Genomic DNA, 109,010 nt, shown 5'->3' with positions numbered 1-109,010 from the left:
CACCACGGGTTGGAGAGGGATAAAGCCTGGGGTTCTAGACAAAAGGAGGCTGTAGATATGCTGCCAAGGGAAGGTTTGGGCTGACAAAACAGTTCCCTTCTGACAACTTTTTCCTCTGTGCCATGGTTTGGGTTTTCTGGGCTTATGGGCTACCAGTTTTAGGGTTATCATTAGGAGACAAAGCTGACAGGTCCTGTTATGGGATTGCAAAAGGGCTACAAAGGGCAGGTTTGTGTATCACAATAACTCCTGAGAGCTCTTCTGTCTTGGTCATCATTTGGGGTCTTTGGCTCAGGCCATCCCACAGTTAAAATTAGGGTTGGAGTAAGTGATATGGAGGGGTGCTGTTGATAAGGATTTGAAATGGGAACTATTGGGATGAAGGAGAAGCTCTCCTCTGTCAAGGAATTCAGTTCCAAGAGAGTTTAAATAGAGGATGAGTAGCATAATAGATCTCTAGTTTCCTGAGTATCCTACCACTGCTCAGTTATGCAGGACTCTGATTTCCAGATGGAACTTGGCCCTCTTTATACGCTATTTGTATGGAATCAAAACAACTTTCCAGTTTCTGCTCAAGGCAGAAAGTTCCATGTCTTAACTGTTAAAAGGCAGTAATACAACTCCTGATAGACAGAGTCCCGCCTTTGGCCCATTCAAACTCTGTTCTCCAGACACTTTGACCACCCTTCCTCATATTTGCCCTGGGGTCTACAAAATGTATACAGCCTAATACAATCAATGTACCCGATAGCAGGCAATAGTGTATTAATGGTGTATTAAGCACCATCAGTTTTTGTACAGTGAGAAATAAAAAAAAAAAAAAAAGGATTTGAGAATGCATTTACCCAGTTAAAGTTAATTTTACTTTGTTACATTGTGTTGCTATATTTTTCTTTGTCTCCTTTTCCTCCTCTTCTTGGCACAAGGCACACTGGTATTGCTCTGTGTTTGTCTTAATCTAGATACTACATCTAAGTTTATTTTTTGCACAAACTGTTCACTCTTAAGCATTTTCCCGTGTCTTACCTGATGAGCATATCAAAACAGCTACACATTTCAGTGAGGCACCTGAAATGAACTGACACTTTACAAAAGACCAACAGGCTTCCAAGAGAAATCTCTCTGTCTTGATATGCTATGAGCATATTCTATTTTTTCATATGTGCCTTATTTCCTGACCATGACTGTGATCTCAGAAAGTTAGCAGGTTAGATTCCCTTTTGTCAGAAAAGACCTACAGAGCCTTACTTCTGCTCTTAGTCATTCAAGCAAAGAATCAGACCACTGGTCAAGAGATACTCAGCTAACAACTGTACAACAAAGAATTTGAGGACTAGCACTAAGTATTTCACCAGATGACCTGAAAAATAATAGGATTAGGCTGATCTGGTGTTTCTGCCCCCAAAGAGAAATACTGCTTTACAATAAAAAACGGTATACTTATTGTAACAGAACAGCTATAAAACTAATTTACTGGAACAACAACAAAAAAAATGACCAGTGAGACATTTATGATCTATAATAGAGAGGGGGTGGATTCAGCCTCTAAAAACTTTAAACGATATTTCGTTCTGACAGATAGAAAAGAGAGTGGTTTCCCAAATCATTATCAAAGATATTTCTGATAGACGAGATGCAATCTGTCCCCCCGAAAGGAAACAATTATGCAACATTGACATTCCTGTTTGGTGCTGCTTTCATTTTTCTGAAACTTTTAGAGCTGAAGTGCTCCAGCTGTAGTTGCTGTTTGAAAATATATAATGCTGTAAAGTTTGTTCAAACCAGCTCAATGTTCACTAGTTCAAGGAGGAAAAATCAAGGGGAAAAAAGCCCCAAACTATTCCTGTATGGAAACCTTTCTCTAATCTTGAAAAGTCTATAGGCTGATTTCTCCATCTCTTGGCACCAGACAAGGCCCATGGGAACTGAGAGACAATATGTTTGGAATGTGATTTACCACAGCAAACATCCTTATGAAAGAACATTTGATACTGCTGCTTTTTAAAATGTTACCTGATTAAGAGTCATTAAAAATGTGTGCGCATGTACTTATCCTTTCCCTGCTGGGAATTACTGAAACATTTTTTCAGTTTCAAAACCAGATGTAATATATGATCACTTATGACGTTATTAGTGCCCAGGACCAGGTCTGAAATAATGAAACTTGATTCAGTACAGTCCTTCATTTTAAATATGCCATCCAAACATGGTAAGTGTATTAAAATAAGGAATGTAACTCCAATGAAATTAATGGAGCTATAATAGGGATTAATATGGTGTAGGATCCACAGCAAACACTGCAGCATTTTAATCATGATATCCATATGATATGCTTTGCAGTTTGTTTAGAAATAGGCTAGTCTGGGATTGAGGCCAAAACAGATACTTAAGTCTAAATTAAATTTTATGTACCAAGAAGAAGCATCTTTCCTCAGGAAAACAATACAAGATTTCAATAATAATGTAAAGAATTTAAATTATATGAAACAAAAAGGCACAAATGAGTTGCTGAAGGTTGTTGGCAGGAGTGCCCATAAATATCTGCAACATTAAAAGCAGGATTTAAAAGTTTCGCAAGTAAATATTGAATGAAAAATTTATAATTTTCTTAATTAAGTAATTGCAGTATTTCTTCCCCACTGTTCAGCATACTAGTTCTGATGTTCAGTGGTTAGCTAGGTTCAGTGACATCCGTGTATGCCTTTATATGCTTTCTCTTGTGCTTTTTCAGAGAAGATAATATATAAGTACAATATGCTGATTTTTATGTATGTATATACATATTATCTAATATACAGTACAGTGTCAATGAAATGTAATCAGTGTATCGCAATGATATGAAAATGTTGAGTAACTTTGCGTGTGTTTATTGTATCTGTGAGTTCCAATTTAAAATTATAAAATACAGATATTTTGTATCTGTTGTGCTGATTGATAGCAAAATATGTATTTTCAATTATCTTAATTTGGGATGATCTAAAAATACATCTACATATGAATGATCCCTGTGTCTTTTTCAGATGAATTTTTTGTACTGCACCATTTAGATTACTTCTGAAAAGATACTGGTTAATACTGGTTAATGGTTATATTGCTGTTCACTGGTTAGATTAGTGACCATATTTTTGAGTGAGTATATTTTTTAGTAATTTCATTAGTTCAATGCTTTGGTTTTGTAAATTTTGTATCATACTCCTTTAAACACAACTTTTTAAAGGGAAGTTCTAAGTTCTGCATTTTCCTAAATTTTCATATTTTCTTTTGTGTGTGAATGAAGACAAATTTTAAAATAAATAAACAAGATTTTTTATTTGAAACTGCATTTGCCCATTAATTCTGCACGACACTACTACACTGGTCTTTTTGCTTAGTTGTGTTTTTTTAAAAATCCATTTTACTCTTGGGAGCATATTCATGTTCCCTGTATCTTAAACCAATCAGTAAATTTTTTTAAGAATCTTTCTGATGTGTTAGTTCCTGAGTATTAGGTTTTTAAGAGGGAATTTTTTTATTATTACAAAACTCTAATAGATATTTCACTGTGGCACAGTTTTTTACCACTGGCTGAGAAAAATCTATTTAGGGTTAATGGATATAGAGCAAATACCTTCTTAATAACTTAACTTTGTACATTTTTAACATCCCAAAACTGGGGGGTAGATGCGAACTTTCCTCCCTTTTGAATTAAGCATTTTATAGTGACAGTAAAAATTACATCTGTTTTTTATTTTACTTTCTTAAATTAAACATGCACTTAGAAGTTATGAGGTCTCAACAAGCCTATTGAGATTTGCATAAGCTGTGAAGGTTATAATAAGAGTTAATAAATAAATTGTAACTTGCTACCTGCTGTCTTTTTTTCCTAACATTTCCTGTTTGCACTGCCAAAAGTTGAGCAGGCTGCCAGAACCAGCTGTTCCAGGTCAACTTAAATTCTGTTATATTACATTTATTCACTATCTTCATGTTTGTTTTGGTGTGGTTGTTTTTTTGTTTGTTTGTTTTTTTGGGTTTTTTTTTTTTTTTTTTTTTTTTTTTTTGGTCTGGTTTTGATTGGATACATATTTGTGGAAAATAAATCTGAACACCCAGTTTATGTGATTCAGGATTTTTTCCATGTTTGAGAACAAAATTTTGTCAGCTGGGTGTAACCAATGACAGTATTTTCTGGAAAAAATCTTTATGTAGTGGTATGGTTGCTCATAAAGATGTGTGCCTATCGACTAGGAAATTCCTTCATCTGGTTATGATGGTTATTCAAGATACTAAATGTTACAAGTCTCCTTACACAAAAGCTATTGTGAAGTTTGTCAAATTTCAAATGTATTTGGCAAAATGTGGTGCTAGGTCTCTTCTCCCAAGTAGCTACCAGTAAGACAAGAGGACACGGTCTTAAGTTCTGCTAGTGGAGATTTAGGTTAGATACTAGGAAGAAATTCTTTACAGAAAGGGTGATCAGGCATTGGAATTGGCTGCCCAGGGAGGTGGTGGATTCTCCATCCCTGGAGGTTTTTAAGAAGAGACTGATGTGGCACTTAGTGCCATGGTCTGGTAACCACAAGGGTAGTGGATTAAGGGTTGCACTTGATGATCTCAGAGGTCCTTTCCAGCCGGGATCATTCTGTAATTCTGTGAAAATTGTGAACAATTTCATGTCCTGTAAAAATGTCAAAATAAAATGTAGTAGAGTTTAAGCTATTTTACTCAAGAAATCAGAGCTTTTTTTTTTGTTAACAAGTTTAAAGCTTACCTTAAACTTTATGGGATGTGTAAATGTTTTTTTTTTTTTTCCAGAGCCTTTCTGCAAAGCCTTAGCATAGGAGTAACTAAAACCGTAGTTTTTACCTAGCATTTAGGTAAAGCAGCTTATAAATAACTGTACCTCTGTATTTAGGCTCTACAACACCAAAGCCCATCTTGTTCAAGTTTATAGTATTCATGTTACTAATAAGGTATAAAAGTGAATTTGATTTTAAAATGCAGGCAGCCAAGATACACATACATATGTGTATGCTCATACACATTCTTGTTAAAGTCAGTTGCAGAAATCCAGTCAAATGCTAGGTTAAAAATTGTAACAATTCTTTCTGCTGCTGCAGTAATGCACAGTGCTGCTGTTATTCACAACCAGTATTTTTCCAGGTGAATTGAGTATATGTTCTTTAACAAGCTGTAATTCAAGTATAGTAAATTTTCCTATTTTACATTTGCAGATGTGTTTCTTCTTGCCCTCACTTTTAATGTGGCATTTTTCAGGTCAGATGGTTTTTCAGCCAGTGTCACAGGACTCCAAAGGGAAGTTGCCATTACCTTAGCTATGAAGAGGCTACCACATATCCATAATGCATTACACCAGCTTGAGGCAAGTTCAGTCTTTTTTGTGAGCTATGTATTAGTACAGTTTCTCCTGAATAATTTATACTGTTTCTGTGTAAACTGGGTTAGTATTAGGAGCCCTAGAAATGTCAGGTTTCAAAATAATCCTTCTATTGGTAAAATTATTTGGTGTGAAACACTATATTAAAGCAACATTGAAGCTGAACTTCTGCAATTACAAGAGGCAGGAAATGCAGAGTTGAGGTTGCCATGGAAACCTTAACTCTACACCTTTAGGTAGGTAGTATGCTATGGTTTTAATTACTTCCTCTTTGTACAACTCTATATGGGTGTCCTCCTGTTATTATGTGAATTCAGATTATACTGAATGCTATTTATAATACATACTCATTGCATTGGCTACTCAGCAAACACGGGAAAGCAAGCTTTAGCTGCAGCTTTTTCCCTTACTCCCTTACACAGGGAGCTGGCACAACTGTCTAAGCCACTCTCCATCATTTCTTACTGATCCTAGCTAACTGAGAAGGTCCCAGATGACTGGAGGTTGACCAATGTGATGCTCATCCACAAGAAGGGCTGGAGGGAGGATCTGAGGAACTATAGGCCTGTCAGCCTGACCACAGTGCCTGGCAGGGTTGTGGAGCAGATCATCCTGAGTGCCATCAAGCAGCATGTAAAGACAACCAGGGGATCAAGCCCAGCCAACATGGGTTTAGTAAAGGAAGGTCCTGTCTGACCAATCTCATCTCCTTTTATGATTGGATGACCTGCTTAGTGGATGAAGGGAGGGCTGTGGATGTGGTCTACCTCAATGTCAGCAAAGCCTTTGACACAGTCTCCCACAGCACCCTCCTGCAAAAGTTGGCAGCCCATGGCTTGTGCAGGTGCACCCTTTGCTGGGTTAAAAACTGGCAGAATGACCGTGACCAGAGAGGGGTAGTGAATGGTGCTGCATCCAGCTGGTGTCTGGTGACCAGTGGTGTCCCCAGGGATCAGTGGTGGGCCCGGTCCTATTCAACATCTTTATTGATGACCTGGATGAGGAGATTGACTCTACCCTTAGTAAAACTGCAGATAACACCAAACTGAGCAGACAGTGTTGATCTGCCAGAGCACAAGAAGATGCTGCAGAGGGACCTGATCAGTCTGGGTTGATGGGCCCAGGCCAATGGTATGAAGTTCAACAAGATCAAGTGCAGGGTCCTACACTTTGGCCACAATAACCCCATGCAGTGATACAGACTGGGGGAAGACCGTCCGGGTAGCAGCCCGGCAGAGAGGGACCTGGGCGTACTGTTTGATAACCAGCTGAACATGAGCCAGCAGTGTGCCCGGGTGGCCTGGAAGGACAATGGAATCCTGGCTTGTATCAGGAACAGTGTGGCCAGCAGGATAGAATTACTGGGGATGTAATTCTTCTCCCACACTTGGCACTGTTGAGGCCTCTTCTCAACTACTGTGTGCAGTTCTGGGCCCCTCACCTCAAGAAAGATACTGAGGTGCTGGACTAGGTCCAGAGGAGAGCAATGAGGCTGGTGAAGGGAATGGGAGAAAGTCTTCTAAGAAGAGGCTGAGGGAGCTGTGGTTGTTTAGCTGGAGAAGAGGAGACTCAGGGGGGACCTTACTACTGTCTACAACTCCCTGAAGGGAGGCTGTAGTCAGGTGGGGGTTGGGCTCTTCTCCCAGGCAACTAATGACAGGAGAAGAGGCCATGGCCTGAGACTGTGCCAGGGGAAGTTTAGGTTGATTGTCAGGAAGCACTTCGTCATGGAGAGGGTGATCAGACATTGGAATGTACTGCCCAGGAAAGTGGCGGAGTCACCATCCCTGGAGGTGTTTAAGGAAAGGATGAATGTGGCACTTAGTGCCATGGTCTAGCCAATATGGTGGTGTTAGGTCATAGGCTGCACTTGATGATCTCAGAGGTATTTTCCACCCTCAATAATTCTGTGATTCTGTGATCTTGCACTCTTAAGAGTAAGGAAACTGAATCACGTATCTGAAAAAAAATATGACTAAGCTACTGGCCAAGGTATTAGATGTGCTTTGTCTGAGTTAGAATTACACCGTACTGCCATTACATTGCAGAGTATCATCACAAGAAGAACAAAACCTTCAAAAACACAGGCAATTTACAGAAAGTAAATTTAAAATGGTATTTCACAGAAATTTACCATGATGATGGTATGCTTTCAGCGAAGTGTGAAAATACAGCATTAGTGCTTTAGAAATGTATATTGTTTCCTCCAGTACTTCATCTTGTACTTCACAGGACATAGCTCTTGCTCTTTCTCTTCCAGTTTCCTTCCCAACAGCTTGATGAGCAGTATGAATTTGAATTAGGCTACAAGTCTGAAAATTCTCTGTCCCAGTTCAGAATTCCTGTATTCAGAATTCTGTTTTGTCTTCTTTTTATTACTCAGTGGCTCAATTATGCAAGGAATGTCCAGATATTGAACATTGGTGGCCCTAGGCTGAGAGACCTGGCATCAAGCTAACACCTTTATAGTGATATCTTGAAAGGTGGATCAAATTGTGTGGTGCATTGCTCAGAAAAGGTCATCTGGGACTGAGAGTAGTTCTCTGACTGGGAGAATCTATTTCAGGAAATGGCACACCTTATAACTAAGATTTCCAGTACATTCATTACAGTTTGGAACATTGTAATCAAAATAAGTAAAAGGATGCATTGTGAGAAAGATGTTTAAATGAGTGTCATTATTTTTTGTTTCTCATACTGCTGGTAGCACTTTCGGCAGTACTGTTTGGGTAATAGAAAATATATTCCTTGTCAGAGGGTATGGGCTTACGGAGCAAAGAGACGACTCAATATGAGTTAGCAACTAAGCTCGATTTTACTAAGCAAAACCTTACATTTATATGATCTTAGCACCTTCATGGCTCATGTAGATTGGCTGCGTGTTGCTGTCCACACACCTATCGTCATGTTGCGATAGGGTGCTGCTTATCGTCCTTGTCCTGCTTTGTTGACCGCAGGCATCCTGTTTGCAACTTTTTATCTGCCTTAACTTTCTTCTTCTCAGGTGCTGAGAACTGGTTAAATACAGCTGTTTATGTGCTGTCTATGCGATGCTTTCCCAGCCCATTATTCTTCTTTCTGCTGCCAACTCCCTTATCTTTTGCACATAGATGATCTTTTAATAATCTTGTACCTGGGCCTCAAGGCCCTTAGCTCACTCTGGCTAATGCTAATTAGTCAGGATTTTTCACATGTCTGTTTTCTTCCAAAAAACTCCCAACAATTTTTTGAATGTATAAATACTAAAGCAGGTGAGCACGAATCTTTAGGTCTCAAGTATTTATGTCTACAGTCTTCACTGGCAACTACTCCTGGAAAAACAACATCCTTTAAATGTGAAAGACAAAATCTTGCTTCCTGCTGTCAGCTCAGGTGCCCTTCTGAACCCCCTGCCAGTGGGCTCACCCTGATGGCTTAACACCCATGCTGAGGCATGCCACACATTTGGCCACAGAATTGTCACATCTGCTGACACGAGCAACGCAGTGTTTAGCATGCTCCCACCCCTCTTTTAAAACATTAAACTCTCTGGAAATGTCCATCATGATAATTTTTGATACCGAGAAGGGTGGGGCAGGCTGTGGGAGCAGCCTCTATGAGGAGAGGCACTGATTCTGGGGCTACAGCTGGCTGCCAACTGGTCACCAGCAATGTACCTCAGAATGGAGATAAATCCAGTAGGTGACCAGTCACCACTAGCGTTCCCCAGGGCTCTGTTTTGGGGCTGGTCCCATTCAATACCTTTATTTGTGATCTAGATGAGAGCATTGAATGCTTCCTTAGTAAGTCTGCAGATAACACTACCCTGGGTGGGCGTGCTGATCTGCTTGAGGGTAGGAAGGGACCTGGACTGGCTGGATGAGTGGGCCAAGGTCAATGAAACAAGATTTAACAAGGCCAAATGCCAGGTCCAGTACTTTGGTCCCAACAACCCCATGAATATTACAGAGTTGGTAAGGAGTGGCTGGAAAGCTGCCAAACAGAAAAAGACCCTGAGGGTGCTGTCAACAGCCAGCTGAATATGAGGCAGCATATGAGGCAATACGCCTGGGTGGCCAAGAATGCCCCCAGCATCCTGGTTTGTACCAGGAATAGTGTGGTGGAGTCACCATTCCTGGAGGTATTTGAAAACTGTATAGGTGAGACAATTCAGGACATGATTCAGTGGGTGATACAGGTATTGACATATATATATTTTATTGGGAGGGGGTGTTGTCAGTTGGATGTGGTGATCTTAGAGGTCTTTTCCAAGTACAAAAACTCTGTGATTCTGTGAATGCAATGTGAGGGTGGCAGCATTCTGGCTGCTGGTAGGGCAAGACAAGCATGTAGAGAGACATTGTCAACCAGGTGCCTTGTGTTGCCAAAGAGTGGGTGTGAGTCCACCTGTGCCTGGTTAGGGCAGGCCCCCTATTACCAGGGGGCCAATAAAGGTGGGACACACACCCACAGAGGCAGGTCAGCTCACTCTGGTGTGAGGCATGGAGAGGCCAGCAGCTCGTTGAGCCTCTGGAGCAAGAAAGGCTCTTCCTGCTACACTTCTACCCTGGAAGCACTGTGTGGTGGCTGGAGTCCTGGAAGAGACCAGCAGCTTGTCGAGCTTCAGGAGCAAGAATGGCTCCTCCCGCTACACAAGCAGGTACTGATGAAGGGCTAGACAATGAAAAGACCAAGAGAATTATAAAACACACAAGAAAAATGGGAAAAAAGATGAAGGAGAGAGGTAACATCCTACTCTGATTTATTTCGCTGATTTGTCAAAAGGAAAGCCTCAACCCCTTTATATAATTCTTGGACACAGAAAAACTATACCAAACTATAATTAAAATGTATTTTCAATACATTAAATTAAATTAAAATGGAATTAAAATGTAAAGCTAAGTATTTAGGGTTTGAAAATTACAGGAATGGAGTTACTTGTGTAATTTTCATTCATCTGCTTTGCACTTTGCTCACTTAATATATCCTCCTAACCTGCCAGATGAATGGAAATCAGGAGGAAAAAAAATGCAGAATGCTTATGGCCCAGTTACAGTCTTCTGCCTCTCAGCATGAAGATATTAGTGTTTCTCAAAGCTTGGCCAAATTTTTGTTACATGGAAAAAATCTTTGTAGATTCTAGGACTACATTCCCATCAGCAGCTGAAGCTCAGGTGATTGGAAACTGGAAATTCCATATATTCTTCATGGAAAAATTTACAGAAATACAGCATAATGTTCTCCAAATACGAGTCTTTCAAAATCTCAAGAAAACCCATCTTTAAGAAGAAAAACACAAGCAGAAAATTAAGCACTCTCTTCAAGGATTCACGGGTTCTGTTGTTAGAATGTCTAGAACTCTTGAAAAATAAGTGGGAAAGAAGTACTTCTTAAAGCAAGAGCTATTTATTGTAAGACAATCACATATTCATTAGTGAATGAGTACTATCATGTACTACAAGCTTTCAGATCCTGAGAAATAAAAATATTAACTGATTATTTCAAAGATAGGAGGAATAAGTGCAGAAATCATGTTTGGAATTTGTTATCTCTACTTGAAATCAACATGGTCTGTTTTGGAAGGATTGATAAAAAAAAGAAAAATGCTCTACAATTGCTATTACTCTTTCTGAAAACACAGACCGTATTGTCTATAATGTAAATATGACGGAAAAAACTTTTCTATCAGTATGTGGTCTCTCAGATGTGATTCACAGCACACTGGAAAAGAAGACTCATTGTGTGCAAATAAAGTTTTGCCAAGAAAGGAATACTGTTGGAGAAGAATCATGTTTCAGACACATGATGCTATTATTGCTACATTTCAAAACTCTTAAGTAAAAAATACATTTGATTTTTACAATCATTTTTGCAGTATTTTCAGCATCATCAGTTGAAACTGCAAAAAGAAGTGCAAAGATTTGAGGGAGCGATAAATCTAGATAAACTCAGAGGAATTAGACAGAAATGACAGGCTGACATAATTAGTCTACTGAAAGAAACTACGCTTTCTCTAAGGTCAGAAAAAAAACCAAAACACTGAATGAAATAATAGCCACTGATAAACCTGACTAAGAAATGAAAAGATTACTCAGGGCTCAGTATCTTACAAATTCCTGTAGGGATGTAGCGCCACAGAGCTGTGTAGGATATGTGCAATCTATTTCTGGTAGTTAGAAAACAAAATGCTGAAAGTAGGTGCCAGAAAAGTAGCATTCTCTGGCAACAAGACAGTTAGAAATATTGGACCATAAGGCATCTCAGGGAATTATGTCATATAGTTGCTTTCAAAAATAAATCTAGTCTTTGAGAGTACCACATTTACTTGATTATAAAGCAACACTTATGTTTCCTCATCTATTCCAGAAAAAAAAAAAAAAAAAAAAAAAGGGGGAATGTAAATTCCTCCAGAATCCCTCCAGGCCCACCTGTCATGACTGCAAAAATTTTTATAGACTGCTGAAGATGCAGACATAAACCTTGACTCAGGGAAAAATATGACATTTACTCTGCTCCCCATTTTTCTGTTGTTGTATAAATTAAACAGAGATCCTGAAAAATTGATGGAGAAGTGATTGCACACGCTGAAAGAAATGTGATTAAACAGGAGAAAGGAGGGCAAGAAAAAGGCATAAAGGAGAAGGAGGAAGGAAGAGGCACTAAATATCAGCAATGATGAGAACTGAGAGAAGTCTGAGGTGCTGTCTTCCTCATCTTCGAAGAGAATAAACATCCTTGGTGTCCTTAGGGATTTGGGAATTTACAGTATTAAACCAAATGGCAACTGATGTAAGGGAGCAGCAGTACCAACCCTGCCCACAACCCTGGAGGAAATAGGATCTGCAGGCTGTGGGCCACTGGAGGAACGATGTCTCTATCCTTCTAGCTACCCTCAACTCCTCCTGCGTGGAAGGCAGTGATGGCTGTATCTGTGAACACTTTCAGTCATTGTTTCTTTTGCATTCAGTTCTTATTTTGGAAAGCTACCCTTGAAGCTACCAGCTCCTCAAAGATCAACAACCTTTGAGGTGCCAGGGAAAAAAAGTATAGTGTGTTTATACTAATTTATTATTTCACCATTTAATAGCTCTTTTTGCTCCCTTGCTTCTTTTAACTTCACCAGAATTATTTGGAGAGCATAATAGTACGCTGCATTGGATTTTAGTTTGATAAACAAAACAAGCCAATCCTTATTTTCCTTCTCTCAGATAATGACCCTGAGGTTCCTTAAACCTCCGTAGAGTTTTTCTCTGGTCTTGGTGCAACTAAAATTCCTTCTTTTTAAGACTGTGCTGACTAGAATCAGAATGGCTTAGGTTGAAAGGGACCTTAAGGATCATCTACTCCTACCTCCCTGCCATGGGCAGGGACGCCTCTCAACTAGATCAGGTTGCTCAAAGCCTCATCCAGCCTGGCCTTGAACACATCTAGGGAGGCAGCATCCACAACTTCTCTTGACAATCTGTTCCAGAATCTCACTGACTTCATTCTGTAGAACTTAGATCTCATCTAAGCCTATTATTTTCCAGTTTAAAACCATTTGCTCTTGTCTTATCACTGGAGACTCATGACAAGTTCTTCTCCAGCCCTCCTGTATGTTCCCTTCAGGTACTGGAAAGCAGCTATAAGGTCCTCTCAGAGTCCTCTTCAGGCTGAACAATCACAGCTCCCTCAGCCTCTCCTTGTAGCAGAGGTGCTCCAGCCCCTGGATCATCTTTGTGCCTCTCCTCTGGACTCATTCCAACAGATCTGTGTCCTTCTTATGGTAGGGACACCAGAACTGAATGCAGTATTTGAGGTGGGGTCTTACATGTGCAGAGCAGAGGGGGACAATCACCTCTCTTGATCTGCTGGCCACACTCCCCTGATGTATCCTAGGATGCAGACACCTAGGCCTTCTGAGTTGCATGTGCCCACTGCTGTCTCACCTTGTGTTTCCCATCAACCACACCCCCAAGTCCTTTTATTCAAAGCTACTCTCAACCCACTGTATGCCAGCTTGTAATTGTGCCTGGGATTGGCCTGACATGGATGCAAGACCTTGTGCTTGGACTTGCTGAACTGGACTTCAACACTAGCAGTTTGCAGTTTCCATGGCCCATTTCTTAAGCCTGTTAAGTTCCCTCTGGATAGCATCCCTTCCCTCAAGTGAATCCACTACACTACACATTTTGGTGTCATTGGAAAATTTGCTGAGGCTGCACTCAATGCTGTTGTCAATGTGACTGACAAAGATGTTAAACAGCACTGGAACTAGAACAGACCCCTGAAGAACTCCACTTGCCACTGTTCTCCAGCTGGACATTGTGCCATTGATCACAACTCTTTGAGTGCGACCTTCTAGCAAGTTCCCTATCAACCGAGTGGTCCATCCATCAAATCCATGTCTTCAACTTAGATGCCATGTAGGGCAGTGTCAATAGAGAGCTGAACAAGGATCTGTAGTTTTTTTCAGTGCTTTACCATACAAAATTGGATTTCTCTGTCTCTTAAAACTACATTTGTCTTTTCCATGGAAATGACAGCTCTAACGAATGTGTGATCAGTCAGTACAGATCTGGTTTTGCACTGAGAAAGTAGAGGTACAGTGGAAGGCTAGGGCAAAATGCAGACCCTTGCAGGGCTTCTTGCTTCTCCAGGACTTTGGCCAGGCTGATAGTCAGCAGGCTTGCAATTCAGACAGCACAACCATCTGGGGTTTTTTTTTTTCATCTACAGGTATCCCAACGAGAGGTTCAATGCAACACTCCTTTCAGAGGTATCTCTACTGCTGCCAAGTTTACAGGTGTTGTCCCAGCTGGTTGGCTATTCAGGGCAAGGATGTCAGAACAGGATTTGGCAGCTCCATTGTTGGCTAGGAACATATGTACCAGGAATATGCCAGTTCAGAACAGCAAACAGCAGTCTTTCTCTTGCACCACCCTGTGCTTTGCAGTGCCTGAAACCATCCATCTCTTATTTGATTGTGGCGTTGCTCGGTATCTTTGCCAGAGTAACAGCCATTGACCTGCTGATAATTTTCAGCAGGCAGTGTTCTCCACAGCTGCACACTGCCTCCATCAGAGTGCTTGAGACAAAGAACGTTCAAAAATAGCATGGAAAAAAAATTAAAACAGACAACTGAGAGATCCCTCTTGTCATCACTATTAAATTTCTCCATGTTATATTACTTCAGTCTTCATGATGAGTTGACTGTGTGTTGTTTCTGCTGCTAATGTCTATGATTTAATAGCCTAGCTATTTTCTTTTTTAATCTGCATGTACAGCTCATCCTTAGCTGATGGATAACTGCATGTTTTTTTATCATGTATTAGTCTGGGAAAAGCAAGAAAGAGAATTGATTTCAGGAAGCCTGACAAAAGACTTTTTTGAGAAGACAAATAATGTTAACTCAACCAAATCAACCTGCAAAGTGATCAAAATTGTAAAAGAGTGTAACTGAGACAAAGCTTAAGGCTTATAGGATGATCAGACTTGGAAGAACAGTAGCAATAAATACAGAAGGGAAGCAATCAGTTATGTGGAGGTTCTATGCTTAACTGCAATAATAACACTTGCTGAACAATTGAACAATTAAGAGGAAATAAAGATAAACCTTTATTTGGAGTGATACTTTTTTTGGTTTACTTGGAGTGATACTTTCTTTGTCCCTGCAATGAAATAGAAAGGGAGTAAAGATACTCTTGGTATCCCACACAGGTTTGTTCTGGAGACAGCAGTGTTTCTTTGTCCATGGTTCACACCTCTCAAGTGAACATGCAACCCTTTTCTCCAGGGCTTAGTGTGTGTTTGGTTTCTTTTCTATTTTTTTCTTCTATCTTCAGTCTCAGGAATTTCTGGTTTTGCACTCATGTGGTGGGAAAACATACTTCATGCAAGCCAAATATGTGGACAACTTGAAAAGCACAGACAGATGGAGCCTTCTCCATGTTAGCTAAACAAAATACTTTGGATATAATGAAATACTACAGGATTTGCATTTTCTGTGAGCTTGAACTGAAAGAACAGAAATGATGCAACAGTTACTTGTGTGTGGATTTAGAGCATTTGTTTCTTTGCTCCTGACCTGTTGTAACTGCATGCAAAATGTCATGTGGGGCTACTTGAATCTAATGAATCTGAGCTCCCTCAAGAAATAAACAAGCTGCATGTTGTTTACCCTTGCCTAGTCTGAATTATTTTTTATCATAATCTCTTTCACTCTTATCAATCTTATATGGAAAACAGAACTTCTGTGGATCTTCATCTCCACAACTGACAGGAGCCTGTATGTCTAGTTTAATTTTTATTGGAAGATATGTATGGCTTCATATGTTGCAGAATTTGCATGTGAAACCCAACAAAGAAATGACAATGGCAGACCAAGAAAGTGATACAGCCTTATCATAACTGTGCATGTTCTGAGCATTGCCAACAACAAACTGTTGCCACTCATCCTGAAGTTTTTGTAGCTCTGTTCCTTTACTTGGGGTATGCAATAGTTTGTAAGACTTGGACAGCTGATGAAGCTGTTGTTTTCTCCCTTGTGAGTCAGCCTGCCTTTCTGCTACTGCTAGGAATTATTCTTGATAGGTTTCTTACTTTTATTATCTTTTTTTGTTTGGAGAAGGTCTTCCTTGATATTTAATTTGTCGCCTTCACTCTTCCCATAGCTGATTACTTTTGTAGGTCAAAACGTTGAAGCATCTGTAAAACATGTGCATGTGTCAATTATAATAACTATTGAGAATGTCTGTCCTTACTCTGGGGACATTAGATTGTTAGGTAAGTCCTTTTGCTGTCTTTCAATCAGACTCTTCCTGGAATTGCAGAGATCTTCTGAGAAGACAACCTTTTGTTAAAGCAGTAATGAAGCAATGAACCATTGTTGGTTTTGACATGCTTTACAGTGCCGTAACGTTCATTAGTAAGACTTGGATGTTCTTCCAATTTTATGTGAGGACTATCACCTAGTATCATATTGACGTCTCTCTCTCTCAAGCTTATTGCAATCAATTACACCTGTGGTGGCTACAGCATGGCTTGAGCAGGAAAACACGACAATACTGAAAACAGTCCTAGAAGCAGCAAGGAGCTGGGATACGTGTTCCACCACGGGTATCCCATTATCATTGACATTATCTAGGAACAGTTATGCCTAATATTCATAAATTCAGGAAAACTTGCAGAGTTAATGAAGTACTTGCTGAACATAAGGTGAGGTAGCAGTCAGTGCCGGATCTTGGTTTACTGTTTAATTAGAGGCAGACAGACACACTATTTGTTTGCATGGTGCCACCGAAGGACTGAACACAATTTAGTAGGATCTGGTAAGCTCACAGTGCTGGCTGTTTCTTTGCAATGTGACTAGGAGGCATGTGCCGGGATCTGCATTTTGGGGGGCAATTTTAGAATGGCCGCTGCGTTTCCTTCCCGTGTAGTGCGCACCGCTGTCGGGTTCGCAGTGCTGGATGCAGCGATGTGCTGCGGGACGGGGACGGGGACCGGCACCGGCGTGCCCTGCCGCTCCCACTCCCGGCGCAGAGGGCTGGGAGGCTGCGGCAGCCGCATGCCGGGTGGGCTCGGGGCTTCAACAGAGCTCGAACCCCGCCGGTTCCCCCGGCCCAGCCGCAGGACGCGGCACCGGGAATAGCGCGGTGCGCGGCGGCGGGGGCGCGCGGTGTTGCCGCGGAGACGGCGCCGCAGGGGGTGGGGGCGGGAAGGGGCAAGGGGGGCGGGGCCGGTCACCGCCAGCGCCCCGAGGAGGCGAACGGAGGCGGCAGCGTCGCGGTGGGCCCGGGGCCCTCGCTCCCCCCCATCCCCTTTCCCTATTATAGAAGAGCTTCCGGCGGCCTGGACCACTCTGACATCATCCCCCGCACCCCGGTGTCGTCAGCGCCGGGAGCGGTGCGTGACGTCAGTGCGTAGGGGAGCGCGGTGACGTGTGCTATTTAAAGCTCCCCGGGCGGAGGATGGAGGCAGAGCGAGCAGGTGCCGCCGCCAGCACAAGGGAGCTAGCGGCGGGCGTGGAGAACTGTAGGGCAGGGCTCAGCTAGGCTGGGCTGGGCTCGGCTCGGCTTAGCTCCGCTTGGCTGGGTTCCGCTTAGTTTAGCTCGGCTTGACCGCGTTCCGCTTGGGTCGGCTCCGCTTTGCTCTTCCCTTCCCCCGGGAGGAGCGGAACGGAGGCGCGGGCTGCGCTCAGCGGCTGCGCCTGCCCACCGCGAGGGGACGGGCGGGCGCTGGCGGAGGTGTGAGAGGGAGGCGGGGACGCGGGCAGGCAGAGGCAGAGGCAGGGGCTCGGGAGCGCCGGAGCAGCCCGGCACCGCCTGACGCGGCGCCCGCTCCATTCCTCCCTGTGTCTCACCGGCGGGGCTGAGCCCACGGCCCCGCCGCAGAGGAACGCGGGCTGGGCAGTGGCAGCCCCTCCCGCCTCCCGCTGCGAGTGACCGACCCGCCGCGCCCCAGCGCGATGCCCTCCCGCTCTCCGCAGGAGGCGTGACGGCGGGGATCGGACCCGCCACCGCGGGAAGGAGGAGCGGTGTCCCTTATCTCCGCAGACGGGGGTGGGCGGGCGGGCGGGCGGATCGAGTTAGCGCGGCGCTACGGTGCCTGCGGGGGACGTGCGGCTGCAGCCCGCCGCCAGCCGACTAACGCCGGGAGCCCCATGCCAGCACCGGTGCCGCGGCTCTCTCTGCCTCTTAGGGAAAATGCATTGGTGCCCGCCACGCTGCCGGCGGGGGTACTAAGGGGAGCAGCGGCTTGGAGCCTTGCGCGCACCGCCTGCCCCATCCCGCTCCGCCTCTGAGGCGCACAGAGCCCTCGCCAGCCGCTCGCGTTCCGGCGAGAAGCGCCGCAGCCACCGCCAGTCCCGCGCGGAAAAGGCGACCGCCTCCCCGTCCGCCCGCAGGAGGGGACTCGTCTGCTCCCGGAGCCTCCGCCGCCGCGCTCCCGGGGGCCGGAGCCGCTGCCTGAGGGTGCCTGGCGGCCATGGGAGCCCGGCCCGCGGGGGGCGCTCCCTAGGGTGCGGGCGGTCCCGCTCGGCCCGGCAGCTGTCAGCCAGCGGCGCGGCCCCCCGGGCCTGCGCGGCGAACCCAGCGCAGCGGCCCGCCGCCACGGGGCTGCGGAGCTGCCGGCGCGGCGAGGAGCGCCCCGGGGACCCGGCCCGCGCGGCACCGCCGGTGCCCGGCGCCGCCGGCCGCCATGGGGTAAGGATCTTGCGGGGGCCGCCGGGCTGGTGCCGGGGCGGGGGTGGGAGCGGCTGCCCGCCGCAGCTGTGGCTGCTCAAGCGGGCGCTGCTGAATGCGCACGGAGGCGAGTGGTGGTGCTGGCGGGGGGCAGAAGGAGCAGGAACCCTGCCGGGATCGGTGCCGTGCATCGGCCCGGCGAAGGAAAAGCAGCGCGCTCTGCGCGGGGCGCGACGCGATCCGCAGAGGTTTGCCGCCACCGTGGCCACATCGGATCGCTGGGAGAGCCGTCTTGGCTTCTAGATACCCCGCCCTGAGGACATTCCCTGGGTCGTTAAAGGATGCTCAGTCCTGGAAACGACTTCTTTAGGCTCAGTGTGACAAGGTGAAACTTCAGAGCAGCGAAGGCTCTTTTTAGCTTTTCTGGAGTCTTCAGAGGATGTAAAACAAAGTGTGAATTTCTCAGTAGAGAGAAGGCGGCTCTAAGCAAGTCTGCTTTACAGCCGGTCCCCTGCAAAATGGGGCATCCACCTGAGGTTTTAAAAAAATGAGAAGGAATATCTTTGAAATTAATCTGAGCACATATAAATAGGAGATTAAAAAGTGACATAGATACCTGTCAAAACTTTGCACCATTGTATTCTTAGTAATTCATAGAGTGAGATGAAAAAAACCCAGCCTTACTACCAGCCTTCTCTGATAGCCTCTAATGGAGTGAGAATTCATTCATGTTCAAAAGCAACAGAAACCTGGTATGATTTGGCTAACTGCAAGGTGGAGGAGGCAGACTTTTCAGGCATTAACTTGCATGGTGTTCTGAGAGTTCCTGAAGTAGTTCAGAGTATAAAAGTTACCAATCATGTCCTTTGTACTTTGGTCATGCAGGAATTCAGATGTGAAATTGGTATGTTAAAATGGAAGTTAAAGGTGTTTCTTTCCTCAAGATCTTAAGGATACTTTGTATTCTCCAGTTACCTTTCTAGCATGTGGGGCTATAACAGCAGCATCCCTAGCTCTGTCCTAGTCTCTGGGATTCATTGTGGGGGATGTAGGAAGGAACGACTTTTTAGGGTAGCATTTATTTTCTTGTTGTCTTTCCTTCCATTAAAAAATAAAATGAAGAAAATCAAGAAAAAATACCTAACAAAGCAAACTGAAGTTTGTAGCTATCTACCAGTTCAAGAAAGTGATGATTTGTTTCAAAAAGGACAAAAGGCTAAATGATATTGCAGTATTTGGCACATACTCTTAAAGCTGCTAAGCAGACACAGAATTATATAGCTTTAAAAATCCAAATAATGAAAAAGCTCTTATTTAAAAGCAGTATTGCTTTTGAAGACAACTACATTTGTATCATACTACAAATATGGAGAACTGCTGAAGAGGAGTAAACATTCTTCATAATTAAATTGAGCTTTTTGGCAACAAGAATGTGACTTAGAAAAGAAGGAAAAAAGACTTCTCCGTTTGTTCAGCTCCAGTACTGCTGGTGTATTAGTGTGGTAGTTTCTTAATGAACATTACAAATCCATATCAGTAGATGTAGTTGAAGTATTACTGAATACTGAGGTTGATGGTGTGGTGAGTTGGGTAGCACATTGGCACACTGAGGTGAAGAAGACAAAACTTGCTCGCTAACAATTTGAGGGCTTTTTAGACTGAAGTATTGAGGGATTTATGGCAATATAGGATTTATTTGCAGATCCTCTTCTAACAAGGTGGACAAAACCAGAAGTGTAGGTATGTGTTACTGACCTCTCTGTAAGTTACTCTTCCTCTCAAAACATGAGTGAGCAGACCCAAGCCAGGGCCAGCAATAACTGTGTGGGTCTATGGTTAAATATCAGACATTTTTTAGTGTTCATAGCAGAGGTGTCAACTCTCAACAGTAGCCATTTTGCCTAAATATCTAAATGCAGTTGCCCATGGATTTCAGAATATTTCCTAGACAAAGGTGTACTGAACAGTTAGACTGCAGTTGTAAAAACAGTCTTCTGATACTCTAGTAAGTTCTTAAATTAAGTGCTCTGGAAGCAAGTTGCAAAATGGCTGATAAGCCACGTACCTGGCTACATGAGTCTGTTTACTATGTTCAGTATTAAATAAGTACTTCCATCATGTGTAAGCTTGTAATACCTGACAGGTGGAGAGTTTACCTATTCCAGTGGTCAGAAACAGAAAACTTGAGATGAGGGTAGGAATAGGCTTGCCAAACCAGCAGTGGCTTCCTTAGTCTCATTTATTACAATTAAGAATTCACTGTTCTGGCAGTGCAGTTCAGCATGCTCAGAGCACGGAACAACCATCAGGCAAGCAAGCCAGGTAGCTATGCACTGTGTATGTGGTAGATACCAAGCTGTGGATGACTGGTCTCTGGACCAGTACTGTCATTAAGTAATTGTTATGAGAAACTTGAAATTAGGGTGCAGTAGTTCAGGAGACACTCTTCTTAGTGCTATGTCCTCCATGTCTGTGTGTGTCTCAGGAGCAGTTGCATGCGCTTCTGTAGGGCTGATCACACAGAATATAGTGTTCTTTCACAGGGAAACACGGATTTTTTGTGTACATAAGATAACCCCAGCATGTTATGTCTTAGTTCATAACATGTCTCTCTTGTATTCCCAGTATTGAGAAATACAGAATTTGTCAGTATTGCATAAATAGTCTTATTTGAGCAGAGATTTGATTATTTTAAAAAAACTCAAGAAATAGATCTCAAGTCAACATACTCAGTATGTGTATTTGTAGCCTAGATTATTGTATGTATTGACCAGGTAAATACTGTGTTGAAGCTACAAGCCATAACTGTATTTTACTGGTCATTTGTGCCCCTTTCAGCTGGAAGCAGGAAAGTTAGAAGTTTTTATTTATGAACTATGATGCAGTCATTCCTTAGGCTGAAATGAATGCACTTCATGTGAGATATAGTACACAGAGCTGCACAGCCTTGAATTCAGGTAGAAGTGTGAAGCTGATGTCCAGTTAAACTTAATCCCTTGGGTTAATTACTGGTTTATTAACTACTTTCCTTCATGGCCTTCTGTGCTGTAGATAAATATCCAGATTTGTCCTCCTATCTTTTCCATTCACTCTTGCTGAATGACAAGGAATTACAGGGTAAAAGCTTCTGTAAGATGTGCTTGTCTCTGTCATGTTAATCAAGGTGTCTTGTAAAGACTTTAGGTTCTCTTCACTTTTGTTGAATTGTATTTAGTATGCTCATATAGGTGGTTATGGTATGCACCATTTTGAGATTGCAGAATTAGAATACTAGGCTGGGGAGTACTGTGGAAGATTAGGATTTTAGGATGTACTTATTAGCATTGTAGTTGCCTAGAAATAAGTATTATATTTTAATTTTCAGCAGTTGGGAAAATGTATGTTGCTGGTTAATCTATTCCTAAATCTTAGTCTTTCTTGAAGGATGGGCAGTTAGTCACATGCATGTCTTTAAAGTACTCTGGATTCAGTGTCCTGTGTTTTGAACAGAGGATACTACAGTTACAAGGGAATTTACAAATCCTGCCAATTCTAGGATGTAAGATGTTTACAAAACCTTTTTGATGTCCTTTTAATATTTGAAAGTCTATACTTTTGAACATATGGGATAGAAAAATCTCGCTGTGGAAAGCTTGTTTGGTTTTGGTTTGCTGACTTACTTTTTTAGGTGTTTCCAAGCCATAGTCTTGTCCTTGAACTTTCGAGTAACACTCCTCTAGCTGGATAACAAGACACGAGCACTATAAAGCATTTAGGAGCCGGAAGAATTGTTGATGGTTGAATTTGATCTGCCTTGGGTTCTTTAACCTGTTGTTTTCCATCCCACAGGGCTTAATGATAGCTCTTCCAAGTCTTCATCTTAGCAACAGTTCCATCAGCTGTGCTTCTCTGACACAGAAATATTGCAGATAATAGAGCAGCAGGTACAGCTTCTTGGCAGGAGTTCAGTGTTACTGCAGTTTCTGGCCATCTTTTATCCTGGGGATAAAATGAGATGCTTATTTTGTGAAAGCAGTGGAATCAGAGCAGTTTATGCTCTCTATTGGAGCAGCATGGGGAGTGTAACAAAAACACATCAACATCATGTACTGTAGACAACCCCTACAAAACTTATTATCTGAAAAAAAATTAGTAATGTGTAAATACCTAGGCAGATGGGCTGAATGCAGATTAGCTTGAAATGGTTAATGAACTACTTTGTCAGGCAGCAGTGTGTGGAGACCTCTACTATGCTTAATTATCTTCTGTCACTGTAGTTTTATGACCATGAAATAGGCATTCAAAATCTAAGTCAGCTCTTCTGGCCCGGCAATACTCAGATGACCATCGTGAACACCATGAGAGACAATTTCCATAATGATCTAGGGGAGGTATTTGTAATGCCCTAAGGTTGCAATTGATCTATTTCAGTGTATCCATGCATTAGAAAGGGTGTGTGGGTCAGCTTTTTGGGTGAAAACCTATGTCTGCTGAAATTTAAGCATTTCAGTCCTTCACATTGATCAAGTTGAGATTATTTTTACTTTGTGTTTCAAGACAAACACCAGATGAATGCTTTTTGTGTTATTGTGATTTCTCTCTTGAAAACAGAGCAATTCTACAATTCCTGTTATCTTCGCAGGACTCCTAAACCACCCAGCCAATACCTGAGGAAATATCCTGTCTTAAAGCCATAGAGATTGAAGTATCTTGAAATACTGTAACAGGCCATCAACTCTTAACTGGGTGCAGCAATGACACTGAACTGGCATTAGAGTGTTTCTCCCAGCTAGTTAGTAAAAGTAAGAAGTTGAATTCAGGTATCACTTTCATGGGGATTTTATTGAAAAGCATTTTTTCTTTCTGATTGTCTCTTCAGACTGTAATTTGATTTAAGGGTTTTAGCTGATCACTCTTTAAATCATAGCTTTCCAAATCTAGGTCTATGAGTGAGTGGACTAGATAGAGAAGACTATTATCTTCTGATGTCATACTAATTTTCTAATAGTTTCTCATTAGAATAGGTGCCTAGGACATCATTTTAGCAGACCACGTGGTTTTCCAGTGACCAGGTAAGTGACCCATATAAACAGTGCAAACACATTGTACAGATTAGAAATCTAGTTCTTCTACTCTTTTAGATATCTTTAATTTTGAAGCTGCTGCTGCCTGAAATAATTACCAGAAACTGATGTCTCTTCTGTTCCAGAAATTACAGTTTAAGAGACACTTAGCAAGGGAGTGAGTGTGATTTGAAGATAGCATATGGGGCTGGGACCAGATCTAGGATAGAACTCCTATCACTAATACATATGTATGTATATGCACACAGAAATTGTGTGTTTGTGCTTTAAAAATGTGCCCCTTGTTTCTGAGGTGGTCCTGAACTAGACAAAAATCTCAGAGCTTCCAATATGTATGGTTATGGTACTAGGAACTAGAAACTATACCAATGAAAAAAGGAACAAAATATTCTATATTATTAGAAAAAAAACCAAACAGAAATCTGAGTACTCAGACCACTTCCCCCCCCCCCCTTTTTTTTTTTTTCTCTCCCTGGGATACTATTTAGGTTGAAATGTGTGTTAAAAACTCTACTTAGGTAAAAAGAAATTACAAGAATATGCTTTCTACTTCAGGGTTTTGGGCTGTTCTCCCTGTGAAGCTTTTTCAGATGTATTCAGCTTAAAGGTAAGGTGCAATGGGTGTGGAAGCATTACACTAGGAAAAATCCACTTTTAGATCTAAATTTGGTAAGAGTTTGGGATTTTTCCTATTAGCTTGTGAGTATTTTAGATTTTTTCTTTTCAGGGGTGGGGTGTGTGAGATCTACCAATAGCAGTATTGTGTTCAGGACAGGGAAGATAGAGGGGAGAGGAGGCAAGAGGGACCAGTAGTCGTATTCTATCTGGGCATTGCACTGTGCAGTGCTGAGCTCTGTTGTATCTACACAAAGCCTGGTAATGATATTAATGTCATTTGCTCCATTCTGAAAAGTAATGGAACTGTGTTTGAATATTGATTTTCTGGAACTGCATCACAAGTACACTTCTGGCAACACTGCATTCTGACATGCTTTTCTGATGGCAAGTAGTGGTGGATGCCAATCCTCATTAAAAAAAATTAATCTAGGGAGACACTGTTTAAACATGCAGTAGATGATGATGGATTGCCAGATAGAAGCATATATTGACATTTCCAGTATCTAATCCTGATTTATTTTTTTTAGAAGCAGGCATCAGGTTGGCTAACTTAAGCAGCCTGCATCCCTTGTTTTCACTAATGGCTTTTGCCTGAATAAAGAGGGAAGAACTCAAAATGCAGAATTCCTCTCAGATTTTTCTCCTTCCTCCTCCCCTCCTTCTCCTCCCTCCTTCTCCTCCCTCCTTCTCCTCCCTCCTTCTCCTCCCTCCTTCTCCCTCCCTCCTTCTCCTCCCTCCTTCTCCTCCTCCTTCTCCTCCCTCCTTCTCCTCCCTCCTTCTCCTCCCTCCTTCTCCTCCCTCCTTCTCCTCCCTCCTTCTCCTCCCTCCTTCTCCTCCCTCCTTCTCCTCCCTCCTTCTCCTCCTCCTTCTCCTCCCTCCTTCTCCTCCCTCCTTCCTCCTCCTCCTCCTCCTCTCCTCCCTCCCCTCCTTCTCCTCCCTCCTCCTCCTTCTCCTCCCTCCTTCTCCTCCCTCCTTCTCCTCCCTCCTTCTCCTCCCTCCTTCTCCTCCCTCCTTCTCCTCCCTCCTTCTCCTCCCTCCTTCTCCTCCCTCCTTCTCCTCCCTCCTTCTCCTCCCTCCCTCCTTCTCCTCCTCCTTCTCCTCCCTCCTTCTCCTCCGATATGCATAAATGTATTTGTCAACATCAGTTTTCACTGAGCTTTCTGCCAAAAACTGGGAACAGCAGAAGATGGGAACTAGTTTTTCTTGTTGTCTGCTGTAGCACAGACATTGATGCAGGGAACCCCATGTATCCTGTAACTTAGTTTGTCCCTCAGTTTTTAACCTGAAGTCTGGAAAGGGATTTTTGAATCTGTCCATTAAATGGAGTCTCAGCTTGTTAAGAATGTAATTTTTTTACCGTTTTGATAGTGTCTTTCATAGTAAAAAATGTAATAGGTAATATTGCCAGGATGTAGATTTTTTTTTAAATGCTTTTAAATTACTTACTCTGTAAATAGTAGGCTATAGTCTTGAGTACATAGTTAATCTTGAAGCTATTCTTGTAACAGGACATATAATGAGATCTTCCTTGAGTTTTGGAAACTGAAGAATGAGCTTTAAATGGTCAACACTTTACAGTGAAGTGTTGGTGAAATAAATCATCTGTGACATGTATTCTCACAGTCCCTACTTCTTGTGCCTGTTCATTTTCAACAGGCTGCTAGCCTTGGCTTGTCTGTACAAAAATTGGAAAGAATGTGCTCTGCAATACTGCAGTGTTTTCTCCAACAAATGACTTACTGTGGAGCAAGCAGCCATGTCAGGGCTTCTCTAGGGTATAAAGTGTTTTCCATGCCAATAGAGGTATCCATCTGTTGTCAAATCATTGCATCCAGTAATTGAGGCCCTAAGCCGCTATTTGGCCAATCAGGTTTGAAGCTGGAATACCTGTGCCTTTGAACAAGCAACATTTTTCACTGACTTGGGTGTCACTAAAAGAGTTGATCTGCCATTAAACAGGGAGAGTTTATTTTGAATTAATTTACTTTTGGTTCTGGATACTGATTTCCAAGTGCTTTTTCAGTACTGTAATAATTGTCCCTCCCATGCCAATGTTTGCTCTTGTTCTTTTATGAAACATATAAGGCTTTCTTGTGTCTTCTTTAGTAATCCAGTGCTTAGGCATCCAGAGCTCTCTGCCTCTAGATGTACACAGTAAGTGAGTTCCTATCATGGAAGGATTGGGAGTGTCCTCATGTCCAGCTGTCTGCATCCTGGGTAGGCTTGGTTCTGCAGAAGTGCTGTACAGCTCAGATGGCAACATATCTAGCTATGAATGATAGTGAAACTCCCAGGTTTTTTGAATGTTTATGGAAAAAGACACAGGCACTGATGGACATGGTTAAGTAATGATCCATTTTGATGGGATTTCTGTGAGATGTGAGCACTAAACTCTAGATTCCCTAAGATTTCTCACATCTGGGTGCAAATGCTGCTCATGTTTCTTACAACCGATCTCAGTAGGTCACTGAAGGTCTGAGATGATCTTTATATCTAGTTATGTATTTGCTGACCTTAAATGCACGATACATCTTTAAAAAAAATTCTCCATTTTTGTCCACAGGAATTAAAAACTTTTAAAACCATGTTGGAACAAAAGCTAGAATAGTTCTACTCCAGGGATGCATTGAAGGACATTATAGGGGTCTTTTATATAACATCTGCAACTTTTATTGTTAGCAGGTTTTGAAAATTAATGTTATTCTGCAGTGAAGTTCCTAGACAAAGGAGTACACTCTGATACTTTCCCAATTGTTCTTACAAAGAAGGGTTTTACTTAGCACAAAAATATATTTAAGGAGTCCTCCTCTTCTGCTTCTTTGTAACAACTGCAAATCCTAGATTTTAAGAATACTGATGCTCTTGGGTGCTCCAGGATGAAAGCTGGTGACTTGCACTAACTCAGCCTTTACAGATAAGGAACCAAGTCTAAATCTTGTAAAAGTTACCTTCAGTTCCATCTTCTTCTTTGGCCTATTGTATTACTGCTTCTGCCACTGGCTATTATTTTGGTGAAACTCAAGACTTTGATTCAGAAGACTGTGTTGTCACTTCTAGCAACATACGTAGAATGTTGCATGTTTCCAGAATCATTGGAAAAGCAATAGTTGAGCACCCTGGTAGGGTTCTCTCAAGGAAGAATATTAGCTGTCCACATAATGTTCAGATTTAAAGCAGTTTTACAAAATCTTACCATCTAAACAGTCCTGAAAACAGGGAAAGTTGTATTTATGTAATGGGAACCTGGGATAGAGGTTTGATTTGATGTCATATTTTGTCCCTGGCTATGGAGAAACCCTAATGAATCTATTTAGATCCTAAAAATTTCTGGCTTGGTGATCCTGAAACAACTTTTCTGAAGTCCTCAGGAACAATACGGGTAGAATTCACCCAGTTACTAAGATACAGACTTCTGTCTTCACCCTGTACAAGTCCTAGCTTCCTCACTGTAGAGGTTAAATATTAGGAGGGGGTAGAGTGATGTTTTCAGGCTGTGGGTAAGTTAACTGATATTTGGAAAACAAGGTCATTGAATGCTGCCTCATGTGCAGCAAAGTACGTAACTTAATGATAACACAGAATTTGATTAATATTGCTAGTTACAATTTCGAAGTGAAATTTGGTCTTTCACATTTGAAAAACATAGCTAGTATCCTTCTGTGAGAAGCTTGTCCTGAAAAAGCAATATCCCTAGCTAGAATGGCACAGCAGGAATTAATCACATTCTTTGAAAGTTGACAATCACAGTAACCAGATGTTGTCACCCAACACCTTGTTAAAGGCCATTACAAAAAAAGGAAAAAGAGATAAAGACGCTTGTTTCAGGTATCACCATGTTTATAAACTAGTACACTTGTATCCCAGAGGTTTGGTAAATTAATTGTCATAATCAAACTTAAGAGCTTTTAAAGAACTCTTCCTTTTAACTTACTTGTAAGCACTGGCATTTCTTTTTCACGAGTAAGTGTATTATTAATATTTTGTACTTGTGGCATTCTATTTACTAGGTTACACAGTTGTATATTGTAGTATGTATCCTCTTTATAAACACCTAACCTGTTAGAGAGTGGGAAATGACAGTTTCTGCTGCAAGGGCTGGTGTTTAATGATTCAGTTAAGCCTCGTTTGGAAGTAAGCATGTCAGCACCTAAATGCTCCAGTTTGGGAGGACTACATCACGTTCAGCAAATGTGAGTTAAATGGTTTTAAATACAGCTTTCTTTAAAACTGACTTTACAATACGAACATTCTGTAAGTAGCTAGTAAACTATCTTTTTTCTGGCCACTGTTTATTTCATGGATAGAGAAACACTAAGGTTTGGCTTCTTAAATTTAATATCTTATCTGATATTTATGTGAAGGAGAGGCTGACGGAGGCTTTTCTAATTCTTTTCTAGCACATAAGTTTTGAATGTGCTGGACCCTACCTGTTCATTTAGGTAACCTGTAAGGAAAATCATTCCTGTTCTTGAAAAAATATCATACTGAAAAAATTAACTAGCTCTTATGAGGCATTGTTTTCTAGTCTTCGGTTGGATGCTTCCTAACTGCAGTAGCATGTATTTATAGCTTAAATATTTTGATTGAGCTATTAAGTATAGACCTCTAATGTAGGCCATTCCAATTCCATATGTTTTTTATGTCACACAGACATTTGTGGTAACACTGCACAAACTGTATGCTGTGCATTTGTTTGCTCATTTTGTCAAAATGCTGAACAGTTCCCTGAGAACTGCTTACTGCCTTTTTTTTTTTTTTTCCCTCCCTGTGACTATACTTCCAGCAAGTAAAGTAATGTCAATCTGGATAAAGCCCTCATACCTACCTGCTTTCTTGTGCTAGAACTACATTCAGAACTACCTACTACAGCAGGTACCTTTCTGAAGTGTAAGCTGTATTTCAAAGTATGCTTTGCATAGTGGTGGATAATCTAGTTCCAGTATAAATAACACATAATACTTCGTGTTTACCAGTCTCCACCAGCACAATCAAAGCAAGCACATAAGCTGCCAGTCTTCACTGGAAAAAACACTGGAAGTGTTTCTTCACATTATTTGGATAACAATAACAAAGGGTAGTACTGATCCAGCCATTGTGTTTCCAGCATGGTTCCTTTCCCTGTGAGCTGCTCCTAATTGAGACAGCTTGGTCCCAGGCATGGCCATTCCTCTCCAGCTCTGGGGGCCCCATCCCTGTGGCACAGCACTTGCCTGACCTGTACAACGCAGAGCTCTGTGCCTGTTCCTGTCTTGAGCTCTACAGGGGACTTTGCAGGGCACCATCTTCTTTATGCACAGTGTGGTCCTATTTAAAAATTGATAGTGTGAAGTGAGATTGTTGTGAATTTTGCCATTACAGTGTGAAGCTGCCTGACAGTGCAAGGCATGTCACTGAGGGAAACAGGATTTGTTGCTGTCCTGGGAATGCCTTCAGGGAGCTGATGGGCAGACAGCTCAGTAAGCCTGTCTGGAACAGCATTTGGGTGCCTTTCCTTAGGAGTCTTAGGAAATGTTTGGCATACATGTGGTGTGAACAGTCAGGGAGACTGTGATTTGTCACTTACAGTTACAGCTCAATATAGATGCAACCATGGCTTACAAAATGCAATAGTGTTTACTAGGCTGTAAGTTATCAGAAGGGAGGGACTTGCTGGCATGCTAATGGCATGCTTGAAGTGAATTAAAGAGGCTTTATAGTTCCCGCAGTGCTCAGTGGGAAGATTCAAATTGATTTGTCACTTATGAATATAAAATTAATTTGTTTACCTTCCTAGAAGTCTAATTCAGTTCCTTGATACAAATGAAATAATCCAATTCTTATCTTGTGATGTGGACCAGTGATTCTTTTTGAAACATAGCATGCAGCTGTAGCAGTCTTGATAGATGGCATATTGTTTGAATACCAGTTGATGCAATAGTGATGAAATATATGTTTATTCAGCTTTGTTCATTCTGCTCACTCCATGTGTAAGTTCAGATACCTCCATTGGTGCTGGTGAAAGCATTGCTTCAGGTCTGAGGTGTCTGAAGTCAGTGTGCTGATTGTGCTAATGATTTATATCAAGGTGTTTATTTCTGAAGGCTAATCATGAAAGATGCCAAAACAAACGTTTTCTTATTGTTAAGTAGAAGATTTGTGTGTTTTAATATCAAAATGAGAGGAATAACAAGTGTCAAGCCCATGAAAATAGAAATTATTTTCGCATGCAGAAGGCATGTCAAAATTAGTAACTTGGAGATGTGGAAAAAGATAAAGTGGACTTGATTAATGAAGGGAGAAGTGGTAAGGAAGTGTGGTCGTAAAGACCTACAAGGAAGCAAAATGGAAGTTCAAAGTCAACAGGGAGGGTAAGAAGCATTACAAGGAAAGTTTGCTAAAGAATGTGATGCCAAGTGATGAAACCTTATTTTGCTACAGAGATATGTTTGAGACTAATTCCTAGCATCTTGTAAAAAGGAAGATGTATATTCCTTGATTTTTTGTTGTATGTTGTGAGAGATCTAGTCTTTAGAGTTGCAAAATTATGACTCACATTTGTTGTGTATTGTCTTTGAAAGTCAAAGATGTTTGGAAAAACAGAAGTTCAACTTAACATCATCCAAAATTGCTAATTTTTAAATACTGTCACTGTTTGACATATAATTGCTGATTATCTTGTGAACACATGATGAATTGCTTCTATCACAGAATAGTTTGGATTGAAAGGGGCCTTAAAGATTATCTGGTTACAACACTCTGTATAGGCTGGGACACCTCCCATAAGACCAGGTTGCCCTAAGCCCCATCCAGCCTGCCCTTGAACACTTCCAGAGGTGGGGCATCCACAGCTCCTCTGGGCAACTATTCCAGTGTCTCACTACCCTCACACTAAACAATTTCTTCTTGGTATCTAATCCAGCTCTGCCAGTTTGAAAAACTTGTTCCCTTCATTCCTATCACTACACATCCTTGTAAAAGTCCCTCCCCAGCTTTCCTACAAGCCCTCTTCCGGTACTGGAAGGCCATTATAAAGTCTCCCTAGAGCCTTCTCCAGGATAAACAACCCCAACTCTCTCAACCTGTCTTAATAGGAGACAGCCCTCTGATTATCTTCATGACCCTCCTCTGGACTTGTTCCAACAGCTCCTTGCACTTCTTTTCTTGGGGACCCCAGAAGTGGACGCAGCACTCCAGGTGGGCTCTCACAAGAGCAGAGTAGAGAGGTAGTCCCTTGACTGGCTGGCTATGCTTCTTTTGATGCACCACAGTATGTTTTTCTCTTCCTTCCATTCCTTTTTAATTTCCAAATCTCTCATCTGTCTCTATTGTCAAAGGCCCCAGGTCTTTCTTCCTTGTCTCATACTTGTGAAATACAGCCATCAGAACAGAAATTCTTGTCATAGGCAATGATGTCTCATGACTTGGTGAAGAGCACAAAATCACACTGAATGTCAAATTAGAAAAAACTGTGTTTACATTGCTTGAACTCTGCCTTGTTTTGTGGAACTTAAGCTAATTTAGGATTGCCTCTATTATTTCAGTGCTCTGCATGACTGCAAGTGGCAGCCTTCTGGTTTTGGTTCCTTCTTGCTATGCTAGCTGTGCACAGTGGCACTTGTTGATGCTGCTGGGAGATTTCATTACAGCAACTAAATTCATCTAACCAGCTTCAGAACAGCAGGTGTTGATTTTTTGACAGATGTGCTTTTATGTTGGGACAAAACAAGGAGTTTCAGCCTGTCAATTGTTTGAATACTCTGCTCTGGGTGGCACTTTTACCTCTGCTGGCTTATGACCCTTATATCCTACTAAACAGCATGATTAACATGAAAGAGTCTTCATGCACTTGCAGGGTGATGTATTTCCCCATCAGTGCCTCAGGAACAGCACATAAGTGACCCATCTGATTTGCCTCAATTCTCACCTTGTCTAGTCAGCATCAATCAGTCTAATTAGTTATTTGTGAGTGGCATTAATGGCCCTTCTAACACCCTGAAAATTGTTTTGCAAAGGAAACTGCAGAACTTCAGATCTCAAAGACTCCACACGCTAATTCAAGTATGTCTTTGAAATGAGACAAGGAAAACATGTGGATGGGGGTAGGCTTACATTCTGTACATTGCAGTAGATTGAAAATCGTGTCCCATCTGAAGCCTTCTGCCTCAACCTCGTCTTCCATGAAGGAGAGTGCCCCTGTGAAGGAGAGTGCAGCTGGGCCTGCTTGTGTAAAGCAGAGCACAAGAGTTGTGTATCACCAGCAGCATCTCTGGATCCCTAAGCAGTTTTGTGCTTTTGCCCACTCTGTGTTGGTGTTTGCAGAGCTGTGGTTGTTCTGCAGGTACAGGGGTCTGCTTTACTTTATGCTTTGTTTTTCTTCTAGGGTGTTTTTTGTTGTTGGTTGGTTGGGTTTTGTTTTGTTTGTTTCTGTTTTGTTTTGGTTTTTTTTTTTTTCCTTGTGTCTGTAGGTCTGGTAGTGGTTCTGAAGAACCTGAGGATGATGTCTAGAAAATACCTATTTATTTAAACTCAAGAAAACTGATGGTTCAGTGGACAGGTAACTGTAACTTGCTGCATGACTCTGTGTTCAAGTGGTGTGCCAAGTTATGATAGAAGGTTAAACTGCATTATTTTCTCCCTTAAAATATTTGCATGAATGCTGTAAGTGTGTTCTGACTGCCACACAACTCTGCTGCATGGGAGATTTTAGACCTAGATTGCAAAAGAAAGATTGCCTCTCTATAAGAGGTTATCAAGAAATTAGGGGAATTAAAAAGGAAACCTGATGATCAATTGCTTTTGGACCTCTCTAAACTTTCTTCTTAACAGGTATGAATAGCATTATTTCTTTCTCCACTACATTGTGCTTTGTACGCTTCATTTCTCTCATTCCTGTTTGTCTTGCAGGTGTGGCAAAAATACTTCTCCCTTATGTACAATGGAGGGAAATGAGCTTTTTAAGAGTGTTGCCTGCCTGTTTCGTATTCCAGATGCAGTTTAGCTTAGTTTAGTGCATGTTAGGCAGTTGAAGGAATGTCAGCATTCAGACTGCTTTCAGAAATGGCTCATTAGCCTTCCTTCCAGGGTTCTTTCTTCATAGAATAGAACTAGGCACTAGGTTGTTTTTCTGTTTGCTTTGGTGAACACATCCAGTAACTAGATGTGGAAAATAGCTCTACATCTTAAACTTGATTGTCAAGCCATAAGGATAGAAGAACTCCTCTTTTGACTTCCTTGACAATAATGTTTTGGACAGAGCAAAATTCAGGAATAAAATACAATTTTGCATTGGTTTTTGCTATCATGATTACTTAGGATGTTCACTATATGTAAATATCCATCCTAAAATTCAATCTACTATGGTTTAGCTGCTCTTAAGTCATTAAAAGCTGGTTCTCTCTAAGCTTGTAATTTAAAAACAAATTTAAGGTTAAAGTGTAATTCAGAGTTGTGTTTGTCCTCTTACTTATACAATTTAAAGGAATAATAATTTAAGCACTGAGAAAAATTCTAAAGGTGCCTGTGTCCCTGGAAATAAACTGACGTGAAATGCCTGAAGATAAAATTGAGTACTTGACCTTGGTAATACACCTTTTATTATTTCATCTGACTCCTAAAGCTCTCACTTTATTCATGGTTTGAAATTGAGCTTTTGAAGGTTGGGTGAAAGGACAGAATAGGAAAACCCTAGAGAGATGGAGCCATATGCAGCTATATGAGGAGCTTTCATAGTGAGTGATAAATTCTTGATGTGGATGTTTTCTGTAACACTTCATCTGCCTGCCTACCTGCAGAGATACAGCAACATGTTGGCATTTTTATCTTCCTGTAATCCTTTATTTTAAGTAGTATCCATTCAATTCCAAATCCAAGAATTTGCACCTTAACTGGCAAATGTAATTCAATGTGTTCTGTTTGATGAAGACTTTGGGGGCATGATGACTTTCCTTACTAGAACTCTGTGGGAATACCTTTGCCATCTTGGGAGCCCCAGAAAACATCAATGCTGGACTGTGAGCTCTTGCTGTTGGGAAGCAGACTTCTAGCAGAGGTTGTTACGATCCAAGGTAACATTAAAATCTGTTTTTGTTTTGAATCCATGAAACAAAGTCCAACCATAGAAGGGTCGGGTGCAAGCAGATTTTATTTAACAATTGAGCCAGGCAAAAATATACAGCCAGGCAAAAGAGGGCGAGAGGAAAAGAAGATATAAGAGAGAGAGAGAGAGAGAGAGAGAGAGAGAGAGAGAGAGAGAGAGAGAGAGAGAGAGAGAGGAAAAGTGGTAAGAAAGCAGTAAGAGAGAAAAGTGGAGAAAAGGGGTAAGAAAGTGGGAAGAACGAGAGAAAGAGAGAGAGATAGAGAGACACCACCAGGGGCCCAGCTGCCCAGTGAGGATGGGGCTGATCCTGGACAGGGCAGTGGGTTAAGAGATGACCAAACAGCCACAACATGGACAGCCACATATATACCCCTGAGTTCCTTTTGTTCCCAAGGGGAAGCTGTCAGTCAGCCATGTTGGTTAGAAGACAGGCTGCCTGGAGGGGAGCTTCTCCGAAAAGGGGAGCAGTCTCCACCCAGTAGGTCTTATCACATCCCGAGGTGTCACCCCCTGCTCAGCTCTGGCCAGCCAGGTCCTCCACCGTAGCCAGGGCTATTTACTTTAAAATTGCTCCTTTGAGGCAACTGCAAAACAGTGAGGTCAGACTCTAAGAGGTTCAGCACAGTGAGGAATAGCAACCAGTGAGATATTACCTAGATAGCAGGATGAAAAGCCTGAGCTACAGGTGTAATTGTGACTTGCATAAAAGTAATCTGAATTTAACTGCAGAATCCTGACCTGTTGTTTTTTCTTAAGAATGTGCATACATTTTCATGTTTTGTTTTTTGCTTTTTTTTAATGTGTGAGAAATCATAGGATAAGGTTTTATTGTTGATTGGGACAGTAAGCATATTGATTAAGACCCATCTGGTTTCACTATGTCATGGATGACTATGGTCCATTGCTTGTTTGAAGGAAAATGAGCAGACAGTCATTCAAATTTTCACTGAGATATAGTCATGCAAATAGAGAATTCACTTGTCTCTTCTAATGGTAACTGAAATTTGCATTGGAAATTAGGAAAAGAAAAAATTTAAAACATCTGTCATACAATGACATTAATTAACACTGACCTTCCACAATAATTTATTCTCTCAATCTTGTTAATTTTAAGTTAATATGTTAAAGAGGAAGTGGGAACCTAGTCACTGATTTGTCCTGGGCTTTGCACTTCCATGTTGTTGATGTTAATAAGTTTGTGAGGCTATAATCTCTGTGCTGTTCTACAGTTAATTTTAAGTCTGTGCTGTGGAAGCTCTTTACTATGCTAAAGGCTGAGGATTATTACTATCCTTCACTAGTCTCTTATGAATAGGAAGCTCAGACAGATAAGAGATGAGTTTAAATGAATTTTCTCATTGCAATTTATAAATATTTTTTTTATTTGTTTTGTTTAATGGCTAGAGCCTTATTTCCCAGGGTATGATAATCATAGCTCTTTCAATTTTGTATGATGACTATAATTTTAAAGTGCTGTCTGAAGTTGTCTTACAGTGCCTGCTTGTAGGATACTCCTCTGCTTTTCTTCTCCCCCTTCCTTCTTTGGAAGGTCCCAGGCATGAGCTTCCTGGCATTTAGGTGTGATTGGAACATAATGAATGGCTTAGCTTTTTCCCTGAATTGACTATTTTATAAGATTACATTCTCATAACGTTGCCATCCATGCAAATGAATGTCCCAAAATGTAATCAGAATGAATTGATTTCAGAAATGTTTTCTTCCCTGCATTTTAAAGTTACTTGCTTTCCTGACTTGCCTCCTGTGTCATACAGAAACTTTTACTCATTGATACAAATATTCATTAAGTAGATAGTTTTTCTAAGGAAAGCCAATAATTGCTTACTTTATTAGAATTATGTCCACTCCTGGGTGTCAAATTTAGCTTAGTTTGTATAAAACTGTATTCTCTGCATCCAGTTGTGTATATATGTTTTGCATATACTTCTCTCTCGTAATAAAATCTTGTGAGGCTAGGGTTTTGTTTTTGTTTTGTGTTTTTGTTTTGTGTTTTTGTTTTGTGTTTTTGTTTTGTGTTTTTGTTTTGTGTTTTTGTTTTGTGTTTTTGTTTTGTGTTTTTGTTTTGTTTTAAGCCTAGGGTTTTAAGGTATGCAGGTATGGTGCAACTGTTCCCCCTTCTGCATGAATAGTTCTAAAATGTCAACTAGTCTTTATAGGGACATTGATATTTCAAAGGTAAGTAATAGATTTATGAGGATTTCATGAAAATAAAGAGAGGTTGGAAAGAGTGCTTGTTGAGAGAGCAAGAGATTGACTTCTTATTCACAGAGGAATCTCTTGGATGAAATTTTCTGCCCAGAAATTCAGGTAGGTTTCAAGTGGAAGTTTCTTTTTGTTAGACATTGGAGGTCCAACTGTGAAATAGAATTTTGGTTTAGACAAATTTTTATTAATGTTGCCATTTGTACAGAGGCTTCTAAAAAATACCCTGAAACATGGCATAAAGAGGAAAAAGGGTTGTCGTCATCACCAACAGCTCCTTTTTGAATGAAATGTGAAACTGTGTGATGTGATGTCTCTTCAGGATGATACAGAATGATGCAGATGTAAAATTCTGTCATATTTCCACTGAAGTGGGTACTGTAGTATTTCTGATACTTATAATTGTGGCCTTCACTGGAAGTAATACCAGGACTCTTTTCCTGTAGGCTGTTTTCCAGGGACTTTACATAAAAGCCCTTCACAGAATCATTTCCACTAGTAAACAGCTTCTACAACTTGGACAGTATCTTAGAGCATGTTGTGATTTCCCATTGACTGGACTAAAGGTACTAAGTCAGAGTTCTAAAACCAGCTACGGCTCAGTCTGTTAAATATTAGTGTTACCATTACGCAGTACAGTTTAAGAGGGTGTTCCAGCAATGCTTTTCCTTTTTGCTGGTTGCTGTGTTTTAAATTTTAAATTACTTTTTTTAGTATCTCAAAACTTTTTTTTGAGATATTCAAGTTGTTATTTTATGTAATGTAGAAAGCAAAATCTTCAGATGTCATTTGATAACTATGCTGAGCATGTTTTGTTCAAGTATTTTATAATTTTAATTTTTATTTCAAGATAGTAGCTGTCATTCACTTTCTGTCCAGAAAAAAATTATCTTTCACAGCAGTCTCATATAACAAGAGGCCAGTGTTACTCAGTACTGCCCCACAAGCTACTGTGTACAATCTTTATCAGACTTAAGAGCATTTTTGGGAATAAGGAGAATTCTGTGGGTTTTACTTGCTTTGAGTTTTGTTTGCAGAGCTTGTTGACTCAGTTGTGAGAGGCCATTGGCCATGATTGGATGCCATAGCTGACAAATTAGTTTTGACTGTAGCTGCACTTTTAATCACTCTCCTCATTTATTTTCAGGGATCTCTCCTCAAGCTGCTTAGAGTAACTGAAGTTTGCTACAGCTTTAAAAACAAGCTAGGGATAGTATTTTTTAGGACAGTAGCTAGGTGTTGAGAGAAGCCTGTAGTGTCTTGATAGGCTATCATTTTGAAAAAGCAAAATGGTCTTTGTCCCATCCTAAATCTGAAGGTAATCAGTAAACGCATGAGAGATCATGCAGAGGATTCATGTTGTCTGATAAGGGTAGAGATTAGCTTGGATGGCAGGTATTGTAGAGGCTTAGCATTCACTGCACAAAACTACCACCTGCAAAACCATGCATTTGATACCATGCTATGAGAGAGTTTGCAGTATGGAAGACTTCCAGGCCATGTGTGCTGAGCATGTGGCAGGGGCTGCCATGCCCATGGCTGTAATGGGCTGAGGGCAGTGTGCTTTGTGTCCAACTTCTGCTGTAGTAGGAGGACCCCATCACTCCGGACCTGCTTATTCATCCCCTCTCATCCTACTGGTTGGGGAAAATAGCTCTGCTTAAAAATTTAAAACTTTACTAGTGTATTTGAATACTCTGGAAATCCCAGAGGCTGTTATTTAAAGTGTTAGGTCTGTTTTTTGTATTTGTGTCAGGGAGGGAATTTCATGTGCAACAAAACCGTTTTGATTCAAAAAATTTAATTCACTTTATTGACAATGAAGACAAACAATTAAAACACAGAAAACACACCTCACTTTCCCTGTGGACACCTCTCCAGCTCCTTCCTGTTCTGCCACCCCCTCATCATGAGTGTCATTCAGAAGATGACAGTCAGTGCCTGGGGTAGTGCCTTTTTTTTTCCCCACTCAATTGCTCCATGGGTCACAGTCCACTCAATATTATACCTCTTCCTGCATGTGCTATAAGCTCCTGCTTAGACAGTTCTTTGCTCCAGCCCCTGCTCAGATGTTATCTCCTGTGTCTCTTCTTATCTCCAGCCCCAGTTTGGGTCAGCCCCTGACTGTCCCACATGGTGCAGCACACTCTTTACCTAAACTTGGTCAGTTTAGCCCAGTATGCAGGGGCAAAGGAGGGAGTGGTGTAATTTTATATATATATATTTTTTAGCATGATTAACACACCATAAGGGGAGGCAAATAGGACATCAGTTTATGTAGAAGTTTATACCTTCTTGTTTTTACAGTAACTGAGACAACAGAATCCCAACCTTGAGAAGCTGTAGATATTAAGGAAATGAAAATAACGTCATAGTTGTGGTAAACAACAGAATGGGGAAAGAAGTAAGAGGAAGGAGGTCTTCAGCACTTCTGTTGGTGTGATGTAGAAATACAAAACATGCCCAAGAATAGGTTTGGGGTTTTTTTGTTTTTGTTTTAAAAAAAGTAGATAGGAATCATGGATTAGCCAGGAAAGAGCTTTCTGACCTTAAGCTGTTGTGAAAGCTTTAAGTAGTGGGAAAACAAAACCTTCAGTTCTTATATTCAGTAGTATGCAATTTTTTAAAAAGGTTTATTAAGATGTCAAAATGGAGAGAGTGGTTGAAAACACAGTCAACTGGTAGGACACGAGCTTTTCTCCTAGCCCTAGCGTAGGACTGTTCACTTATCAACTAATGGATTTCTCTACCAGTGATGGGAAAAAAATGCATGGTATGACTTAATAAGTGAGTAAGTGGTACTGCTTATGCTGCTTTCATCCTCGCATTGCCACTCAGGTCAAAGAGGACTTAGCTCTTACTTCTTTTTAGTCTTTATTTGGCTATGGTAAGGTTGTGGTCTCAGCCAATTCAGACCAGAAACATATTAGCCTTAATGTTTCTTCCATGCTTGAGTGGACATTTCTAATAGTCAATTTGTTAGTTTCTTTTTGTTCAGCATAGCATATTCCTGGAAAAATGAGTGGCTTTTCTTTATAATTAGAGATGAGTTCTTCTTGTCATAGTTCCCCTTTGTGTCTTTAATGAATCCTAAATACTTTTCTGGTAATGAAAGAACAACGAGAGAAAGCTGAAAGAGAAGACAGGGAATAGTAAGGAACTGGTAGGGAATTTTTCTTACTTAAAGCTATTCTCTACCTCCTATCTCAACTCTATATAGGCAAAAGTAAATTTAGATATATATGAAATATATAATGTGATACACATTATATATTGTAATGTTTATATATCTTATTGTCTGAGCACTTAGGGAGGTAAAAAAGAAACTGTTCTTCTATTTAACTAATACTAATACTGCTATATTATTTCAGCTGAATTAATTGAAACTTCCAGATTGGAAGGTCATTATATACTGGGTGGAAAATGGTAGAACAAAAAGTTTGCATAAATACTGACTAGCTAAAGTTACAAATCTTTTGTGTGTTATATGTATTACCTTTTATTTGTTTCTGAATATCTTAGCAAATCAAAAATATAAGTTGCTCTGTAGAATATTACTACAGAAAAGTACAGATGACCTAATTATTCAGCAGCTTAAAGGACTTCAGTGGCACATGAGTGACTGATTCTGTAGCACACTTTGTCCTGTACACATCAGGTGCATCATTTGTTTGAAGAAATGATCATTATAAATGTTCATCATTAAATGCCAAAGCATTTATGTAGTTCTACAGGTATCAGAAGTTCTGTATCTTTTAGTTAGAACAAAAAAATTCCTACTTACCACATCGATCTGGTAAAATCCTGATTTATGTATCTAGTTTAACAAAGCGAGCTGTGATTTTTCTATAGGAAGTCATTGTCATTCAGCAAAGGTGCAGTTGCAGTTAGACATGGAAAGAAAATACTGTAATTCTGGCTTTATCAGAAGCAATTTTAAAACTGTAAGTAAGCTTAAAATATTCTGTTCCATACCTAATTGTAATGTAATTGTATGCAAGACACACACACCTGTCCTGCAAAATGCTCTGGTTTGTCTTTGAGCAACAAATATGCAGGAATATGCAGGCCACCTCAAATGAATTGAGGGCATGAAGCTGAGGCTATGGAAGATTTTAGTTCTGATAGTGCAGGAGAGCAATAATTCAGACTTTTACTGACACTCTCACTTGTTCTAATTGCATAGTCCTTTTACCTATTAAAATCCTAACCTGTGATAATGTTGAAAGTCCACTTTGTGATGCACTGTACTGTGACCGAATTAAGTATCAGTGCCAGTCAAATGCATGTTCATGAACCACACACAGATTAAGCTCTTTTAGGTAATGTGGTCAGAGCCTTTATTTTCTCCTTTCACTATCAGTCTTCATGAAAATGATTGTCAGGCTTCTAAGATTTTGGTTTTGATGGGCTCTACACCTTTCCAGAGTTAAGGTACTGGCTGTGTTATGGTAGTATGCATCACATTACATCTATATAGGATTAACTGGGTAGTAAATGCAAAATGTATCTAATATTGAAGACAAGAGCTAAAATTTAAGTATGATGAAGAATTGTAGATGCTTGAGCAATTATAAGTGTTAGTGTAAAGATTCTGTTAAATAAAAGGGCTGTAAAAGTTGCCTTTTTGTAGCCTTTGTGTACAAGGGATTGTTATGAGGAAAACAGCCACTAAGCCTCCTATAGCTTGGTGATGTAGAAGGAAAAGTTGATGCTGAGGTTACAGTGATACTAGTGTGGGATCTATGGACTGGCTTGTCCCTTGATCTCCCTGTCCTGCTGTCCTTCTCCTTTAGCATTCCCTGAAAATCTGTTTTGCTCTTAGGTCATTTCTGTATCCTTTCTGTCACTTCTTTTAGTATCTAACACAGGAGAATGCCACATCTTGTGGCAATTGAGATTCAAAGGGCCATATCTCCTAGGTGAATAATAACATTCTGAAAGAATTGTGGTCTGAGCTGGTCTCAGCTGCTCTTGCTGCCAAGCAGTAGAGATACTTCTGAGAGTTTGCAGGTACCTATCTGTAATGAAGCCAGATCAAAACCCTTTAACTATGAGTACCCAAAATCCTTCGCTTTCATTTTGGGCAGAGAAGCATATTAAAAACCTTACCTCTTGAAGAGGAATGAGGGTGGGGACAAAGGATATGTTTCTTCACATCCTGGAAATGGGAGAAAACAAGGCAGTCCAAAACCCTAAAATGTTAAATCCGTCTTAAAGTTCTGCTACTTAATATCTTTGGGATTTGATGGCAACATTCATTGAAGGAGGCCACAATCTATTTATCTCTAAAAGTTAGCTAACTTTAAATTGACAGCCATCTTAGTGATAGTTAATTATTTTAAGATTTTTGTGCAATGCTGTAAGTCCTGGTAGTGATCATGGGGAAAATAAGTTGCAAAATCTCAAGTACAGTAGTATTTATTACCCTATAATTTTGTTTGCTAAACAGTTAACTTTGAACCATGTATGTTACAAGTATTTAGTGTTGCTACAAAAATGGTCTGGTATGAAGGTCCAAAGAGTAAGGGTTTCACATGCTTGTGGCCTAATTCATGCTAGTTTTAGGGTAATTGCATTGAATCAAGAGCTACAGTTTCAGATTATGGTCTAAAATTGATTAGAATAATCAGAGTATTAATTTCAGAAAATGGAGGGTTGAAGTCACAGATATTCTGCAGCATGCAGTGTAATGAATAAGTTGTGCATGTATTGGTGACAGCTTAAAGGGATAGATGGAGGGTGAGACTTGGACATGATGGAAGAGGTCTGGATCTCTATTAGGAATGTCTGCCTTTATCTGAATCTACAGCTGGATTCTGATTTTTGTCTCATAAGCTTTGCATTTTGCTTGCATATGTAAATTAATGCACTTACCTGCTCTATAAAGCAACACATACAGAAGTTTTATGGGAAAGATTTATCATGCAAAGTGAAATGCCCAGCGGACACAAATGGCAGGTAACTTGTGTGCAACAATGTTATGAACAAATTGGATTAATGATTTCTGCTGTCTGTTCCTAGGGAACAACCCATCTTCAGCACCCGAGCTCATGTCTTCCAGATTGACCCAAACACTAAGAAGAACTGGGTTCCCACCAGCAAGCATGCTGTTACTGTGTCCTACTTCTATGACAGCACAAGAAATGTCTACAGAATTATTAGTTTGGATGGCTCAAAGGTAAGTTTTAAATGAGGAAACCTGTGTACTTCATAAATTTTTGTGTTTATTTTATTGTCTGGTGTCCTTTATGTGTCTTCCCAGATGCTTTTGTCATTATCTGAGTAACAGATCACTGGCATATTAAAATGGTAACATAGCTTTGTGACATGATTCAAATGCTTTATTGCATGGTTTAAGTGTTTATTCCAATGTGCTGTTCTCCAGGTGTTCAGATTTACTTTGATAAATCTCAAGTACAGCTGAAGAAGTGATGACCTGTTACTTAATGTTGTGAGTTGACCACAAAGATGTTCCCTGTCATGTGCTCTAAAAAGTACAAATAGGGTTACAATAAGCTGTTTTCATCTCCACATTCAATGATCTATCAATATCTGTGGCTTCTGCATTATGAAGGACATCTGTTCAGTGCCCATAATCACTTAGTAAATCCTTTGTTATGTAATCTTCCAACTTTTGCTGTCGAGAATGTGAGGATGCCTTCCTAATAAATCTCTTCATGGTAAGCTTTTATCAAAACTTGATTGGATTGAGTTTGGATTTTTTGGGGAGTGCCTTTTTTTTTACTAGGCTTTTTTTTCTGTTGTTGTTTTGTTTTGTTTTATTTTTAAATTAGTAAGGATATGTTGAGATGCTTTTGTAAGAAACTTTGTCAAAGAAGCTTGGCATGGAGGAAATGTTTTGCTTTTCCTTAGGTTAGAATTGAAATGCTTTGTTAGAGCACAGCAGTTTTCACAGAGATTTTGTAGCTATTTACTGAAAGCTGAAAAAATAATTGCCCTGTGTTTTGGGTTTGTTTTAATATCCAAAGTTTTGCTATTTTAAATTAGGAAGGAGAATTTCTGTCAGAGAACTATATAGAAATACATCTCATAGTCAAAGATCACTATATTATACTATAAGTAATTGAGACCCTGGTATCAAAGCTTACTGGAATTTTTCCAAGTTTATATTACTTTGTTTCTCCTCTTCCTAGCCTTCCTTCAAATAATTCTGTCAACAAATTAACATACCCTTTATGTGAGTATTTATTAAATAAAGGCTTTAAGATTGGAATTATACACTATATGGAATCAAAACTACCAGTTGTAACCTGTAGCTCCTTAATTTAACCTTGAATTGATCTGCAGAGTTTACAAATTCCTTATTCTGGTCTCAAATGGGGCTTCTCTGCCTTTGTCTAAAGCTGAAAATCCTACAGAGTGGCTGCTGAATTAAATTATCAAGCAGTTTTTAACCTATTTATCTGTTCTTTCAAAAGTATTTCTTTTATGTTTGTGGTACTATTGGCAAGGTATATTGATAATACAGGTTATCACTTTTATTTACTCTCTACATAATTGTTGCAATCCTAATAATCTTTTCATACAAGTATTAGATGTCTGACTAGGTTATAATATTTAGATGTGGAAAGTACCATTGTCTTAAGCATAACAGCACTGCTCTGGAGCACACACAAGTGAATAGCAGGGGCACCCATGGAAGAATTCTAAGGACACTTTCAGCATAATCCCCACACATTTTTTCATTTTTAATTGAAGACCTGTATTTTTTGACATGTTTATGCATATATGATACAGTATGTATAAAGGGCTTAATATGAGTATGAAGCATTCATAAGTTTGGAGTGCATCCAGGTAGTGTGTCTGCTGTATGGCATGCAGCTGGGTGTCAGTAACAGTACTGGCATTTGAGCTTGCAATGCCTTATGTTCTTGACTGGTCAGATAGAAGCACTAAATTTGCAAAGAAGAAAAAGCTATGCAGTTTCTGTATCCTGTTTTAAGTTTTGAAACTGAAAAGATTATATAATTTGTTTGGTTTTTTTGATGGTTTTAGTCATGTTTGGTGTTGTTTTTTTTTCCTAAGAACCAATACACAGGTTTTCAGTGACCAAAACCACTTGCTGAAACAGACTGGTTTTGAAGCTGTCATGCCCCTCCCTTGGGGGGCATAGATTCAGTGGGGTTTTGTTGTATTCCTTGGTGGAGTTTACAGCACACTGTGGATTTGTAGAGTGGAGAGAATGACATGCATGTGGCTCCTCAGTTGCAGTGACAAACATGCTCAGCAGTAAGTCAGCAGGTGATGGCAACTCATACACACATTCCCTTAGACTGCAGTAAGAAAAGTCTGAGGGAGATATACTTTAGATTTAAGTGATAGTGCTATTTCTTTCCCGCACACTTCCCTCTCTTTAGGTCGGTGGGTTTTAGCAGGATTCCTGGGTAGCATTTAACTTCTGTTCTGATTGACTGTCATTAAATCTTTCTTCTTGATAACATAAGGGCATTTTTAAGACATAATCTTCACTCATCTATGGGGGATGCTATTGTACATTGCAGATTCCCACTTGAACTTGCCTTAGAGGGTCTTTGGTCTGTTCAGACAGAGGGTTTTTTTCCTTACTCCATATAAATGGGTCTGTGAGCTGAATTCAGTTAAGGCAGAGCCTTCAGAAGCATGTTCCTCTTATTTTTAATGTGTTCTGTTTTCTAAAGATACAGTCTACTCTTAAAGTACTTTTCACACAAAATGATGCATATTCTTCCAGTTTGACTCCAGAAAATGTTCTAGAACTGCAACATGTTCAGTGTACAGGCCCTGTTTTGTGGTCTTCTGCAGTATCTAGATCCTTGTTGCCCATGGCAAGGATCCTGGAGCAAATAATCTGATAGAACTCAAGGCTGGTTTCTGTGACCTCTACAGTAAATGTCCTTTGTGCAGCCTTTTTTCTCCTACCACTCTGGGAATCCAGAAAAGCCTGAAAAATAAAATATCTTATGCAATATTACATGACAACATTGAACAGCTGTTGCTAAGGGCTTTCAGTTCTCATTAATTATGTAGTCATCTCATAGCTCCTTGGAAATGTGTTTTAGTACTTGTTTCTCCTAGGTGATGAAAGGAAGCCTCCATTATTCCTCCAGTAACAGTGCGGACAAACATCAGCATTATTCCCAGAACCCTTTTGTCTTTTCCATTCAATCTGTGGCAGTTTGTGAGGAAAGAAAGGAAATAAAGTAATGGGGTTCCTGCAGTACTACTTAAGTCTCTGACAGATTTTCTTTCACAGATGCCAGATAGAAAAAAAAAACACCCAAAACTAATAATTTGTGCTTACATAAAATAAGGAAATACAAAAAAGTAGTTTTCCAGTCCGTATGTGCCATGAACCTTGTATACATTATTTCTGAGTTAAATCTCCCATCAGTGTTACTGAAGTAGATGGTCTTCACATTTCAATGACTGTTGTGAAATAAGCAAGTCAGTCATTAAAGTGATAACCTGTATTATGCTAAATAAGGGTTTTAAGTAAAGCCTATAATGACAACTCTTCAGTGATATCCCTTTGAAGAAGTTAAAAAATGCTCTCTGTCACTATTCTTGTCATCAGTTCTAGCACAAGATAAAATCATATTTGACCAGTGCTGTATATCTTGCAGCTATTGGGTTTGCAGTCTGTAAAACAAACGGCCAAGACACATGCCCTATTTTCTCATAGCTAAACTAATATGAAAGAAAAACATGAAAGCTATTTTATTATTCCAACAAAATCTAAAGATAACAAAATCAGTTTTCTTCTGAAGCTAAATGTCTGCCTGTCAGATTGACTCTGTTCTGTTTTCAAGATATTTTTGTACATTAATACTAACAACATTCTTAAAAGTTGATGAAATGTTTGACACTTGTTATATTGGTAACTACATCTACTCTCAATCTGACACACAGGAGCGCAGTTAAAGCAGTACTTATTTGAGTAGACAAGACAGGCTTCATTGTGAGTTTTAAGTTTAAAGGTAAATCTTTTTTTTCTTTTAAGCTGAATATATGAAGGATTCACATCTAATATTTTCTGGATGTACCTGACACTGACTCTTAGCATAGTCTAGCATTGCATTAAAAAAACCCCAACAAACAAACTATAATTAATTCAGCACATGAGCAATCTAGCATGCTGAAGCTTTTAATTCAGAGAGGATTGAAAACATTGATTTAGTTGAAAATTGGTAAAACTAATGAAAAGGCTTTTTTTTTTTTTTTTTTTTTTTTTTTTTTTTTTTTTTGGCATCACTGGTATCTGAATATGTTCTTCTCAGTGAAAAACTGTCTTTGGAATACTGTCCACTGGAGTGCAACTTCTATTTATTTATTTTTTTAAATCTGCTGGAGAACAAAGGGTAGAGTCACAGCAGCTCCTTCTCAATGCAGCTCTGTTTTAAAAGATTTCTTCCTACCTTTCTCCTTTGCATGGATGCAGTTTGACCGTCACTGTAACCCAGCATAAGTGCAGGCTGCTGTCAAAACAGGTACCCCACTGTGGTCTAGGCAGACATTTCTGGGTTCTCTCATTCTGGGTTCAACCACATGGTTGGCTGAAGCAGTAAGCAGTCTCAGCTGAAACAGTGTTTGGTTTCTCCATGGTTTATCACTGACTGAATTTGTAACCAGAGATACCACTGTCACTGCAGCAAATGCCATTCCTGTGGGCTTTAAACTTGCCTGTTGGTTGGGCATCATGAGGTCTCAGTCCTCAGAGTTGGCTTAGGCATTGAAGAAGTTATGTCCATGATATAATACACATACTTTCAAATTGGTAATGAATATTCAGATTAATCAGCCCATGGACAAAACTAGGTTTTAAGCAAACTAGACAACATAGCTAGAGCTTAAGTTGGGAAGAAGTCTCTTTCCTACACTGTCCCTAGGACATGGAATTTCAAGCATATTACTGGTCAAACCTTCCACAGAAAGAGGCATTGAGCATTAAATGACCTTGCATAAGTCTGTTCTGAGGTTCCACCAGGTTATTTCAGAAGTAGAGTTCCAAGCACACAAGCGTAGAGTTCAAGCACACAGGAGTAGAGTTCAAGTACACAAGAAGCATGCATAAAAAGAGGTTTAGAGTGTCTCCTTTCCAAGAAGCCCATTTCCCTGCCTCTTGTTACCTCTTCTGTCCTTCCTGCAATTTGCCTTTCTCTATGAGGTCATTTGGAGACCACAGTGTAAGTGCAAGCGTGCTGTCTTTATATGAGCTCTGAACCTTATTTACATCTAACAAAGAAGAATGATGTTTGAATTACCAGTGATCTCATTGACCAGCTCTTCCTGTATGAAATTCTCAGGAGACATTTTGTGGACAGTTTATGCTGGAGGTGGTTCTCAAGTCTCTAACCACACAGCAAATCCTGCCCTTGACTTGGTAAGGTTTGTTGGTTCAAAAGTAACCTTTCAGGCATTCTGAAGTTTTCCAGTTATTGTTCATAATGGTAACAAAGGGTATCAGGGACATCTACCTGTGTGATACTCTCAGCTACATACAAATTTGCTCTTCTAATTTAATGCAAATACAGTGGAGCTGCCAAAGCCACTGCAGAGTATTCCAGTTTTGTGCTGCAAATTAATTCGTGCTGCAGTATCTTTGCTTGTCTTCCTATGTATTGTGATACAGTGTATTCTGAATTTACTTGCAGTATTCCTCTGCACCACTTCATCTGACAGTCACTGTATGGACATGGAAGCTGTTTGTGGGCTTAGCTGGCCTCTCAGCTGTAAATTTTTCAGGCTTACCCTATAGAATTCTGAGAAAATTTTACACTGATAATAGCTGTGCACCACTGCTATCCAAACATAAGCAAAGGGTGCTAAATAAACTCTGTAACTACTAATTTTAATGTCCACACAGGCGGCCTTCTTATGCAAGTAGTATAGACTGATTCTGACTTATAGAAAATCTCAGTCTTGTGAGACCAGTACTTGATCTCTGATGTTGAAGTTTCTCATTGCTGCCATGCTAAGAAAACATTTATTCTCTACACACTTGTACGGTTCTTGCTGTTGAAAGAAGGAAATGAAAATGTTGTTATTTATGCCAGAGAAGATGATGGTTTCAAGGCTATTGATGGTTTGGATTTTGTTTGCTGCTCTAGTGTTTTTCAGTAATACTGGCTTTAACCAGCCAGGAATAGGGCACAGGTTATCGTTTTGTGGAAGCAGGAAACAAGCAACAGTAACTGGAATGTAAGATTCCTGCTGGGTTCCTCTGCTCACACTGTGTGCTGTTTTCCAGGAAATTTTAAGGACATTCTCTTTCACATCGGTGTTACAAAACACCAGTGATTCATGAGGAGGGCAGTGAATTATTGAACAAATTTAATTGAAACTTTCAGTGTACAGATGAGAAAGCAAGCCTGGATTTCATTTCAAATACACACATCTTCACATTTACAGCTCATCTTTCTTGTTCATTTTGGCTGGTTATAAACTGTACTAACCATCAGTTTTTAGTTAAATGGAATCCATCTGTGTCATTATAAGACATCCTTCATCCTTTATATCAGCTGGACAGATTCGGAAAATGTTAGACAAACTTGAATGTGATGGAAATACTGTTGAAATCCATGGTAAAACTGTAATTACTTTTAGTGGAACATGCATATCATCTAATAGTTGAAATTTTTGTTTCCATTAGCAGAAGTTGTATGCTGGCAGATGTGCTTTTGCCATCCTGTATGTAACAAGAACCGGAGAAGAAAAATAATTCTAAGAGTTCTGGGGTTGGTGTATGACCCCGACACTAATAGACATGTGTGTGTATAAAGGAAAAACAGATTACTGCAATATAGAAACTTAAAAGAAATTGTACTTCTTGTTTTATTGCATGTTTTCCAGTGAGATTCACAAACACAACAGTGGTGGGGAAGAGTAAAACAGTGGATCTTGCAATGGAGATTGAGAGGTGTTGCCTTAGAGGACAAAGAAATATGTTGTGAAACAAAAGAGGACTTTGCTAGTTCTTCTGCTCTGGTGTCACTAACATATGCACATGGTTTAAAAGACTTTTTTTAGACTTGCTAACTACTAAGTCACTGCTTGCAATTGCAAACAGATGCCCCCTTCCTACCAGCTTTTGCTTCTTCTACAGAATGTATGCGAAAACATGTTTTTGTAATTTGAACTGTGATGGAATTAGAAAACTGTTCCCTGGTTCCCAGTTTGTGTCTTATTCAGTGTACACAGATACTTGACTACAATATTGGCATTTTCAATCATGAGTAGTCTTTAAAGAAAAATCAAAACTCAAAAGCCATTTTTTACAACTGTTACTTTTTTTCAGGCAATAATAAATAGCACTATCACCCCCAACATGACATTTACTAAAACATCCCAGAAGTTTGGCCAGTGGGCAGACAGCAGAGCAAATACAGTCTATGGCTTGGGATTTTCATCTGAACATCACCTCTCAAAAGTAAGTATGACTGCTAGTCAAAGTGATTTAAGATATTTGGTTCCTATTTTATGTATCTTAACTCAGAGCTTACTACTGTTGTTACTTAAAAATAGTTTACAAAACAATATTCAGTCCCTACAACGTAGAAAGACAAGGCAAAATGTGATACCTGCAAACTGATGGAGGAAGTGAAGGAGATTTAGGTTACCAGTTTGTTGTTAACTTCTCCTAATTATCCACTTGTTAGGTTCTCTTTTTTTTAGAGTTGTTCTTCCATTACAGTTTTCCATTATAGAATTTAAATGGGGAAAAAATGTAATGTTTTATCAGTATTTGGATCTCCTAGAAAAAAACAATTATTGGTAGTCTTCAGATGCCTTTTTGTCTTTTAATCTACATTCAGTTTTCTACCGTGTAGTGCAACAAAATACAGTCATTTCAACGTCTTCACATTCAAAGCTAGTGGGAAATATATTCCATGTGAAGGAAATCTACATTTTTCTCTTGGCATACAAAAGTTGAAATGTTTACTAAAAAACTGCCATATGAAGTGTTTTGGTTAGTTTGGTTTTTTTTTTTCTGATCTTCTTGTGAAAAAGGGAAGTGTACCTTTTTCTGAGGAAAGCACTAATCCCTCTTTCTCGAAGTGATAATACAGTTTGAGTACGCTTCCTACAATACCTATTGTTGTGGATACTATTGTGGTAGATGAATCCAAGATCCAGCAGAAGCCAGCATTAGCTTTCTCCAGATGAGGAATTTTAGTTCAGTTTAAGAATGTTTTTCCACATTAAGCAGAGAATTCTCATTGTTGAAGTATACAAAAGATCTGGAAGCTCAAAAGCAATAAGGGGAATGTGTAAGGAAGGCAAAAGGATTGGCTTATTATTGAACACAAAAATGATTTAAAATTTAATTTTTTAAAAACTTAAAAATCCTACCAGCCCTTTTGAAAAAGTAGGTGTTACTATCCAAGGATAGACTTGGGCCCTCCAGGAAACCATTAAATTGAGAACCAGTACATCTGCTTTGTTTGGACAAGTGTTAGATTTGTGAAGTTTCTTCCTTTCATAATTAGATAGCTTTCATTTTGATGAAGCAACACAAACAGAGGATATTCTGAATGATGCTAGCATTGTGTGTAGATTTCTGCACCTATCATTCCTCCATTGAACTTGAAAATTTTGTCACTTTCTTAAACTTGTGTGTATGCCCTAGAGGAACTCACTTACCAGTGTGGTAATAGATTTTATTAATATTTCAATGGATTTAGCATAAGTGCTAATTTAGTTTACCTCTATCGGTAGACTAGCTTGTTTTCCTTAATCACAGAATGCTTCTTTGGAATCAAAGTATCTTGGTATAGTCATGAGCACTCTCTGTTTACCTGGCTTTAAATACTAGATGGTCCTTGCCAGTGAAAATATTTTGGTTTTTCATTTTCCTTTCATTGACTCCTTTCTTTCTCTCTCCATGTGGTACTTACTGCTTTCTTAATTACAGTTAAATTCACTCTTTTACTGCCCTCAAACAGGTGTCTGAGAGTTTTAAGTATGCCCTTGGCTCAAAACTTTACATTGCTGTTGAAAAATAACCTGAAAAGCTACAATAGATATTTTGTCTTACGTATGTTACACAGATTGCTGTGTTCGACAAAGAATACAGAAATCTGCTGAGAGAAATAGCAAGTCACAGACCTTTTCCAAAGCTTATGGTGGTGATCTGCAGGACCCTTTCAGCAAACTGTTTCTGTTGTTGTATCTCAATTAGCAAACTGATACACATGCAAGATGAAATTGCTTATTGTTGCTCCTAAAATTCTTAAAGGTAAAATTCTTTGTATTTTTTTTTCTTAAATTAACAAACATATTTGATGAGAGAAAGGAGACCTCTTTGGACTAAAGTGTACCCAATCCCTGGAGTTAGTGTATATGTTGTTCTTGAGATCAGAAAATCTGAATTAGAAACTCTGTATCGGCTGTTCAGCTATAGAGAGATCACATCTATATTCACTTCCTTGCCTTCTCTCTCTGCTCAGATTACTAATTCTTAGTTCTGTGCACTGGAAATCAGGTTTACCAAAGCACTATTTGGTACATGTGGCACTGTAGGACATGAAGTAGTATTTAGGGCTTAAGATACTACTGGGTAGTTAGTAACAGGGCTGAACAGATTTATTAATTTATTTTATTTTTTAGAACCAGGTTGCTTCTAGAAGTTGCCTTGAAAATTGATTCTGGAACTTCTTTTCTGAGTTTAACTTACCAATGTTATTGAGAGAACAGCCCTGCTGTGCTGGATGTAATTTGTTTTGCAATAGTGTCTCTGGGTCTCACTGCAGTATTTCAGGTTCCAGGAGCAAAAGACAGCCTGCAACCACAAAAAATTTAGTCTAGTTTGTGATGGATTTAAACAGATTAATGAAGCAAATAATCAGAGCAGATAGAATAAACTGTTTATTCTCAGATAATGTAGCTTATATAAAATATCTGACTTCTGGATTATTTCTTTTTGGTTCATGTGCCTTTGTCCTCCTGAACTAATTAATAGAGTAGATTGCAACAATCACAACCTCTTCTGTGCAGTCATTGTGACTGAGAATTAGCAGAGTGAGAATATCTGATAGAACAATAACAACACTAACCATCTTCAAATACAAACAGAGAAGCAAATTAAACATTTGTTTATCTTCATTAGATGCTTTCTCAGCATCTTAGATCACAAATTCACCTCAAGAATGTTCCAGCAGAAAATCACTGATATCTGAAAGATGATTCCTATGTTGTAGAACATGCCCTCCACAGGATCAAGATTTGCTAGCAGGGTCCCTCTTGCTGCTACGCAGGAGGACTGCTTTCAGGGATCTGAGAAGACTTTCTCATTCAGAATATAAATCTGTGCTTTTGATACTATCCTGATCTCAGAGAAGAAGTATTTCTTTTCCCCTTTGAATTAGTTGACCCAGTTTATTCTGTATAACTGAAGAGTGTGTTAAAAGGCAAAAGTGCCACCACAGCTACTTGTAAGAACCTCTTGTAGTCTCTGTGCACAATTCTAATGATTTCCTTAAAACACTGATCCTCCAGAGAACTTTTCCTTTCATACCATGAGATCTCATCTTTCTTATTCATGAATTTTATCAAGAGATTACTACTATGCATCACTTGACTATCTCAAGCAATCCTGGTTAATTTTGAAAATTTCCACTGTATTAGCCATGGTAGCTCTTTCTTAGAACTTTATTAATTGCTCTATGTGGTTGTTTTTGGGTTTTGTTTGGGTTTTTTTGGTTTTGTTTTTTTTTTTTTTTTTTTTTTTGTTAATATATTTTTTTACAGTTTCTACCACTGTGAAACATCATTTTACTGCCTTTATGATTTCAGCCATTTGTTCTAAACCTCATCATCGTGTTTATCACTTACCAACCTTCTGGTCCTAAAGTGGATTTAAGTAGCAGGTTATCCATGATATTCTTAAGGTCTATATACAAGTCTTAAATAAGTATCATCTAGTTCTAGTGATCTGTTGTCAATTTTATCATCTGCGTTGAGGCATTTTTTGGTGCTGGATTAGACTTTCAGGGTGATATCTTATGCCTCCTATATTCAGGAAACGTGCTTTGAAGTAATTTGATGGATGAAATACAGGATACAAGTGGAGTGCAATGATATTTTCTGAACTACCAAAAGAGGAACAGGAGAGAGAAAAAAGGATTTTTAGGTCTTGCATAGCATCTGAAGTTCTGATTGAAAACAGTTGAGGAGACTGTGTCACACAAAGGGTAGCCTTTATCTCTTGTAAATCATAAGGAGTCATAGAATGGTTCAGCTTGCAAGGGGCCTTCAAAGGTCATCTAGCTCAGTCCCCTAGTAGTGAGCAGGGACATCTTGGACCAGGTTGCTCCAGGATTTATCCAGCCTGACCTTGAATGCTTTAAGGGAGGGGGTATCTGCAACTTCCCTGACCAACTTGTTCTAGTATCTCATCACCCTCACTGTAAAATTTTTTTTCTGAATACCAAGTCTAAATCTACCCTCTCTCAGTTTAAAATCATTACCCCTTGTCCTATCCCTACAGGCCCCTCTAAAAAGTTTGTCCTCATCTTTCTTCGAAGAGCACAGGACCAGGCAATTCCTAAATGCCTGAAGTCAAGAAGGCAAGGTAGAAGGCCACACTGGTTGAGTAGAGATCTGCTAGAACTAAGGCACAAAGGGAAGGTGTATGGCTAGTGGAAGGAGAGGCAGACTATGGGAGGACTATAGGGATGCTGTTTGCCACTGTAGGAGAGAAAACTATGCAGCTTAAGCTCAGCTATAGTTGATGCTGGTCTGCAATGTGAAGGGTAGTAGAAAAGGCTTCTTAAAATATGTTAATGGAAAAAGGCAGGCCAAAACCAAAACTGGTCCATTACTTGACTGTCATGGATACCTCATAAATAGGGATGTAGACAAAGCACAGACGTTTAATTCTTTCTTCATGTCTGTATTCAACACTGATTATGGGCTTGAACAGCCCCAGAGCCCTGGGCTAGTGATCCATGACTGTGGAAATGATAATCTCTCAGCCCTGAACTTGTGCAGGATTTGCTGCTCTAGGTGGTTCCTTTTAAGTTGATGGGGCCTGATGGGATTCATCCAAGGGTACTTAAGAAGCAGTCAGAGGCCATAGCAAAACCTCTCTCAATGATTTTTCAGTGCTGTTGGGAATCTAGAGGGGAGGCAGTAGACTGGAAGTTCACAGATGCTGAGTCAATCTTCAAAAAGGGCAGCAGGAGTGACTCTGCTAACTACAGGCTTGTTAGTCTCACCTCAGGGCCTGGTTAGGTTATTTAGAAGATTATTCTGGGAGCTATTGAAAAATACTTGAAAGCCACCACAGGAATTGGTCCCAGACAACACAGGTTTGTTACAGAATGGTCCTGCTTAGCTAACTTGATTTCTTTCTAGGAAAAGGTAACCCACCTAGCTGACCAAGGGAAGCCAGTGGATGTAGCCTTTCTGGATTTCAGAAAAGCATTTGGTACTGTCTCTCACAGTATCCTTCTAAATCAAATGTCCAGCATCCAACTGGACAAGCACATAATGTGATGGGTGACCAATTGGCTGATGGGTAGAGCTCAAAGGGTCATAATAAATGGGGTCACATCAGGCTGGTGACTGGTCACTAATGGCATTTCCACAGGAATTCATTCTAGGGCCAGTTCTTTTTAATATATTCAAAAGTGACTTAGATGCAGGAGTTGTAGGCTTACTAATCAAGTTTGCAGATGACACCAAATTAGGGGAAGCAGTTGACTCTCCTGAGGGCAGAGAGGGCCTGCAGAGGGATCTAGACAGATCAGAGTGCTGGGTAATTGCCAGTTGTATGAAGTTTAACAAGAAGTGCTGGATCTTACACCTGGGACATGGTAACCCTGGATACTCATACACCCTGGGGAGAGAGGGGTTGGAGAGCAGCCCTGAGGAAAGGGATCTGGGGGTTCAGGTTGACAGCAAGTTGAACATGAGCCAGCTGTGTGCCCTGGCAGCCAGGAGGGACCACAGAGTCCTGGGGTGCATCAAGTACAGCATTGCCAGCCAGCTGAGGGGGGGGGATTGTCCCACTTCACTCTGCACTGGTGCAGCCTCATCCTGAGTACTGTGTGCAGTTTTGGGTACCACGGTACAAAAAGGAGACAGAGCTACTGGAGAGTGTCCAGAGGAGGGCTGTAAGGTTGGTGAAGGGTTTAGGGTGAAAGCCATATGAGGGCTAAAGGCACTGGGTCTGTTCAGCCTGGAGGAGACTGAGGGGAGACATGGCAGCTCACTGCTTCCTCACTAGGGGAGGAGGAGGAGCAGGTGCTGACCTCTTCTCTCCGGTGACCAATGACAGGACCTGATGGAATGGTAGGAGGATGTGCTGGGGGAAGTTTAGGTTAGATATAAAGAAAGTTTTTTGCCCAGAGGGCAGCTGAGCAGTGGAACAGGCTCCCCAGGGAAGTGGTCACAGCACCAAGCCTGTCTGAGTTCAAGAAGTGTTTGGATGTACTCTCAGGCACTTGGTGTGATTCTTGTTAAAGCTTCCAATGTTCTTGCAGAATTATTTCAGTATTAAGCTGATCATAATAAGATAACGTTCTGTATAGAAGCAGCAGGAAACAAAACCAAATGCTTGGCTACCAGAGCAATTAGTGTAGTGTCAAGGAGATATCTGTGAAGCCAAATTTTTCTCTAGCCAGGGAAACTGGGCCCTGTTCTTAATAAATTTACTTAATCTCTCAAATTTAAGGGTGCATGTATTTCGAAGTGGCTGCTTTAACTACTTTCTGAAAAAGGTATATGTAGCATAGAAATCAAGCTTCATATGGCAGTTCAGTGTGCACTTCTTGAATTTAATGCTCATTTAATTCTATGAGTTTGCTCTGTCATTTGATTGATGTCAGTGAATAATCAAGAGGTGAACTTGACTCAGAATTCCCACTGCTTCTTTCCCAGTTAGCTACTGCAATTATAAATACTGTCAAAAACTGAGAAGATGTCAGTATTGTTTCAGGTGTGACAGAATGAAGCCCACTGAAAGCTCTAGGCTAATAGTGACCACAGTAGGCTTCAGAACCAGATAACCTGTTGTCAAGGGGAGAGTAAAACCCCCATCTGAAAGCAGCCACTTAAGGCAGCTTGTCTCTATTGCCAGGCGTATCTGAAGTCAGGGCTCTGAACACTATCAGCAACAGATCCAACTTTGTTGCATTTTACAAACAGTGTACATATACCTGAAAGGTACTGAAAAGTAAACCACTGTATAGCTTAAATCAGTATGTAATAAGGAGATAAATTAATAAATTCTACTGACAGAATTTAACTTTTTAAAATGTTAAGTACAGCATTCTGTTCTGCATGTAACGTGCTACTTCACGCCTACTCTTTTTCCTTTTTAAACATATGTGCCTTCAGTTTGCTGAAAAATTTCAGGAATTCAAAGAAGCTGCAAGACTGGCAAAGGAAAAATCCCAAGAAAAGATGGAGCTAACAAGTACACCTTCTCAAGTGAGTTTTATTGCCTGATTAAAAACCTGTACTTCATATCTGTGTTACTTACTGTATTGTATCTTACACACACATTATATTAAAAATTATTTTCCCGAATCCTCTGAACTGCCAGCTAGAGGTGTCTAAGAATATATTTAACATACCTTACAGAAGTGTCCAGTGGACTCCTTTTAAAATAAAATTAGTTTTTTGTGTAGTCATATTCCTTTCTTTGAGCTTTCCCTGGAAAACCCCCACTAAACATGTTGAGTTATGTAAGTAAATCTCTAGTAAACACCTTTTGTGGGTTTTTTATTTTTATTGTACCTATGAAATTTCAGATGACACACTGTGAAGGGCTTTTATAGAAGAATGTCCTGGTTTGGGCCATTTTGCAACAAAAGCCCAACAGCAATCTATTTTTATATATATTTCCTGTTGTGTAGTATTTTCTTGTGAAATGTGTTGAAAGAAAATGACAGACTGACATGCTGGTTCTGGAGTTTTATTACAGATCACTGTGATGAAAAAGAAGCTTATAAAATGTGTTTCAGAACATAAATTGGGTTAATAATATAGACCTAACAGGAGGATAAAACAATATAGTCTCATCTACATTAGTCTTGTCTAAAATTAAATTAATTGAAAACAAGTATTTTGAATTTAATTTTAAAAAAGAATTTACATGAGGCTTTTATGCTCCTTCACTGTTGTTTTTTCTGTGTGCATAGCTATTTGAGGGTAATTCCTTCTCTTGGAGGATGAAGCAGCTTTAGAATTGTAGCAGGGGTTCCTGTGTTGAGTGAGGTTAATGCAGATGAGTCTTTTTTCTGGGAAGTCTCAATTCATTGAACTAGTGCATCTCTTGGATGTTTTGCACTGTAACACACTTCTAATGTTTGATGGAACAAGGATGGCAGGCAGTTTGGATCATGATGTTCAAATAGTTTTATTGCCACCAGAAAGCTACATCTGATGTCCTTCCAAGAGAAGTCTGTTAAAACTGCAAGAATATACACAACGAACCAATCTGATGTTGTATTCCCAGTTGGCATTTTGCCCAAATGCTAGATTGGCTTTTGCTATTAATGGGAAACTGCTTGCTCTGGTGTAACTGGAGAAAAATAAGGCAGTCTTTTTATAATTGGTTTTCATGACTGTCTCTAAATTTCTGATTAATTCCATAAATAAACACAGAGATAAGGGATGTAGATATCTCTGTGTTATAACTTACTATAAACTTGGCTTTAAAAACAATGAAGTGCTTCAGCCGGGTTTCTAGTTACTTGGTATTGTTGGCTAAACAATTAGTCTGCTACTTTTTTGACATCTTGATGAATAACCTGGACTCAAAAGTTAAGTCTGACATGGTTAAATGAAGTATCTTACTTGGCCTGAACCTCTTACTTTTGAACTACTCACTCAGAGACAAGATGTTTTTGTTTAGCAGCTGCCCAGGGTTAAAGCTTTCTCTTAAACTACATGAGCTATTAATATTGTTCATTTTCCTGTAAAGATTTCCTTTTATACTTTGTAGCTAACATTTTATACTGTGGGCAGTTAGAGAAATTTTTACCTTGAACAATTCTATAATGCACACTAAGAGCTGCAAGTGAATTACTGCCCACTTAGGAATAATTTCATATTCAGGCCCTACTTTCCATCTCTTGGCTTTTCACTACGTTGATCAGTTAGCGTATTATTCTGTAAAATGCAGTTAGTGCAAGTTCTGACACATCAGCATAATAGACTTCACAGCCTTAATGCTTCTCATTAGTTCCCCAGAGAGAAGAGAGTTGAATCAGGAACTCTGGAGCAGATGAGAAGCAATGGCTTCATGGCAAACCACAGCACTTCCATGCTGCTGGTGCTCATTCAAAGAGATTGATGACTCGGGGGAAGATGAGTGCTTGATAGTGGGGTGGGGAGGTGGGGCTCGAGAGACATTTGAAGCAGCGCTTGCTATCATTTTGATCATCTCCTGAAAGGTGGCTGCAAGGCAGTGTTGCCTTTCTCAATCATTGTGGAGCTCTTCTTTCCCTTCTGCTTAATGATCCTTTGCAGAAAGGGAGAATAAAAGAGGAAGGCCATTTTCAGTGGCCAGTCAAGACTTCAAGACTTTGCAGGAACTTCTCTGTTCTAGGAAGCTTTGATAAGAAAGATGGTGGGAAGTAGTAGTATGTGAGTAGTGAGCTCTCTGACAGTAACCCAGGTAGCTACAAATGTCAATATCTCTGCTGTCGTGGACTCGCAGATACCCTTCTGCATTAAATTAACAATACGTCGGAAGATACTGCATGTCAAAACTGAAAAAAGTACATGAGAAATAAAATGTTACTTTTTTTTTTTTGGCACTGCTTTGAAAAATGCCCTTGTTAACTACTTAATTAAAGTACTGGGTATTGTTATTGCCTACCCTCTTCTTACACAATTCTAAAAGAGAAGATCATGTGCTTTTTTCTGCATTCATTATGTGTCTGCAGATTAATTCTTTACTAAAATATCTCTACAACTGTTGTAACAAAACCCTGCATAAGATATTTGTTGTTCACTATTTTTTGATGTAGCTCTGCAAATACAACAGGTACAACAATGTATTTCAGTTTTGAGTGTCCTGCAAAAACCAATTGTGAAGCTAAAGAGAAATAGAAAACATCATATAACAGCAGAAATCTATCCAAAATAGAATATGTATATTTACTTCAAATATTTACCAGCATTAGCCATATTAACACTTAAGAGCAATCTCACCTAAAGTCCACCGAGATCAAGATGCTTCATTAAGGTGTGAGGTTTAGCAAAGTGCTGGTATTGTTTGGCTTCATACTTCTACCAGAGAAGTGCCTCAGTGGCCAGGAAGTAGTAGTTCTTCGTTGATTATTTCTTTGATACATGTATATTTTGGCTTTTGTATGTGTATGTGTGAAACACCTTTTAGGAAGAAAACAATACATAGCCCAGTTTGCAGTTGCATCATAGCAGGAGTTCACTTTCCTCCAAGCTATGCTGCTGCTCATTTTAAACTCTGTATTCTTACTGTTTCTTTACTGCTGCTTGTTCTCCTATTTACCAGCAGGGCTTTCCTTCAGTTTCCCAGAATATCAGGTAATATATAAAATCACATTTACTTTGGCTGTAAAAAAAAAAGCATTTTTACAGTGAAAGACACTGGTCTGGACCAACAAATTGCAAGAGATGCTGCTTTGCTATGTATAAGTCCCATCAAGTGCAAGTGCTTTCTTGAGATGAGGAAAGCATTGTTAACTTGTCTGAGAACTTGTACTTTTGACCCATCTGTATTAAGTTTGATTCAAATAACAATATACACTTTTATCTGTATCTGGTATGTTTGGAGGCTTCAGTTTATAAAAAAGTTGTCTATTTTGGTACTTCTAAGACCACCTGTGCACATAGATACACACTGGAGTTCACTAAGATGAAACAATTTCCTGAAAATGGCATTTGCCTCCTGTGCTTCGTCCCCCTCCTCCTACCTCTCCTCCCCCCCCCCCTCCGAGTTGTTTGGTAGTTTTTCTCTTTCTTTTTTTGAACTAACCTTTATCAGGTTCAAGTAGAGAACAAACCAGAGCTGTATGAGTGGCTCACAGTCTCACCCCATCAGTCTTACAACCAGCTGGAGCCTGAACCTCAGTTCTTCTTTTTCTCTAAGCATGAATCTACCTCAGATATTTCTTTTGATCCTGATCATTTCAGATGAAGATCTCTGCTAATTTCTGAAATGGTGTAGTGAGTAGTTTCCTCAAAGTGGTCTTCTCGGTAATTCTGAGCCTTTGTTACACAGAAATAGTTGTTGCCTGAAAGGTTTTAGAGTTGCAGCACTTCTTAGCACAAGGAGTGCATTCATTCTGACGTTTGTCAGCTTCACTTGTAGCCTTAAACTCGTTTACCAGGACAAAGCTTTTTGAAAGCCAATACTGAATCTGATCCTCCATCTATAGGAAATGTTGTTGTTGACTTTGGGACTTGAGTAGATGGAAAACCTCAATTCTTTTTTTTTTTAAAGAAACTAAGATCTGTCTGTCAACACTTTACGCACTTTTCTTAACCAAAAATACTGTTGTTCAGCATTTTCCTTGCACTTTAAATTACATTAAGCATTTGCAGAACAATAGTTGTCAAATTTTTGGTTTTATTCTGCCATATTTCCCATGTAGTGATAGATATACAACCTGAATTATTGAGTAATACAACATTTTAATACTGACTTTGAGTTCTGTTATATTTAGCATTCACCATGTTATAAAGTGCTCATTTTGAACCTTGATAAATTTCTATGGTTAAAGAAGTGGAAATAATTACCCTACACTGGTTTAATTCCACAGATACAATTGCTATTTATAGTGTAAATCCATTTTTTTAAAATATAGGAATGCAAAGTGTTTCCTGCTGTCAAGAAGAATCTTGATATTTTGTACTCAAAACTGTAATATTTACTTTTATGGTATAAAAGTAAAAATTACACCTTGATTTTCACAGAACAGTTTTACTAAACTCAAACTGAATTGAAGTGTGAAAGTAGAGCAGAGTTGGCAAGATAATCAGGCAAATGAAAATGTTATCCAAATTACATGGGCTTGTCTGTGTTATTCTCTGATTTGGTAAACAGATTCCACTGGCATTAAATTAAAGGTTTTATGGACCTAGCAGTTTGCCGTTCCTCCTCTTCCTGACCTACACTAGAAATTCCAAAGAATACGTTCCAGACCTTACAAAATCTACATGGCTTGTATCTTTAGCTAAAATTCATACAACTATTATTAGATACATAAAACCAGAGATCACTTATTAAAAATTTTTAAGTGTGAATGTATAGAAATTATTTCAATAGAAGAAAAATATTATGTCCAAGTTCCACCTAGGCTTATTTTTCAGTAAAGCACTTCCATAGACTTTTAATATGAGTGAAATTCAAGTCACAGAAATCAATGCAGAAACACGTCATAGTTTATGTGTTACTTAAGGGTTCACTACTTGCAAATTCTTGAGGGACTGATCATATATGTACAAGAGAAGCATCAGACTCTAGTATGTATTTCTTCCACTGTTATTAGGTTGGTTAATCAGTGCTGTCACACACTCATCCCTGCCTGATAAATTTATTTACAGTCAACTAAAATGAAGCTGGCTAGGAATAAATCCCTAAGGACAACAGGAAGAAACACATATAGTTAACAAATTTTTTCAAATATTTACAAAAAGTTCCCCTTTTCTATTCATTAGAGAGAGGAAAAGAATTCTAGAAACATTTTTCTAAGATGTTATTATATAATGAAGGTTTTATTCAAGATTTTATTCAAGAACAGATTTTAAGGCCTGATTGGACTAGATGATCTCCAGAGGTTCCTTCCAACACCCACCATGCTGGGTTTCTGGGATTTTCTGCTCATGACAGCTATGCATAGATACTTCATACTGTTCAGAAGAAAGGGTTAATGGCTCTCCTGTGGTATAAAACTATACCTGTATCATATCTAAGTTTCTGGAGGATATTGCACTTAGATTGTTCACCAGTCCTGGACTTATGCATTCACTGAGGGTTAGTATCTCTCTACATGACAAGTGAATGTGAGAGCCTGACCTATGCATATTTTGCTGTTTAAGAATCAGTCAAGAGATCTGCAGTGTCTAAAGGAGCTCTGGCCCTACTAAGAATTATGCAGCACTCCAGTGATGCCAAACAATATAAAAATGACAATGCCTACAGTATATAAACTAAAACAGAGGGGAATTCATCAAAAGATGCCTTGAATTTCAGAATCTTATAAGCAAGACATGCACACTCAAAAGAGTCTGTGAAGTAGTGCAAGAAGACTTCATGGCGCAGACAAAGCCACCTTTCAAATATGACTAAATATGGAACAGAAGAAAAGGTGTGGAGTATGTTGTTCTAAAATAATGAACAAACCAAACCAATTCCAGCTTTTTTTCTTATGAAGCATTACACTGTTTTCTCACTAAGTATTTAATTCACTTCCCTGGCATTGCTGTTCTTTACTCAGCGGTGTCTGCCAGTGGCATAAGTCTGCCAGCTACTGATTCAGATACCACAAACCATGTGAAACATTTGTTCCAATATTCACTTAACATTCCAGAATGTTACTTTTCCCACATGATTTGTGTATGGAACTTTTGTATGTCATTTAAGAGAACTAATGTTGGTGGTTAGACACATGTAGGCTTCCTGAGCAGGTCAGTTTGTAATTCTAATGTGTTGTTTATTTCACTTTAAGGAATCAGCTGGAGGGGATATTCAGTCTCCTTTAACTCCAGAAAGTATCAATGGGACAGATGACGAGAGAGCGACACCGGAAGTGACGCAGAACTCAGAAACAAGGGCAGAACCAACCCAGAACGCATTGCCATTTACCCATAGGTACAGATTCCATTCCCACATCCTCATTAAGTGATACCTGTCTCCTTCCTTGTTAAAGGGACCTTCTCCAATATTGTGTTGAAACTTAGCTGTCAACCCCCCAAAAAAACTGGACTGGCTTTCAGATTTGCAATGTTTGGGGTTTTTTTAAGAAAGAAAAATAGAACAAAGCAAAACAAACAAGTATGAGAAACACTCTTGGAATAAAATTTCAGGGGATGTTACTTGATATTTTAATCAGCTTAACTTGAGCCCTTCAACATGAGTTAGTGCAGGTGTCCCTTTAACAGGAAACATTTTTCAGTGTCTGAGATCTTAGTGAAATTAACTTCTTCATAGAATATTCTCATTAAATGATTTTTGCATATATTCTTTAAATCACTGATAAGACTGGATGTCAGTCTTTCATTGACGAGTTGTTGGAGAAAAAGGGACTCTTAGAAAAACTTTTGGGTTATGAAGCTTAAAGCAGCCTTGAACTGAAAAGTTCTCTGACAGTTGAAAACATTTTTCAACTATTTTTTTGAATGTGTGAGAAGTGTAGCTCTGCTTCAAACTGAATTATAATACATTGCACTAAGAATGCTGTGCTCTGTTGTTCTATAAGAAAACTAGGTCTTTAACTATCCAAATAATGACTTAAGATGGATATTTCTCACCTATTAGAAATTAGTGTTAATGGGTCACTCTCAATAAAATGCATAATGTGTTGAGACTATGGAGTTACTGAAGCAACCAGTAAACTTAGAACTTAGAGCTTGAAATAGATTAATTTTTAAAATTTTGTCTAATTGAGTATATTAAGAGTTCTTGATTGAAGGTTGGAGAATACTGGACATCAGGTATGTCATGTAATTCAGAATGAGCAGAGATGGAATTGTGCAGGACTTGTTTCTTGTAAGAGAATAATACTACTAAACATATCTTGAAAAAATAATATAAATTTTCAAATGAGAAAAAAATTATACTTTTGCACTAATTTTTTAAAAGAGTGATTGTGTTTATTTTTATACTTCAATTGTCACCGGTGTATCTATTACATATTTTAGAAGAAATGGTGCTTTTAAAAAGTGCTATATGCATGTTGAAGGAGTATTACAAATGCTGCACGTCTAACTCTGTTCTGTAATGAATTAATTTAAATTGTTTGTGTGTTGAAACTCTCTGCCAACATTTTTATGAAAAGGAGTTGTGTAAAGCCCACATATGAGTAGTGATTTTTGTTCAAAAAAACGTAACTGCAAGATCTCCCCTGTCACTCTGCATATGTAAATGTGTTTCCTAGTATGCCAATGTAGTAACTATGCATTGCTCTGTATTGAGCATGACTGAAGATATATTCTGAAACTCCCCATTTGTAATTTTTGGTGGTGTAGAATACAGGTTACAAAATTATGTGCTTTGAATTTTTTTGTCTACTTCTTTTGCATTTTTCAGTCTACTACTTGTATGTAGTGTGAGTAGTTTTAGGTGTTTTGTTCTGGTAGATACCAGTCACTAGAATTGATTTTCCAGCTCTAACCCTGCATTTTGAGGGTCACTCTTCATGATGATTCTCAAAAAAACCAGAGTTTTGCTGCGCTAATGGTATCTTCAGGCTTGTTACTGAGCTATGACTGAAGAAAATCCGAATTTTTAAACCCCTTCAGAAAAAGCCTAAGGCATTAGGTAAGTTTTTTATTATAAGTAGATAAAGTTACATGAAACATGTGCATGAAACGGATGGAAAATGAAGCTTCCATAGTTTCATTAGTCCTGGTTAAATAGTCATGTTTTTGCAGAGGCGTTAACTTAACAGCTAGGTAGACATACCTAGCAGCTTGTGCCATTTGAAAGGGTGCTCTCTGCAGGCAATCTGCTTACCCTGATTTAAAGAAACAAAGATTAAACTTGAAACTTCACCACCCGGTCCCTGGAGACTTCCTGGGCTTTTCATGTGTCAGGGGCACAGGAAGGGTTTGTGTTCTTTCTTGTTCCCTGCCTTTCTGATGATGCTGTGTGTTGCTGGCAGTCCTTGTGTTATGGAAAAGAGCTGCTGAACTGAGACCTTTCCTTTCTGCACTGTATCTCCTGCTGAGCCCTGAGCATCTTCCTTCTGCACCCTACATTTCAGCAAGGTGAAATCCAGTGCTTTTGGGTGAGGAAGGTAATGCTGGGAGGACATTTGAGTGTTGTGCTTGCAATGATTTTTACACATTTGCCTTTTCTTGAGGAGCTGTGGATCAATCACTAGATGCTTTTCAAAAGAAAAGTCATTGTGGTCTTTCCTCCAGTGAGCTCAGCTGTAGGGGACAGGAGAGTCCCTGAGGCTAGCTATGCTCCATTGAAATAACACTATTATAGCAAGTTCACTTCTTCCATAGATAGAAAAACTATATTCATCTCTGGCACTGACAGTACTTACTTATCTTGTGAATAACCAGAAGGAGTGGTTCTCACTGGAGGCTGGAGCACAGGGAAGACCCATGTGGGGCTGCAGAGCAGGAGCCTGGGAAGCCATAGGACACAATGCTGGAACGTGGTGAGGAGGATGAGGGGCAGTGATGCTGCATGGTGAGGGTCCCTGGTGAGGTGGGGACTGTGTTGTGCCCAGAGGGCTGGCAAGCTCAGCTGAGTGCAGGTGTCCCTGCCACAGAGAAACAGCAGGTAAGGGGTTATCACATCTTTGTATGAACTTGAAGGGTCTGACAGGAGTTAGGAAGGTCAGAACCACTAAGTGCGGAGGTCTTGCTTCAGTCTACATCTTACATCTTGTCATTTTTAACCTGTATACACCTGAAAGACATTCAATTTGACTTTATTAGAACACATCTTCACTGACCAGGTATGTCAGGTATCTTCTGCAAGCAGTCCTCTAAGCTTTTTATGTCTTAGTGTAACTAGTTGGGGGCTGTTATTTCAGCAGCAGCAGTGTAAGCTACATCGGTATTTTTAATTATTTTTTGACCACTTATACCCAAAAGCAAAAAACCCCATTACTTTAGTCATGAGAATTCTCTTATTAAACCTTAAGTATATTATTATTTCAGTAAATAATTGTAATTATTTAAATTAACGTTCTCTAGTATATATCTAAAATCCCATTCATGTCCCATGTGCAACATAGAGAAGTCTAGTTGCTTCAATTTATCCTCATCTACAAAGTCCTAATACTATTAAGAAGCATTTTAACTCTAGTCAATTGCTTGAGAGAAAAGTATATTAAACAGTTACAAGCCCTGCACAGAAGATGGCCTCTTGTAATTATCTTATAATTTTTTTTGTTATTTAAAAAAAAATATATTTGACAGCTAATATTAAATTGTGATGTAATACTTCTTGGGAGGTCCCACATCTTATAGTATACTACAGCCTGAGAGCTGCTCTCAGCAGTGAATGCTGTCAGGATGAATGAGAGTAGGATGCATCCTGAGCCTGGCATAGGAGTTTATAAAATCTCACCTGACTGGTCAGTCCTTTTCTGAAAGACAGCTAGCCCAGGAATGCCTTTTGACAAAAGTTAATCAAATCTAATTTAAGTCTTAAAATAATTAAGACTAAAAATATACATGTTTTCATTCTTAGGTAACTCCTTGTTTCCTCGGACATCTTTCTCATTTAAAAATATTTTCCACACTCTTTAAGTTTCGATTTATTATTTTTTCCCATCTGAAAGCTGTTTATCATAAAATGGATTTGAGGAGAAAAAAGTTGCTGAAACAATTTACCTATGTCTGATGTAAGTGGCTTTTGTTGCACAGTATTCAATTCCTAGTCATTTGAATGACTAGCCCGAAGAAATACTGTACTACGCTTATTCAGCCTTATAATATTATTCTAATACTAAAATTGAATAACGTATCTGGTGAACTCTGCAACTGCTGTTTGGTCTTTTTGGTAACTATCTGGTGAACTAGCTTATTCATCCTTGAAAAAAATACTTTTATTTAAAACAAGCTTTATTCTATTCTTGGGCACCTTATGAAGCTGATAAAACACACAGAAATTAAATATAAGAGGATCCTTCTGCGACAAACCTTGAAAGTCTTCAACTTTCTGTCAGCCGTGACTTGAACTGGTTACCTCATTTTTTCTTGTAATATATAAACTTGGAATTTATATTTCATCATGTTTTGATCACAAAATATATATGTGTGTGTTTGTTGCTTGTTCATTAAAATTCCTATTTTTGTATTTGAAAAAGTTTTTAATAGGGAATTTTGCCTGACTGCCTTAGTGAAAATGGACTTACTTCAAATGTTTATATCTTAAATGTGTTAATGTCTATATAGCTTGCCATTTAATAATGCTGCATGTAAATCCAGTTCTGTACAACAAAGAAATTACAAAACTTTGTTGCTAGCTCATGTTCATTCACTGACTTTTCATTAAAAGTTGTATGCAGAAATCTGTTTAGTAGATTTTTCACTTTGTGTATTAAAACTACTCACTTCTACAAGCTTGAGTATTTTAGTTATGTTACAGTAAAGGTATTCTGTGGATCATGCTGAACTGTTAAGTTGGCTTTAAGGCAAAGTTTTGAGTTATTTTTGTGGTGCTTTGTAATTTGAATTTATACTAAAATCCTAGTATTTGGACACTCTTTCTAGGGTTATGCATAGCTTAAATAGTAGCTCTGGAGGTGTGTATTACTTTTTTTTTTTAACTCTTATTTTTGAATGGATAACTTCCTGTTATGAGGAAGCTCAGGGGCTCTCTATTCCGATCTTCTGCTCCAAGAGATGCTTTGAGGTCAGACCAGGCTGCTCTGAGCTTTTTTCAGTTGAGTTTGAAAACCTTGTAGAATGGAGACTGGTAAAGCCAGTATAACTTCTCTGTAAAATAAGAGGCAGTAACTGTCTTCACATTGCACGATACTGTAATGAAGTGTGACATTTTAGGGCACAGCAGAATTCAATTACTCTGTTGAGAGAAGTTTATTGTTTCTTGAGGCGCACTCAGAGAAGAACCTTGAATGTGATAGATTCCTGCTGCTAGTGTAGGCCAAGAACTGGTTAATATAGCAGCTTGGACATAGGTCTTGACTTAACCTCAATCAACATTTGTTTGATGTTGGGAAGGTCATAGCTGTATTGTTCTTCAGCCTCTTGTGCTCCACCAGCAAGAGCCTGATGGTCTCTAGAAGAAGCATGCAGAAAGGGATGCTCTCCCCTCCTTTCCTGACTCATTTCATCCCACTTTAGCCTAAGCTTCTGGGATCTAGCTCAGGAAGGCTGTGCTTCAAAATAGCAGCTCTTGCTCGGAATATACTATTTTGAGAGGAAAATCTTATCCTGTATTTGTGTAAATTTTGTTCATATCTCTACCATTCCTGAGTGTCACAACTTTAAAAATTCTGTAAGTTATCTTTGAATACATAGCAAACCATTGCATAGTTTTAAGCCAGTAACGTGTCAAACAGATTGTAATACAGCTCATCCTGTATCATTTTTATTAGAAAACCCTAGTAAGGGAGGGAGACGTGGAGAGGGCTTTTACCTGCCATTGGAGGAATGGTGGTGGTGTATGTGCTGCATAGCTCTTCAAAATGAAGAAACTCTGCATCTAATAGGGCTAAATTTAATGGCTGCGGGAGTGGATGAGAGCCAAAATTAAAAATAGCCTAACACTTAAGAAAGTAATTTTACCACCTCTCTGTTCATCTGAGCATGTTCTAGTTTGGTGCATAAGAATTACCTACTTCCTGCCATTTATTTAGTGAGAGCTCCAAGGGGTGATTCAGACAATGAGAGCTGGGTGTTTGAAATTAGATTATATAAATACCATCCTCAGGGATAAGTGAGCATGGTTGAAACATATCTGTCACATCCATTCCTCTGTCATGTCTGTTCCTAGAAGAGGAATATAACACTTATTTAATTTAAATTAAAAAACAAAAAAACAAATGAAAACCGAGCTACTTGTATTTTTAAATTTTTCTCAGTTTAATTGGATACATAAGAAAAAGAAAAAAAAGAAAAGGAACTATCTTGCTAAAGAAATGAGCTTTCATTTTTCTAAAATCCGTTGTCATCCACCTTATTCAAAGTATGGATGACATTGAAAGGTTGATTGTTAATAATTCAGCAACTGTAAGCATTGGCTCTGTCATTTAGGTAATATGATACCTAACACTAAATCAGATTTTGTAAGGTGGTTTTGTAGGAGTGGTTTTACTTTTTATTTCTTTTTCTGTTAAGTCACAATTATTAACTTTGTAATATGTTTTAAAGAATACAGTTTTCTGAAAAACGTTGCTCACTTTAGGATTCTATTCTTAGCACTCAGTGACTTCTTTTGGTCATTGTTAGGCATTGGTGAAGGAGCAGTTCTTTTATTCCTGGTATTCTACTCAAATAATGAATGTTTTATATCCTGCATTTGCCCCTGTACTCAGTGCTGGTGAGGCCACATCTCGAGTCCTGTGTCCAGTTCTGGGCCCCTCAGTTTAGGAAGGATATCGAGGTCCTGGAGCAGGCCCAAAGGAGGGCAACCAGGCTGGTGAAGGGACTCGAGCACAGACCCTATGAGGAAAGGCTGAGGGAGCTGGGGCTGTTCAGCCTGGAGAAGAGGAGGCTCAGGGGAGACCTCATCGCTGTCTACAACTACCTGAAAGGAGGTTGTAGCCAGGTGGGGGTTGGTCTCTTTTCCCAGGCAACTCTCAGCAAGACAAGAGGGCATGGTCTTAAGTTGTGCCGGAGGAGGTTTAGGTTGGAGATTAGAAAGAATTTCTTTCTGGAGAGGGTGATCAGACATCGGAATGGGCTGCCCAGGGAAGTAGTGGATTCTCCATCCCTGGGGATATTTAAAAAGAGACTGGATGTGGCACTCAGTAACTGCAGCAGTAGTGGATCAAGGTTGGACTTGATGTCCAAAGTTGGACTCTGAGGTCCCTTCCAACCCAGCCAATTCTATGATTCTGTGATTTTGTGCTGTTGTGTATGCTCATTTAAATTTGTGAGCAGTGTCTGTGGGGTTTGTTTTATGGTAAGAGCTGGATGTGTATTATTTAGAATCTGCTGGTTTGTGAGTTGTAAGGTCAAACATACAGTCATATTTTCAAGAAGAAGAATTAAAATTCCAAATCTTATGTAGACAGTTAATACCTCATGTTTTCTTTACTCCTACCTCCATCAGTGTTTCTGACATTGTTTAGTGTCATAATGGGAAATCTTTCAACAAATTAGTAGGGATAAGCCACAAACTTAATTCTCCCTTGACACCATGAAGGTGTTGTCTTTAACACACCAGAGATCTCTCTGGGTAAATTTTGCTGAATTCAGGTCAGCATTTCCAACTATGACCAGTGTCTTTTTGAATGTTTTCTTTCAAAACCGAGAAGTGACATTAGTAGCAAAAAGAACAGACACCAAACAAATGCTGCAGGTCAAAATGCACTGTTCTCCAGAAAAAAATACCAGGAAAAAAATAGAGAGGAAGTAGCCACTTCATAGAATTGCTTTTTATTTTTAAATCATCTATGGAAAGAACTTACTACTTTGAAACTACAAATGCTGTGCCTTGTTTGGGTTGGCAGCCTGAATGCATACTTACCCTTCTTCAGCCACCCATTAAAGAAACAGAAAGCCACTAACATCTGAAGTCTCCAGGAGAAAATAAAGCCACATAGCTATTGATCTTCTGAGTCTCAAATTAATTTTTTAACAGTCATGACCCTTGAAAAGAGGTCTTTTGTGAAAAACAAAGGCAGAGTAAATATTTTGCTGTACAGCATATTTTTCACAAAGTTTGATCACTCAAACTTTACTGTCTCCTCTTCATTAGTTAGGAAGGTTTACGTATGAAGATGTTTCCCAACCTAGATAATGTGAACTATTCATGCCTGTATCTCCAGCCTGGGATTAATTTTTAAGGAGGAGACTTCTTCAGGTCCTGGTATTTTGACTATTTGTGACAAGACTTCCTATGGCAGTCTGTTCTGCAGGTCTGAGTATCACATAGATCTCACCCATCTTCACACACACTGCTTTGCCTCTTCAGATTTCACACCATTCAAAAGTATATGTTCAAAGATAAAGGCTTCATATAGCTGGTGTGTAGCTGCTTCATTTCAAGTGCAAGACTTCATCCACTTATCTTCACCAACACAAAATACAACACTTATGCAACCACCTACAAGAATAGACAAATGCTAAAGAAATGTTTCCAGATTTCCTCATCAGAAACAGTAAATAGTCTTCTATTTTCTGTCCCTAAATTGTCTCTGTGGTTATAATCTGGATCTGTAAAACCGTGCAATAGTCTAGACGTGGGTTTCAAGATACCTGTTCCAATCCACACAGAAATAATTTATAAAGGCTATACAGCTTTAGAGAAAGGAAGTTCAGGAGCACTGAAGATTCAAGTATGCTGCAGGACAATCTACAACACTATCTTATTTCAGGTCTTGTGTATTTAATCATCCCAAGGTTCATTTATTGTCAACTCAATTCTTTTGTAAAGTTAGTGTGTGTGTGTGTATGTATTTATATACAGAAAATGGATGAACTTGTGTAACTTGCAGTCATTGTAGTCATGGTACAATGCTTTTGTCATGTTCCTTAGAAATACAGGAAATTGAACTGTTGCTCAACAGTTCTGAATTCAGAGTCCACAACTAAAAACCAGCTTAAAAAAACCCTCAAAATGTAAAAGAAAACTTATTTTTGTCAGTTTTGCTGTATTAAAATATAACTCAGAGCTCCAGTAAATTCTCAAGATACAGCCTACTCTTTTAAATAGACCTTTACCCCAAAGCCATACTTTCTTGAATATTTGTAAATTGTGTTTTTGATGAAGAAACATCTCCAGTTTTTCAGTTGCTCAAGCACTTTAATATCTTCACACAAAATTTTTACAGTGAGGGTGATGAGACATCAGAACATGCAGCTCAGAAAAGCTGTGGATGCCCCATGACTGGGTGGGTTCAGGAACAGATTGGATTGTGCTTTGAGCAGTTTCATGTAGGGGAAGATGTCTCTTCCCATGACAGAGGGGTTGCACTAGACGATCTTTAGAGGCCTCTTCCAACACGAACTGTTCTACAATGTAATGCAAGATATTAGTTTCCTGCTTTAACTGAGAAGACAGAAGGTGAAATTAAGTCACCCAAAGCAGAAAAACCAGAGCAAATCTAGCAAAACAAACCAAAAAAAGCCAAAATTTTTCAGTTAGTGTTTCTTTTTCAAATGTAGGCTTTTTGTGTTTCCAAGCCACTTGGCCACTCTACCCTGATCTAGGTATAGTGTCTGTTTGCCTGTTCCTCCACTCTTCTGAAAGATCTCTGTGTTGTGCCTCATCTGTCTGCTTTATCCTAAGATGAAGGATTTACATTGAGTTTTTCAGGCAGTAGGGCTAAACCTGGCAGAATACATGAGGGGAATGTTTTTTAAAAGATAGGGGGGAAAAAAAAGAACAAAAAAGTCTTAACTGAGTGAATTTTGGTGAAGGTGAAGCTTTCTTGAATGTATCTTTTTGTTTTTGTTTTAGTTTCTTCTCTTACTGATATCAACACATTATTTTCTGTTTTGTCTCAGGTGTAGTGGTGGATCTTGAGATATACAAACTTCTCATATGAGAAGTTGCACATGTATGTAGGTAGATAACCACTTCTGAAATCCTATTTATGCTGTGCAGTTTTGGAGTGACTGACATCTGGAAAGCCCAATGATGAACATACATCTATGATGACAGGCTTAATGACCAGACAGAATGACAAGGTTAATGACCAAACAATTACTATTCTTGAAACAGTCTTCGAACGTACTCTTCTCAAACTACCAAACAGAACATAAATAAAAATATCCTCATCCATTAACAATTCACATTGAGTTTAAATGATTGATTTACTTTATGGATTTTTATATGTCTTTTAGTCTTTTCTGTATTAATTCTGTCTTAATTCCTCCTCTTCTAGAAGATGTACACATTGGAAACTGAAATCAGTCTGGCTAGTACCATCTTCTGCAGATGTTTAAGCTTATTGAGCTTGTTATTAATTTTATTCCTACTGTAATTTATAAGGATGCTATTTGATGTGAGGTAGCGGACTTGACATTACATCTGACTTGAAATACATCATAGGCATCTGAAGTCATGGAGTGTTTCCACTCTAAGACTTGGTGAGTTACTAATTGTGGGTTAACATAAAATGCATTACATGAATTGTTGGATCCAAGGGTTTTACCATTTGTAAAGTGTGTAGTTGGTGTTAATTAAAACATGGACTTAAAAATCAGCTAATTTTTAGTTGATTAGGTAACTTTTTCCTAGGGGACTGACCATGAAAGTCAGAGCCAATGATAGCTGGCAACAAATCTTTAAGCTACAGATTCCTTTCCTGTTGAAGATATGAGACAGATGAGATGCTGTGTCAAATTCTGCTTAGATTAAAAGGAAGCAGAGATGGAGCATGAGTTTAGGAGGTGGTTGCAGCTCCTATTCCTTTGCTGCCTGTCTGATGCTGTAGTTAAGGCTTCAGAATTAGCAACTGTAATTAACAATTGTACCTTGAGCAGCTGGTACAGGCTGCTCCAGTGGTGATGCAGAAAGGAGGCTTGATAGAACTGTGTGAATGCTTCTGTCCCCTGGAATATTTTTCACTCTCAGGCACATTTGGCTTAGAAACTAACCAAGCTGTGTCTGTTGACTTCTCCAGTTCAGAGCCATGCAGTTCTCTCTGATGCAAAGAAATCATTGTGACCTTGATGAAGCCATGTGCTGGTCTTAGATTTTATTAATAGGATCCAGCCACATGGATTTGCTCACTTCTTAAAATAAGGCATATTAAAAAAATTAGTTTGACAAAGCAGAGAAAAGCAGTTTAGAAAACTATATTAAAAATGCATAGTATGAGTCCCAAGAGTATATTTTTTAAAGAATTGTTTCACATTTAAATGCATCCCTTGTAAAAAAAGACAGCTTCCATGAAAGTTATGTTTTCTAGAATTTATCTAGAACAGAGCTGAGTGACATTCACAAGCTGTGTTTCTGTATATTCATTGAGGGAACATTTTGAGTCTCTGCAAGAGATTTAGGACCAAGGACCAGAAGTTCTTGCTTTCACATGAAGCAAACCAGCTTGGTTTCAAGTCTAATCCAAAAGATTCATGCTATTTTACTAACATTATACTCTCTGTAATGTGCCATTTTTGTCAGACAAGTTAAGGTTGTTAAGGGTTTCTGCCTTATTTAGAGGTAGGCTTTAGAAGTAAATCCAGGTATGAGGTAGTAATTACTTCGGAGAATGCTGTGGCCTGTCTCCTCCAGGGGAGAACCATCAAATTCTGCCAGATCCACATGACATTGAAGTAAAAAAATTATGCCTGAGGTCTTCCATAGTGCTTGATGCATTTCCTCCTAGACAGATACCCAATACTGGTCAGGTGAAGAGCAATCTGATACTTAAACTCTATCTTTTAATCATCTAAAAGACGTTTAAAAGAGGAAGATGGGTGTCATATGCTGATTCCTCTTCACCAGATCCAGCCTTATATTGTGCCTCCTGCCAACATTATGATCTGGAATTGTGTTTCCTGAGGAAGCAACATAATGTTGTGTTCTCTGTCTTGGCTGCCTGTGGAGCTCTCCAGGTTCCTGTCTAGATAGCGTAAGCCCTGGAAGGATAGGGTAAAAGTCAAAGATCAAGTAAAAGTCCAAAGTTGTTTTATTGTAAGCCACTTCAGAGTGTCTGAATGTGCAGTTTCACCTGAACGAGTTGTGTTATTGAACACAATTGCGTCACACTGATCATTTCTGTTGCATTGTTGTAGAATTCCCCTTGCAGCTGAACTTCAATAGCATCAACCTTCTTCCTGCAGACACTGGTAGAGGTAAGGGACAGGCACACATAAACACAGAAGTGGAGTATTTTTTTGGTCAGAAATATGAAGTACTTAGGAAATTCTAGGAAAAAAAGGGGGAATACAGCTAAATAGAGATAAACATTTCCTGTAGTTTTCTGTCAACTTTATGCTTTAGGGAAGTTTTCTGTATCTAAACAGTCCCATCTTTTGAGTTCCTTTAATATTGCTGGAGGTGCCAGTGACATTTTGTAGTACAGGCAGAAAAGTGGTTTGTGTTAATCAGTGTTGATCAGGGGACTCTGTTGACATGAATGTAGTTGCTGTATAGCACTTTTGGGAGATGTGGACAACTGGCAATTTATAAATATCATTAAAGTATTTCACAGTGACACCAAACAGCCATCAGGTTTTGTCTATAGTGAATTTGGTTGGCACCAAATGAATTGGTTGGCATCAATGAATTAGAATTAAGAGTTTGGTGAGGGGGGTTGTTTTTGGGTTTTTGTGGCTTTTTGTTTGTTTGTTTGGTTGTTTTTTTTACCAGCTCTTAAGCTGTTTGGCAGATGAATGAAGCTGGAGCTGGATGAAGGTGCTGAAATAAAATGACCATGATGTTTTCTCAATAATAAAACCTTATGTGTCATCCATTTGTTGTGATGAACTTGGATTGTTTAGTGATTGCCTTTGCAGATTTTACTCTGTGGCACTCTGGTGTAGGGGTATTCTGTTTTCCTGCCATGAAACATGAAGGGTATGGCTTAGAAATTAAACTTAGAAGAGTGGAAACCATTCTTGTAGAAGACTATAACCACATAGGAAAATAAGAAACAATTTTATTTAAACAAAATGGCTCAGACAAAACAAAACAAAATATCCCCCTAAAAATAATTAACTAAATTATACTAAGTTATTCAACTCTGTGGCTTGCCAAAGGAAGAAAATGTTTCTTTCCCCTTGCTATAGTGAAAATAGGTATAGAAATAAGATGTGGGTTTTTTGTCTGAAGCCAAATGTTTTTATTGTAGACAATACGTTCAGATTAAATTGGTTTAATTTTTAGAAGGGTAGCTTGAATTGTTTCCTACATACCTGAAGTGTGATCTAGTTGATCACTGTGCATGACTGCTAGTTACCTGTTCATTTTATTTAGGAAAAATTGTGAAATTTAAAACTAATGCAATTGCATGACAATACCAGTAGTGTAGCACCTTCTGTCTACACTGTCCAGAGATTTTAGTATTCTTGTGCAACTCTGCTTTAGCACTTTCAGGATAATTTTTGCTGAGCTAATGTTCAGCACAGCAGGAGGCTCAGGGAAGCTTGGTTTTTAACATCCTTACGTTGTGGTGCCTTCCCCTTTTTTAAATCTTGCTTCCTTTTCAAGGAAATTGAATTAGAGCTCACACTATTAGAAGACAAAGGTGCTGAAGCAGCACCCCGGCACACAGGCAGAGCCTTGGGAAAGGATGGGAGTTCAGCATCTGTTCTGCTGCTTGTTAATTCACAACCAGCAAAATTTATGTGCAGCTTTATGTGCCATGAGTGATACTCATGGCATTCCATTTGCATTTGTGAGAGGTTAAATAAGATGAGGTGGGGAGAGATGTGGGGAACCAAGCCTTAAATTCATCTTTGAAAGTGTTGCATCAATTAAGTGTTGAATTGGGAATAACAAAGATAAAAATTTTTGGTTTTCACTTCCAGATAAGTTTTTGAGCCAAATAATATGACCTAGATACTGTTTTGAAGAGAAGCTGAAGGATACCTAAAATCACTTAGTCTAGAGTGAGTAAATAAGAAGTAGGAATGGTCAGTGAGTAAAGGATGGTGTGTTAGGTTTTCTTCATAAAAACTGGGATTTTTTTATAATAGGAGAAGTAAACTTAAATAAGGATTACTTCCTTTGGATCTTAACCTGTACTTCATAAAAAAGTGTCAGTATAGGACTTCCCATGTATTGAACTAAATATTTATTTAATCCATTTAATCTCTTTTTAGTAAATTTGACTCCAGGATCAATATAGTGTAAGGAATGTAGCCTGTCTTGGATTCAGATTTGGTTTAAAGAAGGCAAGTTTAATACATCCATTCACTCAAAAAAGCTGGAATGGAAAAATACCAAACATGAGTTGCTGTATCCATTTAGAAGTGCGCCAACTCACTTGCAAGTTGTTCTGTTCAAACCTAGACAGACAATAAATGTTTTACTGTGATTGTATAGTTCATGTGATGTACTGTTTGCTCTTCAAAGTTCTTCTGACAGCTCCACAGTAGCTTGGGCTTTATATTTAGGCTATTGACTTTTAAGTAATGGTATGGCTATCACAGGACATAATGAATTTTCATTTAATTTTGCATTCTCTCATATAGCTTCTGTTCCCTTAATGGAATAAAATTATTTTGTTGTCAGCATGAAAACTGACAGCTCATCCCCTTTGTTAACTGTGCAAGTAATCCTTGTTGTGGTATTTACTAGGATAAGGAAACTGACAATTGTAATGCAGCAATGAATTGCACCAGAGGTTATTATTTGATATTTTAAGATTACCTAATGCACTATCTGGGTGGAGGCCAAATAGACATAATTCAGAATCTTTATGCAACCACCTAATCACATATAAGTATTTTGTAAGGTCATTCTATACAACATTTCTCTGTTGCAGGTAGTGGAGTTGTGAGGCCCTGCAGCTGTAATGACTGTTCTGCTGAGTTCAGTGTTTGCTGTGAAACTAAGACAGGAACCAGCATTAGGGGGTGTTAAAGAGGCTGACGTGTCCTGTGGTATTACCAACAGAAGGTTCAGCTAAGTTCTAAAATAAGCACTTGCAGATCTTTCACATTCAGCCACTTACAGTAGCTGCCGTCTCCAGCGCAGGCGCAACACACGCCAGTTCAAGCTGTGGTGCTACCTGGGGGAACAGGCAGAGAGAGAGGCTTGTGCTGGAGATCTGTGCCCCTTGCCATTTACAGATGTCACAACAGTGATTCTGGTTCCCTTGTGTGTCCATGCAGTGTCCTTGCAGCTTGGCACATCTGGGTCGAGTCCCTGCAGTAAGACACAGGTACTGTTTAGCATGGAGTCCTTTCCTGGTTCCACACACCTGTGGTCATTGGAGGGCTGCATTGCCACCTACCAGAGAGGCATTCTCCTTGCACAAATTATATTGCATGTCCAGAAGTGCTTTTCAGATGAACATGGCAGGGCTGCAGATCACACAGAGCCTTGGAAGACTGTAGAGACAAAAGGGTGCTAAATCTGACTGTGTACAATCTGTGCTCAACATCTGTCCAGCCAGCTGGCATGGGCCGATGCATCTCATGGGTAGTGCAAACTTCCTACCCCAGATGGCTTCAGAAGCTCAGGGCTTTTTGTCCCTCTCTTACTGAGTGCTAGAGTTGTGGTGAGTGGGAGGAGAATTGTTCTAACTGCCACAGTATTCTTATGGTGAAGCAAGGGAAGAGTCTCAAACTCAGCAAGGTGTAACTGAGAGCACAGCTCAGCAAAATTCCTAAAATCCGGACAGCTGTTCAGTAATTGAGAGCCTAGGTGACAGAGATGTCAGGCATTAGAGCACCCTCTTCTATTACTGACAGAGTGCAGATTGGTTCAATGCACACATGAATTGTTGTTGTAGGTAGGACTGCTAAAAGAAATACAGGGGTTTGTCTGGCCAGGAGCCTCAGGAAAATTAATCCATACTAATTCAAATAAATCTGAATTTGCAGTTAAACTGCTTGAAATTCTTGTGTGTACAAATGAGTTGCAGAGTTAAGGTGGCTGTAATTCACATCATTTTGGTGTCAGTGTCACTGTGTCGTGTTTTCTGACTTGCCAATAACTACATAATCTAATTGCCTTCATAAAGTGATTGTCTTAAAAGCCCAAGTCAGTTTGACATTCTCTTCAGCCAGATGCCTAGTAATTTAGAAAATGGTACGTAAATTCCTAAATAACCTAGGTTTGTTTTGAAAATGTAGTCTTGTTGGGATATTTGCAGTATTCAGCACCCTAGCAACAGCAAGAAATTATGCTTATTGTTTAATGCACTATGAAAACTTACATCAATTGTGAAAAATTTGAGATATGTTACGGGAGCAAGAATAAACTACTTCCAGTGATATCAATAAGCAATTTAAGTAAAGGAACAAGGACAAATTTTTTTGTACTTTTGCATAGTATGTGATAAAATTTTAGGTCGGCAAGGTTTCAGAGGCATGAGAATGAAATGTTTGCAGTCATACTGATGAGTGATTTCAGTACATTTTATAATTTTTCAGAGTGTGTGGTAAATGTTAGGAGTGCAAGCTTTTAATGGTTAGTAAAAAAAAAAAAAAAAAAAAAAAAAAAAAAAAAAAAAGCTAAAAATTAATTAGCTATGCTTGCTCTTGGAAAGGACTGAAAGTTAGAAGACAGAGTTACTGATTTTGGTTTATGCTTTATGGCCTTCCTGAACAGATAACCTAGTGTCTCTGTAGTATGGAAAATTAAATTATCAATGCAAAAAAAGAGATCTTTTAAAAGAATAAAATCAAAGTAAGAGTTAAATCTCCTCAAATCAATTGCAGATTTTCTTAATGCTACTGTGATGATTCAGCTTAAATACAAGTCTTTTGCATTGTGATACAGTGTACAAAAGATAGGCATAAAACTGTTCTTAACAGTGTTAAGTTTGGTGAAAAACAGAGTTTAAATATCACATATGTAAAGGTATCCAGCAAATACCATCAGGGAATACAAAAAGCTTGGAGACTTCATCGCTTCTTGCGAGGAGAGTGACTCTTCTCTTTGTCTCACACTTTAACTTGGGTCAGAACTGGGATCTAAGTTCCTGATTGATAAAGGCTATAGCTGAAGTGTTGAGTTTGTGTTAATACTCAGTCTTCTGCATCCCATGGAGTACCTTTTGGGAGCAGTGCTGTTGGCTGCTGACTCAGTGAGAGTGTTTCTGCAAAATTTGCCTTCCTTAAAAAGAATTTATTATGTGGTCTGTTCCTCAGCAATAGGCTCTCATATTGAAAGGTGGTCAGTGTTGTGATTTCTACATGGCCTGTGATGAATGAAGGCAGTATTATAAAATACAGAATGTGGATTTAACTCGTGGATATATATAGGATGTATCCACCAATTTTGAATGCACAGTGGTCTTATATCTAGTATAAAGATACTGTAGCATTACTCAGCCTCTGTGGTCATCTCCATCCATCAAGTCTGCAAGGGTAAGACATTTCCCCAGGGAGCTGATAAAGCACAGCACAGGAGATGCCTCAGAGCACTGTAACAGAACTGGAAAGGCAGCTCCTCTGTCCATGGACTACAGGAGCATGTTGGATGACTAAGAATCTGAGACCATGGTCAAACAGAAAGGCTAAACAAAAATGAAAGATCATATATGAAACACCTTGAAAGAGAAATCTGTTATAGCTCCATAAGCTTCCCAAGTTTGCAGGAAAAGCTTCTGCGTTCCCATCTTCTACCCTGACAGTGAAATTGGGAGCATATTTTATGGCTTGAGTTGAGCTCAGACAAAACAGAAAAAAGCAAATTAATATATCCTGGATTAGAATAAACCTTCAACATTGCTAGAAAATTATAGACTCTCAGAAAAGTCATGCTCTCACTTGCTAATTTCAGCCATTCAGCCTTTCTCACTTTCTACTAGGTGTGTGTATCTCTATTAGTAATCTAATTTGAATTATGATGTGTTTCAAGGGCCTCTTTCATCTTTTTTGCCATGATCGAATTTGTTATTTAACCAACCTAAGAAGCAGATTCTCAACTATGTTTCCCTGCTTTCGTACTCATCTGACTCCACTGAGATCATGTAGATACTCTCTATCCAAAAGGGAAGAAAAGATCTTTCATCCTTTGTTAATGTTCCTACTTCTCTCCCCAAGGGAACTATCTTCCTTTGCTAAAAATTCTTTTGAATACTCTAATTAAGGATAAGGATCTATTTAAATATTAATTAGTTTTTCATTGACTTCACTCAAAATACTTAACTCAAAGCCATTTCTTGTTAATTATCTCTTGATTATAACTTTGAGAGGATTTACCCTTTTTAAATAAATACCAATTTACCAAAAGGGCTTCTTTTTTTTTCTCTGTCCAGTTATTCACAGCTACAATTAAGACAATAACCAGTAACTGTAAAGAGGCAATTTTATTTTGTTTCTGAAGTTTTCTTCTTAGAAAAGGTGTTATTGTAGCTTTGCCTCTTTTGCTGGTCTGTAATTATTTAACTATACTATAGATGATGGTGTTACTTAAGCACTGGAATTCAGTCTTTTGAGATGCTGAATCTACTGGGCCTACACAAGCAGACAGCTTTTTATGAAGACTAAAATAACAGAACAACTCAAAGTTTTTCTTTCTTGCTTCTTCTGGAGTAGTGAGATAGGACCTGATCCACTCTACTGCTTCTTCTTCAGCTTTCCACTCATTACAAGACTGCTAATTAGGTATAAATAAATTTAAAAGCTTCTTTCTGATTTCAATTTTGCTTTGAGTGTTCAAGAGAGAAGGAGAAATTTCTACCTATTTACGAGGGCAACAGGACAAACTCTAAAGCCAATTCCTTTCTTAATTCCTTTCTACAATGAAATAATTTTACACGTTTAGCAGATGGGCAAAGAAGATGCCTTTTGAAATCTATAAGAAGGGGTGAATTCCCAAAATACCTGCTCAAAATTTCTTCTAAATCAGGACATGAGCTTAATTCTCATTCTCAGCATGAATGAGAGGATTCTTGTGAGCTTTTAGGAATACTTTGAGGGATGCTGCATTCATTCTCTAGGCAAGCAGAATCCACATCTCCATCTAATAGAACAAATGATTCTTTTGTAGGCAATAGCAAGTGTAGCCCCTTGCAGAGATCTCACCCTTCCAGCCTGGGACCTCAGCATTACCTGAAGCTTATTTCATATTTTATAAGGACATTGTGCAGAATTCCTTCCCAAATGCACCAGGGAATTTTATGTAAAACCAGACACTATCCTTACAGTCACAAAGAGAGGGAACTACTCTACTTGAGCTCACCAGAGTGCTTGGATACTGCTGTAACAGAACCAAATAATTCACTTTGCTTCCCTCCTGCTCCGTAGGACTCTCCAGCAATGCTGTCAGAAAGGATCACCCCTTGCTGCCAGCACAGATAATGTGTTGCTACCAGCTGGCTGACGTACCTCTCCCACTGACTGGCAATGCTCACTCTACCAGATTCTTGGGCTGCTTCCAAGGCATGCCACTATTTATAATCTGGGCAGCAGCTACAGGCACTCTGCTCTGTTCCTGTTTGTCAAGTCTTGTGGACTTTAGTTACTGTACAAGATGCAAATTTTGGTAGTGAAAGTCCTCTGTTCTCTATTCAGCTCAATTGCTCCTCATTTCTGCTATCCCAAGACTGCACTGCTCACCATACACCTGCAGTGGAGATCACAGTGACACCTGCAGAAAAGAATTAATGTGCTCTTGAGTAGTGTAATTCTTTGGAACCATGACTACTCTATAGTAAGAAATCCAGTTTTTACATTAATTAATTTTATGCATTGGATGCAATATGAAAACACATAAAATATTGATAAAGCAGAATTAGCACACATTTTACTTCTATAAATCTGAAATAATGCTTAAGCCATATTTTGTAATGTTGTTACTGCATACAACTCTGTAAACAGTGAATAAGCAATGCTTATTCATAAAACAAAAAAAAATCTCTTGTTTTGAACTGCTTTTGTTTCTTTGTTTCGTGAAGGCGTCTTCTCAAAATAACTTTGTTCTGAATGCAACTCATTAATGTGTGCTCTCCACCCCCCCTGCCTTTGCAAGCCTTCTCCAACTGGCAAAACATGGTGACTGGAGCTTTTCAGATTAATTTTCCTTAAGTGACCTACTTTGCAGAGAAAGATAATCATGCGTTTATAGCCTCTGGCACTCTATTCAGGTCACAGATGGACAGATAGCAAAGCTATTCCTCAGTGACTTACTGGGGTTGTAATTAATCCCTGATGAGAAAGGAGATCGTCCTGATGTTAGCTGGTCAGAATGCCTTGAAGTGTGGAAGAATTCTGACTTTACTTTTCAGGGACTGTCAGGGTTATATGGTACCAGCCAGCAGTTACTACAGGGGTGTTTTGTGGTAGTGATCGAATTTCTGGATGCCAGAGATGTTAAATATTTGACTTTGCATCCTTTATCTTGACAGCTGAGCACCATGTGGTGTTCTGCATGTGGACACGTCTGATGTTACACACATACCAGATACTGTGGCCAGCACCAAGAGTTTGACGTTTTTCTCACTAACGAAGGCTTACAAACCTTTGAACAATTGTAATTTTAAAAATAATTTTCTATGCAATCAGACCTAAACTTCTCTTACGAAAGCATTATTTTGTGCACCATGATCAGCTGAGTCAATAAAACTTGTATTTTGCTATTACCCATTGGAGGCCCATTCTCCCTCTTGTGCTTGGCACTAATGCAGTGATGTTTGCAAAGCAGCTTGTTCTCCTATTTTCAGATGTTCAGAAGTCTCACTAGGGAAGTGTCCAGGCTTTATTCTCTTTTTAAAAAGTCTGATGGAGATTTTCACACTGAGAAGCCGGCGACAAGCAGGAATGTTAAGGATGTCCTCTTTCCAAATGGCCGTCTTGAAACTTTAGAGTGCCAAGCAGTCAGTCATGTTATTTCTGACAGGTCTGAAGAAATAACTGTTAAAATTATGACATTGCCAGCAAAGGGATGGCTGGCTTTCAAGAAACTAGAATATGTAAGCAGGTTGAATTTTTGCACCACAGGACTGGAAATGTGTATGCTTGTGTCCTCTGATGTATACATACAGCTTTGCTCTTTGCACTGCAGTGCTGACCTGAAACATGTTCTGGTAGAAGCTGCAATGTGGTTCATACCACTTTGATCACTTAGGAAGTGTTCATGTTGCACGTGGTTCTGAGAGCAAATAATCTCACATGAGGTATGATTTGGATTTGGTTTAGATATTTACAACTGTGAAGACAACCTGACAGAGCTGTGTGTGTATTTCCTATGATGGAAATCTAATGCACTGAGGGCAAAATCAATTCCTTTCAGCAAAAAGCCTTTCAAACAGGAATTAAGTAAAAGGTTTCAGAGGGAAAGCATATGTGAAGCCATCCTGAACTTATCCTAAGGGACTGTAGGGCAGCTGTTCCACCATCAAAATTCTGGCAATGGGCTGCAGCAGTTGTTAGGAGCCATTTGAATTTTCTACATGTGTATTGCAGCTTCTGGCTCTGTGTGTTCCCTCTCCTGGGTGTTAGGCCCAGCATCTTCAGTTCTGAAGGAGAATTCTCACTGTGTCCGAGCCATATGTTTCTAAGCATTTCCTCTGGAAGTGTTGGTAAATTTGAGCTCATGTAGCTCTAAGGTATAGGCATACAGTGAAGATACTCCTAGCCTAGTTTAAGAACAGGCTGCTGTAGCTGTGCTTTTATCTGATCCTAAAATAATTAATCTAAATCCAAATAAATTTACTTTTAACCAATATGCACAAAACATTTTTTTTTCTTTTTTCTAAAGTGGTGCTAGAATTGATTATGGCCTACTTTAATCAAATTACAATTTTATGAAACAAAAAATTCAGACCTTTGTTCTGTGTTTCCTATTATGATATCCATCACATGATTGTGTTTGTGTTGGAGAATGTAAATTTTGTAAGGAAAAAACCAGAAGTCTAAATAATTGAGAAATCATTGTGTATTATCAGATACAAAGTTAGACTAATTTAAATAATGTGTTTTTATTTTATGGAGCCACAATACAGTCTGTAATACAGTAGAATTTACTCATAGAAAAAACCAGTATGTGCTACAAACAAATAACATATGCATTACAGCAGACATGTTCACGCCTGCTAAGTAGATTTCTTAGGGTTAAAAAGGATGATTTAGAAACAACGTACTCCTACTGAAAACAACCAATTAAAAAATAACCAGTTCCAAAGAAACCTAGCTTTTGAACCAGGTTTTCCATAGCAGCAATATAAAATGCATGCTTTATATTTGAAACTGACATGCTGGTAGAGAAGCAATCACTTAAGAGCTCCTGACTGTTTTCTTGGCAGGGCAGTAGGGACCATGGGCAAAAGTGAAGGTGAAAACCACCATCAATTCCCCTCACATTATTAGGCTGCACTACATGAGTAGTCTGTCTCCTGGGAAGATTATGACTTAAAATATCATTACGGGTAAACAAATATTACGCTGAAAATAAAACCAACCAACCTTCTCTTCCCTGTATTCATATTAAAATAGGATATGAAATGATCAAACAGTTCTCATCATGGAACTGAAAGATACAAACCTTTTAATCTGCTGTTACACCAATATAAAATCTTGTGTTTATGTATCTTCTCTAGGGAAAGATGAGTTGCAAGATACATTTTGTAAACATGTGTAGGGGTGACACACACAGTTGTCTGCTAATCTTGCCGTAGCAGGACTACTCAGTTACCTAAATGGCTGGAGAAGATACTTGGTTTTCCAGATCAGAACATCAAGGAAGAATTCAAAATAAGATGATGAACATAATTTTTTTTACTCATTTTTCTTGTTCTGCTGTGCTACTGTCTATGAAAATTAGACATTGTTACAGACTCATTGTTCCCTGATGAAGTAGCGTTACCATTATTTTAGTTTAGCTATTTAATATTTAAAATTTCCAGGGGTGAACTTCTAATTAGTTGAATACATCATGAAATTTTAGAGCCATGTGAAAGAACCTTTATTTCTGAAGGAACTTCTGTTCCTGTTCAAGGGGATGAAGCACCGTATTTGGAAGGAGATGCTGGAGCGTGGAAGAATCAGACTTCATGTTTTAGAACTGAATTAGCAATGACTGTTCTTCTGTTGCTGGTTGATTTTGGATACCTAAGGAGCATTTGCTGGAGCCAAAATGTTTTTGAAATATGCTTTGCTATGATGGGCTGTGCATATGCATGAAATTGCTCAAAGAAACTTGTTGAACAAAATGGTGGCAGAATGTTTTATTGTTCATATGTACAAAGTCCAAGTAAACCAATAAACTTACATGCGTAATAGTAATAATTTATACTTAAACTAAGCAGTTCAAAATATATTTCTTATAGTGAATAGTTATCCTATAATAATCCCTCATAATTAATCACAAGTTAATCTACAAAACAATTTTGACCAGATTTACAGGTCTTTTCAGTGATGCCTTTAATAGTAAGCCAGTTAGATGCAATGGATTATTTCCAGGTAGGTGTGCATGCACCTCATCTGTTGTGTGAATTATACAAGTCAACATTAATTAGCTATTTGTTACTAGCACCTTCACCTGTTGTGTCTGAGATGTTTTTCCCAGAGATCAGGTCTGTGGATGGTGGCTGTCTAATTACCCTGTGTGTGCCTGGAGAGCAACTAAGCTGTAGGCAAGAACTGATCCTCCATAGGCTACTTACTGAACTCCAACATCAGTTTCCTGTTTGCAGTAAAGTAACAGTATATCTATGATGTTTAGTCTCTTTGCTGATAATGCTAAGGAAGGGCCTATTATGGTGTTGAAATACAGGAGTTTGAATTTGCAAGTACGGATTATATGTAGTATATAATAAAGAATATTTTGGGGTGAGAAGGCTTGCATTATGACACCTAAGCTGCTGTTACAAAGCACTATGTTAGCTTCTTAAGAAATCTTTTTTTCTACAATAAAGTAAGTTTAAAAAGATTTTCACTCAATGTATATGTGTTAAAATAGAGAGTAATCATATATATATACATATATTCTGGAACTGCACCAAGTTGCTTTTAGAAAGCTGATATGGATTTCATAATTCTTAACATTTTATTAAAGAAAAAAAAACAAACCATGCAACCCTGTTGAAGTAGGAGGGTAGGGGTTGTTTTCTAATACAATGTATTTTTTATTTTATAGTTTAGATGATTTGGACATTTGGATTCTCATTTGGGCATTCGGTATTTTTCCATAATTCTATTTTTCTTGGATATTTTGGAAGAAGTTATGACATATTAAGAAAAAAAAAAAAGTGAGTAATATGGGAGGTTTTGACTATTTTCATTCTGTCTTTGCAGTTCGACAATCAGCAAGCATTGGGAGGCAGAACTGGCCACGCTCAAAGGTAATAATGCAAAGCTCACAGCAGCCCTGCTAGAGTCCACTGCCAATGTGAAACAATGGAAACAACAACTTGCTGCCTATCAGGAGGAAGCAGAACGTCTTCATAAGCGGGTAAGTAAAGGCAAATGGCCAGGGTCCTTGAAGTGGAAATGCTGGTGGCTATATTCACTCATTTTCAAGTAAAACAAGTAAGTTTAGTGCTGCGGTTTTCAGTTAATCGTAGAGACAGAAATTATTATTTTTTTAAATCACACAGGATTCCTGAATAGGGAAGTTCTGCAAAGGGTATTGTTGCAAGAAGAGATAGCTTTCACTCTTTGTTTGACACCATCACATCTGTTTCAGGACTGTTTGCACAGCATTACACTTTATTTCCTCTTGCATTTGAGCCCACAGAAACTTGACATCGAGTCCCTGCTGTAATTTCGACATGTAGCAAAGACGCTTCCTCTCATCCTTGCTGCTGAAGAAAACTGAACCTGGATTCAAGATAGGTGCAATTACATATCTGCTTCTGCTTTTCTACAGTAGGAGCTTGGTCCTGTCCCTTTCACTGTACATTTTACAGAGATAATTTGGCAAACCAGAAATTAGTGCACGGAATAGCACATGCAAGGTTGAAGGCTGCATTATGAAAACAACTATACAATATTTTCATTTTTCTTTTCACATGTAACTCTTCATATATTGTATAACACAGTCACCTTTATCCATATGAATTTACCATCATAGCTTAGGACACATTTTTATGCCAAGTGAAGGCAAGATTAGCACAGGTATGGATGGAAGATGTCTGACTAAGCTGTAATACTTTTATTAGTATTAGTTAACTTAGAAAAATGTTATGGAGATGTACGTAGTTAAGAAAATGAAATCAAATCCTTCTTTGCATGAAAACAAATTCCATGAGTATGCTAACAGGAGGGGAACAGTCAAGTAGCAAATAAGGCAGACCTTTTAACTTGGTTTTGTGTACTGTACTCACCTGTATGAAATAAGGAATGGCAGTTACAGGTAGGCAAACCCTGGAAACTCCAAAGAGTTCTTTCAGACCTGCTTTGGACCTGTCCAGCTGGAGGCTTTAGTCCTAAGAACAAGGCTCATATTCATCTGAGAAGGGAGGAATTCAGCCTGGAGACATGAAAGGGTAGCTAGAATTCTCTTGAGCTTGAGAAACATGGGGAAATGGCAGGCTGTTGAGGCTGTCCTATACATAAGCTGACCTGCAGACAAGCATCCTAAAGTCCCAGCCAAATGTTTTGATAGAGAAGAACAACAATTTCCAATGGACTGTAACTGTGCCATAAATGGCTGGATGAAATTCATGAAGCGTAATTAAAACTGGTGTTTTTTTTTGCAAAGTGCTTCCAGTTCAAGAAATTGGCAGTTGCTGACAAAACTGCTTTGCTTCAGTAGTTTTCCAGTCAGGCACAAGCTTGTCATAAGTGCTTGTACAGAGGGAGGCTTTTGTTTTGTCTGCCATTTTATTTAGGCTTCTCCTTCGGAAGGATGGGAGTTTCAACCTGTGCTCCAGGTTTGTGGAGCTGCTGATGAAATTATTTAAATTACAACCTTGTGTTAATATTACTATAATGCAGACATTCAGATGGGTGTGACCACCAGATGGGCTTTACAGTGAAGAACTCATTACTATAATGTAGGTATCATGAGGTAGCTTTTTTCCCAATAAATTGTATTAGCTGCTTTTGTTGCAAAGCTGAGACAATACAGTCCTTACCTACGATAGAAAAGAGACACAGCAACAGCAGTTGCATTTGTGGGCAGACCCAACAAGGCAAGACAGGCAAAGATCCCTTTTTCTTCATATTACTTCCAGTCTTAGTAAAATCTTACATAAAATCTGGTATTGGAAAAAAACAATTAATGAATATAGGAATTTTTAGCTTATGAGTTTGCTTTTATATGATACCACAGTTAAAGAAGTAGTAAACAGGTTTTTGTAGCTACATTCAATAATAGCTAATGATTTTTCATAATCTTTGCCCACTTAATTTCCTAAAATTATTTGATATTTCCAAGGGAACACAGTATCTTTTAACATGGGATGACCTACACTATGCTTGTTTGATCACTATCAACATGCCTTTATTAAATGCTTCTGTAATCTGTGACCTCATGGCTTCTTGACAACTCACACAGAATACAGGGAGACCTGTAATATACAGCAGTAAGTTTTGCTGTAAGTTTCAGCAAAAGTATGCAGATCATGTGAAAAAAAAAAAATCTGTTACCTAAATGGGGAAATAAAAGACCTCTTCTAACTTGCATGCTGGAGGCTAATCATTCAAATTGAAATACTGCCCCATTTCAGCAAGAACCTGTAAGTCAGATGCTTCTCTCTTATGCAGACTGAAATGTGCCATTGAAATGGTAGACCACTGAAATGGTAGATACAAGACTATTGGTTATGGTACATCTGGTAGTGAGTATTAAGTCACTGTATTGCACCATTTTTCTGTTCAGTTTAACCATTAAGCTCAGTATAAACACATAGCTTCAGCTGATCCAAAAAATGTTCTTTGAACTGGAATTCATCTCACCTGAGGTCATGTAGAAGTTATATATCAAATCTAAGATGGTAATCTTTTTTTCTTATAATTCTTGAAGAGATCGAACATGAACAGTAAGGGTCCCAAACTTAAGAAAACTAAGGAGCTGACTTGAATTCACTTCTGTAAGTGCTTCTGTAAGTGCTTAAAGCACTTCTGTAAGTGCTCTGTAAGATACCAGTCCAGGTAGTCCCATAGACATACTTCTGGTCAGATGAAATGAGCTCCATCCTTAGCTCAGAGAATCGCAGAGTAATTGAGCATGGAGCGCAACATTGGAGGTTATCTGGTCCAATTCCACACTGAAATCAGGGCTAGCTTTGAAGTTAGATCCAGCTCCAGGACTTATTGAGGTTACTCAGGGCTGTGAATCAAGTTTCGAAAAACAGAGATCCCACAGGCTCTTTAAGCAGCCTCTTCCAATGTTTGACCACACTTGTCAAAATATTTTTCCTAATAATGTATCTAATTCAAATTTGCTATGCTGCCACTCACATCCATGGCCAGTTCAGAAACGGGCTTCATCTGAAAGAAAAAGTGAGAAAAAAGTGAAAGAAGCTGAGTATTCCACAGTTTTAGAAATACTCATAGAAAAATAGTTTTCAAGGAGAAAGTAAAATTTAGAAATTAGCTTGAATGTTCAGATGTAATGTAGTTGGTTTTTTAATTTAGAGAAGGTGGCTGTCACAGCATCTTTCCCACTGGAAAGGAATATGTGTAGATATGTATGCACTGGGGGGGCTATGCTGACACACAAGGTCATATTCTTGTATAAAAGCCTTCAAAAGGAATGGTGCTGCTGACATTAGCTGTTCTGTTTAGTTCCATTTAATAAAAAATTATGTGGTTTATATATATAATATAAGTGCAGTATTCAGTCCTTATGTAGTTTACGTTTATTTAAAAGTTTTTGTGCCTGAGTCATCTGTCTGCAAGCTACAACAGACTCATACCCTCTGTCAAGTGTGGTGTGTGGGGGTAAGTAATGCATACTGATTAGCAAACTTTGCATTATTATTTCAATCTTCTTTATATAAATAACCTTATAATAGCCTTATTTACATAAATAATTTCCTCCTTATATTAAAAAAATAAATATTGCTAGTACTCTCTTGCCATTTGACTTCTTATGGTATCTTTTTCCACCATGTTTGAACTTTGTCATGTTTTATTTATAAACAGCCTTTGTTTTACTTTCTACCATTCTTGTATCTTACGTTTTTTTTTTAATTCACTGTGGTAAACTGAGTCTTTCATCGTGTACAGTATTTGTTGTAAAGTTTGATTTTTAGGTTGTTTTAGTTTGTCTTAAGCCCAACATGTTTTGTTCTATAATTGTTTTCAAGTTTGACTTCAAGTAATTTTTCTCTGTATCACTTTACACTTTTAAAAATAGAGAAACAAAGCTAAAAAGCCCCTTAGGTTTATATTGCCTTTAAAAAAATTAATTTAATTTATTGCTTGTCATTTATGATTAAGTATAAAGTATCTTATTTATCAGTTCTGTTTTTCATATTGGCTACACTTTTTGCTCAGGCCTTTTTCTTGGTTCTTCTATTTTTATTCTGCATTAATAATGCCTAGAGCTGAAATGAAACAGAATACAGATCCAGTGTGTCTGCATGCAAGATTATCAGTACATTGAAGTTCTGTGCTCTCTTCTGATATATTGTGAACTTAAATCAGAAATACTGTACTTTGATATTTTGTCAGACATTATATTTTTCAGAAGTCTGCTAAATGAGTATTCTTTCCCTTCTAATTACAAAAAGATAGTAAGTCTGGGAAGATGTGATGCTCAGTCAAGAGCTGCAGCCTTCTCTCCTCTAATCTGCTCAGAAGCAACTAAATAACAAGGATTTCCCTTAAATGGTGCTAGGGAGCACTCCTACACACCTTGTCTACCTTTTCAAAGTCAAAAGGGATTAAGGAGTTAAGAACAGCTCAGTAGCAGAAAGAAAAACCCTCAATAGAGCTAGTTCAGACCAGCAGAATAACACTGGCACTAACATTAATCCTGATAACACAAAAAGGAAAGAATTGAATGGTGATACGAATTATGGAAAGTAACCCAAAGTTATGCCTTTGCCATGTTAAAAATGAAAATTATTAATTTTTTTTTCCTTGCATGATAACTGCTAAAGTAAATCACAGTATGACACTGGTACAGCACAGAGGAATAACACCAGTGTACAATAATAAGAGCCACAGTCTGTGAAGATTTTTCATCTTCAGGAAATGAAACCTAAGATAAAAAGTGATGAAGGGAAGTGATCAAGTCCTTGGGTATTCCTGAAAGAACAGCGAGGTGAATGCTTGGATTCTAGCTTGTTATTTAACCAGGATTTCTTCAGGAAATAAGATAAAGTTAGCCTATTATGTTCTGGTTCTTTTATTCAATGAATGGAGTAGGTATGAGGACATCTTATGTAGTCATCAAAACTACCAGACAAATAATGGACCCTGATTTCAGTACCATTAGAAGACATTTTAGGGTGAGTATATAAAAAAATGCATGAACATACAGGAATAAAACCATGGTCATTTTTTTGGGCTATTTCTGTGCTACTTAAATGTGACAATCACCTGTAAAAGCAGCTACTAAATTCCACAAGAGATATGAGATGTTCCATTAACTATCTGTTTACTTTATCTATAGAAAGTCTTTGCAGATTCATTAATAGCCATTGTGGAAATCGTCATGTTTCCACCAGCTTCATGAATAATTGAATAACCAAAACTAAATTTTGAACTTGCAGAAGTAATAAAGTTGTTTGCTGCATCAGAGCCCATAATGTGGGCTTCATACTTGCAGAGAAGTCTTAGTAGCTCCACCCTGGGACTACCAGGAATAACTGTTTGGTTTTATATGTCTGAGGAAGAACATTATCTAAAAGTGGAAAAATGAAAGAAGGTGACAGAAGGTGTGGTAACAAGAAATTTATGAATGGAGTTTAGATGAAAAAATTTATTGGCAATGAACTTTTTCATGTGATGCCCATTGCGTGTCATCCTCCATTTAAGACAGGGTCCCTCCTACCCTCACTGAATAAAAAATTAAATTGCATTTAAATTCAGTTTGATTTATTAAAGAAAAGAAATATCCAAGTATAACTTCCTTCTTAAGATACTGTAACTATCATGTGGCTAGATAGCAGATTGGTACCATTTGTCTGTAATGAAAATGGATTAGTATTTTGCTGGGTAAATACGAGTAGCTTGCCAATTTAATCAAGATAGTGGGATTATAATTTCATTAGTATTCTTCTATCCATTTATATGAAAGAATTTGTGTGCAGATTCTGAGTACGCAATTTTGAGTATATAAAAAATGGACAAGTAAGTTCATATATTTACTTCGGCAGTTCGTTCATCTGGAATTACAAGTAAAATCTTGTTGCACTAGAAACTCATGAAAAGGCAAAAATAGGAGCAACTTTTGCCCAAATGAGGTCATAATGAGCACATAATAAAAAAATATGTTCTGGAGAGAATTAGAGTTTTGTATGTGATAGCTGAGTTTTTAGAAGGCTTATGGAAATATAGTGACAGGTTTTTATTTTTTAAATCACAATCATGCCTTAAAATAAGAGTTAAGGTTTCAGAACAGGCTGTGATTATTTACACAAGTTTGGTTATCCTTCTTGCTGTGGAACTAGTTTCCAATAAAAATAAAACAGAGTAGTATTTTAGAAATCCTTGACACACCCTTGCAGAGCCTGATACCAAAGGAATCTCCTCAGATGTACATTTTCTGTTCTTCCAGTATCTGTTTCAGCTATGGTAAGGCTCATGTTGGTTTTGGAGCTGTATGTGTTATCAGTCTTGACTTTAGACTTTCCAGATCATTTCCTAGGACATGATTTCTGAAATCCAGCAGGTACTCTTAACTCCCTTTCTGTGTGTGTTTTGTAATATGAGTAATCCTCATCTAGCCTTTATCAAGATTCAATGCTTGATTAATAATTAATGTTTACTAAAAAGACAATCTCTTTTCAGACAAAGCAGGTGAATCAGGTTATGTTCCTGAAATCAAAAGATGAATTCGTCTTCTTTTGAATGTGTGGTGAAGTGAGGGCAGCCCTTTTCTATCTCCTGTTTTTTGATATTTCCATGGCTTGAAGCATCAGTGCCCAAAGAAAAAAATGTGTCCTTTTCAGAAAAATCTTTAATTGTTTTCTCTGTTGGTAATGCACAAAACTTCCCTCTACCTGCATGTTATAATTTTATCTATGGGTATATCCTGGAAAACTACAATAATTAATTTGCTGCCAGAAGCAATATATTTGAATGAGACTATGGTGTGCATTTTATTCTTTCAGGAGCAGCCTTGAAGAGCCATTTTCCTTGTTTTCTTCCTTTTCACATTTCTTAGTACTAAAAGTCTTTCCAGAGTTCTTAATTCTTGAAAGCTGTAGAGGAATTATTTTTACTATTGGCTTGTTGCATGCTGTCTTGTGTCTTACTGTCCACCCTGAGGAACTGAGAAGCTTCTTCTGCAAAAATGATGTGAAACTTTATGCAGTTATTCCCAGTTTAGTTGAGACATGCAACATAATTTCACTTCTACTAGTGGAAAACAAAGGGCTCTTTTTTTCTGTGTAGGAGGTTCATCTTGAATTATTGATGGAATAATATTGTCACAGTTGCAATTATGATTCTTTTAGGGATATAACTCAACCGGCTAAAAATACAGAATTAATATTTAAATTCAGTTTCATGTGAGTACTCTGTGTGTTCTGCATTGTAGCCTGGGCTAGCGGACCTTGGATGTTCCATTCCAAAGCAACTAGAAGTAACATAAATACCTTTAGGAAACAAATTAATAGTGTCAGGTATATAAAATAGGCTACTGCTACATTTAAATTATGTTCTAATCTTTCTTTGTGTTTCTGTAGCAGTTGAAGTAATTTCTGTATGAAGTTCAGAAGGAATTTCATGATCTGTTGGTACTGAATTTAAAATGCTGAATAAAAATGATGGTTGCTTTGAGATTCTAAGTGTACAAATTTATCTCAAGAAAGTGGATTGAAAAACTGAATCACCCTTCAGGAAACACAGCACAGATTCATTCAGTCAATAGTTGCCTGGGGAAGGTGACCACTCTGTCATTCCTGCTTCGTTGCCTTTGTCTCACTGAAGTCTTTCCTGGTGAAGCAGTTGTCTGTGTTGGGATTTGATGTAATCTCCACTCTTGGTTTCTCTGGGATTTGATTTGGTGTGTGAAGCCCGGTGTGTGTATTTATAGGCCGTTGACCCTAGATTAGGATTTTTAGAAAGCTCTAAAACAGCCGCTGCTGAGAAGACCTAGGTTCTGCCAGAACAAGTTGCCTTGATGGCTTATTTCAGCTGATGTATTTTTCACTGAAGTATGCAGCTAAGTGCAGTGCCAGACACCTACTGGAATAGTGAATAAAGAAGCAGAGGCTAAGAACTCTTTTTCTTTTTTACTCTCAAATATGAAGCCACAGTATTCACTTTTTTTTCAGATGTGAAAGTTAGCACAGTCTTACAATAGCACAATAGAATCTTGCTTAATCTCTTATTGTTCGAAGACTGTTCTTGCAGTCTGAATTCTGTTTTAGAAATAAGGCTTAATCACAGATGCATTGCTCAGTGTTGCTGTGCAAAGGCTTGCTTGATTTATTGAGCCTTTCCCTTAAACATGAAATACCAGATGAGGATATGTCCCTGAAAGTAGCCTGTGTATGGGCCAGACTAAACCATTTTAGCTTTCTTTTATACCCTCTTCCATGAATACTGCATAAGCAGTCATTTTTTATGATATTTGGATGACTGGTCATGAGAAAAATGTACTCATTTTGAAACAAGGAAATAAAGGAAGTAAATACTATACAGATATTCGCCTAGAGTTTTATCTTTTGCTACTTCTGTTTTCCATTGCATATTATTTATATCGCATTGTTTCCAGCCCATTTAACTCTACAGATTTTTTTGAAAGGGTCACAATATGATTTTCTTTTTTGTAGGTACCTTCAAGAAGGTAACATCATGAAGATTTTTTACATCTTTTCAGATCTTTGTAGGAATGGGCATTTAAATAAGTTCCCCCATTTTTAAAGTTGAATTTGTTCTTTTTTTCCAACTCAGTGATTTTTCGATGAACAGTAAACAAAGCAGTTGAACAATGCATTATTTTCTTGCATAGGAAGGAAGAGATGGACATTTGCTGAGAGAAAAGCTGAACCAGAGTGAGACATCACAGCTCTTTTGATGCTGATAATTAATTGCCCTTCTGACAGCAGTTGCCTTTGTTGTCAAGGTTTGTGGGAGCAGTCCCTGCCCTGCTCAAGCAAAATTAACTATGTTGGCTTAACTAATTTCAATAGGTATCTTGAGTTAATAGGCACCAGAGTTTAGTGGGGAGCATTCACATGAGCCATGCAGCTGGTGGGCCTGCAGGTGGAGGTATTTTCAGGCAGCAACAATACACACAGCCAAGAGCACCAGTTTTTATCCACCACAGTTCAATCCATCAGCCTCCTTGTGTTCCAAGCTTGCACCAACACGTGCATCCTGGCTGTGTACCAGACCAGAGGGACCATGCAGAGAACAGTGAGGGTCCAAGGGCTTCTTTAGGCACAGGATGAGACACCTCTGCACACTTGCTTCCAAAGCAGTAGGTGCTTGGTCAAAAGTGATTTGGTAGCTGGGTTTTCTTCTGCCTCTCCAGTTGAGGCTCTTACACTTTGTGTAAATGCATATTTACTATGCCAGTGCTTGTTAAGAGCAAGTGGGTAATGCTGAGTGCAACAGCTTTAAAAGAGAGATTGACCTTCTTGGGGGTTACCATACAGTGTTCCAGTCTCTCCCAGCAGGGAAAGGGGTGCAGGGGAAGTGGTGGCTTGACCCTGGCTTCCCCTAAGCCCTGGGTTCACAGAGGCTTCTGCCTCCAATTCAAGACTCAGTTCAGCAGAAAAGCTTGGAAATGTTTAAGAAGTTGAATTTCAGAAGGAGTGAAGGTGTGGGATGTGAGTGAGCTTGACAGTTCCAGCAAAACTTGGGCGACAAGATGGAGTTCTCAATAAACCTGCAGTATCAGAAATACAGGAGGATACATGAAACTGTGGCAGCTCTAAAAGATGTTGCAAGGTTCTTGACAGGGCTAGACCCTGCACAACAAAATGAGATCTCAAAAGTGGACCAATTTTGAACATCAGGCTTTGACCATATGACCACTAGAGTCCCCTTCCAGCCTAAATTACTCTGTGACTCTGTGATTCTTGCTGTATTTAGAGGTTAGTTCAGACACCGTGCAGACAGGTTCATCCAGTCATTGTGTTCCAATTCTGCTTCTTTGAGTTTGTGTATTTGTTCTGGTCAATACTGTAACATTCACAGTTAGCAGCACCTCACAAGGAATCTAAAGATATATTGTTGTGTAATTGAAGAAAACTGAGAAAATATCAAAGACCTCAGTTGTAATGCTCAGTGGCATGCAAAGCTGACCAAACCACCAGTAATTTTTGCCATGAGCATGGATATTTAATTTGAGACAAGTCCAGCAGATAAGTTAGTTGGAGTGAGATTTGGGTTGTTGTGTAACCAAGGTCCTCATCTCTCACTCCACTTAACCACCCCAATAATTTTCTGTAGTCTCAGTTCTCTTCATTTATAAATCTGATGTGCAAATATGTCTTATCACAGTTTTCCAGTAAAAAAAAACCTGGATGTGTAATGGCTTTGACAGAGGGGAAGTTCATGTCATGTGACTCAGAAAGGAGAAGCTGATAGAGATTTTGTTTTGATATTCCTGTATCTCATCTCAACTTCTCTTTGGCTTCTCTCTGCACTCAGTAATCTACTTGTGAGCCTACAAATAGTTCAGAGTTTGAATTTACTGGCATCACAGTGGCTTAACTATCTAGAATACGTTGGTACTAGACGGCACCAATGTTGAGATTCCTCAGAGAAACTCCTCAAGATTTATCTAAGAATAAAAAATGTTGTAGAAAATGCCTGCCCTTTCTCCAAGGGCTACTTCTACAATAAAAGTTTTTGTTGCAGAATTGAGTAGCGCTTTGTTCAAAATAGATTTGGGGACAGGTTTGTTAATTACTGTAGATAGATGGTGCAGCTCTCTTGAAGACAATATACTAAGACTGATAGGCTCCTATCTTCTGGAAAAAATGAGTTACTGGGGTTTTTAAAGTATTTTTAATATTTTAATGGCTATTAAATAAAAAGTTTTTAGTATACACATCCAGTGTTGAGTTCTCTAATATTTTGTTCTCTAACTCCACACTTGCACAGAGACTTTTCTGCATAGACTTTAGCTGCATGGATTTTGTTTACTTCATGCAGAAGCTACTTTCTGACAATTGTTTATCTGAATGGCAGGACATTAAGTTCTCTTTGTTAAAAAATAAAATAAAAAGGGCATACCACTGCCAGGTAAATTGGCTTATCCAGGGGCAGATGGAGAGTGTTTGCTGTCTGCTCATAAAGAGGAACTGTGCAAAGCTAAATTGTGCCATTAGCTGTTGGCTTTGTGACTGAGATGAGTTCTGAAACCAGAGGAAGTAAGAAGTTGGCAGCTGTGCACTGGTGGCTGAGTTTTGGTCTGCAATTACACTGTTGATACTGAGTCAGAAACTGAGGTTGTGAAATGTTAATTGGCTTGCCTGGAAGCGGATGAGCATCGTGGCTTAGTTTATAAGGTGCTATGACATTAAAAAGTGTCAGATGGAGAGGCCAGTTAGACAGACAGATCTGTGTTGAATCATGTAGTCGTTACTGTTTCTGAAATGGTAATTCAGCTTCTTCCATATTTTTTCCAGTACCAGGGATAACTTGTAATTAATCTTCTTTTCAGCCCACAACAAGTTACATTTATTGTTTCCAAGAAGTCACAGCAACCCTTCCTAAACAGTTTATTAAGAAAGTTTATGTTAACTTCTGAAAAACAACATTTTAATTAACCTTTGTCTCCCAGAACCAAGGGTATCTTCCAAATGCAGCCGTTGATGGAAAAGTACCTAGAATTTGCTGAAATTAATGTTGTATGTGTTACTTCTACTTCAACAGGTGACTGAGCTAGAGTGTGTGAGCAGTCAAGCCAATGCAGTGCACACACATAAAACAGAACTAAACCAGACAATACAGGAGCTAGAGTCTACACTCAAGAAGAAGGAAGAGGTATTTGCTAACATTTATTCTTGGCTTTTCTGTTTTGTCATTACTAAAGGCTTTCAATATTAAGCTTGCAATGGCTAGTAAATACTGTATTGTTTCCTGTAGATGTTATGAAGTAATTTTTTTTCATCTTCTTTGAAATTATTTGTATTTGTGTATATAATTACACCAGTCCAATACAGAGCTGTGTATCACAATAATAATAATAATAATAATAAAAGGTATTGTGTTTTCCTATTTGCTTTTATGAAACATCTCTCTTTGCAAAAGTAAGTCATAAGTAGTTTCCACAGAGCAGTCATCGCACTGATGCAGTCCCAGTTCCTTAGGAAAAGCAAGCTATTATAATCATGCTATTGTTTTTCTAGAGAGTAGGGTTTGGAGCAAGTAATAGACCAATACCTTTTTCAGGCCAGTCTGTTTTTCAGGCTGTGTTGATGTAGCTGACTTTTATGATCTTAAGATCAGCCCTTTACTTAAACACATGCCAAGCCCCTGGCCTGAATCTTGATTGCATTTATTGTGCCACCTGCCTTGGGTTGGACCAACAGCAAGTAAATAAAAGGAATTGGAATACCACCTGCACTGGCATGAGTCCTAGAGGAAGGCAGTTTTGTTCCAATGAATGATGGAAAATTGCCCCTTTATGGGTGGAAAAAAAGGAGATGTATAGAGATGTGTGTGAAAGATGATTTGCTCAATATAAGCCCAGATCCCTTGAGGCCTCATTGACAGAGGCTGTGGGCACCAGTGTGCACGCTTGGAAGGGCAAGGGGTTTTGCAGTGTCTTGCCTCTAGCAAGGTATTGGGAGTTTCCAAGGAGGATGCAGGAAAGGCTCAGTAGTACAGAGTATTCTCCTAAAAGGGAACAGAGGCTTTTCCAAACTCTCTCATACTTAAGACTCATACTCTTAGCCTCAGAGGTTAGTAATGTTTCCCATTTAGGTTCCCATTAACTTTTGAATTATACTGCAAAGAAATCTTTCCGAAAGGAAAGCTCCTTTCTGGAAGCTGAGTATACCCTTCTGGGGAAAATAACTGATGGTGTAAAGTTTGATACCTTTTAGTTCCAGTAACTTTTTCTGATCATGTCTCCTGAAAGTAAGCTAAGAAAAGGTTTCTCTTTCGTTAATTATTTTATAGATATATGTAGTTTTTATACTTTATTACTTTCTTCTCACTAAATTAAAGATGGCATTTCTTTTAGACTCTCTTTTTACAGAAACCAGTGGTCAAAGCAGGCAGTTTTTTGATGCTCAGCCCAGCTGCTAGTGGCATAATAAGCAGCTCACAGGTGAAAATAAGATTTTCCTCCTGACTGAAGAATACTACATTCTAATAGGATTTAAAGTATCATATTGTTTCTCTGATTACAATGACGTTGATTTTCCAGGAAAAAAAATTTCAAATCTTTTTGTGTGGGAGCGGAAATCTTTGACTTCTGTAGTAGAAAACGCTTATCTGTACTGTTGCTTATTCACAATAGAAGTGCTTTTTTGGGACTGTGATTCTGGAGTACTGAGACCATGGTTTAAACTTCCTGTGCAGTAGCCAATTGCCAGTTCTGGTGTCATTGCAATGGCTTGCAGAGGAGAAGAAATGAAAGCCATCTTACCTGCACTGAGGCCAAGCCAGGTAACATGTTGCTAGCAAGGTTGTTTCTTCTTCCTTAGGAAATAGAAGGATTGAAACAAGAAATCGACAATGCCAGAGAGCTCCAGGCACAGAGGGATTCTCTGTCCCAGAAGCTTCAGGTGAGCTATAGTACATCATCTTAATTTTTAAAGAGAAGGGAAAAACAATCAAGTGAGCAGTTCATGTCAACAAATTGTGTGATGTTTACTAAAGGAGCCATATTATTGAGGTTAGACTGCTTTGCAAAGTGATGTGTTGGGATGATCCTTAGGAATTCATATCAAAATTTCCACCTGCTGTAAGTTGCAATTTTTATCTGTGGGAATAGACCTTGTAAATTTCATTTACAAGACTACAGAGTACCTAGCAGATACCCTTCATCAGTAAGTGTCCTGGGCAGTTCTGGTCCCATTTTCACTGCAGTGTCTTCCCATAGGTGTTGCTTGCCACTGGAACTGTCATCCCACCCTTTGTATCGACAAAGTGGGATGAGATTGTGCTCAGCTTTTAAACAAGCCCTGAGAAAGTGAAGGTTAAAGCATACTGATATAGTACAAATTTAAACAACTTCTGGGTTGTTTCTTTACTGTGTGTAAAGCCAGATACCTCAGGCTACCTCAGTGTTCCCTCAGTACACCCTCCCTTGCTGCTCCCAAGCTCCTGTCTGTCTGTTGCTGGGCATCAGTGTAAGAAAACGTGAAAAGCAATTATGAAGCAGAAAGTAGCTATCCTTAGCAAGCAGAATTATGAGAGATTAGTAAAAGATGAAAGATTAGAAAATGCAAAGTTTTTATTAAAATGTATACTTTATAAAGTTCTTATTGGTATATTTATATCTTTAGTAGTTAGATGGATATATTGTGTATATATGTTACCACATCACATTGTAGGCAGTTTCTATATTATTCTATCCAAACAAATTTAGAGATCACTTAGGACCTGGATCAAAAGATGCCTTTCTTAAGCTTAAGGCTTGTTGCTGACCTGATGAAGTCCATCTAAAAGATTTTTAGCCCTTGCTTTGCTATAATCATCCTGGTTTGATTACACTGGTATTCTTTGAGCCCTGTCACCCTACATCTGTGACATCAATGAAATGGTGTTTTCCTCTGTAGCTTCAGACTAACCATCTCACTTCTCTTCACTTAGTTGACTCATCATCTGTTTTCAGAGTTGTTGTCTCCAGGGCCTGTATCTGCTTGTCTCCCTTTTTTGTCTTCTGCTTTATTTTCCCATCTTGTGCTTGCAAATGGTGTACATAACACTAAAACATTTTGAAATATAGCCTGTATGAAAAGTGCTACACAAAGAAATGACTGTTTCAGGGTGTATTTCATTTTTGACACACTCATGTCAGTGAATGAATTAGAAATCTATCATTGGCAAATTCCAGTGAAGAGCAATACATTATCACTGTGAAGAGTAAGTGTTGGGCCCTTGTTATTTAATTTCATTAGCCATGTAGAGAAGACATATCAATGAGTCATGATCAGTGTGACTCTCACAGTAAGTCAAGATATCTTTATTACTATGGCTGATTACTAAGTATAGCTGTTGTGTATGGCTTGAATATTTCATTGGGATGCTTGCATTGAATTCCACAAAAGATTATTACAGTGCAAACAACAAACATAACTTGTGAGTAATTTCTTTATTTTCTAAAAGAAAATAATGCATGAGAACTTATTGTGGCTGCTGTAAGAACTTGAAAGAACAGTGTAAAATACACCTTGCAAAGAGCCCGACTCCAGAAGAAGTGTCAGTTTATTGTTAGATGAGATGAACTGCAAATAAAGTGAAATTACACAGCTAGGGCAATAGATTACATTACATGGACACCCCTCCACTTCTTCCAGTCAAGAAGCAACAGTTTTGAGGTAGACTGACTTGTAATGGGAAGCTGCACATGAGCTGAACATGAACTTGAAATGCAATGTGATTGCAAAAATCATTAGTACTAATATAGTGTAAATATATGTGAGGATCATGTGAAATGTGGGAGGAAGCATTTTCCAGAAATTAAATCAACAGGTCATGGTATATTTCAGTTACATCTAACATAAAGCTTTTGGTTTTACCTGGGTGCTCCCACCCTAACAGCTTACAGAACAATTCCTCAGATTTAGAGTATCTGAGGAGGGCCTGAAGAATGATCATCAGTGCTAGATACAGACCAATGGTGTGCTCTTCAGGCCCAGATACCATGAGTTAAAACTGCATAGATATCCTTGGAGTTATTCCAGAATGGCCCCTTTTCATCACTGGCTTGCTTACTTTTAGAAATCAATTATCTCTAGGGTAAGAGCAAGGAGACTTTCTGCAGCACACACATGAGGTGAGTAGAAGAGAAGCAGGGACAGGAGAGGGGGGATGTGTTGTTAGCAGTCATGGGAAAACAGCAATTGGTTTTGTCTGAGCTAAAGACAGGATTGTCATTCCTGCAGAGCTGAAGGGATCTTGATTTTCCCTTTTTGTCCTGTGCTGCAGTCACACATGGCCTCAAAGGGTCTTGGACCCATAAATCCACTACACCAGACAGTGTCAGTACTGGCTTTGGAGGACAGGAGCAGGCTGAGTGCAGGAGAGCCTTCGGAGGGTACAGCAGGGTTATAATCACTTAGCTTGTTTATTTATGCCAGACATTTAGTATCTGTAGCTAATCACTACATAAACATGTATGTATTTTACTTTTGCTATAAATACTCTTTTCCTTTAGCTTTGGCAGCTATTTTGTTCTGTTCAATTTTTAATAAGCCTGTTTACAAATGAGAAGGGAGCTATTCCAGTCCATCTGCAACATGCCATGCTGATGGGGACATCAAGTTCCCATGGCTCTGCCATCTCCACCTCCACCACAGCAAGGGGTCCCAGAGCTCACCCCTGCTGTGGAGGCTGGGACCCAGCACTGAGCACTGCCCACCACTTCATCCCTCCTCTTGCCATGGATTCAGTGGTAGATCTGCTCTTCCATCAGGGCCCTCACAAGTGGAACTGTCTTGGGCAACAGATTTTGACAGAATTCTGCTGTTTTCTACCTGTTACTCCTGACTGCCCAAGTGTATGTTCTGTATGGGTCAGACTGTTTCTTGTGTTTAGATGAGATGTCTCCAGGGTAAAAAATGAATACTTTTGCTGGCTTTGAGGGAGTTAGAAGAGTCCTAACAAAACCAGTGGGAGAGTGGGAGGGCAGAGAGAGGACTCACGGGTGCTGGGAGCAGTGACTGCTGCCAAATCTCCCCCCCTGTGGCTATGTGAAGCTCACTGTAAAAACTCAGAGCTGACCCATCAACGCCCTGTGACACAAAGCTGCTGTAAGAGGAGTAAAGTGCTGGTGTTGAAAAAATGTTGATGCGTGTAAATACGAATTTTCTATGCACTTTTCTGGAGAACAGCTGCACAACCTGTGTGGTATGCTAAGTCCACAGCCCCTGTGCTGCCTTTGAAAGTTGTTTCCATAAATGAGGTTACAAAATGCAGCATGAATTTCTCAGCTATGCCACGAGTGGGACAGATAACAATTTGCTGTTCCAGACCTGCACAGATGCCACATGGGGAGTGAGTTGGGAGCTGGGGCAGTCGATGTGCACAGAGCCAGGCAGACGTCCCCTTCCCAGCCCAGGGGGTCCTAGCACCAGGGGCTTCTCTCCCTCCAGAGTGAAAGCTGGCCTTGCCCAGGGTCCCATCCCCTCCCTCTTGCTGCCCCTTCATCCTTCCAGCTTGTCCAGGTGTGCCAGTGCTTCCCAGCTCCAGCACTGCCCTGGCCAGGACGGTGCTCAGCTCCCATTTGCTGCTTTCCTGTCAGCATCACCTTGACATCAGGCTGTGTGTTGTGTGTTTCTGCCTTCATGTTCAGGATGAAAAGGTCTGTAGTGAGGGAGGGGACTGAGGTAGTACTCCTCCATCCATAAAGCACTATTCAGGATGAGTTTCTCTATGAGACCGTTTAAGATCTCTGTCCTTGAGCAATTCATGTTGTCTAAATTAGGCAACACTTGAACTTGAGCAAACCTTTGAGAAGCTGGCACATTTCTGAATGATATGAATGAAGCAATAACTTAAATGAATCGGTATATCACATCCATTGTTCACTGACTAGATTTTATCCCTCTGCAAAAGTTTCTGTCCTTCAACTGAATTACTGGAAAAACTAAGGAAGTGGTAGTATATATGCAATTGTAATAACAATTTGGCTTCTGGTTTTGGCTTAGTGGAAACTGTAAAGGGTCATAAACTGTTTTTTAAAAAAAAGGTGACAGAAATAGCATGCAAATGCCTGCAGGAGGTTAGACTACTTTTTGTTTGCAGACAACACATTAACATGTTATGTATTTTCTCTGAAGGAAGTAGAAATTCGAAACAAAGACCTGGAAGGCCAGCTGGCTGATCTAGAGCAACGTCTGGAGAAAAGTCAGAATGAGCAAGAAGCTTTTCGCAATAACTTGAAGACACTTTTAGAAATTCTTGATGGAAAAATATTTGAACTAACAGAGTTACGAGATAACTTGGCCAAACTAATAGAATGCAGCTAAAGAAAATGGGATTTCAGTGCCAATCAGCTTAAAGATGCACTGTCTCTCTTCATAGGACTGTGTTGGGCTCTGCATCAAAATTGCACAAAATTAGAAAATGCTCCTCTGAGAGGGCTTGTTTTAAATTTGAGTCCTATTTCAATGTAAAATTTAGAACCCAGCTTGCAGCTAGTTAAAGAGAAAAAGAACAAACGAACAAACAAACAAAAAAGAAAACCAAACCAACCAACCAAAAAAAAAACCCACTTGAATTACAAATTACCTCCTTGTACATTATTGGCCATAGATAACTTGAAAGATAATAGTAGTAACTGAATGCAAATCTTTTCTAATTATCAGTGATGGAAGAATTAGCAGTGTCCCAGGTCACATCCCCTTTTTGTGATAGACACAATAGAGGTTATTTGCTGATTTATTTATTTAAGATATTTAATTGCTGTGTTTTGTGCAAGAACTTAGTGATGACAGCCCTGTATTTTGTTGTTCTTAATAATTTCTCAGGATAATTTGCACTGTGGAGAAGCAGTGCCACTACCAATTTATTCTTGCCAGGAGTGAGAGACCTGCATCTTTAATAGAAATGAAGTTACTATAACTGCTTGTATAAAGTTTTTCTGGGGTTTCTTGGTTGGTCAGTTGTTTTTTGGTTTTATATATATATATGTATATGTGTGTGTGTATATATATATATATATATATATATAGATAGATACTGGAAGATACCAAAATACCATATTTCTTTCTGAAGCTTACTCTGGTGTTCTACAATACTGTCCAATGTAAGGTTTCTTTATAATTTGAATTCCATGTAATTACAGTGAGATAATATCTTCCACATAGAACTATCTTTTGAGGCCAACCAATGATGGAAGGTGAGTCCCCAAGAAAAAAGGAGGGAAAAAAAAAAAAAAAAAAAAAAAAAAAAAAAAAAAAAAAAAAAAAAAGGCAACTACCCCCCTGAGAATCTTAAATGTAAAATTTGACATGCACAGATAAAAAGGAATAGCCAGCTGTTTATCTTCTGGCCTTGATACATATATTGAGTGTGTATGTTCAGTTACCTGTTAACCTGTTCTACAGGAGACTTACAGAATGTCACATGAATTTCAGGTTTTGTGAATAATGACTGATGGGGAGCACTGTTTTAATTTAGATTGCATTAAGGGTATAGAACTGTTGCAAGGGAGTACTTGTACACTGAACTTTGTCCATCCAAGAAAGCTATTTCTAGAAGTTTTGTTGTCATAGCAAATTGAAATGGAGGCATATTTACTCTTTTATGGGTCCTCATATCACATCTTTATTGAAACTACACCAGGCAATATTCTAAACTGTTTAAAAACCAGAAAAATTCATTCAATTATCCTCAGTGAGCAGGTTTTAAAGTTATTTTGATGTAATTTTAACAGACTTTTGGCAAACACACATTTCGTAATATAATAGATTTATTTAAAAAAAACCCCTTTGATAGGTAAACCAAGTTGTCTTGCATCAAAGTACATTCTTGCCATAAATTGCTTGTAATATTGAAGAGGGCTTTTTAAAAATGTATGAATGAGTATTGGACTCCAGAGTCAAAAGATGCACGGACCTTTGTTTTGCTCCCCAGATTAATTTGAATGTTAAACATGAAATCTAGCTGCTTATTAAATTTGTAAAACACAATTTTCTCCACTTAGAGACTACTATTCAAAACTAGAGAAGAAACATTTGTTTTCATGTGTGTACTGTGTATATACAGCATACAGTACACACAGGTTCTCATTTATATTAGAAATACATGCTTTATTTAATTTCTAAAATACCAGGTTTTTTCTTTACCAGTGATTTATCAGGTCTGCCCTGACTAGTCAGGAAAATGGTTTAGGTAAAATGCTAAACCATCATGTATTATATGGGATGTAATGTAGACAATGTTTAAGTTTCCTTCATATTTTTAGGGTATTTTCTCACTTATTTTATTTATTAAAGGGGTGGGGGGGAGCTTGATTCTGCGTGTTACTGGTTGAAAACTGTGGTGAGCTACATGTTTTTCATTTGGTGGCTTTTTAGACAGTGGTGTGTACACCTTCATCTGGTCCAGACGAGCAGAAACGACCAGTTTTTTAATTTATTTGGGGATCTTTGGGGCTGACTCTTCCGTCACTTGAGCTGCTTTAAAATCAGATGAGTCCTTGATGTGGTGTCAGCAACATTCAGTTGGCATCACATTAACATCTGTGGAAGTGCGAGGAGAATCAGTCCTGTTAATGCTCAGCGGACAAATATATGGATGAAGGAAAAAAAAAAACAAACCACAGAAAGCTGATGATGGAATAAGTGTAATATTATTTTTAATGATACTATTATTGACATTTTAAAAGATATGATGTCACTTACATGTAAGAAAATAGTGGACAAATATTTCCACTTAAATTTTGTGAATATGTGTGGTACATTAATATTTCTATGTATACGTACACACACATATGTATATACAGAACATGGAAAAATTTAGATGTGCACATTTTTAATATTTTCCTATTGAAATTAAATTTAAAATTGGAAATTCATATTTGATAATTTCTTTTCTCATAGAGTAGATACACTTCATTTCTTATTTTAAATAGTACAGTTACTGAGGGCTGCACCTTTGAATTCCCAGATAGTCGCAAACATAAAAATGGGATAAGGTGGACATACGTGCACATAGAAATAAAATCATATTGCTAAGGCTATTTTTAATGTTTATGTACAGTAGGTGAGTGTTTAGGAATTGTGACCTACAGTTCATATTTAAGTGGCTATACCTACTGTAGCCTCTCCCCTTCTGTTGTAGAACTTTGCCTATTTGAAATATTACTTTCCCAGAGATGGGTATTATACTTTGTATCTATCTTTGATGGAACTATGGGAATATGTATACGAGAAAATTGTTGAGTACTATAGCCTGAAAACATCATCATGAACTTGTGCGGGAGGGAAGAGCAGTCACATTACATATAAATTAAACTTGTTGAATGGCAAATAAAATCTTGTAAAAAAAATAAAAATTAAAAAAAAAAAAAAAAAAAAAAAAAAAAAGAAAGAAAAAGACAAAAAATTACCAAAAACCCTAACAGAAATACCCCCCAAAACAAAACAAAACAAGCATAACAAAAAACCCAAACCCACTAGGTTTCTTTTTCAAAATACACTTGCTGTTCTCTGGAGAATGTACTTATATACTCTTTACTTAAATCTTTTTCAAGTATGTGCAAGTGATAGCAGCAGCTACCTTAATATTTCAGGTGCTACTGGATTTTGCATTAGTGTGTTATGTTGTGAAATCCTGACTTTGACATAAAAGATTTTTGTAAGCATATCCTCATCTGGATAGTTAGTTTTTGGAGTGTCTTGTTCATAATCCATATGCCTCAATGATCCAGAAATTGCATTTTCTATGTGAACAAAGTAAAATGTGTGAATTAATCTGTCTGTTACAGACTGGGGATTCATTTTCCTGGATAATATATCCAGGAAAGAGAAAAAAAAATGAACTGATAATGCAGAAATGCTGTTATAAAGTCTCTAAGAAAATAAATTTCAGGTAAAATATAAATAAATAAAGGGCTAAACCAGATGTATCACAAATAAGTATTGTTTAATGCTGTCGGTGGCATTCCCAAGATAATTCCTTCAAAGAAAACCCTGCAAGAATGAATAATGCATCAATTAAAGATGAATATTTTGGAATGTCTTTCCAGTTGTCAGTTGTGAAAGGTTTCTGATTCCTGCTTATTTTTTTGTCAGTTAGGGATTAACTTCAGGTTTACTTTCAGTAACAGGCTAAACCTCAGTTAATTCAATCATCTTTCATATTCTGTACAGAAGTGGCTACTGAAGAGCATTTTGTGAACACACATTCAGAAGTCAAAA

At 38.8% G+C, this 109,010-nt stretch overlaps 1 protein-coding gene across 1 annotated transcript; it reads left to right on the top strand.

The window, feature by feature from the left end:
- The first annotated feature begins 18,494 nt into the window (after window positions 1-18,494).
- Window positions 18,495-106,883, top strand: HOMER1 (homer scaffold protein 1). The gene is made up of 9 exons (XM_030467280.1): window positions 18,495-18,540; window positions 42,520-42,676; window positions 49,793-49,924; window positions 56,839-56,931; window positions 63,165-63,307; window positions 87,178-87,334; window positions 98,842-98,952; window positions 100,623-100,703; window positions 104,925-106,883. The coding sequence occupies exons 1-9, from the start codon at window positions 18,536-18,538 to the stop codon at window positions 105,111-105,113; spliced, it is 1,068 nt and encodes a 355-aa protein (XP_030323140.1). The 5' UTR covers window positions 18,495-18,535; the 3' UTR covers window positions 105,114-106,883.
- The last annotated feature ends 2,127 nt before the right edge of the window (window positions 106,884-109,010 follow it).

This window comes from Calypte anna, chromosome Z, assembly GCF_003957555.1.
Source record: "Calypte anna isolate BGI_N300 chromosome Z, bCalAnn1_v1.p, whole genome shotgun sequence".
In the NCBI taxonomy this organism is placed as follows: domain Eukaryota; kingdom Metazoa; phylum Chordata; class Aves; order Apodiformes; family Trochilidae; genus Calypte; species Calypte anna.
This window is presented reverse-complemented; position numbering and strand designations above follow the sequence as displayed.

Excerpts from the sequence above, each read along its gene's own strand:
- HOMER1 (XM_030467280.1), top strand. Across the intron at positions 56,932-63,164 it reads TAACAAGTACACCTTCTCAA|GAATCAGCTGGAGGGGATAT; the intron begins GTGAGTTTTATT and ends TTTCACTTTAAG. Across the intron at positions 98,953-100,622 it reads CACTCAAGAAGAAGGAAGAG|GAAATAGAAGGATTGAAACA; the intron begins GTATTTGCTAAC and ends CTTCTTCCTTAG.